Source organism: Peromyscus leucopus, chromosome 3 (assembly GCF_004664715.2).
Source record: "Peromyscus leucopus breed LL Stock chromosome 3, UCI_PerLeu_2.1, whole genome shotgun sequence".
Taxonomy (NCBI): Eukaryota; Metazoa; Chordata; class Mammalia; order Rodentia; family Cricetidae; genus Peromyscus; species Peromyscus leucopus.
Genome location: NC_051065.1, coordinates 56,888,707 through 57,032,885, shown reverse-complemented (window position 1 = coordinate 57,032,885; position 144,179 = coordinate 56,888,707). Strand labels below are relative to the sequence as shown.

The window sequence follows — 144,179 nt, the reverse complement described above, 5'->3', positions numbered from 1 at the left end:
GACACTAAAGTGTCCTTTGAAACTGCGAACAAAATATGACGTTTTGTCTTTTGCCAAACCTATTAATTTATGTCACAAGGAAGGGGGTGGGCAGCAGGACCGCTCTGATTCCTGGTAAAGGCAGGCGTCAACAGTGACAGGGCTTCTTCTGTGGACACTGGGGTCATGCTGGGAGAAGAGGAGCTTGCCTGGCTTTTATTTTCCTGCTGCTAATGTGCCTTTACTTTGAGTGTCAGGGGCGGGCGTGGGGAGAGCTGTGAGTCAAGGCTAGAGCAGGGAGCACCAGCATCTGCTGGAGGCAGTTGCGGGGTGGAGAGAGACCACGTCCCACCTGCCTGCATTTCAGTGCCTTTGGATGCTGGCCCTGGCTCTTCTCTCCCTTTCTGGACACCTGAGATGGGACGTACTGTTTCTATACTTTTTACAAACAGTTTTGTTGTTACTTGCTTTTGACAGTACTGGGTGGGGATTGAACTCAGGGCTTCACACACTCTAGGCAAGCCACTTTACTATGGGGCTATATCCCCAGACTATCAAACACACATTGTTCAAGAGTATGGGAACCATTTCCACAATGGAAATAGAATTTACAGGTCGAGGGCAAGTCAAACGGATCTATAACTGGAGGTGAGAATAAACACTGCCTATACCACACTACACTCATCCCTTCTGCCCTCGCCTGTGAGACCTAATGAATGTCCTCAGAGAGAGAGCAAGGCTCCTCTACATGGAGAGCGAGCCAGTTTTAGAAATCCTATTGCTACTAGACTGGTGGAAGGGGAGCCCTGATTGGCGTTCTCAGGATGGCCGAAATGCTCCAATGTCTCATTTCCCCTCTTGCCAACAGGACGCTTCCCTCCCCAGTGTCGAACACATACCGGGCTAGATCTCAATGGCTGTGTGGCTAGCTGGTCCTGGCCTGTCTCTGATTGCTGACCAGGGCAGTCTTGGGAGGTCAGTGCAGAGGTTTTAGAAGGAGAAAGGGAAAGTCAAGCCAAACCAGAAGATCACGAAGCAGAAGCTAGGGAGGAGCCGAGAACCCGCACTGAGCATGGAGCGAGCAGCTTGGAAGGTCACGGCCGTCCTTCAGAGGTGTGCTCGCTTGGGTATTCCAAGGCTGGACACTCAGAATGGGACCAAATTCCAAGGCGGCTCCAGGTCTGTTGTCACTTGCACTGTTGTGGACACTGTTCAAGTGTACAAAGTCCACCCTCTTCAAACAAAATAAAACCCAGACACAAAAGCACTTGTCTACTTAACATTTACCCAGACTTCCCCTCTGAACAATGCAAACAAGCAAACTCTGAGACACAGTGGCCTGCCTCATGCAGGGAAGATGCCAGCCCTGGGTTCCAGCTCCTTTCACTGGTCTGCTCTTACGAAGGTTACCCAACCTCTTCAGGCCAGTTTAATCATCCATGACACACAGGCCTGGCGTAGGTACTACCCAGGCGATTTTCAAAGCAACCCTACAGGCTAAGGTCTGTTATCACCCCATCCTACAGATAAAGGAGACAGCCCTCAGTCAAGAGAGCTTGACCTTGGCTTGTTCTCCAGAGCCTGCCAGCCACCTCCAATGGGGTGCCCCGAGTGACAGAGCACCAGGGGAACCACCACCTAAAAGCCACAGAGCGGCCCTAACTAGCCGGGTTTTTGAACACGTCACTTGCAAACATCGTTTTCTACAAACTTTAATCAAAATTCCTAACATTAAGTGCTAACACAGGCCTGGAAGTGAACAGGTCAGTCTGTCCACAGCGAACAGCTTCGTGTGTCTCACAAACTTTGACTGCCAGATCCGTGACACCGAATGTGAGAAGCAGAAAGATTCAGATGACCTGTTTTTTCAATCAGGGTGGACAAAAGGTCTCAAATCTGGGCCTTCACATCTACATCCTTGCTCATTGATACAACAGAGCCCTGGCCGAAGCTGTCAATGCGTAAGGAACCAGATGCCTTAATCTCTCCGATGTCCATTTACCTCTGGGAAGCATGGGCAGTGTTGGTGTGAGCTGTATGATGCCCACCTGCCCCACCCAGGCCTGAAAAGGAAGAACCCTTCTCCCCTTGGGCATGTTTTTTTCTCCAAGGAAAAGCATCTTCTGGTAGAAAGCCCCGCTGACTAGGAATATAATCGAGGTTTACACAGCTCTTTTCCGTCTGAACTTGATCGGCTATATCCTTCCTGGTGTCCCAAGTGCCCGTCAAGCAGGTGGTCTAAGGTGGCACTTGGGAGTCCCCTTGCTTTCAGCGTCCTTTCAATCTTCAAGCAGAAGGCCCTCCCTTAGTTCAATGCCATGCACGTTTGTACTTGGTCTAGAATGTTCCACGTAGAATCATCGTGTGATTTGATCTCCCTCTCCTCCCCTACCGCATTTTAATGGTTCTGTATCACGTTGGGTCACGGGGGAAAAATACTTAAAAATGTCTTCCTAAACCAAAGGTGTTAACAACGTTCTGGTGTTAGCTTCATCTAAGACCAAGTAACAGCTGTCTGCAAGATTCTGGAAAGCCGATGTGCGTTACATTCATAAGGCACAACTCCCCCCACCCAAAGACTTCTTTGGCATGAAAAGTTCCTCCCTGCACTGTAGTCACAGATCAAGATTATTTACAATCCTATCTTAACCATTCACACTCATTTCCTGTCATAAAAACCTGAACCTGGATGGGGCATTAGATCAACCAAGCAAAAACTCCAGGTAGGAAGTGACTGTAGGTACAAGTTTCAAGTTCATATCCTAGTCTACAAAGGGGGTGACTCACTCACTCTTGGGAAACCTGTAGCACACTTGGTCATCTTAGGTGACTAATCTCATTATGGCCCAGAAGGAGCTCGGAGGGCCTTTTCTCCTGAGCACTGTCCTTGGGGGGCTCTGGAGTGGCTGAAATTCACATTCAGAATCCATGGCCCACACTTGAAAATGGTGACAACCCAAAGACGTCTATGGGATAGATATACCTATTTTAAAGTCACGTGCAAATTTTCCTACCTATTTCTAAAAGAAAACCAGCTTCGAAATGTCTAGGCTTCTCTATGATAGTGGGAAAAGCAGAACCAGTGTACACAGGACTGAAAAACCCTAGGCTGACAGATCTGTTTACAAAACAGGCCTGGCAAAGTCTGTCCCTCCGTGCCACAGCAGGATGCAGCCAACACCCCCCCCCACACACACACACAGATGCACAGGAAGCTGGGGGCTAGCCAGGCTTTCTGATGAAGGTTTGGGTTTGTGATTCCACTGGGCAGTATGTAATCCTGGGCCCAGGATTGAAATACACATATTCACACAACTGCCCGCAGACAGACACACACTCACAGACACATATTCACAATCACACACATTCTCATTACACAAAGACACACATGTAGACATAAGTACACCATTTCCACTCTCCTTCTCCGGCACTGGTCTCCAAGTTACTTCTTCTTCCCTGTATTACCTGCTTCGATGCGGAAACACACCCATCACATTTTGCCTGTTTTACCTTGATCAGGTGACCAGCCTCCCGGCAAGGCTTCGGGGATGACTGCGGGCACTCACCTTCATCCTCACCGAGTCAGGCCTGTTTGTCACCAAGTCTAGCCAGTCATTCTCCACCCTGCTGCCTCGTCTTCTCCCCCCCACACCTTCGACCTCTGTCACGTGTTCCTGGAGGAGCAGGCTGGTCCTTTCAACTGGTCACTTGCCGACCGGTGGCTGTGGCGGAAGGCAGGGTAGGTAACAGGAAGATGAGGTCCACGGAAGTCACGGAGTGTCCACACCTGCCGCATGAAGAAAGTGGCTGTCAAACGACCCAACCAGGACACTCAGAGTCACAGCTATAACCTCTTGAAATTTAGTTTCTCTGGTTACCATACTCCACAAGAATCTTTAGTTATTTTGCTGGGTCTATAGAGAGAAAAAAATTATGTCTGTCATTCTCCAAGTTTTCATTTAAAATTTAAAATAAGTATGAACATTTTATACAAAATGTTAAGTCACTACTAAGAAGCCAGAGGTATATGGTGAAACTATCTCAAAAAACCACACACACTAATTGCCTTCACAAGGACAGTGCTTTTGAGCTGCGAGTACTCAGCTATGAGCACTGTGGATAGCTGTAAGTACTGAGTCATGAGCACTGCACGTTTCTGGGGATTTTACACACACAGGCTCTAGTAATTTGAAGCAGAGTGCGCAGCTGTGGCACTCGCTACTCCGCGCTGAAGATCAAGAACTTGGGAGTTTGAGGCAGGCGAGACGGCACAGTTGGGCAGGGCGCTTGCCACCAAGCCTGATTACGTGAGTTCGACCCAGGAACTAACGTAGGAGGAGGGAACCGACTCTTGACTTTCACATGTGCGCTGGACCATGTGCATAACCCTCCATAAATGACAATAAAACAGAGCACAACGAAACCACTGGAGTCCTATTACATGCCCAAGATTACATTAGCTGTCATGTGTCGGGAATGACATACAAATCTACGTGAGGCTGATCATACAGGCCACTGAAGCACACTGAGTCCCTCCCTTAAAGCAGGGAGAGAGGATCTAGTCTGCAGAGTGCTTGCTGTACAAGCATGGCCACCGAGTTCAGAGCCCTAGTATCCACATAAAAGCTGTGCATGGCGACACATCCTGTAGCGCCAACACTGGAGGGTGGGGAGGGAACATGGAGACATGGCACTGGGGTTTGGTGGCCAGCCAGCAGAGCCAAAACAGAACAAACAAGGTGTAAACAAAACTGAAGGGCTCCAGATTCAGTATGAAACCATGTCTCAGTGGGTATAAGGCGGAGTGATAAACAGAACACACCTGACACTCTCATCTAGCCTCAGAGGTAAGTGTGGGCGGGCACACACACACACACACACACACACACACACACACAGAAGAGAAGGGAAAGACAATACCATACTCTTGGAGTGGGGGCTCTCTGAGGAATCAGCTCAATCCCTGTAGCTATCACTTTGCATTAGGAAGTGAAGTCCATCCTAATTATGTTGACAAACACAGTCATGTAGTATCAGCCTTGCATTACCAGTGTCTCCTCGTTCCCCTTGACTAACACCACAGACTACAGTGAAAATTCAGTACAGCCAGCTTGTAATGGGAAACTTTGCTCAAACTGACATCAAGGACACTGTGTGTACAGAAGACCTCTGCAGGCTTAAGGGAGAGCAAGTCCAACAGAGATAAAGCTAGACTTTCTTTTTTTTATTAAGAGAATAGCTTGTATATTTAAAAAAATTAAGTGAGGGACTTGAGAAAATTTCAAGTGCCTCTACAAAAATCACTCTCTCTAAAGTTAAGTCTAGATATCAACATTCGATCTTTGTCCGAAGAAATACATGACGATATCATGTCTCAAATCTTTCTCACATAATGAAAAACAAATGAAGTATTTCCTATGACATGCAGTCTTAATAAAGCAGTTGATTCAATTTTGAGTCAGTTTGCATTGGGATACCTTCAGGTAGCATGGGCCTCCTCAAACAGTAGTAAGAGAAAGCCCTGACCATCTGTGAATCATGCTCAACTCCAGCACACAGCTAGAAGGTGATACTCCGGTTTTCTCCTTCATTCCAACAGCTGCAGGCTGACCTACTCTGCAACAAGCCGGAAAACGGCAAGCTCACCTGCTCCACATACCACTCTACCTCCCCACTGACAGGGCGTCTGCAAGCCCTGTCTGCGAACACAAAACCAGACTTCACCCCTAGGGCTCAGTCTAAGTCATCATCTGACGTGGCTCAACCATGACATGGACTGTGTCTAGTCTGTCTTTACCCAGCCATCTGAAGATCTCCACTTTCTTCCAGAAGAGCTGGGGATCAAGAAGAATTTTGTATTACAATAATCTACTGTGAAAAGGTCTCATCAGTCAGGGGTGATGGCACAGCTTTGTAATCTCAAGGCCTAGGAGGATTGCTGTGAATGTGAGCCCAGCCTAGGCTACAAAGTCACCTCTAGGCCAGCCTGGGCTACAGAGGGAGACCATCTCAAACAAATAATCTGGGTGTGGTGGCACAGATCTGTAATCTCAGTACTCCAGAAGCAGAGGCAGGAGAATCACAGGTTCCAAGTAAGCTATGGGAGCATAGAGAGAGCGTGTCTCAAAAACAAAAAACAACCAACCCCACAAAAACTAACCTATATATAAAATGCTCCAATGAGCCAGGTGTGCTGGGTCACACCTACAATGCCCGCACGTAAAAGGACTAAATTGAATTTGAATCTAGTCTGGGTTACACAGCAAAACCCTGTCTCCAAAGCAAGGCCTCACTTTATCAAAATTCTGACATAAAATGTGCATATATACACTGTGTATGTATTAGATTAAGTGGTTTGGTTTTCTGCCAACATCCTTCAGTCCAAGGTTTACAGGAGGGGTATTCAGAGAAAGGCTGAATGGGATTTCTAATGCAAAACCTCAAACACATAGTGATTGGTCTCAAACAACCCTGAAATACAGTGTGGTTTGCCATACTCCTGTTTTTCCTAGTGACGCCAACATTCACCTTTGAGGCTCATAATGTAAAGTGGGCTTCCATGCCAGAAAGAAACTCAAGGAAGCATGGCACTCAGGCTTAGGTTGGCTGATCTGAGGCAGCCATTACCGTAAGGGGCCAAAATATAATCAGGGAGGGTTCTGTCACACAGGATTATGGTGTTTGCAGTAGAGGTGGGAGCCCTTCCCTAAACACACGGTTCTGATTTACTCCGTCTGCTCCCTCTTCCCAAAGCAAAGCACTGCTCTTCATAAAAGCACAAACAAACAAGAGTACATACATGCTAAGTAAGAAGAGTGAGGAATTCAGCTTAAAATGCACACACACACAAATGTCTTTCTGGAACTCAGAAATCTGAGGCTGGGGGTGGGAGTGGGAAGTTGGATGAAGGAAAGGTGGCCTGTGGCTCACCAGTTGACATGAGTCTTGATTCCAAAAAGGACTTTTTTTTTTTTTAAAAAGAAGGCATTTGTTTTCCAGAAGGGACCCTGCAGTACTGACCTGAGGCGGCGTAACGATGTTGTTGAGGTTGCTAATCAAGGCCGATGCTAATGATATTCCCCGATTCAGAGACTGCACAGGAGCTGAATGCACAAGCAGCTTGGCCCAGCAACTTGGCCTAGCCATTCAGTCCTTGGAGGCTGTGGGGCCTAAGCTTGAGACGCCTGGGCGGAAGGTTTGTCTTGGAGACCATTCAGGGAACAGCATTTGGTTTCCTCCATTTAACCAGGTCACCCAGGCATGGAATGCACAGCTCTGCCAGACAGACATTTTGGATGCCTGAGCAACAGTGGCCTGTAGAGGCTACTGATGCAGAGAGAGGCCACGGTTTCCTTTCGCTCTGTGTTGAATGGCAGCCTTGACGTCACGACTAGGAATCATTGGAGGGACAAATATCAAGGCACAAGCCAAATGGACTTCCCTCTGTCCCAGCGGCAGGGCTATTTTAATCTCACTCAGACACCTTCTGGGGCTGCAGAGCCCTGGTACAAGCAGAGACAAACGCATGCAGCTTACACAGAAAGGTAGTCTCTGGACAAAGGAAACGCCAGGGGAGGCTGTGTTCAAAACCCTCGATCAATCACAGTTCCTGAGTTCAACTTGTTTCTGACAGAGTAGCCTTCCTGAGGGAGGCCTGCAGCCATTGGGGGGAGTTGTTCAGATCTCTGTGGGGCTAAACTTCCCCAGTGTGTAAAGGTCAGCCTCGTTCAAAGGGATGACATACATACTCTGGAGATACCAGGTACTCATGAAAGCAGGTAGTCTCAGCACAATACAGATATCATTTCAGAGATTTTAAGTTTGAGCAAGTAAATACCCATGGTAGCACCCAGCTGCAGGGGTCTAAGCCAACAGGTGAAAAATGCGGGATGTGGCAGCAGACACTATTAGTTGCAAGTTGTCTGTGTAGGTCAGTTTTAACTTTACACTGAAACTACGAATTACGTTTAGCTATGTGAATGTCGGGTCATTTCTTTCCATTATAAATGCATTGCTAAGTACGGACATCATGGGCAATCTGCAGCTGGGATATGAGGGACTGCCCCTGCAGGAGTGCTGGAGTGCATGCATGGCAGCCCCTGGGCATGCCTGACTGGAGGTGTGAGGACAGGATGCAGGGTACCCAAAGGCAACGGGAGAAGTCTTGGAGGAATAATGCCGAGAGGCTCTGTCACTTTTAGCAGCTTTTTAGAACCCAGTGTTCCCAGAGCACTCTTTTGTGAGGTCCCCATCAGGCTTATTTCAAGAGAAGGATCTGCTATGGAGAGCCAAGGCTTCCAAAGCCAGAAGGTGAGATTCTGATCCAAGTTCCCCTCAGGGTTGGTTCTGTCAACCACCAGCATCTATAGGACGCTAATGACCTCACCTAGGCAGGTAACAAATGCTGGGTTCTTGGTTCTGTTGCCTAAGAAATACCCCCAAAGTGTGATTTGTGTTCACTGATAAAGTCAGCAAGGAAGGAGCCTAATGCTCTTAAAATGAGAAGGGAAAAGTTCTTTTTAACTGCCGATTTTCTTCAGACAGGGGTCACACTCAAGGGGTCAAATCTTAGTCTAGCTTCATGTGGCTCTTCTATTTCAAGAGGTGGAAGTTCCAGTGGCCCTACCATTTCCAGAGGCTTATAGTTTAAGAACTGTAATTAAATTTCTTCTGAACTCATTTATTACACTTCAAGTTCTCAAAAAGAGAATGATGGGATTTCTCAAATCATTGCATGCCCAGAGGGAGGATGTCAATTTATTTTTATTGCTCTGATGTAAGGGTAAGAAAATGAGTAGGAATTCTCCTCCAAAACTGTATTCTGATTAGAACTGTTTAATGTTCAAATCCCTGGTTTAAATTTCAGTAAACCATCAGTCACTCATTAAAAAGCAACTATTGAAAGGCGATATTTCAAAGAAGGGGGAAAAACAAAAACTATGTGTGATTAAAACTCTCCACACGTCTTTATCCAAGAATGCTTTGGCTGTCTGGGTATTCACAAGTTGCAAATACCCTTTGGGATCTAGATTAAATTCATGCCATAAAGAAAGCATCCTATTTCATTTGTTCACAAAAGACCTAGAACCTCCTGTAAAGAACACTAGAAATATTAAAGTTACTTTTAAATTACTTAAATGAATGGCGAGACACAATCCTGAACAAGCACAATACCCTATCATCCTTCCTGAAGGAGGGAAGTGGTGCAAAGATAATTTCGGGCTTTAGTGAGTTTCTGCTCGAATTTCTTGTTTTGGAAAGTTTTTCAAATGGGTTAGTTCTAAAGTCCTGGTTATTTTCTCTCAGAAGGACCAGGAAGAGAAGACACTGTTCTGAGAGGACTAGAGATGGATCCTGAGAGTCCAGACTGGCTAGGGGAACCAGAAGGCTCTTCCTTAGCTTGCTTCCTTGGTGGGGGGAGGGGGTGGCAAAGAACTCAAGCTCCACAATCCTTCCAGGAACAGGAAACACACCGTGCTGGGCTGGTGAGCTCCTGGCTTCAGAACCTGCCAGTGTTCACACTCAGACTAAGGCTGAGCTAGCCCACCTGCCTGCTCCTCGGCAGGGCGGGGTGGTGGCGTCCTATGGGCACTCACTCTGTTTCAGTCTATGCCACTCCTGGTATCCCCCAGTAGTCGCTGTCCCCACTACAGAACTGGCTCCTTCCGATTCCAGATCCTCTTCTGATGAAGAAGACAACCTTTCTCTAACTTAATTGTGGGGGAAAAAAAAACTTTTGAAGAGTTTTCTCTTTCAATTTCACACTCAAAGACATTTAATCCTGTAAAGCACACTTGAGAGCTCGGGACAAATACTATCTACCTGCTTTCCTATCCATCACCTATTTGAAAAAGAAAACCTCCAACAGCAATCTCCACAGTTCCTCTGCCCCACACAGCTCCACCAAGGCTGGCGTTGGTGTTGGCGGGGCCGTGAGAGAAGAGCTGTTCCGAGTGCAGGTGCCCAGGTTTTGATCAGCCACCCTACCTACGGTCCTTGATCCAGCCTCGCCTCCGACGGCATGCACGCTGTGCCTACCGGGTCTGCTTCCTCCACCAGCCGGAAAGCTTCCTCCACAAGGAAGGGGGAAGGCCTCCGGGGCTGGAAAAAGGAAAAGGAAGGAGAGAGGAAGTGGGAAATGGAATAAAAGGAGGAAGGGGGAAAGGAAAGGAGACAGAACAGAGAAATGAAGGAAGGAGGGAAGGAGGGAGGGAGGGAGGGAGGGAACAGAACAGCCCACTGCTCGTTTTTGTAATCAGTACCTTGATGGTTTCCTCTCATTTCTCATACACACTGCTTACAGTTCTTGGCAAACATGACTGCATGGAACCATGGGAGAGCCCAGGACCCTTAAACAACGTCCTCTAGGCAGGGCAAGGGCACAGAGACACAGCCATGGGGGCAGAGTCTCCTGACCGCTTCTGCTTTATCCACCTGTCGTCAGCCACTGGTGTGTCCTATGACTGCAAAGCCTAGACTGGCATGCGCGTTTTTACAAAGGAAGGGGGACTTATTAAGCAATTTCTTTGTATTCTTACCACTCACATGCACAAGATTTCAGTAAAAGGATGCATTCAATTTAGATAGCCACTTATGAGCAGTCAGTAGGGTCAGGAAGAGTGGAGAGTAACCTTGCCCAGGACGGCCAGGAGAAAGGCAGGGCGTGTCACCAGGGCAGGACGCTCATGGTCACTCAGAAGTTCCTAGGTCTAGATGAAATGGGATGTTTGGTTCCTCATCATATGACTTATTCCACAACGTCATCAACAGGTCACTTGTGCCAGCAGACATCTCCGAGATTATCAGGTCCCAGCGCCCACTCAGATGACAGAGCCAGAGCAGAGGTTCGGGAGCCTGCCCAGGCTCCTGGCGTCCTGCCTTGTGCTCTCTCCATTCATTATCACTGGTCACCACGGACCACTCACCAGCCCTCCAGAGTCGGGAGCAGAGGCAGAAGGAGCTGGCCTGGCCGGTCCCAGATCCCGCAGCTCATGAAGGTCTGAAAGGTGTGCTGTGTCACAGAGGCAGCTGCTGGGTCAGGCTGTGGCCTCGCGGGCAAATGACAAGGACTGCAGAAAATGGCAGTGAGCTCCCCTGCAGCTCAGGAAGGGTATGGACAAGGAACCTCCCAAGACCAAGAATGTTCCAGTGTTCAAGCAGCTCACCGAGGAACAGTTAACTCCGTGAGCCTGAGCTACAGGCCGTATACGGCCGTGAGCAGATTCATCCTTTTCACCACCACCTCATACCCAATGGCAGACGTGCACCCCTCTCGTCCGCAGCCGCTCTGGAATTGTCCGAATCAACATGCAGGACACACACTTTTGTGGACCATCATACTCCATGTCTCCTTCGACCTTCTCCCTTCCCAGAACTGCATTCAAACCCTATCAGGCCAGCCTCAGAAATTCAGCTCCCACGTGGCGGAAACCCTTCTGCCAGGGACGTTTCTCCACGAACACATCAACATGTGTGGTTAGCTCAGGGCCTCGGTTCTCCTGGTAACGTGCTGACAAGGGTAATTTGTCACTGTGTTGTCCTCAGCTGGGTATCTTCTGGAAACTAACGTCTTTTCCTTGGGTGGTGAAGCTTCTCCATGAACACATGAAAACTAACTGCCTGCCACCTGAACACGCAGCGGTAAGGCGGGAGGTACCAACTCAGTTGGCCTGTCTGTCCCTCCCTTGAACCACCACAGTGCCACCTGCCCATCACCATCTCACCTTACTTCTCTGGTAACAGTGGGTGGAGCCATGCATTACAGAAGGATGGACCCCCTTCAGCATCCTCCATTGGGAGGTAGAACACTGAGGGCCAGCTCTCTGATCTCATCCTAGCACCCATGAGTGTCAAAGGTCTTCAGAGAAAAACATTTGCTCGGGTCATTGCTTGGCTTCAATATTAAAAAAAAAAAGACCTTAGTATTTGATGAAGTCAAGTGCTTTCAGATTTCTGCCGGGTCCCTGGAGATGTATGGCTTTAATACAAACAAATGTGTGCTTGAGAGGCGGAGGTCTAGGCCCGTCACGGCTTATTCACCGGGTGGTTGGCAGGCAAGGAGCTGAAATCCAGCAGGATCACTTTGTAAGTTAATATCTTAATTAAAACGAACTACTCTGAATCAGCCCAGCAGGGTCAACTTTGTAGAGTCCAAGTGTCTCTCAGGAGCTGGGCTGTGTTCATAGGTGAGGAGACTAATGTGTAATAGGTACTGGGACCACTTGGACAACTCTGGGGACCCTGGCACTGAGGATGTCTCTTGCTGGATTCAAGGCAGACACACTGAAATGTGAACTTGAAATGTCTGAACTCCTGAAGCGGCAGGACCTGGCAAATACCTGTCATTTAAAGAGCAGCGCCACACAGGGGCCAGAACACGGCTCTTAGGAACTGATCCTACACATGCCAATGCCAGTCCACCCTTCAGGCACCGTTGCGTCTATTTCTAGTGTGAGTAAAGAATGGAAGAGTCACCACAGGTGAAGCTGAAAAGCAGTGGACAAGAGGTGACTAGATACTAAAATCAAGTATGGTGACTTTCCATACAGTATGTTTCACCTGACAATGCAAATTTATCTACCGGATCCATCTCACAGAACTCTAGGAGAGGTGGGGACTTCAACACCTAAGCGTCCCATCGCCCTTTAAGCTTGCAAACACCTCCCTCCTCCTTCCTGAAGCGCCCATGCTCGCCGTTCCTTCCCTGTATGTCAACACTACAGCAAGGGGACACAGGGGACACCAGGCCTGGGACAAACCAACCACCCAGAAAGACACGGCACAAGGAGAAATAAGCACCAACACACAAGTCTCCCGGGGTGCCTTCCGTCACATTCCGGACACTGAATGCCTTGATGCCACCTTCATGCTGACCACTCCCATCCTCGTAGACCTGGACCCACCTGGGCCCACCCGTGTTCTCAATGGTTTCTCAGACACATCTGAAACTCAACATGCCTAAAGCAGAATCCTTGTTTTTCTCCCACTTTCCATGATAAGGTAGTGGTAAACCGTGATCCAGTCACATGCAGAACAGTAAAGCGCCATAGATGGAGAAACTGTTGCTATCCTCAACACAATTTTTTATAAACACAATACGGGAGAAAAACTCAAGCTGCCAAGACGATCGCATACAATGTGGTGCCACATCTGTGTCTTCAGGTGTTTTTAACCAATGCGTATTTATGTGATAGAAATGCATGCCTGTTTACAGCCAGAGACAACTGTAAGTAAAATCTTCAGCACTGTGTGTGTGTGTTAGTTCAAAAGGAATCAGAGACGAGGATCCCCAAATATTTTTAGTATGCTGACTTTAAGCTGGACAGTGATTCACTGACACCCATCTTTAAACCATCTTCAGCCCATGGCTGTTGTATATAACCTTTTACACAGGACACCCACAAAACCTGTGTTGAAAGTAGCTCCTATTTCAAAACAATAAGGAAAGTAATCCCTTTAAAAGACAAGGAGATTAATTTATGCTGACCAAGTTGGTTGCAGGGTGCCACTGTTTTAACAAGGATGGGTAAACAGGCAATGCACAGATCAACCACCAAGGAGGAAACTGCCAAGGGTAAGATCAGAACCTACACACTGACCGAGAATCTTCTCTGGTCTGCAAGGCTGGTCTTGAAAGGCAAAATTAACTGATGTGACTTCTCTTCGGTTAATGGCTTAGCAGGTAGATGACCCCACTTTCTCGTGTCCCCAGAGGCTGACGCTATTCCAAAAGGTTGCTGAGAGCCCAGGCTCTGCCAAATGTCAGTGATTTTGGCCGTTCTTCCTTCCTCCTTCGGCACTTGCAGGAGACGACTGGTTACAGCAGTTCTTAGAATGAACGCTGAAACAGGGGTGAATGAGCTCAAAGCCACGCTGGGCATGATGTGCCTTGTTTATCTGCGTGAACAAGCACTTAATTAAAAAAAAAAAAAAAGCCTGTAGGTTTCTTGCCCTTCTTATATAAGAGTTGGATCTCTCTGAATGGCCAAGGAGAAGGTAGTTTGATTCTGGCACGAGGTTTAGGGGAAGAAATGCCTTTGTAGCTGGTCCTAAATATTATGGTAACTTGGATGAGTTAGCCTCCAAGGGAGAAGCTGCCACATGTTATAACAGAAGCCACTGGGCTTGGCAAGACTGAGAACGGAAGAATTACAATGGAATGACAGTTTCTCCATCATGGCAGAGGTGTGCCGGGAGAACAACCCAGGACCAGCTTCCTTCTCCACAGCTTACCAAAGTGAGTGCTGCCCTTTCAGCCAAGGCTTGCACCAGGCTCCGAAGAACACAAAATGCTGGTGTTAATTTCTAGTGAATTCCTTAAGAACTTTTATCTTTCTTCTAACTTAAAAGAAAAGAAAGATTAACACTTGGAAAGGGGGGCTGCCAGCAAAAATCGTGAACCTGAGACCTTTGGGAAGGAGACTTTTCAGCTTTGAATTCTGTAGCTCCAAAGTGAGAATGCCTCCTGCTTTCCTGACCATGCCGGTACTTCCAGTTTAGAAGTTTAATGTTAGATTCTCGCCTATGATCCAGCTCACCACTTTCAATGGCCAGTCTCAAATATGGCTGGCTCTGCTCTGAAGCTTCTCCAAATCACACAGAACTTCGTCTGGCATAGGGCAGCCAGCTGTGAAGGCATTTTTACTGAAGGTTTTACCAAGGCCTTGGTTTGGATATAAATTAGAAGGCATCTCACATCACAATAATGGAGTTTCTGGAGATTCAGACCTTTTTTATGTTACAAGATATGAAAGAAAGCAGAAATATTAGCTCACATTTTAGGTGTATACACAGACTCATGTATTCATGCATTTACTGAAACAAAACTCGGGGCCTGGGTTGGGGGATGGAAGCCTTATTCCATAAAGTGCTTGCAAACGGTGTGAGGAAACATAAAACAGGTATGTCATTTGCTTGTGTCTCCCAGCACTGGGGAAGTGCAGAGAGATTGTGGGCTCACTGGCTGGCCAGCCGCAACTACTCACTGAGCTCCAGACCAAGGAAAAGTCCTGTTTTAAAGTAAGGTGGTTGATGGTCTTGAGCAAAGATACCTGAGGCTGACCTCTGACCTCTATATGCATGCACAAGCACATTTGCTCACAACAAAAAATAAACCTGGGGTCATTCTTCTAAACTGTGTCCTATTTTTATATAGGAAAAAACCCCACAGTAGTTTTACTCTGTCAGAGATCAGCTTGCACAGCTAACAGTGAAAAAGTTAGGCAGGTGGAGCACTCAGTTGCTGCCTAATTCCGATTTACATTTTTTAAAATCAAACTTCAGTCATAATTAACATTTCCATGAGGAAAAATAAATATATATAATTGGTAGTGAAAATAGCACCACTGTTTGCCAGTTTTGAGAAGCAAAAACAATGTTAACTTTGAGGGAAAAAAATGGTAGGAAATACACATACTGGTTTAAGTTTGCCTAGTTTTCCATGTGTTTCATTTAAAAAGCAAAGGGACCTAAGTAATAGGTAATAAGAGTCTGCACTATCAGAATCGCAATATCAGGGATTGTTTAAAAATGTAGAATTTTCTGAGTTCTTAAGAGCACTGGCTTTCATCAGATGTTGGTTTAGACCAGTGTGGAGTACAAGCCAGAGAAGAAGGTCCTGGCTGTGGACAGCAGGCAGCAGCATCTGAGTTTCTCTGGGAAGGAGAGCCAAGGCAAGTATGTTCATCTCCAAGTGTGGATGGAGAGGATATCCTAAAGACAGGGCTGGATGTATGAGACTCCATGAGTCCGCAATACCCTCATAGGATTGTGCTCTTTCCCTGCTCCCAGCAGGAATTAGAAGGAACACATGCTCCACTGCACAGTCATATATGATGTGATCACAGACATGTAGTCAGTCCATTTAGGCTCTCAGTGTACGAGCAGGGAACATCAACTATGAGTCAGGAATAGCACTATGGAATGCGGTGAGCACAATCAGAGTTCCTGCCTGTAGGAGCCACAGTCTGGCAGGGAAGGGGGACAGGCGTAAGGCCAGTGCCTCGCATGCAGAGAGGGCCGAGAGCGCCAGAGCAGTCACTCTGATGAGGTTAACATCCTGTCCTGCCACTGAAGCTTGGAAATGTGAGCTCCCTCCTCAGGCAGTGTCTTCCTTATATGTAAGATGGAATAAGGCCAGCCTCCTGCACTGTTGGAAGACTCCATGAGATGAGATTTCTAAAGCACTTTTACAGCTGTAGCTTGTCATACAACACGTCCAAGAACTAACAATTATGGTGGTCATTCTCCCAGAGAATCAAAGAAGACACATGAAGAGTGTGTTCTCTTCTTCCCCAAAGGCTAGACAAGGAGCTAGCCCTTGTCACCATTTTGTCACTTTGGTGGACCACTTTGGGCACTAGGCCCGATGAACGTCTTATGCTGCTGCTGCTGCTGCTGAGGGGCACCTTTCTGTAGAAAAGGACTAAGCATGTTCTTCTCCCTGGTGTCTATCTGTCCCACCAATGGTGCTACTGCATGTCCTAGGTGAGGCTTTCAAGGGAGCCCCAGCGAGCCGTGTGCACTGTGCACAAGGCTGAGGGGCAGGAAAGCAGAGGGTCCAGGAGCCCAGACCTGCAGCCAGCCTTCCTGAGCCTCCAGCTCTGGTCTATCGCTCCTTAGCTATGTAGCAAGGTCCACAATGCTTAGTGGACCTCAGTGTTTAGAATCTACACAGTAGTGGTTAGAACAATCCCTATCCCATTGTGTGATTATAAGAACTAAGTCACTAACACAACAGTAGCTGAAACACAGCAAAAATCCCATTAGTAATAATTACACAATGCAAACCCAGCAACTCTATCACCTTGCTAATAAAAACCAGAGAAACAAACAGCAAATAGGCAGTCCAAAGATCCCAGAAGAAACCCCTGGCTCTCCCATGCACTCTCTGAACCAGTGTGAGTACATCACGTCCCTTCTATAATTCATCTTTCTTGTCTACATGACAAAGCACTCACATGTGCATTCAAGATGCTGAGAGGCCCAAAGCATCTCAAGAACTGAAGGCTTTAGTGTCACATTGGAATTTCAGATGGAAGATGTTCAGGTGTAGGTGTAGGGAGTGTGTGTGTGTGTGAGAGAGAGAGAGAGAACATGAATTTGTGCATGCACATGTGTGTACAGGGCATGGCATGTGCAATGTGTCTTAAGGAATTAGCTCATGGAGATTTGTGTATGCATGGTGTAAAGCAGGCTAGTGACCCTGGGAGAAGGGCTTTGTTTGTTTCCAATACACTAAATAGAAAGCTCTCTCTTTCTTCATAGAGTTCTTGTTTTGTTTAAAGACAGCGATTCTTTGTGTAGTCTTAGCTGTCCTGGAACTCACTCTGTTGACCAGGCTGGCCTCAAATTCACAGAGATCTGCTTGTTTCTGCTTCCCAAGTGCTGGGATTAAAGGCGAGCACCACCACCCACTATCTCTTAAGGGTTTTCAATGGATTGGGCCAAGTACACTGGGGATGGTAATAAGCTCTAGTCAAAAATCCCCACTGACTTTATGCTAAAGAACATCTAGCCTGGTGTTTGATTAAACATCTGGGTCACATACTCTAGTCAAATTAGCCATCACATTGTCCTTTCAAAGAGGGCAACTCAGATGGTTCTCTGCTAAGGCAAAGCCTATGGGTTGCACAGTGATTTTGCTTTTTGTTACAGTATACAGGCCAGGCTAAAGACAACAATGAATCCATATTCCCTTGGAAGTGAATGCCAAGTCTACAGAAAAGCTTCAAAGTACATCTAGAAGACCTGATGTAGGCAGAGGTGAGTCAGAAGGATGCATCTACAATCCCCACGGTCATGTCTCAAGTGCCAGTGTCCAAACCCAGTGGTCTGAATGCCAAGCAGTCTCTAGGAAGAATGGGGGTCATTAAAATGGAGGGTTTTCCCTGGCTGGCAGAGCTGTTTCCAGGCTTGCTGCTGTGAAGGACTTTTAGTCCACACTTCTCCCTGCCACACCCAAGGATGCAGAGAGGTCCCTGACTTCAGGACAGGCCAAGGGAGATGGTCTCTCAGTGCAGATTAGCTGGCTAGTCACTTGAGCTGGAGTCAGTCAATGCCAGCATCCCCTCTGTTTACAGGATGGAGCCGAGGACCTGCACTGCAGAATTATCTGCATGCTCAGGGGAAATGTACTTGGAATGTGACATGGCAGTTGATTGTATGCACATGCACACACACACCTATTATATAGTGGTCACTATGTTAGGAACTACACTGTAATCCATCGAATTCTTAGGATAGCCCTATGAGAAAGCTGTTCATTTCACAAACGAAGATACACAGAGCAAACAATTAGCTTCAAGGACACAGAGCAAAGAATTCTACTCATAGAGGACTATCAGAGAAACAGAACACACCGAGACTGTTAGATGCTACCATGGCCTCATATTCTGCAAGCCCCCACGGTCCTCTTGGCTCTTTCTTTCAGCACAGAATCTACTGTGCGGGGCCATGCGCCACTCACGATGTTCAGCACCCTTCACTTGGTAAGCACATTCTGCCTCTGCCACCCGCCTCACCTGCTCTTCTTGGTGTCAAAGCACCGCTAATACCTCCTCCATTTGCTCCGACCCTTTGTGGCCTCCCGGGATCCAAACTGCCCCGTTGTTGTCACATCCTCCGAAAGCTCTTCCTCTGACCCTATCCTGAACCCTGCTCAGAGGCTGGGTCCTACGTTCTTCTGACCCGTCCCCTGGCTCTCCAGCTACAATTCCCTCTCCTCTTTGGTTGCTCACACCATCCTTGGAAAGCACATTGTAAGGCATGCCTCAGTCTGAAGTCAACACATCCCTAACTAGTTACTGATCCTTCTCTACAACCTTGGCTCCAACTTGCACGTGAAGCCTTTGGGCTTCTAACTCCTCTCCACAGCCGGCCTCTCCCCCGAGTTCTTCACCCTCCAGTGGCCAAGCTCACTGATCACCTGACCTGCTTTTACTTCTCCACTTATACTTAGTCTTCTCTGGCTTCCCGGTGCCTCAGCCTCCTTTAGCACCTCCTCAGGCTGACATTCCTCCACCTAGCTAACGTCATATAACCCACGCTGTTCCCCAACCTTGCCTCGGGACTCTGTCAAGTTCTCCTTATTCCGGCCTTTCTCACCTCCTTCCTGGACAATCGCAACAGAGTTCTCACTGCTGGTCAGCTCACTGTCCAGGCCACACCCTTTCACACACACCCGGACAGGGATTTGCCCAAATCCGTCTGCTCCCTTGTGACTCGGTATTCAATCTAATTTGTTTAATTACACACCAAGTGGGGCCCTCCTAGAGCTGGCACTCATGGGACCTCTACTCTAGATGGTCTCCCCGTCACTTTGGGGTTCACTGTTGACAGCCACTGTTATTTCCCATCACCACCAGCTGTTGCCACAGATAAGGACGCTTTCTTTCCAAGGTCTCATGTCCAACATCACCTTTCTCTTTGCACTGAGCTAGCTCAAAGTTCCTTTATCTGGGAAGCATTTCTTGATGCCTCTGCACTGATTACTTTTTATGCTTCCAAGTTACACCATGTGGCTACTTTACTCATCTCCACTTTTTCTACAGTTTTCTCTACTTTTCTAACTTGATCTATGCGCAGAATCTTAGCCTTAGGCTCTGCAAGGAGAGTATTGGCCCTGGTGCTCAGTCATGCACTGAGAAAGTCCCTGCGTGTGCAGGGCTCTCTGCAAGCAGCCGCCGCCGCCTTGCATGTCCAGGTCACTGACTTAGCCCTACTCACTCCACAGACACTGCCTGTTACTGAGTGATGCTCCACAATGAACTAAATGGCACTATCCAAAAGACACATCGCTATGAGCTACAGCACGGAATTTCTGTCCCTCCGGGATATAACTGGAGAGGCCATGAAGCAGCCTCATCTCATGCACTCAGAGAGGCAAAGCCACCTTCAAGTTTACAGCTAACTCCCACGAGTTGCTATATAACAACTCTCAACAGTAAAATGACCCATGATGCTTTTATGTTCTCTCAAATGTTATTTATTTACTTATTTGAGACAGGGTCTCACCATGAAACCCTGGCTAGCTTTGAACTCAGAGATCTGCCTGCCTCTGTCTCCCGAGTGCTGGGATTAAAGGCATACACCACCATGTCTGGCTATGTTTTCTCAGTTCTATTTTATTTAATTTTATTATTGATGGATTGATTGAGACAGGGTCTTTCCACATAGCCTTGTCTGTCCTAGAATTCGCTATGTACACCAGGCTGGCCCTCTCAAGTCTAACATGGAAAAAAAGTAATTATTCTGTATCTTCTTAGAGAATACAAAGTTATTCCAAGAATCTCAGAACCTTTTTGGATCTTGCCTTTTGTACACCAACAATTTAACTGAGGTAAAAGAAAACTTCTTGAATAAAAACATTTCAACTGATTAGCAACTGTGCATCAGAAATAAAGTCTGTTCTGAAGCCTCAACCTAAAAAGGGGCAGTGCAAGGTTTTCACTGCCAAGATTGGTTACATAAGCGACTCTAAATCTCTCTCTCTCTCTCTCTCTCTCTCTCTCTCTCTCTCTCACACACACACACACACACACACACACACACACACACACACACACACAGAGTTTCACTCCCCCCCCCAGTTTGTATGGTAAGATTTTATCTGGACCTGATCTGGGTCTTGGTAACATGTCCCTCAGCTGTGGTACCCACCCCTCTCTACAGTGCCACCTCAACTCGTCATTCAGCTCACGATGCAGTGTCCTCCTGGAATGCTGCTCATTTCTGAACATGACACGTTAACTCTAGGGATGAAGTGGTGGCCCACTGGGTGGCGACAAGGAATACAGACACAGCTCTGGAGTGAGACATCCACCTTACTCACCAGGGCTAGCAAGCACAGCTCCCGACTGCTCCAAAGACAGAATTTAAAAAGCCAAAGGTTCTTAATGCAATGGCAGGCAGGACATGATGTGTTCCAGGGAGTCAGCACCCCATTAGGGAAGTCTAAACTCTTCCTGGCTCACATCAACTTGTCTGTGTGTGTCCCGCCATATGAGTTGAAATACTAATCACTTGGGGCTAAGGGGATGGCTCAGTGGATAAAGGTCATGCCACCTAAAGATGCCCAGCCCACGTGTAAATGGGAGGAGGAGCAGGCATGGCCTGTAATCCTAGCACTCAGGAGGTGGAGAGCGATTAAGGAAGACACCCACCATCACCCTCTGGCCTATACATGCACAACTATCCACATAGGAGCAAGCACGTACTCATATACCTACATATACACACAAAAACTAGCCACATTACCTCATAATCACACTCTGCAGATGTAATCTATTTTAGTCCTCTTGAAACGCATACTAGAGGGTAAAACGAATTGGAATCACACTGCACGTGGCTAATTCAGCTCTCACCTCTGGAACAAACGAAAACAAAGATGTCAAAGCACTATAAAACGACAGGCACTGGCTGCTCACACCTGCTCCGTCCCTTCCCTGTGGACTCTGCTTCCAGCTAACTCCAGACGTGCAAACGGCGTGCTTGTCTGCAGATGCCTACATTCCTCATCACCAGATGACACAGGCAGACGCACACCCATGCTTGCAAGAAAGCTCATTACAGGTTGGTGAGAAATCTGGAAAGAGCTGTGCGTGAGATTACAGGGGTAACTGCATGTTTGAGCTGCCCACCTCTATCATCACAGGGCTAAGAAATATCACATTTCCATGTCACACAGACAGCATGAAATCGGGCACTGGCTGGAGTTTGAGCCAGTCCTGGTCCATTTAGTATGGCTGCTGTAGCATTTCTGCAGAAGTATATTAAAAACTGAAAATAAAACCAACTAAACAATTTAGAATTTCTCAGTTCCAAACAAGTATTTTTTTTCACAGTCACTCAAATGCTTAAAGCAAAACATGTTTCTTTCTCTGACGGGGAGGAAAATCGAGGCAACAAAGTGAAATCATTTTCTGAGGGTAGCTCACATCTCAAAAACAACCAAGCCATGACCCTAAACTGGCTAAATTCTCTTGAGCGTATTTTCACGAGAAGAGGTGCAAACAAGCTTATTGCTAACTAAAGGATAAACAATGTGAATTACTCCTGTGATCATGGGGCCAGACCACGAAGCAACTGAACATCTGCTAACATCTTTACCCATGTTCTCTCCCCCCAGATAATATACATGCACTGTAACCAACAAGTGGACCCAAGACACATCCCCTGTCCCCTGTAAACAGCCATATGTTGCCATCTTTTGATTATGCTCAGGGGAATGTGGACGATTTCCATGAAAAAAATAAAATCAATAATAAAACTCCCCGCTTTTCCTACCGGGAGTCACCTCAGTATCCAGAGGGACAGAGACAGCCATGTGGAGACTGCAATATTCCAAGACATAATCGAGTGGAGTTCTAAGTGGATAAACGCGCTGCCACGGACTTTGTTTTGCAAGTGCCAGGCATGCTTATGGTACTATTCATATTGAGACAGACAGATTGCCAATGACCTTCTGGGTCACTGACCAGGGAGAAAGCTATTTAAAAAAAAAAAAGAGTGGGAGAAAAATAAAAGGGGAGTTTTCTTCCTTCCACTCCAGCCCCCCTGCCTTGAATGAAAGAGGACAGATGGCAGGCACCTTCCCCTTTAATTAGGAAGGGTGTCTTACCGGGAAGGCAGGCTTGCTTGGCACCATCCTTTAACAAGAAAAGTTGCGATGGGATTGTCTTGCTCACTCACTCTTCGACCTGCTCGCCATCTTTAATTTACAAATTGAAGCTCTGCAAACTGAACTTCTATCATGTCACTATCATAAGGAAGAAACTTAAAAATGCTTGCTGAATTAGCAATCCTCAGATGTTCACATGGGGGTGGGGTGGGGGAGGACTGTTTGAGACGGATGTCAGCCATGCTCAGTTCCATCTCTACAACTCGAAGGAAAAAAGCAAATTCTGTGACACTGGTGCTCTGACTTGATCCCTGCCACATGCCACAGGAGACTTAGATGCAAGACACCTCTCTGTGTTTCTCAACTCTGCACCACAGCCACACTGCCTCTCCTCCTACCCTCCAGTGCTAATGGGATGGCGCAGCAGTCAGGAGCCTTCTATAGCAACAACAGTTCCTTTGATAAAGAAAGACCTTGATTACAGATCACAAGCCACCCCGCTGCTGTCTGCTTGCAAATGTCAAAGCCACAGAACTCTATTAAAGTCGAACCAAGCTACCTCTAGAGACAGATTCAATACAGACACCTCCCAGGATCCAACATACAGGCCCGCTGTAGATTTAAGCTGCCGTCACAGGCTCCTACGCAGGTGACGACTGCTCTTTGTATCCCAAAGGCTGAAATCACATTCTCTCCAAATCTACAAGATATGAAACCACCTAACAGAGAAGTCATTTCTCTTGACAGACTGGATCTCTATCCATTTTATCCTAACTTTTAATTTTTTAAACATCATTAAATATTGTGTGTCCTTTGGCATCCTTCCATTTTCTTACCAATTTTAAATAAAATTACTCCCTCCTGTCTCTGACCCTCTCTTCTCTCCTCACTGGTTTCTGCCCAGTTCCCACTTGGGGGTCAGGGAGTCTCTCTGCCTATATACCTGCCCTGAGGACACACACACACCTTTCCTGCTTTGAACAGCAGTCGGCAGTGAACAAGGAGCTCCCAGCTACAGCATGTAAAAAGCCTGTCTGTCATTGTCACTCAACAGAGAGAAGAGCCAAGGGGTGGGGAGTGACCAACTCAGCCTGTTTTCTTCTTGATAATACTCCTCACTCTCTAAAGCAAGTCGGCATCTTAGCTATGGGAAGGCAGCAGGATTAAAGAAGAAATTAGCCATAACAAACTACATCTCCCACTTCCAAACAAAGGAGGGAAACTCGGCACCTGCCAGGTACTGAACATCTAACAGTGTTAACAAGGAAAAACACGAAGAAAAGACTGCCCCCCAAAACAAACAAACAAAAATCCCCAACTTACTTGGCTCTCCAGCTGCAAGCAGGTTATGTGCCGGGCTGCTGGCCACTGCTTCCTCAGGCCCTGGTTTCACTTTAAAAGCTGTGTGTGCTAACACACCCAGGCTTGCTGTGGGACACCAAAGCCCCCGCACTTCTATCCACGCCTCAAGTTCACAGATCGTCTCAGAGCTACTGAAGACACTTTTGAGAACAAGGAATCCCCAGGGCAGACTGAGATGACCTCTGAGAGCCACGTGGCTGCACTGTCAAGATGACACAGACACACACACATACCCCAAACGACACCCACTTGTTACCTCCCGTACCCCGAGGCCAGCATAACTGCTCTTGTGAGCAGCCAGAGACTCCACTCTCTGGCATTCTTAGGTTCAAGGTTGGAAAATGCCTTAAGACAAGAGCCATGCAGCAGTATTCTGTGCCATTAACTTTCTTTAGCTTGGACACCTGCCTGGGTAAAAATCAAAGGTAGAAGACTAGAAGAACGACGTTGTTTCTGGCTGTGACTGCAACCTACCATGATTTGAAATCTACCATATATTTAAAATTCTTACATCAGAAGACATGAAGTTGGGGGATGTAAAGGGGTAGGAGATGGAACTAGAAGGAATTATTGGGAGAAATAGGGAGTAAATATGACCGAAACATTATATGCATGCAATTCTCAAAAGAATTTTATAAAACAAAATAGAATTCTAGATTTCCTTTATTAAAAATAGAAAAAAGTAATCTTTATAATATAATCAGTAACAAATCTCATCTGGATAATTTGTTTGTTTCTTTTCAATCCAGAAAGAAAAAACCCATACATATAAATGTGACGTTTGTTTGGAAAATTACTTCATCCATGCGCTGTCCAGCTCGTAAAAACAAGCCTCCTTTCCAGCAAAAGGGGACACTTTGACCTTGTTTACTGCAGTGTTTTGAAACCGCGGTCTCGTAACTCCTGACATCACTGGCCATGCATTAGCACCTTTGCTGCTGTTGGCTGCACACGCTGCTCCAGCTGCCTCGCACAGCCCACGGGTGAACAAACACCACAGCACAGCCAGGATGGTGGCATTAGCACTATACCCACAATGCTCACACGGGACCCTCATGAAATGCCTCGGTTCTCCGGTCATCCTTACAGGAAAGCAAAGGCATGGTACATCAGATTATAAGTCCCAACATCCAAACCCAGTTCTGCCGTTCTCGATCACCCAAGAGACTGGCTTCCTCACTCAGCTCCGCCATATTGGCAAGAATTCCTGTCCAGAGCGTCACTGAAGGTCCGACCGCATTTCCATCAGCATGTAACTCCCCACAAGCTTTTCTGATACAGTTTTTATTTTACAGTATTAAAGTACTTCATGGAGTACTGTGCTCTGAGGTCTGGTCACCCACAGAATGCACTTCAGGTGCTGTGTCTCAGTGCTACCCATTTAAGTAAGAAATTGCCTCTTCTAAGTCTGATACATTTTTCTTTTGCCTTCCTCGAGTCTTAATGTGAATATGTTAAAGCAAAGTGGAGTTGTAACTGGAATCATACTGTAACTGCATCTGTGACAACATCTCCTGTATCTCGCTCTGTTGAAATAAAATTAAATCCTGAACCCTTATCTTGCGTGCCCTTTTACAAAGTAATTAAAAGCCCACGTTTAGCTTATATGATGCCAGCTGAGAACTATCTTGGTTCCTTTGCTGAAAAAAGGCTTCTAAGCATCAAGCCCTTGAACTACAGCCACAGAGGCTGAGAGAACACGAAATACGTACCAGAGCCGTGAGTGGCACTGTTTCTCAGAGAGGGGTAAACAGAAAAACACCAGTTAATAACAGAATGCCAAGCTCAAGAACCACGAAAAGGCCCCAGACACCAAGCCGTTATGCCACGCAAACATCAAGTCTCCGGTGAGGAAATGTGACAGGTTTAAGATCCCTGATGAAACGAGTGTAATCCTGCCAGCCAGAAATGAAGATCAGCAGAGCCTACATGGCCAAGCGCATTTGGGAAACACGAAATTATTACCTTCCGAGAGCTGCAGGGCTCTTCGTTTGGATCGCGAAGAAGTGGGTGGCTCTCTTGGTAATCAGAACCGTTTTGATTTCCTCCAGCAGAACCGCCCCCACAGCCTATCTGGTTGGCATGTTACTTTTTATAATGAAAGCAAAGTCTGATTCAATCTCAAAGGGAAGGGATGAACAAAAAAAACAAAACAAAACAAAAACCCAAATCTAACAGCCTCTTGGCTAGGGAACCACACATTCAGGGCTCAGCATCAAAGCCGAAGAAGGAAACAGTATTTTCCTCAGAAAATTTCTGCTCCTAGGTATTTAGGCTGATTTACACTTTATGTAATCTTGATGGCTCAATCAGGAAGTGAGAATTTTAAGTGCGTGTGTTATGGGCGGGAGGAGTCACGTGACCCACAGCAAAGACAATTAGGCAGTAGATTAGTACAGTGAGAAAAAGAAACTTAACAGGCATTTATAAATAGTATCCTTGGGATATACGGAGCCATGAATGGATTGTGGCCTCTGTGAAATAAGGATTTGTTTGGAAGCTTTGAAAACAAGTCCCCAAGACTTTTTTTTTTTTTTTTAAACAAGTGAGATTAAAGCAGAGTACAGAGAAAAGAAAGCTTAATTATCAAAGGAATTGTTTTTTTGAAGATAATCCATTGGAGGTATGTACAAGGCTATTTTACAGTATCATCTGGAGACCACAGAATACAGAATCTCAAATGAAACCCAAGCTGTAGTTCCTTATAAACATGTATGTCTTCTCTCTTATACAGTGCTCTGTAGTCCTGACAAACTGTTCAGATTTATCTAGGTTCTACAGATTCAAGGAGGCACTGTACAGTACTATAGCAAACACATTTTCAAGGGGAAAAAGGTTATAAAGCCGTAACGTTTTTCACTAGAATATCTGAGTCTATAAAAAAGCATCGTGTGTGAACCACCCTTGTGAGTTCTGTAAGTTATACTCAATATAAGACCACATCAACCACTCCAAAACCAAAAAGCATTGAGTATAAAGAGCAGACGACTTTGCACTGTAAGAATTACTTGAGGTATAGCCTGTGCTACATTCCTAAACCTGAATACATTAAGAAAAACATCTGAAATAAACAAGATTTGGCTGGCTGCTGTTCTGTTTCTCAATGCAGTTCCTGCTACTAATACATTCATAAGAAATCACTTATTAATACCGACAATTACCACGGCTTAAGAGCAGGCATTTGCTCCTAGCTATTCCTCCTATCACTTTAATAGGTCGTGTTATATTTTTATCTTAGCCTTTTACATTCACATTTATGCTACAGCTCTGGGCATGAGGTGAGAGACAAGATGCTCAGCCCTGGATTTCCTCCATCATTAGTGTACCTTTCCTTGATGCTTATACACACGAGGAAAAGAAATGATTGGGGAGAAATCTTTCAGAAGTTGGGACGTTTTCGACGGATGAAGAGCAGCCAGGGTAAGTTAGCAGAAATTCTCCCAAGGTGGACTGTTAAGCGCCATCCAGCTTCATCTTACAAAGCTTGGTCTCATACCCACCGATTAGACCCAGGATTAGACCACAGCAGATCCCGGTGAGCCTGGCTCTGCCCCCTGCCTAGACTACGACTTTAAAATCAAGCTGAGTGCATGCGCATAGCCCTCTCCCTCTCCTGTATGTCCACAAATTCGAAAAGTTCGACTTTCCAGTTACACGGAGAGCTGGCAGACAGCTGAAATTGGAGCCAAGATGTCTGCTACCTTCCCTAGGCTGGGGCTCTGCCACCATGTTCTACTTCCCATCTGCCACAGTTACCCCTAAATACCCAAGTCAGCTACAGTGTAGGGGTGTAGGCTTGACTCTATACACCTGAGGTCCTGGTCCTCAAGTCCTTCCTTGTTCCTACCCTGTGCTGGCTAGGAGGGGGCAGGGCCAGGGAAGAGCCTCATGGTTGGGAGGGGACATGGTAGTGTGGGGCAAGGAAAGCTTCTGAAAGGGTTACAGAGCCCTCTGTCTGATCCCCCTGCCCTTTGGGACTTAAGTCTCCTCATCTTCCCCAGCGAGACAAAAAGCACTTGAATAAGAAAAAACATTTGCTTTGCTTTGTAACACAACTAGGCTGGGAGTTTGAAGGAAGTCAGGAACATAATATTTTAGCAACTTCCACTCAGTAACACCCAGCAGCGAAAGTAACTCTGTAGAAATTTACGCTAATGGTCATCCTATAAATATTTCTCAGCTCGATAAACATTGTATTGTTCATACCGCTTTAGAACCTCAAGACATAGTTCATGAAGAGTCACAGTAAAAAGACTAAGAATACAAGTTAAAATGCCACAGTGGTTGCCTTTTTGTAGAGCTACTGCATGTATACTTTTCCTGTAGCTAACAAGTTATTTATAATTGTCATACCTTTTGTAACAGTATTACAATTTTAAGACTGACAAATGAAGAAACTGTTACTATACCAGTTAAATTTCAAAATGCAGAATGTAACTAGCCACAGATGGCTACTCTATTGCTAAGGGGTTTCCTTTGGTATGCCTTCAGAAAACAGGAGGTGAGCCACGCCCCGGTGAGGGACAGAAGTAAGCCCACCTCTGAGCTATCCTATGGTCTCCACGCAGTTCTGTGACAATCTTGAGAACAGAACATGACTGCTGGCTCCCAACCTGCACTGGTGACTTTCTGATTCAGTGGTGTATGAATGCCATGTGCACACGGTGGAAGTCACACTTGGAACTTTGATCTTCTGGTCTCTAGTCCAAAACTCTCCTCCCAGGGAATGCTGGTCCTGCAGCTCCCTGCCAGCCACATGATTCTAAGAGCAAAAGACCACACTGCTGAACGATGATGTTCATTGGCATAGCAGTGGACAGTAATGTTCTTTCTTTTTGTGTGTGTGTGAGTGTATCGTTAATGTATGCATGTATATGCAGCCGTGTGTGTGTGTGTGTGTGTGTGTGTGTGTGTGTGTGTGTGTGTGTGTGTACACACTTTATTCAGGTCATAGTGACTTCCAGCCACGTTCCTCTATTGCTCTCCACCTCGACTTTTGATACAAATTTCTCACTGAACCTGGAGCTTGCTGTTTCGTTGAACGCCCTGCCTGTCCCCACTGCCACCTGGAAAGCTGTTAGGTGGGTGATGAGATCCGAGTGCAGGTCCTAATGTGGGCACAGCAAGTACTCTGTGTGCCCGCTCCACAGTTTTCTTCACTTTTTCTGGTGAGATGGGGATTCACTAAGTCATCTACGACGACCTTGGATGTATACTGTGGCTCAGGCAGGCCTTGACCCTGCTTCCTTCTGTCTCAGCTTACAGAGTGGGTGGGATTCCAGGCCAGGCCAATGTTCATTTTCTGCTTTTTCAACTTCTGTTGAGTTTATGTATGTGTAGTTCTCAGTTGTGGTATTTTGTACTCAGGTAACGTTCTAAAGGTCATGTGAGAAGAACAATAAACAGACAAAAGAGGAAGACAAGAATCCATAGAAACTACCGGTATGTTAGGAGCTGCGGATCAGGAAATCTTAGGTTTTAATTAACTTAAGACAGCGAAGACAACACCCACCTGCACAAGACCCCAAAACTGGAAGCTACCCGGCTGTCAATGGGTGACCAGATAATGAAAATGTGTCATGCACAATGGACTATTATTCAGCTTCAAAAAGGAAAGAAATTTGCTCAGGATTACAAGGATGGGCCCTGAGGATGCTGACATAAAGATAAACACGGTGTGATCTGACGCATACAAGGTCCCTACAATAAGAGTCACAGCCGACTGGAGATTTCTTGCGGATGGAGTTTGGTGTTTAAGGAATACATACATCATGTTCTGATGAAGAACGTTCTGGAGAAAGAAGGCAGTGTGGCATGTAACTCAACTTTTTACAAGTGTTCTCTTCAATTGAGTAATTTAAAGTTAGAGTGGGAAGTGGCTGTAGTTTAAAGCGGCTACGCTTGGGACGAGAAGCTGAAGAGTTCCCTCGAGGGGCCAAGGAAGAGTAAAACAAGCTCCTCTAAGTACAGGGAAGGATGGCCAAAGCGGAAACTTGGCTCAAGAGCAGGACCAGCGTGATGCTCCAGATGCAGGGGTGTGAGGAAGCAGTCACACCTGTCTATGTGCAACATGGTGGCTCTGCTAAGGAGAAGCCACGACCAGAGAACAGAGAGAAATACACAAGCACGGGAAAATAGGGCTCCACATTTCATGAATGTTAGGGAACTGGTCCACGCAGGTGTGAGTTGAGGGCATGAGGTCAGATGTGAGGAATCTTGTAAGTAACCTTAGGAGGTGAAGTTCACTCTCTTGATCACTGCAGGTTTGGGGGCGCGGGGGGGGGGGAGATGGAGATGAAGAGACCTCATGCAGGTGGTGCTGGAGACAGGAGGGGTAGAACCTTGGGTGTTATCCCCGGGTGAGGAGCTCTGTAGAGAGAGCTGGCAGTTTCAAGCTCACAGATGGGGCGCCCATTGGGGAGGTGAGGACTGTGCAGGAGGTTGAGGAGCCAAGATGCACAGTGGGAGGTGAGAAGGGTTACTAGTTACTAGCCTGGGAACCAGGGATCGGAGCGACTCTCATCATACTCCTCCTCACCTCCTTTAGTCTCCATGAAAGGAAGAAAACTGTCAGAGTTTCCTGTCCAAAAAAAAAAAATGTGAGCGTGCACTGGGGGAGAGGTGGTGATCCATACTTTCAGTTGTCTTCTGGATCTTCAAAATCACTGCCGGCCACAAAATCCCTGAGCAAGCATAGTTCATCTCTCAAATCAGCTTCATGTGTCCAAATAAATGGCACTTTCACATCTACTATTTGTTAATCAGAGCAATGAAAATCAAACTGAAGCAGGGTCAGCAGCAAATCTGTGTACGTCTTTAAAAATAGGAATTCTACCTCAGCGGAACACAGAACAGAACTGGCCACTGCTTAAAACATTTGACTTGGAAAATAAATTTTAAGCAATTACCAAACTACTATGCATTTGCTCCATGTGCTTACATTAAATTAAAAGACAAATAAATGGATCCTAACTGTCCTTTTCCATTTAATGAAACACATTGGCAATTCCACGTCAATGTGTTTAACATACTCAGTGTGATGAATGGTGGTTAAGAGTAAATTTTTTATATATATTTTACAGTTAGAAATAGTATACGCAGTGTGTGTGTATGTGTGTGTGTACACATGCAAGCCAGAGGTCAACATTAAGTGTCTTTTCCTATTAATCCACTGTGTGTGTGTGTGTGTGTGTGTGTGTGCGCGCGCGCGCGCGTATTAAATTTTTATGTGCATTGGTGTTTTTGCTATGGGTGTCGGGTCCCCTGGAATTGGAGTTACTGTGAGCTGCCATGGGGGTGCTGGGAACCGAACCTGAGTCCCCTGGAAGAGCAGTCAGTGCTTTTAACCACTGAACCATCTCTCCAGCCCCAATTCCCCTAATTTTTTGAGACAATTTTTTGAAATTGCCATTTCCGTTAGACCAGCTGGTCAGGAAATCCCAGGGATCCTCCATCTCTGCAGTTCCCACCCCACTCCACAGCGGGTGCTGCAGTTACAGACACGCACCTCTGCCACTGGCTTTTATGTCGGAGCTGGGGATGTGAACTCAGGTCCCCACACTTGCTTGACAAGTACTCTATTCACCGAGTCACTTCTCCTGCCCCAGATAGACGTGCATTTCAAGAGCATCCCGTCACACATAATGCAGACATTCTCCTTAAAAACTCAAGTCCTGAAGGGGGCTTCTAACTGGCACAAGAAAAAGTCAATAGTGCAGACACCAAAGCAGACAGTATCTCTGATATTAACTTCTTTGTTGGTTTGTTTTGTTTTCTGAGACAGAGTTTCTCAGTTTAACAGCCCTGGCTGTCCTGGATCTCACAGAGATCTGTCTGCCTCTGCCTCCCAAGTGCTGGGATTAAAGGCATGAGCCAGCACCACCCAACAATACTAAATTCTTTAAATGTAATTACACAAGTCAACTCAAACACAGATCAAAAATGAAATAAAGGCCGTGTGTTTAACTTGAGAACACACAAGACTTCCCTGTGGCTTTCTGAGACCCTTTCATTAAAGCCAGCTTGAAAAATTCCCCACAACTAGGAAAGAACCTACAAATCCAAGCAACAGCAGCAGCAGCAAGCAGGAAAAAACACCAGCATGGGGGAAAGTCTGAGTGTGTACAAGCCTACTCCATTTCCCCTTTCGTTCTCAGCTGTCAAGCACTGCAGAGCAGGACAAGGGATCCACCCCCAGCAGCTTCAGGGATGTGAACCCCAGGAGGGACCAATCAGCGTCACTGATGTCAGAAGCAGCGTATCAGATAGAAGCTTCTTTGTATAAGGTGTCTGATATCATTCAACAAAGACTAATGAGCTCACAGGACATAACTGCACCTCAGGCATTAGCCTAGGTCCTAGGTGGCACATGTGATGTCACCATGCTTTCTCCAGTGAACTCGACATTACTGTCTCCAGGAGACACAGGTGCTGGAGATACAGATGCAAGGGGGCTCTGATCTGGTCTGACAGACAGATGGAAGCCTGAAAGTAGCAGTCATCACTATCATCGTAGAGTCGCTGACTACTCCCTGGGTCACACAGGGCCATGCATCAGTCATCTCTGCAAGCCCACAAAGCTGCACTCTGAAGACGAGGGACTGAAGTGCAGAGAGGTCCCAGAGCTTCCAAGCAGTGGAGCTGGACCAGAAAGCACCCTTTTTCAGTATCTGCTTCTCCAGGAACTGAACATGCAGGGAAGAAGCTTGCAGCTGAGAATGTGCGGGGAGAATGAGAAAAGGGGAGAGACAGGGAGGAGTTTCTCCAGGTAGGAGAGGCTGGGGACCAGAATCGGAACAGGTGAACGGGGAGAATGGAAGACACGGGGAGCCCAAGGCCAGGAGCTGGGGAGGGCAGGAGTGGTGGATGTCCAGAGAGGGTTTCACGGGGTGATGCTGTGTGGCGTGGGAATTATTCTGTCTCCCTGGGAATGCTTCAAGGACAGGGCAGGGCCCACAGGTGACCTGTGTGAAGCTATGGGAGCTTTTAACAAGCATCATGCTGAATACACAAAAGAATGGTCCAGGAGAGAACATCCAGAGGACCAACAGGGCTACTCCTGTGGAAATCTGGGTCAAAGACAATAGAAAGGAGGGGGATACCCAGGAGACCAAAGCAGCTGGATGTGGGGACTGTTGACTTCAAAGATGAGAGAGGAGGACCCAGAAAGGAGCAGTCAGTGTGTAAGTCACAGACCACAGGCTTGGGCAATTCTGTCACTTTGGAAGGGGTTAAGGAGAAGGTGCCATGCAGAGCATCGTAGGGAGATGCCCATCTGGGAGCTAAGCAGAGAGGTCAGCAATGTGTGGGAAGAGCTGGCAGGAGTGGTGAGGGTTGGAAAAGGTCAGAGAGACGAGGGGGCAGAGGAGAGAGTACATCCAACAGTGCTCACCACAAAAAAGGCCACAAAAAGGAGCACAGCTGACTTTAGTGTGAAGCCACAAAGTCACCAGGGCTGCACACCTACCAGGTTTGGCCGCAGCAGGAATGGCTGGGTCTCAGGTAAAAATAACCCAAACAAGAACACTGGAAGGGGTGTGGCCAGTGGCGAGTGGGGAGAGCACTTCTACAAGCAGGGTCGCGGCAGACATGAATGGAGAGGCACTCAAGCTGAGGTACTACTAAAGCACCGTGTTGGAGACAACAGCAAAGACTGGGTAGGCTTCGGGTTCACTGGAAATGCCAGCAGGGAGAGGTGTAAGGTCACGGGAAGGACACCCTCTGGGAAACAAACAGGGGCTGCGGGTGCAGGAGGCGATGGTCCCAGGGTCTCATCCCCCGAAGGACACGAGGCTGGGAGAGCAGCAGGCACAGGCGCAGTGAGCCCACCCTCTTCCTCTTTTCCCCCACATGTGAGGGACAGCCGCTGCTGGTAACACACACAGGGAAGGCGTTGGAAAGTAACTCTGTCGAGCGGGTTTCTCTGTGGCCTCAGAGAAGTCTCGTCTTCAACACAGAAAGATCAGGTCAGTCCGCCGTCACCAGTCAGGTGGACTCTCCTTAAGCTTCATCCCTAATGGACAGACACACACAGTGGCCAGCCTTCTGGATACAGATGTGGAGCATGTGCACTCATCATATACCATGGCTTCAAACCAACAAACTCACAGGACTAGCCTGCCTACCGGATCAGTGGGAGCTGGAGCTGGAGCTTATTTCTGGGATTGTTGGCGCATCTGAAGAGGGGAGGTGTGGACGCAGCGTGGGTCACACTTGTCCACCCCCTACCCGGCCCGTTAGAGCACTGCAGGCAAGCCGGTCAGGGAAAGACCCGCCTCAGCCACCTCTCCCAGGCTCGGCACTCATTCTGCTCTTGCCAGAAAACTGCTCAGCAGAGCAGAAACCGGCCAGGAGCTAAGCACGGACATGCAAGTCCAAACACAGGCTCAGAAGGTAGTATTCCGAGTGAGTGGATGTTGTTTTTCTTCAGCACAAGGAAAGATGTGAACTTAGATGCCATGTTTCCTCGTCAAGTCCTTGTGTCGAGAGAGAAGTAACCCAGGGATTAATATAATGCTCTCCTGCTATTTCCAGGGCATGTATCTATCTCCTAAGAGCTCTGAAGAAAAAACTCCCATTCCAAGTCCTCTGGGGAGCAGATCAATGAATGCAATGGCCAACGTATGGAACAGTTCATATGTTTTTGCTTTTCATCTTCTTAAAGCCATGGTCCTCTTAGCATGAAAGTAACACTAACTTTAAGTAAGACAGGCTGTGACCTGGGCAGGACTCTACGCCCTTTGACTGTTTAACCCACCCCGGAAGTAGGCACTCTGACTGTTCCTGCATTGGGTGAAGTTCCGAGGGGACACCTCTATTCCAGCCAGCACCAGTGTGCTGTCTCAGCCTGCACTGGCAATGTCCATGAAGAGGCCAAGGTGAAGTCTAAAATCAGAGGACGTCAGAAGGGACAATCCCCACTTAACCCTGCCCACTCCACTAACACTCAGGGTGCTAACGTCCTCCACAAGCCATGGGTAAAGGCTGGCCATGGACTAGAGCCTCCAAAACAGGAGTCAAAACAAACATTTCCTCTTCTTAAGTGACTTATATTTGGAGTATTTTGTTTCAATGACAGAGGCTAACTTACTCTAGAAGAATAGTTTTAGTGTCTTTCTTACTCTATTATTAATCCTCTAGGTTTCAAGTAAAAAAAAAAATCTTTTAATGTTAATATATTCAAATTTTTAAAAATCCTGAATTATGTTTCAAGAAAACTAAAACTTTTTATGAAAAGTTTTCCAGTCAGTATACAGGGCTTGGGTAACTCAGGTCTGCTTTTGCATACACTGTATTTGCTATTAAAATACTTCTTGTTTCACAATCTGCTTTATAAAAAACTTTTAGAAGTAGCTTTTTGGACTTGCCCATCTAACTAAGAGTATCAAGTCAGTTACTCTACAGTCCACATGCATTCCAGTTTTTAAATATGAAACCAGAAGTTGGTATTGATTGTTCTTCCTGAAGACACCTGCAGGTTTGGGTTGGATCTCAGCTTATGGTACATTTCTCTGCACAGATAAAAACAATGCATTTGGTGCTAGAGAGATGGTTCAGTGGTTAAGAGCACTGCTTGCTCTTCCAGAGAACCCGAGTTCAATTCCCAGCACCCACAATGGTGGCTCACAACCATCTATAATGGGATCTGATGCCCTCTTCTGGTATGCAGGCATACATACAGACAGAACACTCATACACATAAAAAGTAAATATATTAAACACACACACACACACACACACACACACACACAGAGCATTTAACATGGGAATCATGGGACTTATGGGGTCCTCAGCAAGGTCAGCATCAGAAAACAGGTAAAATAATGCCTCATCAACACACAGATTCTGTCAGTCACCTCTGATGCACTGTCCATTACACACAAGTCACAAAACTACACAGGTCACACTTGAAGCTTAGGGATGACGGGGTGACCAATGGGGACTGTTACATCCCAGACTTAGATCATATATACACATAAAACTTTTGTTTGTTTTGAGACAAGGTCCCATTTTGTAGCTCTGGCTGTCCTGGAATTCGCTATGAAGAACCAAGTTAGTCTTGAACTCAAAGAGATCTGCCTGCCTCTGCATTCCAAATGCTGGAATTAAAGCTGTGTGCCACCCTCTCTGCATCGTCCACTTTTATGAGCATGTAACACATTGCACATCCTCCGTTCCACTGTGACATCTACATACATGTACATAGTGTCCTCTGACCACGTTCACCCCTTCCTCTTACTCGCCTTCTCCCTAACTGTTCCCTTCTACTTCCATAGGTTTTGTTTTTGTTTTAAATCTATATTCTGCATGAGGGAAAACGGTGTTTGGTTGAGTCTGGCTTATTTTGTTTGGTGTGAGGGTCTCTCCATTTATATCCAGTTTCTTGCAAGTGACATGATTTTATTCTTTGTGAGTGAACAATGCTCCACTGTGCATGTACATCACATTTTCTTTACCCATTTATCTGTTGGACACCTAGGCTGAGTCTATAATTTGTCTATTGTTAAGGGCACGCCAACAAACACGGGTGTGCAGGGGTCTCTCTACCATGCACTGCCTTTGCTTCCTTTGGGTGTATCCCAGAAGCAGCTGGACTGGGTCAGATGCTAGCTCTATTTTTAGGTTTTCAAGAACCTCTATTTAAATTTCCACAGTGACTGCAATAATTTACATCCTACCAATAGTGAGTAAGGGTAAGGGTTTTCCCTATAGTCTCGCCAGCACTTGCTGATTTTTTATTTCCTGATGACATCTGGGGTGAGATGGAATCTCAATGTGCTTTTGATTTGCATTTTCTAATAGCTGAAAATGCTGAGTATTTTTAAAAAAAATGTACTTACAGGCCATTTTATATGACAGTTTAGGTTCCTTTGACACAATTCTACACACACACATATATTTGGACAACTGATTCTCAACAACAACAGTGCCTAGATAAGTCAATGAGGAAAGTAAAGTAAAGCTCTTTTATAGGTCATGCCAGGGAAGTTTGAACAAAGTTTGAACGCACAGGACAACTAAAGGAGACTAATTACTGGCCACAGCATAAAGCTGAAAAAACACACTAGAGAAAACTTGAGTTAGAGACTAAGATTATTTAGGGGAAAAAAAAATCTACCAATAGTTCAGGTGTCTTGTTTAAATTTTTAAATTTTAAACTCTCAGTGGAAGACAGTTCCCCAATTTAAAAATTAGCAAATAAAGGTCAGGCATAGTGATATATACCAATTACTCTACCACTTGGGAGGCAGAAGGCTCAACAGCTCAAGGCCAGCCTGGGACATACAGAAAACAACAACCACCAAGTCAAAAGACTTGAATAGACACTCCAAAAATATGATATATAGATTGTCAGTAATTACATATTATCCATGAAGGAAATGCCAATTTATTTTTTAAAGATTTATTACGTATACAGTGTTCTGTCTACATGTATGTCTCCAGACCAGAAGAGAACTCCAGATCTCATTACAGATGGTTGTGAGCCACCATGTGGTTGCTGGGGATTGAACTCAGGACCTCTGGAAGAGCAGCCAATGCTCTTAACCGCTGAGCCATCTCTCCAGCCCTGGAAATGCCAATTTAAAACCATCACGATATACTACTTGATATGGCAGAGAATAAGCTAACTTAGAAAATCAACAACACACACAGCTAGGAAGGAACTGGAACTCGCCCTGCTTGCTGGTATGATATATAAAATGGTACAATGACTTTGATGAATGGCTTAGAGGCTTTTATAAAGGTACATACATCTCCTGGATGGCCCACAAATCCAAAAAGGAATAGAGAACCCACTCCCAGTGGCTTGATATGTATACTAGCTAAGAAGGTAGAAATCATCCCAACAGAGGTCAGGAAGACTGCAGAACTGTGAAGAAGAACGAAGAATGGATACGTACAGCAGTAAACGATCCTGGGGGAATGATGGACGACAAGAGTTCCCACTCTATGACTCAATCTGTACAAGACTAGAGTAACAGAAATGTTTATGCCAGCAATGGAGGGAAGGCTTGGGTAGAAGCACAAGGGACAGAACAGAACTGCTCTGTGTCCTGACTCGGGTATGAGTCCCGCTAAAATCTGTGTACTTTCCCATGGTATTAAATCAACTGTGTCAGGGAAGTTCAAGACCTGATGAACTGGTATCTACTTTACCTACTTCATAGCATGCATGACCAGTAGGGACTAGAACAATCAACATGGGCTGGAGGTTCTTAACAAATGGGATGTCTCAAAACATCTCGCAGAACAGGAAGAAGTGGAAGGGTTTATGCTCCCCAGGGAATGACTGCCACAGATGTAAGGGAACCAACCAGTAATGGAGCCACAGATCAGAACAACTACCACTACTTTTATAGATTTTAATGACTAGGTTGGAAACAGCCAGGTGAGACTCACTCTGAAATAACATCAGTTCACACTTTCATCCAATCAGGTAATTCCTGAGTTAGTTTCAGAAACCCCATTGCAGTCACAATGCCCCATTAACTAACTTTTTTCCGTGACTCAATGCCAAATGCTACTGAATTATGAAGTCCTCCAAGGTCCCATGTACTAATCAGGCTTAGTCCTAAGTCCTTGAAAGTGGGTAGATAGGACCTTTAGGAGGTGGAGTCTAGTGGAGGAAATGAGGTCATTGGGGGTGAGCTCATGAAGCATTATGTTGGGACTCACACTGTTCCCTTTTCACTTCCCAACCACCATGAGGTCAGCAACTCCACAGTCATGTGCTGCTTCAACACAGACCCAAAACAACAGGCAAACAGACTGTAAACCAGAGCTGCGAGCCAAACTCTTTCCTTCCTTAGAAGCTGATTACCTTGGATATTTTGTCACAGTAACAGAAAGCTAACACATCTGGCTAACCTTGCTTTCCTACTTGTTCAGATTTAATTATGCTAAGTCACCTAGTGAAAGTCTTGCCATTTTAAGGCAGTGGTATGTTACAAGGGTGGTGTGCTACAGGAGAAATGCCGTTACAGTTACTGAAAGGTATTTTTGCTGTTTATCTTGGTTTCCTCTCTATAACTAAGTATGGCACACACACACGCCATACACACAGACCAGACCCTGAGAGTTTTGCTCAAATGTCTGGAGAATAAAAAGGGACCCAATATGCTAAGCAGAGGAGGCAGCTCACATCCTTAAGTCAGTGTCTGAGAGACACTGAGGAGGACCAGGTGACTTTACTCAGGAGAACCCCTGTAAGGCTCCAAGTTCAGGAGAGCAAGTGCAATCCGGGACAGAAGTGGCAAGAGGAACGGAGAGGAGGCAACAGCAACGTCTGGTAGCACACAAACATTCCTCCCATGCCTATTTCCTGTGCCTGGAAGGAAGAACAGACCTTATTCGCCACCACCCCCACCACCCCACCCCAGGCAAAATGAAAATAGGGAGACGACTCTAAGATTAAGAAAAAGTCTCAAGAGGACTAAACTACTAATGTGGCTATGAGGGGACCCCAAATCAAGTCCTCCTCACCCCAACTCTTATCAGTTCTCCAATAGCACAGTACTGGGAGCCCCCCCCCCCCCAGTGTCTAGTCAGAAGGAACTTTAATTCAAATCAACCACAAAAAGAGAGAGACCGGTATCAAGAAGAAACCGAGATAAACAACAAAAAGAACCTGGAAGCAACAGAAAATTTAAGACAGCAAAGAGTTTCTTTTCTAAAAAGAAATCTTTTATTAGTAACTCCAAAAGTATTTGAGAAACAATAATCACATCCATATAGTATCAAGGCATCATCCAAATAAAAGGCCTAGAAATCTAGAAATCACGAGCCCAGGGGCAAGCACTAAGGACCACTGTGCTGGTAGGCCTAACCTCCGCTTCGACCCCGAGAGGTTCAATCAGCTGTATGGTCAGTACCTTCCGCGTGGCGAGCTAGGCTGACAGGACTGTCTCGAGTTCAGAACAGCACACACAGAACAGGTTCGCCGTAAGAAGGCAGGGACACCATGTCCCACAGCAGGAAAGCCTGTGTCTATTTTTAACTCACTGGCTCGTTTACACCGCGATAGGCAAACTTCCCTTCATACTTGTTTTTCCTTATTACAGAATGGGAGCACCCTTCAACGATCAGGTGAGTGCTGGGAAGACCACAGCCTCCTGGGAAGACGGCACAGACTACAAGAGCCCCAGACACAGATGGGCACCCTCTTTACACTGCCCTTCCTTCTAAAGCAGCAAGAACAGTGGGATCGAAACCCGACTCACCACAGAGGGCTAAAAAAATCAGTGTGTGCATGTGTACGCATGCACAGGTGTGTGCACATGCACAAACGGTCATGAGTGTGAGCATGGGCACAAAGGCGTTGTCAAAGAACAATCTCGGGTGTAGGTCCTCAACCTTGGGGTCTGTGTGTGTGCCGGACTAGCTGGGACCCAAGTTTCCACGGGAGCACTGGTGTTACAGTGTGTACTCCTCTCCGCTTTACCCACTGAGCCATGGCCCGAGCCCCCAACACCCTCCTTTTATAAAAAGAAAAGCAAGTCCTGTCATGTGGTACTATTTCAAAATAAAATTCTACAGTAATAGTAACTAGTGTATGGCTAGCTTTTAAAAAGCTAAAGGCAATTCCCTAGATTCCACAAAAAGGAGAAAAGTAATGTGTAATCAAAATATTCCGATATCAGTACATAAAGAACTTTCAGGTTTGATTAAACTGTACCACAGACAGACCTTGTAACTTCCTGGGATTTAAGAAGTCGGATGGGACCAGCAGAATGGCAGCAGTAAGGTTGGAGTTCCATGCAAGAACTCGGCGCTCGGTGGAAAACAAGACCTGACTCCTGCACATTACCCTGACCTCCACACACACAGCACACAGGCACCAAAGCACGTGAGCACACAAGTAAATGCAATGTCAAATTTTAAAGAAGTACTCCGATAAAAGGACGAGCCATTGCTAGACAACAAAAAGAGAGGTTATACTCTGTATGAAAATGCAAAAACTGAAGTCTAGTCTCAAGATTATAAACTGACTTTTCACTACATGAACACTTGAGGCAAAGTCATGTGGGCGACTGGGCAAGTTTTTCCTGCATGGGGCTCACCCTTAAAATACCCTTGTAGTATAACCAAAACACCCTCACGTATTTCCACTGGGGGAAGTTCCACTTCCCGAGAACCCTGGCCAAGACCTATGGGATCACACTGAGAACTGGTGCCCCAAAGTCCAAGCCATCAACACATCTAAGAAACAGATAAAACTTAATATCCAAACGGCTATGAAGAAGTTAGTTGAGATTTATGTCATTTGCTAGATCTATATTCGGCGCCATTTCCTCTTTCTGAACTCAGAACCATCAGTCACTCCAAATAGAACTCGGAGTGGAAAGCTCTCTGTCTCCCTGTGACATTTATTTAGAGAGCACAAAGTGATTCCAATTTGAAAAAAATTTTAAGATTCAAATCTGGCTAATTAATGAGACTAGGGAGTTTTCACAGAGCTCTGGGGCTCTCGCTTCCTCAAAACAAGAATTAAAGCATTCTTTCACATGTGGTCAGCACAGGAAGGGGGAGCCATTTACTGTAAATGCTTCTCTGATGCAATCCAACCACCTCTTTCAAAGACAGAATTCATCCAAGAAGACTTAGTCACTTCTAGAAAAATGCCACTGCTCTGAATGTACACACCAAACCACACGCCTAGAGACCAGAGATGAGCTGGTTTGGCCAACAGAAAACAGATCAACAGATGGGGAGGAGAGATCTTGGCTTCATCAGATCCAGCAGTCTTCTTTCTGAGACTGGCCTCTGAGACGGGAACGCCTGACCGACATGTTACCACCACTGTTTCATAAACCAAGGGCAGGGAGAGTGCTCCTCTGCCTACCTGTGAAAGCACATCCTAAAAATGTGGGCCTCTGGTTTAGAACCGGGAACCTAGGCATAATTAGTAACTCAGCAACCGTGACTAGTTAGTTAAAAAAGTTTCAGGTGCAGAACAGATAGAGGAATCCTGTCATTTAAACTTTGAAACTGAAAGCACAACTCGTGGATTACACGTGAAGAGGAGGAGACAGTGGGAACAGCAGTTGGGTAGAAAAACAAGAAAAGCAGCTCTGAGCTCTTCCGAAAAGACTCATTTCCCTAAAACCCCAAATCCACCCATACAAAACTAGGGGAGGATTCCTCCCCTTTCTGCTTACCAGGGACACCTCCAGTTCTCCTGGGGGCAAGATGTGCGCACTCGCTTTTCTGGAGGACCTGTGTTCTGCTGAAGATGGGGATCCCCTTGATGAATGAAACCACACGGTAATATATGTGGTCTGAGCAAGCCATTGGCTACGGGAGGCCAAGGCGTGTGTAAGTCTGATTTGCCAGCCTTCGGGTAAGCCTCTCACAGCCCATCTCCGGAGAAGACGCAGGATGCACTACACCCCAGGAGAGTCAAAACTAGACAGGGTTCGTTGTGCTGCAGGACTCTCCCCAGCCCAGAGGAAACCACAGCCGACCACAGGAGATCTGGCTCCTCCGCCAGGCAAAAAAGAATTATGATGTTGACACCGGCAATTTACCAACGAGTCCCACACCAATGCCAGAGCTTGCTCTCTTTATGTGACTGCCTGGCAATCAGATGTAGGAACATGCAAGGTATATGCACACTCTTAGGTTCAAGGGGCAGGGCTATGGTCTGGGGGATCTAAGGGGATGGCAAATTCTGCCAAAGAGTGGTACAAAAAAGAAAGGAATGTTAACTTTTGGGTTCCCTGGAGACCCACAGAGGTGAACAACTAAGACCTACGGAACAATTGTGTACCTAGTCCTGTTAGCCCAACGTTTCAACGTGGTTTTGGACCACCTGAGTGAAGACTGCCTCTGTGGAGCCCAGGAGTGTGCTCGTCAGTCACAAGCATCATGGGTCATTCTCTTATACTAGCTTTGTTTGGTGTTGCCAGTATTTTGCCCAATAGTTAAATCTGGCTGTATCAGAATGGAGATTCTCTATTTCACGTTACCACTGAAATCCCTTTCATTCCCTCAAAAAGAGTATCTCACACGTGAAGACCCACTGCATATTATAAACAGCTGCAGAGTACCAGAAGACACACCCCCTCTGATTTATTCCTGTTAAAACATACCATACCTCAGGTGGCACAGCCAACCCTATATATACTTCTTTACACTTTATCAATGTATTCTATGTATGCTTTTATGTCTCAAGAGTGAAGCATGCCTAAGTTTTTTTTTTAAAGCTACGTCAGGTCAAATCTCAAAAACATCCTATCTACTACATTGAGCTTCAGAGTTCTGTCACACCTCCAACAGGTGTAGACCCAAACAGTAAAATCACCACCTCTACCTGCACCGATAATCAGCCTTACCCTTATCACAAGTTTAAGGTCATTTTAGAAACACAAACTTTTGTCAAGACGTGTTTCAAAATGTATGCGAACACCATCTTGATGTATGAGAGCCCGTTACATTTCAACTCAGATGTGTATATACTTAACTTTTATTTGCTGGTGTGTTAATCTATTAAGCCCTGCACTATGTAATGGCCTTTCTGCCAAGGACAGGCCCTTACACAAAGACAGACCCACAAGATATTATTGCCCAGGAATGCCAGAACTGTCTTCATTTGCAAAGTATACCCTGTCAAATCCACAATGATGAAATCACCTGACATCTTTTTTCAGGATGTGCTGCTGTTCTTAACTGGTACATGGTTGTAGTGTGGGACCATTATATTACAAGCAGCAAGCTCATGCACACATATCTGAGACTCAAACGGAAAAGGGAACTTAACATTAGGCAATCATTAACCAAAAGATCTTAATACCACGTCAGGCTACAGAGCAAAGATCGAAACGCCGCCTCTAAGAGTCGGTTATTTCTAAGCTTCTGCCAACACGGAAACATGAATGTCCTCTCCTGTCTTCTGGGGGCTGTTTTCTGGTTTTATAAAGAGGTGTCTCACCTGACAAAGCTGCTATATGTCAAGTGTATGTGCAGAAAAAATGTCCAGAGTGAGGAGAGATGGATGTCCAAGTCCATCCAGGGCCACCAGCTTGGACTGGGAAAGTCCAGGACTCCATAATCAACTGTCCTTTCGAATAAACACACTACACCTAAATACAATCAGGAACTTGATATTCCTGTATCAAATATATACATGGGTACTTAAATGAGATGGCATTTTCAAATTCATGCTTAAATCATTATTTTCGGCAACTATCTATTTTCCTATGATTCCAATTTTTAGTTTTGTCCTGAAAATAATGAGCAAACATTCTAGTGTGGCTAACAGCATTTTAAAAGTCTGCCCTTAATCACGGGATACATCGAGACCCTTGGTGGCTACCTGAAACGTCAGCTAGTTGAGAACCCCACTACATAGTGTACTTTCTCCTAGACATACATGCCTATGATAAACTAACTCATAAATTAAGCTCAGTAAAGGACTAACAACCAATTTAAAAAAAGATTATTGTTACCTATTGGCTTAAGACTGGAGTTTATCTTCCCTTAGAAACAGAGCTTCTAATGACTGTCCGGGATCCAGGCTATTCCACAGAGCTGACCTCGCTCAGAGTGTGTGCATAATGCTATGTGAAGAGTTGTGAAGAGCAGGTGTGCATCTGTGCAGCAATGCTGGCAGTTAGTGAAGACACATGCTAAGAACGACCTTCATTTGTCTATATGCAAATGTAGGAAGGTGTAAGCACTAAGGCTGGGAAACTTGCGGAGTTGACCACACAGTAGTGTGACTGATGACTACTGTTCTTAGAAGAGAAAGACACTTGAGATGCAGATGAAATATGTGTACCTACTTCATATATATGGAATTGAAAAGACTTTGAAAGGTCATCAGGAAGAGAGGGATAGTGACCACATTCCTCCAAGTCCCGCAGAAAGGTGTTGTGTTGGACATGTACCCTGTACCAGGAGAACCAGACTGCTGCAAGACTGACAAAAGGCAGGTGATGTGCTGAGTGGCCATGTGTGTGACTTAGACGTGTGCAAAGCCAAGAGCGGCCCTGCGTGTGACCAAGATGTGTGCAAAGCAATCTGGGAAGGCCTTTGTGTGGTAAGCTTGGTAAGAAGCTGGTTGTCAGTCTTCCAGAGAAGTAGCATTGGGTCTGGCTGGTGACTCAGACGGTGAGAACACCGGCAGGGTTCAGAATGGTGTCATGCGGTGTGGTCAGCCTTGTGGTGTCCAAGCATGAAAGCAGTGAACTTCCCACAGGCATGGGGCTGGCTCAACAGGCAGAGGCCATAGCCTCGGCAGCTCAGCAGAGCAACTCACTCTCCAGATCTCTGTCCTCTGATAAAAGACTCTGGCAGAGGGAACTAGGGACTATAATCTGAAAGATCGTTTATTATTAGCATTGCTAATTTTAAATTACTTATGAAGATGATTAATGGACATAATCTTATCATTCTTATCCATTTTAATGTTACACATTTGCCAAAGGTGAGTTGAACTAAAGTAATATTAAAAGGTCTTTTAAAAAGTGATCACATGAACTTTACAAAATTCACTGGTGACATTTAAAAGTGTGTCATTAGTTGACCAACATATAATGGACTCTATAGTTCTGTTTTCATTGGTTACAATTTGGTGTTTTGTTTTTGCTTCTTTCCCCTTGCCTCTTTCTTCTTTTGGGTGGCATTTTTTTTTGGGGGGGGAGTTATTGGATTTTTGTTTTTTTTGAGAAAGACTTTAAAGTTGGGTGATTTGGGGGGAGAGGAGCGGGAAGGACTTGGGGGAATGGAAGAATATGATAAAAGACATTTAGATTTAAAAGCTGTAATTTATATAATACAAGTGTGTGAGTGCTGAGCAGCAGCTTTCCAGTTCTGCCAGCAGGGGAGCTCAGGAGAAGGAAGGCAGCTGTATTTTACTAAAACCCCGCTCCTTTGGGTTCCTGTGAAGCTGGTCTGTGTCTGCAGGGTTTTCAAACCATGCGAGCAGCACTTTAAGAAAAACGAAACAGAGCAGAATAAAAGGACAAGAGCTCAGCACACATATGTGACTACATATGTGTGGCATGAGCTCATAACACGTATATAACTACATGTGTGTGGCATGTACTTTCCACTCTGTAAAACCCAATCCTTTCTTGGAAAGAAAATGATCTGCTAGGAAAGGTTAGAAATTATGCTTGAAACCAAGTGGGTGGATCACATGTAGATTTAATTTGAATTGGAACTGAGCCATCCTTCTTATCTTGGGAACTAATCCATAAACCAAGTTGTGTTTACACTATGCTAAACACCAATCCTAAAGGTATCTTGTAAGTCATTCTTCAATCAATCACCCTGTAATCTGTTCTCCCTGAGGGGTTACGACCGGATGAAGGTTTAAAAAAAAAAAAAAAAAAGCAATCAAAATAAAACAAAAAACCCAACAATAAAAACCTACTTCAAATCCATTTCACAGGGTTGTTAATTATTAAGTAGGATTAAATTACAGTAATAGCAGCTATCACACACTGAGTGCTTTATCATGTGCCGCTGCATGTTTTTGCACTGTACACACCATTAACTCCCTTGATCCTCTCAGTAGTCCCATAAAGTAGACACTAACATGATTTGTTTTATAGATGAACATATGAAAAGCTAAGTCGGTCGCCTGCCATGTAATTAGTGTGAGACATGGGGTTTAGCATCTCGAGCCATGCTTTGGGTATGTAGGTAGTATGAGCCTGGAGTTTAGCATCTCGAGCCATGCTTTTGGTTGCAGAGCATCAGAGTACCACAATTGTTATGACGTGGGGAGAAAGGAAACATGAACTACCTCAGGTCTAGCCTCATTTCTCCATGCTTGATGCCCCAGGGCATGCACACCACGCTTCCCAGAAGAGCAAGAGAGCGTCCACCTTTCTCTGTGCTGTAAGGAGCGGACTCCTTACCTTTCTGCAATTCTCATTTAAATCACAGAGAGGAGGAGTCTGTTGTAGTGCTGGTCCCCAACTTTCATCCATTCTGAATGCCTCATCCAGGACTCATCTCCACAAGCCACCGACCTTCTGGTGATGGACCTCCTGGGCTGACTATCTGGAGCTCCAGGGTGCAGTCTTTGTTTGCATCCTCTGACTAGGGGCTCACTAGCTTCAAATAGGCTCTGAGGGAACTGTAGGTCCATCACACTGTGGTGGGTATTTAGTCATGATTCAGGAAAATATGAACTGATATGCAGCCAAACTATGTTAAACACCACTCAAACTGCCATGTAAAGGTTTTAATTTGGATGTGAAAGGTCACCCTATAGGCTCATATGTTGAATGCTGAATGAATACTTGAGCTGCTCTGAAAAACTGTGGAACCTTTAAAATGTGGGATCCACCTTGCTTGTGCACGAGCTCTTGGAGACTCAAGGGGTCCCAGAGCCATCCACTATCAACACCCGCATGCCTTCTTGATGCCTTTCAACTGTGAGACGAAGGAATCCCTTCCTCCCTTCAGGCCGCTTCTCCCAAGTGTTTGGTCCCAAGGAAAAGTACCTAGTACAAATGCTGGGTAGACAGCCAAGATGCAGTCCTCCTTCATCCCGTGAGCTAAAGTAGTCTGCAGCTAGCAAATGAAGGCAAAACTCAGGTCTTCATCGGACACTTAACTACAACTGCAGACTTCTATCATGAAAGCGCCTTTTGGGCAGAGAAAAAACAAACCACCGAGGATTTTTAAAATGTAAGTTATCAAAATTAATATATGTGAATGGTTTACACACTGTGACATGGGGTATTAAATTTCAGAATAGTTTAGGGTATTTTTAAATGTAATGAAACACGAATAAAATCTGGGGCTTAACTGCGGTGACTGTTATACCACACTTTTTTATCTTTCCATACAGTCTCTAGGTGACGTTAAAAACTAATAATTATTCTTTTATAACATACAGTTCAGACAGAGCACTGTTAATAACATCTTCCTTGAATAACACTGTTTACATATGACTGTTAATTCACAGAAGAATCAGGAAAGATGACTTTACTATCCATCGTTAAAATGATTTTTAGGTATTTTAAGGCTATTTCTCTTAATGAACAGACTGAGCTGTTCATTTCTATGAAGTACTCAGTGTGTCTGAAACCAGTACATAGTCTGGGACACACACTGTGGTTTTCAAAAACTAAAAGGATGATTCAACAGTGTACTAATACGGTCAATCTGCTTCTGAGAAAGACACCCTTGGGAGAAACCAGTGATGTCTGCCTTGGCAGTGCGGCACTTGCTGCAAGTGGTAACAGCATGTGGGGACTTTTCTGATGCTGCTACTCACTCTTCCCGTCCACTTACCCTGCCCGTTTCCTGGGCTGAGACAGGAGCATTCTTTTGCAAGACAGCCTAGAGAAGAAGGAAGAACCTCAAATATGGCGATTAAGCTTTTCTTCTTTTAACTGGACACAGAATGGTTCACGGGGGAGGAGAATCAAATACAAAACAGTTTCCTTTGCAAACATAACTTATTAACATATTTAAAACTGCAACCAGGGGCTGGGGACACAGCTCAGCTGGTAGAACACTTGCCAAGGTTCCATCCCCAGTACATAAAACTAGGCGTGGTGTCACAAGCCTGTGACCCCCTTCTTGGGATGTGGGGACAGGAGGATCAAAGGTTTATAGTCACCCTTGGCTACACAGTCAATGTGAGGCTAGCCTGAAGTACCCATAAGACCCTGTCTCAAAACACAACAAAAACAAAAACTGCCATCACAAAACCCCCTGCATTTATGCCAGAAAAAAACGGCATGGCTACCAACTTTGTAGCCAGCAGCATTTGCTTGTATTAAGTAAGAATCTGGCTGAGGCCTCCCGGGAGTCCAGAAAGGAGGGCTTTTGGAGCTGAGGAAGAGTGCACAGAGCTGGGAGGAGAGGGAACATTTAAGGGAGGAGCTATTGTTAAAGGAGGAAGTTGCTCCAGGTTTGAAAGCAACTCACAAAGCCTTCATTGTCGCAGGATGAGGGTGGGCCTCTGTCCTTCCTGCCCTCAAGCTGGCCAAGTGGAAAAACCAGTGAACTAGGATGTGAGTGGACACTCACAAGGTAAATAATGTTTTAAAATCGTAAAATACATCCTGATGGTAATTTTTAGCAAAACGTACCCTCGAATTCTTAAGGGACAATGAAGACTCCGCAACTGTCCAAACATTCTGGAGAAAGAGGGCAAGGAAGGGACAATGCTGCTGACTTCCAAATACACTATAAAGCTATAGTGATTAAAGCAGTATGGCAATGTCATTAACACAGACAAAACCAGTGGGAAAATAAACCTATGCGTACAGTTGATCGATCCTGACGAGGATGCCCACACCTATGGAACAACAGTGCCGAGAAGATGAAAAAACAAGGAAACAGGGACTCTTGCACCCTACAAAATAATGTGCGTCACGTGGGTTGGTGAGGTGGCTTCATGGGGAAAGGCACCTGCTGCCGAGCCCGACAATCTGAGCTCCATTCCCAGGACCAGAGAGTACCTATCCCTGTGAGCTGTCTCCTGACCTCCGCACATGTACTGTACTGCGCATGTGTACCTGGAGCGCATGCTCATGCACAGTAAATACATACAATGTAATTTTTAAATTTAAAACCGGACACAAATGGGCTAAAGACTTAAATTTAAAGCCCGAATGCAAGAAATTATTTGGAGAAAACGGGGAAGGGCTACATCATTGCATCTGGGCAGGGATTTCTTGACTACACAAAAGTACAAGCAGTAAGAGCAGAAGCAGACAACTGGGACCAGAGCAAGTGAAGAAGCTCAGCAGGGCACAGGAGACCTGCAGAGGAGACACAGGGCCTGGGTAAGGCACCTGTCAGTCATGTATCTGACAGGCACACCGAGCACACGTAAGGGATGCCGCCTGTGGCCCAGAGGCAAAACCACCTCATCTCTAAAGTGGGCATTTCTCTGAAGATGACATACAAATATGACCGTGATGCCCATGAAAAAGATTTTCAACATTACTGGTTTGCAAGAAGATGCCAATCAAAACCACAGTGGGAGCTGCGTGAGGTAGAGCACACCTTCAGTCCCAGCACTCGGAGGCGAGCAAGCTCAGCTCTGTGAGGTCCAGGCCAGCCTGGTTTACAGAGCAAGACCCCGTCTCAAAACAAACCACAGGAGGCTATTGCCTCCCACCTTTCAGGATGGTTACTATAAAAAACAAACAAAAAACGTGACAGCAGAGAGATGCGAAACTGCAGCCCTCACACAGCATCCATCGATGCAAAAAGCGGCTGCAACAACATGTACACTGCACAGGAACGCACACACAATGACTCGGTGCTTGTGTGTCCATCTCCCATCTTCCTAATTCCCGATACGGCCACACCTGAGGCGCTGACACAGACACACCTTGCCGCATACAGGTGCTTCGACTGGAGGAGGTACTCCTAATTATATTACTATGTCCGATGACTGAACGTGCAGAACACTTTTCAAGTACACACTTGAGAACTTGTAACACCAAAATTATTAACGTGCTCCCAACTGCAGAGCGCTTGGGTCACTGTATTATTCTATTACACCCTCTGATTTCCTTCTTTGTCATCACGGCTCATCCCCAAATAAAATGAGAAACTCCTTAAAATTGCAAACAGCACTCCATTATTATTTGGACCCAATTAGCCCGAGATTCCAATGGGGCTCTGGGTGCCACAGGATTCTCTCTGAGGGTAGGAAAGCATTTCAGGCTGGGCTTTCCGATCTTGTGAGCATTAAACTGGATGGCAGTAGACCCCAGCCTTATGCTTTCAGCTGATGCTTAGCATGCAGGACTCACCAAATGTAACATGATTACTTACCTTTGGAAATTGTTACTGTTTTGTGTGTATGTGTATGTAGGGCATGTGTGTGCACATGCATGGGCAAGCCGGATGTTGACATCAAGTGCCTTTCTCAGTTGCTCTGCACCATTTTGGGGGCAGGGACTCTCACTGAATCAGGAGCTCGGGGGCTGGCTGGCCCGAGCGTCTGGGGGACCTCCCTGTCTATGTCCCTTTACACCCAGTGCTCTGGTCACAGACTTGGACTCACAGCTCGCTTTCACACGGGTGCCCAGAGGTGTGAACTCAGCCCCTCACGTCTGCAGTGAGGCACACCAGTGACTCAGCCATCTCCCTAGCCTAACATTATTTTCTTTGCCATATAAACCCGAAAAAGTCTACAGGAGACACGGACGTGACAACTTCCTGCTGCAGCTTTTGGCGGCGTCGTATCTTGGGCCTGGCAGTCACAGTGGCTATTCGTTAAATGTGATTACTGTGCACACGACCTCAACAGGGACATGGAGAACTTCAGTCCCAGGTTCAAAACCAGCTGTCTGGAACGCACTGCTTCAGCTCTCCTTGTTTAACCCCCTTCTAGTTAGTCTCACTCAAGCTTGGCTGCCTGACACAGGCCTCTTTCTGTCACTCTTCAGATCCCGGGAGCCTTGACAAAAGAACAGTTTCCTCGGATAACAGCCAGGAAGGTGGAAAACGTGTAAGACACATTTTAAAATACACGTTCTCCATGTTTGAGGTTACAAAACCCAAATGCATTCTTTTATGTTTCCAGCTACTGTTTGATTTGATCCCTTAAGCTCTATCCGCCCAGCTCTGTTCTCAGACGTTGCTGTGACACCGAGCTTACCTACTGAGAAGGACAGAGACCATGAGGATGCCGGCAGGTAGGCCCGCACTGGGCTCTGAGCGGCTGGCTCCAGGGACTAACACACACACATGCTGGCATTTTCCTACCAACTTCCCTTTACTTATGAGTAGAAAACTGTGTGAAACAAGGAAAGGTTAGCAAACAGTGAGAATCTTATTTCCAAGCAACAAGAGACACAGTCCAGTCCAAGACAGATGGACGACTACTGCGTTAATTTAAAAGAACAATTTTGTACACGCTAGTCCTTCAAATCTGTTCTGGACATAGTATATTAGAAGTGCATAATTACGTGTCTTGTTTTGTTTTTTGAAGCAATCCTGCCCCTGCACTCAGTGAGAACTTCCCCAAGTGAGCACTGCACCGAAGTCACCATGATGTTCCAACTGGGGCTTTGAAGCAAAATGTCAGTACCCTGGATTTCTTTTTCTAAAAATTTGTTTTGATTTTTAAATTTTTTCTATGTATGAGTATTCTGCCTGCACGTATGTATGTGCATCCCGTGCACACTTCATGCCTAAGGAGGTCAGAAGAGGGCATCAGATCCCTGGAACGGAACTTGGGGTGTCTGTGAGCAGCCCTGTGGGTGCTGGAAGCAAACCTGGGTCCTCCTAAGCGACACGTGCTCTTAACCACTGAGCCGCCTCTCCCATCTCTGCCTTTATTTTTCCATTGCCAAATTTGTGAATGGGAACAAACGCACCTCTCATGTAATAAAACTAAGCCATCGAAAGAGCAAGCTCTAACTGCTCTTGGAGAAGTGAGTTACCCCTTTCAAAATCTTTTAAATGACCAGGGTCTGAGAAATAATCACTGCATGATTGTTTTGTAGCCCCACTGAACAGGAGGAAGGACAGGACTAGGGTTTAATCATGAAATCCTCTTCCCTGTTACATCTCTACTCCTTGAACCAAATTCTCGGGTCTGAATACTTCTTAGTTCATCAGATGTGATCTGTAAAGGGCAAGTGTGTTTGAGGGGCTTAGGCAGGAAGCTTCAGTACATTCTACTATAAAACATATCCACGTGCTATGAAAGCTTAAGGTCCTATGATAATTTCCAGAAGAGAACAGCGATGCAATACTACATTTTGGCCAGCAGGTGTCTCTCTGGAGCACTTGACACTAACCAAGAAAAGGACCAGTTAAGGAAGACGCCACCATTATTCAAACTCTACCACTGTGGACCTTACCACTTACTGGGGTATGGAGGTGGGGGAGGATTTTGAGATCAGAGCACCACAACGGTTATGTTTCTGAGAAACTGTACATTTCAATATAAAAATTATGACAATTAATGCAGAAGTAGTATTTTCTTAAAATTATTTCATAGCAAGATCTTTGTGTGGGGGCAAACGCATTCATGTGCATGTGTACATTAAGGTAGAAGTCAGAGGTCACTGTCAGGTGTCACTGTCAGGTGTCTTTATCACCCATGGCTTATTTACTTACTTATTTATTTATTTATTTATTTATTTATCAGGTGTCTTTCTACTATCCATGGCCTTTATTATCCATCCATCCATCCATCCACCCACCCACCCACCCACCCATCTAGGAGACAGAATCTCTTACTGACTTTGCTCAACTGATTTGGCAAGACTAGCTGGCCAGTGAGCTCCAGGGATTCTCCTGTCTCTGCCCCACAGAGCTGGTGACTGATTCCAGATACAGGCTGACAATTCTGGCCTTCTCCATGGGGCTGGAAGGAAATTCAGGTCCTTAGTGATGATAAGCACTTTAGTGACTAGCTTACCTTCTCCGTCCTGTTTAATAGTGAGATCTAACGGCACAAAAGGATGTGTCTTTCAAAATGGCAAGACGACTCTTTGTAAGGAAAGCAATGTCAAAGCTCAGACAGCTGAGCAGGTGACGGCAAACAGAAGACAGGAGTGGTCAGTTACAACAAGGGGAAAGTCTGTTGCAGACTTAAGTAGCTGAAGACCCAGGTTCGGATCTCAGCATCCCCATGGCCGCTTAGACTCATTTGTCAACTCTAGTTTCACAGCATCTGATGCTCTTTGGTCTCTGAGGGCAAGGCACATTCACAGTGTACACACACACACACACGTTCAGGCAAACATTTGTACACATTACATAAATAATTTAAAATTAAGGCAAGTTTGCAGTGTTTTAGAGACAAAGAAACAGCAGTGACCGAACACAACTCGGGAAAGACCCACGGGCCGCTGTCACAGCACAAAAGCCTCAGGTCTACAAGAGGACAGTGCCCTGGAAGTCATGATCCGAATTAAAAGAAACAGCAAGTGTTAACATAAATACACTAGAGGGCCAGGTGTGGTGGCGCACGTCTTTAACCCCAGCACTGGGGAGGCAGAGGCAGGCGGATCCCTGTGAGTTTGAGGCCAGCCTGGTCTACAGAGCGAGTTCCTGAATAGTCAGGGCTATGTAGAGAGAGCTGGTCTCAAAACAATTAGAGAACGGCGACAGGAACAGCTGCATGCAGCGCTAACTGGCATTTCCTCGCATGGGTCCGAGTGTCGCGGACACACTCAGTGCACCTGTTGTGCGGGTAATGGCCACGCTAGCACCTCCCCGAAGAGTAACCACACAGGTAATGTTACACCCCAAAACCCGAGCAGGGAACCACAGCCATCACCAAGGGGCACTGTATTTAGGACAAGGCAGGCAACTTACCACGCCACACCAGAGGGAAGAAGACAGACACATCATGAAGACCGTCTAGAGGAAAGTCTACCAGACTGGTCCCTCACCCTGAAGCAGGGATGCTGACGTATTGAAGGAGAGGAACCAAGAAGAGAGAGAGTTGAAAAGGAGGGAAATAAAGTCCAGAGCATCGCCACACGAGGAGACACGAATCCGGATACACGTGCAGAACCAAACAGACACGGGTGGGATGAGGAGGAAGGGCTGCGCTCCCTGCAGCCACAGGCACACGTGTGTCTCTTTATCATCACCACTGGCTCGGTGTCAAAGCCTTCGTGGTGCCACAAAGTTGGACGTTCAACGATTGGGAATTTTTCATCCAAGTTATCTGCTGCCCCCAGAACACGGGGTGCTGCTTTTAAAGACATCTGTATGTGTCATTAAATGCCAATCCCTAAGCCACCTTGGTGGCCACCTTAAATAAACCCATTCTTCATTTTCCCAAATGATAAACTCCTAGGGTCCTGGCTAGATGGCCAGCAAGCAAAGGTGCTTGCCACCGAGTCTGATGATCTAGGGTCAATCCCCAGGACTCATTACGTGGTAGAAAAAGAGAACAAACTTGTCCTCTGACGCCCATGTCCCCTGCCCCAACACAAACTTTATTTCAAGGCTGGGCAGGGAAGTGCCTGTTATCCCAGCGCTTAGGAGGCAGACGCAAAAGGATCAGGACTTTTGAGAGTGGCCTGAGCTACACGAGGCTCTGTCTTCAAAAGTTTTAAAATCATAATAATTATTACTTAAAATTATTATTATTAAAGTATCAACAAAATTTCAAAGAAGCTCTTTAGTTTCAAAACTGAAACCAATTTCACATTCGAAGTTATTATGAATGGGTGCTTGAAGGCAAAAATAAATTGGTGTGCCAAGATAGTTTCTTAGATCCACTCAGGCCATTTCTGGACTTACCAAGGCTGCTCATTCACCCTTGGAACGAAAGGTGTGGCTTTGTGTGGAGTTTTCTATGTTTGTGACTAGTTCATTTGGAGCTTAGGTACACCGACAATAACTTAGAAAAGGGCAAACACACACGGTTTCCTGTGTCAGATACTATTCTAAGCACTTACAAACATTAACGTAATAAATATAAACACAGCTAATTTCACTTACATGTTTGGTGGTTTACTGTGTTCCGATAAAAGGGCCTAGGTTGCTGCAATTTTTCCACCTGCAAAGATGAGGACAGGATTGTTAGCAAGTGCTCATGATAGTGATCCACACATTTCCAATCATGTTTCCAGACTCGGGAGAACCTTAATCCATCATTTCAGGCTAACTTTATTGCGTTCATTAAATAAATAAATAAAAAAAAAAAAAAAGACCCATTAAAAAAATCATCTCTCCATTCAATAGTAATAAGGACTTGAAAAACAAGTATCCCACGGCTTCAAAGACAACCACGTAACACCATGAATTCAGTTTAGCCGAGGCTCGCCTCACTCTGGATTCTTCCGTTGGCTGTGACACATTTTGTAACATCGAGGTGTGAGGCCTGTGCACCCCACTGCACCCGTGGAGGTCAAAGGACACTTGTAGCAGCTGGTCCTCTCCTTCCAAACAACTGGGTCTCGGGGATCGAACTCAGGCCATCGTGTTTGGAGGCAAGCACCTTCATGGTTGAACCACTTTTGCCAGCCCCTTTTCCAAGTCATCCTTCCCTCTGAAGACCATTTGTAAGTGACCATCTAACTTCTCACCTTACCCTATGAAGTAACTGCAGCTCTAGAGGGAAGACCAATCCATAGATGTACTTTAAGAACTACCTAAAGATTCAACACAATATAATGGGAAAAGCGTCAAAAAGGAGGGTTACTGCTAAGGCAAGGTTCAAGTGACATTTATCCTGGGGAGTTTGAGGTCGTCCTCGGGGTCTCTCCCTCTTACCCCTCAGCTGTGGTGGAAGGTCCCTAACAGACTGGTAAGGTCCTAACACCCAGCATTCATTTGTAATGGAAAACACAGCTGTCAAAAAAACAGCAGCTCCAACTAGTTTCATCAACAGTTCCTGTCCTGCCAGCACACAGGTGCATCCTGGGAGCCCCTGAATCCTCGACTCCAGCATCTTCTGGCAGTTTGGAAAGGAGGACACGTCCACGGAATGAATTGTCTGGTGAACCTGCTGGAGCCACCACCAGTGAGAGCCCTTCTCCTCCCCTCCAGCCCAGGCCCTCCTTCACTGCCCTTCCCCAGGACGAACAAGAACACATCTCTAGCTCTTATTCCCTCCCAGTCTCTTACCCAAGATGCGTCTTGAGGAACCACCATAAAACATAAATCAGGCGGGGTTCAACCATACTCACTCTTTTACCCTGGATGTTCTGACACTTGGCCTGCTCTGGTCCTGCCCCCCGCCCCCCAGTTCTGACTCTTTAACCTCCTCTCACTGAACCACAAGGTCCCTGTGCTAGACCTGCTCATTTGATTGGTCCAGGTGACTACAGGGGCTCAGTCGATCTGTTCTTGAATGGCTGATAGCCTAGGACTATTAGAACCCAAGGTACCATCACCCACACAGGGAAGGCTCTGCCGGCCAGACCGCATGGCTTCATGGGCCACGTGCGGACCTCCCTGTGCTGCCCCTTACTCCAAGAGAACCAGGAACCAGATGGGCTCCATCTATATTCTTGTCTCAATTTTTGTTGTTGTTGCTGTTTCCTATGCTTCTGTGGCCAAAATAAACCTGAAGCTATTAAAGGAGAAAGAGCACAAAGTTCAAGATGACTGAGGAGCAATTCTGCAGCAAGGCCTCTCTTGGGCAGAGGTTACTAAGAAACGCCATCAACAAAAACGAAAACACACTTTTGGCCAAGGAAGTCCTCAGAGGGTACAATGCTGGGAAACAATTCAGAAGTCCGAGTTAGCTTCAGGGTGCCACCACAACTGAGGCCGTGAGAAGTGTGAGGACTAAAGACGGCAGCCTTGCTGCTGCCTTCCTCCCATCCCCAGGGCACAGGACCAGTGCCCTGGACCACTGTGTTCTCCTGCCACTTGCCTCACACCAATCGACAATTAACTGTCATGCCTTAACTGCATGCCTGGTGTTCTGAATGGTTCACGGCTGTGGTTAATTTTTAAAAGATGTTCCCCTCACACGTTTCAGTTCTCATTAAGTGAGGGGATTAAGAACAAACTGGTGGAGAGACCCCCCCCACACACACACACACAATACCTAAGTTCTAAATCCTTATCAAGACATGGGTCAGAGAGCCAACTGCACTCACTCTTGGAATGGCGTGCATGTAAATAGGCCAGGCACAGTTCTAGAGACTAGAGACACACGCCGAAGACAACCCCTGGCCTGGGAGGAGTGACATTCTAGGAGGAGACAATGAACACTTGAGAAGACCAGCACACACACACTGGATGATGTTAAGTGTCATGTAGAGAAGAGAAGAGGGGGAGCTGGGGGTGGGGCATTTAAACAGTGGTTAGGGGACACCTTACTGAGAAACTGAACCTGATCCTGGAAAGGGTACGACAGAAGTACAGTTTGGGAGTATATACATCTACATACACACACATTCCTATACTGGTCACTCCCAAGTACTAGTATTTTCTTCATTTATTCTGAAAATACAGGGCTTCGTCCCTAGCGAAGGAGAAAGGTCCTCATATTTATGTGGCCATGGCAGTCGATGAGTGTTTGAAACATGGTTCTCCACATAAAGATCTACTGCCCACAGCCAAATAAACATCAAACACAAGCACCCTACAACCCAGCTTCAAGTGTTTTGCTGGACCAGTGTGAGGTCAGCCAAAAAAAAAAAAAAAAAAAAAAAAAAAAAAAAAACCGCCTAGCCCCTCACAAAGGAGGCCTCATGCTTTCTATATACAGACTTTGGCCCTGATAACTGTGATAACTGTGACAGTACAATGGACATGACGAAATTTTTTAAAAATTAAGTAACCTTTTTATTCTCTGTTCTGTGGATAAATGGGGGTGGGAAGAGGCCACAGTGCAGAGTGTCCTAAAAACCAATGGGTTGCCAGTCTGGGAGCAGCTTTTTTTTTGAGTCCCTCAGCCTTGGAGGCTGCCGTGTGTCAGGAGTGGAATCCCTGCCCTCCCTTTCCCACAACACCTCAGTCCAGTGCTGGCCTGGTCTTAGCTGCAGACCAAAGCAGCACACCTGGTATTTAACTCTCTGAGCTGACATGCTGTGTTCACTCGGCTTCTCTCAAGTATGCCAAGACAGGCAAAGCCCTCCTGGTGATCTCCAGGCTGCCGCACCGCCCCATGGCAGGGTTCCTTCAGTGTCAATGTGTACGCAGCTGGGACCGGGGAGAGCACACTCGGATCCAGGGGGCTCATGTGCAAACGACATATTGCGATGATCAACACTTTATCTCCAAAATACTTTCAGCTCACATCCTGGCCATCTTCGACAATTCTCAGCATCTATTTCCTTTTTAGTTGGCTTCTAAGGGTAAGGGTACACTGACAAGATGTCCCAGCAGGTGAAGATGCTTGCTGCCAAGCCTGACCGCTGGACTTCCAGCTCTGGGATCTGCACTGTGGAGGAAGAGAACCAACTCCTGAAAGCTGTCCTCTGGCTTAAACACACCCCCCCCCCAAACATTTTCTTTTTCTTTTTTCTGGTTTTTCAAGACAGGGTTTCTTTGTGTAGCTTTGCGCCTTTCCTGAAACTCACTTGGTAGCCCAGGCTAGCCTCGAACTCACAGAGATCCGCCTGGCTCTGCCTCTCCAGTGCTGGGATTAAAGGCGTGCGCCACCACCACCACCACCACGCCGGCCAAACATTTTTTCAAGGGTAATATAGATAACGTTTTAAAAATCATTTGTTTAGATTCAGAGGCTTCAGCAGCAGGCATATAGGGCCTGCACATGTGCAAGCCAGATGGGCTCCCACTGCTGAGGGAGGAAGTGGACACTGGCTCCCACCTCTAACCAAGATGTCTGTGCAACTGACATCCCAAGCAAAGGAAAACTTAGTTTTCTCCAGTGAGTCTCACTGTATAAATGAACCACCACACCTCACGGTAGACCCCATGCCCAGCAGTAGGTGGTCAACACAAAATGAACTCAATGGCATTTTTTTGTTTCAAAGTGCTTTGTTGGAACGTTTTGTTTTTTGGTTTGGCTGTCTTACTGATCTTGTGCTTGTGCATTTTGTCTTGAGACAAGCTCTCTCTCTCTCTAGTCCCAGCTGTTCTGGAACTCTGTTTAGACGAGGCAGATTTCGAACTCAGGAGATACTCCTGTCACTGTCCCCAAGTGTCGGGGTTAAAAGGCATTTACTACCACTACTAGCCTTTTGCATCCATGTTTTGGTTTTTGCTTTCGTCTTTATTTTCCCCCGTCTATATGTGTGTTTCTTATTTTTGTTGGTTTTTTTTAAAAGAGAAAGGGGGTGAGGAGTTGAGTGATGGAGAGGATCTGTGAGGAGTGGGGGAGGGGGAATGTGATCAGAAAACACTGTCTGAAAACAATGTTTTTTAAAAAAATATTCTTTTTACGATCCTCAGCAAATTCGTGGAAAAAGGACCACTATAAAACCCTCAAGTGACTAAAAGGTAATAGATAACTAAAAAGAAACAGACTAGGTGTTAAGGAAAGGGCACATAGCAGAGAACAGACTCAGTCTGTGTGGCTCGTGTAGCTTACAGCCAAGTGAAGCGAGATGAGGGACCTGGGCACAACATAAACAATTATTTTCAAAGTAAGGCACTTCCCTTACTGAAGACAGACTTGCTCACTCCTTCATCTCCTGTATCAAACATGGCAAATAGGACAGGCTATAGGTCCCTCCCCAAAGGCCATTTCACAACTTGGTGCGTCATAGGCACTATGCCTAGAATGCTTTCCCAGTTCCAGACCAGCCCTTCAGACGGGAACACTGGGCTTCACCCCAGCCTCTTCTGAAGCGGGTGCCCCCGGCCTCCAAGCAGCGTGGACAGCTTTCACTCGGCTCAGCACACACAGCACATCCCGGCCGCATGCATGCACTTCTGCCTGACATTCTCTTGCAGATACAAGCACTCAGACCAGGTCTCGGAAGGCAACATCGTGAGCTAGCTCTCCACGTAGCCTTGGCGGCGACCACAGCGATTTGTACATCCGTGTACTCACTGGATGACAGAGGCTCCCAGTGAGGAGAAAATGGAGAGAGAGGATGAAGTTACCGTCTAACAACACAGGTGCACTGCAGAGCGCTCGTGGGTCCTGGGAGGAAGTTAGCTGGGTGTACGTAATTCTGCACAGGGGACGAGAGTTTCAGTGGGACGGTTTATCACTGTAGTGTGCTTGTAACCTCTTGGTATAGCTGACTCTGGAGAAACAGCCCTGATAACTTGCTTTTAATTAAGAACACACTATTTCACGCTACAAATAGATGAAGCCATGCTTGTGGTTTCCGGGAAGCCTGAAGAGGTGCCTATGGCACTTCCCTCCCATCACACCAGTCCGTCACTAAAGCACACACAGGCTGTCCACCCCAGGAACACACCTGCAATGCTTTGTGGTCTTCAAACGTTCCAATTTAGAGAAGCCTGCACCCCAATATTACTAATGAGTACAAAAAGGCAAACTTTATTCTACCATTTGTCCTCTTTTTCTGAGAATCTAACACTACAGTTCATCAGTTTTTACAGGCTACTGGGCAATTCTTAAAACAGGTATATATTCTGTGGTCACTTCTATGAAGGGCCTTTCTCACGACTCTTCAGTTTGATATAGGACTTTTCAACATCCCATTAAATAAGAAATCTGCAAACTGCAGCATCATTGCCAAGAACAGTAATTGCTATTCACAACAATTTCCGTAACTCACACCAGCTTGCTCCCTACAGGCGCTCCAAGCCACACACCTGACACCAGAGCCAGCTCCGCTGGGCTGCACCAGCACCCCACACCCCGATCAAGGCGGCCTGGGTCCTCGTAAGTACCCCCCCTTCTCAGTCAGACTGCTACCCTGGGTGGAGTCTGGGTATGCCTAACAAAACAAGCCTCAGCCTCCTCACAGCGGGTGGCAGCTAGAAATGACACAGGTTGGACCTCCTAAGACAGCTTCAGGTGTAGACTTTAGAAGCATCAGCAGATGATTCCGGACCTACCGATTTGTAATGAGATTTTAAACAGAACAGCTTTTTTCTCTTTTTAGAGAGATAAAAAAAAGCTACCCTCGTATAGAGGAGGAGGGTAAGAAGTACAGCAACTGACCAAATTCGAACGGGATGCTGGGGTTGTTCTCCATCAGAGGTTGTTGTTTGTCCAGAGGATCTAGCTTTCTAGTGTGCATGTGTGCAAGTGTGTGGGCCTGCGGTGCATGTGTCTACTCTACCCATTCTCCCTTCTATTTCAACAAACCAGCCAAGAAATAAAAAGGATGAAACTTAAAAGTGAGTGCTTGCTTCTCAATCTGCCGCTCTGACGTAAGAGGAAAGCTGCCTCTTCGGGGGAAGACCCCATTATGTTTCTAAGGATAAGGCCAAGTCCCCACCGTGTGTTGTCTCTTCTGTCTGTCTGTCTGTCTCTCTCTGTCTCTCTCTGTCTCTGTCTCTCTCTCTCTCTCACACACACACACACACCCCTGTCACACTTACCATTCCGGTAACCTCTGGGGGAGATGAAACTGACGGGGAGGCTGGTGAATCAAGCCCTGGAGGTAGTTACTACCACTGGAAGCTCAGTTCTGTCCTGAGGGCTGCGAGGATGGCAGAGTCCTCCTCTCACCCCACTCCCCACAGCTGCCACACGGGAGGCCTGGCCATGCCTGCCACAGCAGAGAACTCCACAACAGGATTCAACAGGGCACAGGAGCCAGTCACTGAACACCCAACAGACTTCCAGGGGCAGGACGAGAGATGCCTGGCCGACCGAAAAGGGAGTGGGCGAAGGGCTCTGGCCACAGCCAGGGCCTGGGATGCCTCTGGGCAAAGGCAAGAAGTATCTGCTGCTGGCCAAAGGACTGAAATTCCAGAGCCATTTCAAGGGAGCCTCGACACAGAACCCTGCGGAGCATAGAACCAGAGACCATGATGGTACACTGTATGTTGTCCACCTGGGCTTCACAGAAATTTGCATAAGATCAACACCCAGGCAGAGACAGAGGCCAAACTTGGCAAAATAAAAAAAGTGCTGGGAAATAGTAGAGTGTTTTGTAAAATAAAAATATTTGTCTGGAATTGAGAAGGAAAAGAAATAACCGAACGGCATAGGACATATCTTACAGATGAGTGCATTCATGTACCAGGTCTGGGTTCGAGTCCCAGTACCATACCAAAAGAAAAACAAAACAAGGAGCAAGCAGCCAGCCAGGAGCCTAGGAAGGGTGAGAGCAGGGCAGGCCCCAGCCAGAACAGAGAGTTCACATGGCCTGGGCGTGTGCTAGCTTCCATTTGGCCCACCCACGGATTCTGGGGCAAACAAATTCTTGGCTGAGCAGGTATGTGTGGGAGGCCTGATCACTTTCCAGCAGCAGAGCTTTGCCCAGAACTACTTAATCAGGATTTTTTCAAGGTCACATATTAAAAAGCCGATGTTACAGCCTTATAAAACAAACAACCCTGGAGTCCAGGGGGCAGGAGGGTAGGCGGCGCTAGGAAGGCAAGGCCAGAGGATTATTCTCATGTGAGCTAACTTTCTATCCACTCAGAACACAGATAAGCAGGCAAACGCAGACAGGAGAAATAGTAGCTAATTTTGCTACACATGCTTGTGCTTTCTTGGGCGCACTCTTTCCCTCCCTCTCCTTCCCTCTCCCCCTCTCTGGAAGGCAGAATTCAAACCCTCTTCTATGGGTCACTACCACCATCACCATAGCTGTTGCACAGAGGCAAACAGAGAGTGATGATGATTCACCTAGGAACACACGAGGTTCCACATCCCTGTGGGCCCTGCTAGCCTGCCCCTCAATAAGACAGAACTGTAACAAGAGCCCTCTTCCAGTTACAGTACACCCAATGAATTTCCCCAGCGTCCTGGTGTTCTTCAGGCGCCTTTCTTCAGTGTATTATCATCAGAACTGGTCTCTCCCTTTTAGTACAAACAGGACAGCACCATCCCCGATCCTTTAAAAAGCCCTGTTTTGGAGGGCTGCAAACATCAAGGCTTCACCCACCACTCACCCTCTCACTGCCTGTTTAGAAGACAGTCTAGCAAAGCTTTGATCCTGTTAGCAGTACCCGTGGACAAGCTTCTGAAAGGGCCTTACGGTTACTGATCGCAGTGGGTGTTTTGTTGCTATCTTTTAAGCACACCTTGACGGTAAGAACATGGGGTGGTTTCCAGGATGCCCCCCTGTCCAGTTCTAGCTTGTTCCCTGGCGGGTGCCTGGAACTCTCCAGGATCTAACACAGAACTAGGCACTCTAGATTGCTCACGTGGGTAAATAGATGAATGGATGAACAAACAGAAAGCGATTAATTCTTAGAGGCTGAGTTTAGGGCAAACTTATGACGCACGCAAGATCAACGAGCAGCCAAGCTGGGCACAGTTATCACTCTAAAGGTCTAAATCTGAATGAGGAAAAAAAATCATCTGGCCATTAACTCTAAAGACACCTTAGGCACATCCAAACAGGTAATGGAGTGGCATGGGGGGGGCTTATTAGCAATGGATTCTATTTTCAAAACACACAGCTTATGCACATAACAAAGACATAATGGGGTGAGTATGCGTGAGACCTACACTATTTTTCTATGACATCACACTCTCCCCAAAGGTACCAAGCCTTAGGATGCCATCTGTTCTATTATCCATCCCCACATCTGGATCTTCGAGTCCACAAGGGCCTGTTTACCCCCTTTCAGGAGGCTTTCCCCGACTTTCCAGACACAGGAGTTGCTCTTCTTGCTTGTAGTCAAAAGCACTTGGGGCTGAAGAGATGGCTCAGTGGTTAAGAGTATGGGTTGTTCTTCCAAAGGACCTGGGTTCAAGTCCCAGCACCCATATGGCAGCTCTCAACTGTCTAACTTTAGGTCCAGGGGATCCAACATCCTCACACAGATACACATGCAGGCAAAAATCCAATGCACATAGAGAGTTGTGTTTTTGTAAGAGTATGTTAAAACACAACAGAACAAAACACTGAACTCTTTGTTTACAAACTCACTCTCCAAACTAAACTGCAGTTCTTTTCCCCACCTGTATTCTCTACCTATCCCAACTTCATCCCTGTACACAGGGAACAAAACCTTTTCTGAACACCAATCAGGCATCTAGTCAGTACAGACTGTTTTTAAAGATGCCCACGAGGGGCTGGAGAGATGGCTTAGCTTAGATTAAGAGCACTGACAGCTCTTCAGGAGGTCCCAAGTTCAATTCCCAACAACCACATGGTGGCTCACAACCATCTCTAGTGGGAGCTTCTGGCATAAGGGCATACATGCAGACAGAGCATTCATACATAAAATAAATCAGTCTAAAATAAAAGGGAGGTAGGGGATGCCCACGAAGTGTTCCCAAGATATCAATACACGGGTTTCTAACATCCAAATGTACTCAACATTTTAAAGCTGTAGTTTAAACTCTGCAATGGCTGATGTGCAAGCCTCCCAAAAGCAGCAGGTTGTTATCTACTATGTGACAGGTCACTGCACCCAGGAGGCTGCTTTCAAGGCCTGGCACACAGGAGAATTCTGAGTGTGACATGCCATTGAGAAGTCTTTTGTGTGGTTATTGTGTTGGAGGACAGGGTCTCACTCTACCCCTCAGTCTGGCCTGGAACTCATTATGTAGCCCAAGCTGGTCTCCCTCAGCTTTCCAAGTGCTGGGATTACAGGCTTCAACGGCCCTATCTATCCCAGCTAAGTATCTGAAAACGTGCGTCAGGGTCCGCTCCCGTGTTTGTGTGTATGCAGTCCACTCTCCTGAACTTAGGGGAAGCATACATGTGCCAAGCCATTCCTGAGTGTGGCCTCCTAGGCGACACCGAATCACTGCACTTACAGACCTTTGGGATAGTAGTAGCCTATCTGAGAAGGGCCAAATATTTATTCTAAGAACGAGGCATTTCCTGTGTGCCTAGGTGTGATACGGGATGTCAGCAGCTTTTTCCTCGGTTTAGTTACAGAGCTACAGCTTGAAAACAAGAATTCCCTACCCTTAGATTGGATGAATTGGAAACCAAAAAGCAGAGAAGAGCCTGGGCACGTTATTGAAAATGAACCAAACCCTATTGCTATTTTCAGATAATTACCTGTGAGGAAAGCTTTCCAAAGGCTGCACATCTAAAGCAGAGTGTACAGCACTGCTCACCACGGGGGCTGGTGTGGACACAGCTACCACACAGCTAATAGCACCTCATTCACGGCTCTGCATTCAGGGGACACATCACCCAGCAGGCATGAGACTCTGGGTTCAACCCCTGCATCACAAACTAATCTGTTCTTCTTTAACGGTTACGACCCTGCCTCAGTGTTTCCCAAACCTTGGCCTATGTGTTAGCTGCTGAGGACCTGGGCCGGTTAATCTACCTGTTCAGATGGAAGATAGGCTGATTTGGAGTGTAGCTCCACAGAGATTCCCTTTGGACAGAGAAAACAGTTAAGAATCATCCAAGGAGAGGCAGGTACTGGAAAGCGAGAACTCAGCATCTGGCTTCCATGGTTTGATAACAGCGCCCTCGGTTCGAACACAGAAGAACCCCTGACCAAGACACATCCATCTTCTGTGTTGGAATGGGGAAGGTGATGTCCAAGGCTCACTTAGATCAAACTGAAAACGCCTAATGATCTCCTAGAATATCTGAATGCCTAATAAACACAACAGAACAGCTTTGGATAACTCTACATTCGGAAAGCAAGGTGAATTCCTTTTTGCCTTTCGTAATCCTTCCTCTTCCCCACCAAGTATGTGGCCTGTTTATGGATCCTGGAATGTATTAGTAGAGATGAAGATGGATAAAGTCAATAATACAGAAACATGCTTTTATTATACAACTCATATCCTTCCACTCGACTACCTCAAACTTCTTTCACTTCATCTGTTCAGTTTCCACATCTAAGCCTGAACTTCCTGAGGACCAAGGATGAATTCCATCTTCTCTAGTTTCAGGTGCCTAGAGAGGCTGCAGTCAAGGGCAAGTTCAGGCAGGACTTGCCACTTAAGCAAGACACACTCCTCCCAAACCAGCCACGAAAGACAAGGCCTGAACTGCACGATAATCCTGTACTCTGAAAGTTCCAACATTAAGTTACATTTAGGTGTGTGTGGATTGTTGAGAGGGATCAGAAAACAACAACTGAGTTTATCAAATAAAGCCCTGCATACACATCTGAACGGTAAAAACATCTGAGGGCAAGTTCAGTTCCCAGACATCACACCGGTAGTTCACAAGCAGAGATATAGCTCTAGGGGAACAGGATACCTCTAGCCTCACAGCCCCCTGTACTCATGGTCCCAGACCCACCTCACGCCTTTTTACAAACAGCTGTATGAGCACAGAGTTCTGAGCCAATCTACGCTGACAACTTGAATTCAGAAGAATATTCAGTGACTGCCTATCGTGTGCTGGAAGAGTGTCACTGTGGAGGGCCATAGTGAATCCCCTCTGGGAATCACACCAGATGCCACAGGTAATAACTGGCTTAGACCAACAGGGCTTCTCAGCAAGCGTGACAGAAGAAACCCCACAAAAGCTGCCTGTGTGGGCTTCTCCTTGCAGAAATCCTAAAACCCAGCTGCCCTGGTAAGACGACAAAGCAAGCCTGTAGCTGGGTAGCTCTGACCTCGTAACTGAGCCCATCTAGGTTCTCGATACTAGTGATGCCATCTTCGGTCTTTTCTCCTTGGGCAGCATCTTATTGGAGCCAGTGTGGACATTCAGAGACCAGCAGAAGGACCGCTCAACTGATTCACAGAACCATGCTCAAATAAAGTGACTGAAATCTATCAAACTTTGGGACTCTATGCTACCCAGTGTAGATAATCCAAACGTCAAGACAGTGTGAGGATATACACAGATGCACAAACATGGTTTATAGTATCAAATACGGAGATGAAAGCAAAAAGTATTTTTTCTTTTTGGTTCTGGCCTACAAAAAATAAGTCATATTTTTATTAGCCTTACTTATAAGAGAAAGTCCAAAATTTTTTTTATAAAAACAAAAAAAAAGTGGGCCTGAAATATCACTAAGACAAAAGCAACCATAAGACTGCAATGGAAATCAAGAGTCTTTGGTTTTTTAAGACAGGGTTTTCTCGGTGTAACAGTATTGGCTGTCCTGGAGCTAACTCTGTAGACTAGGCTACCCTTGAACTCAAGAGATCTGCCTGCCTCTGCCTCCCAAGTGCTGATGAAATGTGTGTGCCCCCGGCACGGGATCTTGAGTATTTAAAATCAGGAAGTAGATGAGGAGTGAGCCTCAGGGAGCAGCCCTTTGTGGCTAGAGAACATCAATGGGCCCTTGTTTCTGGGAGGCAGCTGTGTTCACCACTACAGTACCAACCCAGAGATCCCGTTTCTGTAAAACATGTTCTGTGTTTGCATGGGGCTTGTCCTGAAGATACCATGTCATGAAATGGAAGGTGGTGTGGTCCTTTAACAGGTGGGATCTAATGGAAAGCCATTGGGGCAGTTACCCTGGGGAAGGTCTAAGGACTTCTCCAGAGACCCGGGTTACAAGATGGAGACCAACACTTCCCCAGATTCTCCTGTTGGCCATGCAATTTGTGCCTCTCACAGGATGTCACCTGCTGTCAGACCCTCCTCACCAACAGGGTCACTGACCGTGGAATTTTCCACCTCTAAAACTAAGTTTAACACATCTCATTATAAAGCACTCTGCCCTGGGTATTTTTAAAAATACTTAACAAAAACTGAACTAATACATTTACCAAATGTACTTATCAATTCCAGCTGCCCGAGAATGCAAATACCAAATGTGCATCCACGAAAAACCCACTGTCTAGGGACACTGAGTCTCACTTCCTCTCCTGTTGTCTCTCACTGACTCACCACAGTGTACACCTTCCAGTCTCAGGAGGCTGTTCTCCCAGGAGCAGAGCTAAGCTGTGGCGTGGGTAAGGATGGAGTGAGAGACCAAGCTTAACTTTCTCAGACGGCTCTTGGCATTTTCCAACAACGGGTGACTGGCCTTCTGTGAAACTTTAACCAATGACTGTGGTTCTTAGTGATCCTCCACTGTGAAGGCTCTACCTCTCTCTCTTTGTAAACGGGGTTTCTCTACATAGCCCTGCCTAGTCTGGACCTTACTGATGTAACCAGACTGGCCTCAAACTCAAGCAATCCACCTGCCTCTGACTCTGCCTCTGCCTCCCAAGTGTGGGGATTAAAAGGTGTATATCAACACACCTGGCAACTTAAGAGCGTAGCATCTAAACCTTGTTCTACCATTTATTCACGCGTGTGAGCAGCAGATTTCTGTGTCAAATGGACCCAGTGAGGCTAACTTTACAGAAGGGAGATGAAGATCCACACTTGAATGTAGATGACAAAGGCCCACGAAGCCCAAAGCATCCTATCTATTTTGGGTGATTCAACAGCAGGTCTTGCCCATATCCCTCATCTATTCAATGCATTTAGAAAGCTCTGTTACAGAGTTCCTCTGTCTCATCCCCCCACTGAACCACCATTAAGCTGGAAGGCTTCTTCTTACCGACGTTCTCTTCAGGGATGGCTACGTAACAAGGTAAATGCCCCTTCTCCACACACGTGGGAAATACACCATCACAACGCTTCAGACAACCGAAGCAAACATCCCTTAGGGCAGCTACCACGCCGAGGCCAAGGAGAGGGGCTGTCTGAGAACTGACGCCAGTGGCCAGCCTCTCAGAGGGCACAGCAGAGCAACAGGTGTCAAACTCCCAACATAATCAGTCTCTGATTTCTGAAAATGTCTCTTTCAAAATGGCTCTACTGCTTCTCGAAGCAGCACAAACTCAGGACTTGGGCAGTTTGAATTTTCTTCTAGTGACTATAAGCTCACACACATGCCGTGTAGGTGCCTGCATGTGTGAGAGTGTGTGCGTGTCTGTGTGTGTGTGCACATGCCTATCACAGTTTACTGGAAATATTAATCTTTGCAAAGTTTCTCTCAAATAGTCATCATCATTTCCATTTTCCAGATTATACAATCAGAAATTCAGAAAGGTCTATGTATGGCCAAAACCCAAGAGCAAAGCTGGGATTCAAACCCCTCAAGAATAAAGCTAGTTAACTGTTCAACAGTCATTCCGTGGAGAGCACTGAACACTAGACTCTGTGCTGACACTCGTGGGAACTGAGGGGCACATCCATCTTATCAACTGTAACATATGCACAGACAGGGCAGAGCAGTGCTGCATCCCAGGAAAGATCCAGAAATGCTGAAGATGCTCGGAGATCGAAACCATGTGTTCTTTTGGTTGTTCTTTTATTCTGAGAGGGTCTGGTGTAGCCCAGGTTGGATCTCCAACCCACTATGTGGCTGAGCATGGCTTTTAACCCCTGACCCTCCTGCCTCCACTTTCCAGAGGCGGGGGGGGGGGGGATTAGAGGCGTGTGTGAGGGACCATGTTTTTGGAGAGGGTGGAGTGGGAGTAGGAAGGCGAGAACTATGATGGAGATGGCACTGAGTTGCAATGCAACCCGACTTTGGACAGGCTGAGAGGCTACGTCACAGATGGAGGCAGGCTGACCCTCGTATGGGGGGCCAGCTAGCGAGTGACTTTCAGTAAGACCTGGATTCCTTATGAACAGTCTTAAACACTTCTTTCATCTGACACTCAACCGGGAAGCTTTCAGCAGATATTTACTGACTGAAAAAGGTAGGGAGTGGGGTGGGATCCAGCATAGTCTGTCGAATATTTAAATACAAATATATGGAATCTATTCACCTGTACATTACATAGTTCTTAAAAATATCTTCATATAAAAAAGGCAAGATGAACAAAAGCTACTCAGTTACCTAACACTGCAAAGAGGAGTCTTCCACATGCTGAACAGCACTGATGGAAATGGAAATGAAAACCTGGCGTCGTAACGAAATGCTGGATCTGCTTCCAACAGAAAACGTTTCTCTCGCAGATGTGTTAGCAGAGAAAAACAAGACCATTGCAATGAAGCCTGAAGCAACGAAAACCTGTTTCCTCCCCTCCTTCTTGTCCCTTTGACAAGACAGCTTGTCACGGTGAGACTTAACAGCATCAATCCTGGTGACAAGTATTTGCCGTGTGTGTGTGTGTGTGTTGTGTGTGTGTGTGTGTGTCTGTGTGTCTATGTGTCTGTGCGCACGTGCGCGCACGCAGAGAAGGAATGGAATAAAAAAGGCAAACCTGGCAGGCACACGAGGAGACAGTGAGGTGCCATCTGCTGGCGAAAGGAGAAAGGACCAGGAGAGATTTGAGAGGAACATTTCCAGAACAACGCATCAAATCCACACAATGAACCAGCTTTTCAGTCACCAAGAAAACAGAATGTGCAGCCCGAGACCACCTTCTCCTGCACAGGCCTTAGCTCACAAGTGACTACACATCCCATGGTACTGACCGCCCACCTCACTACCAACTACAGAGAAGACCACCCGGCAGTATGCTGGGCATTTCAGCTGTAGTACAGTACACCTACTAAAGCTACTGTATCCCAAAGACGTCTCTCAGTTTATTCAGGCAGAACCAGGAGAAGGCCTTGTCTAAAAGCAGCATCTAAGTTCTAAGCAAACATGAGACAGGAAAAGACTGCAGTATACAAAGAACATCCTTTACAATCCAAACTTTGCAACTTCATTGAGCTACAAAAAAAAAATCCATTTATTATTTTATTATCTACAAATAAAATGTTGCACATGACCAACTACTGGTCCCAAAGTTCATAAGCCAATGTCTGTGAATGAATCTCAACCATGTGCCGAGAAGATGCTGGCAAAGGAGAGGCATTTACCCACACACCTTTGAGAAACTGTTGATACAGGAGGGTCTATTTCCTCTTCTCTCTCTCTCTCTCTCTCTTTCTCGCACGCTTGCGCGCGCACACACACACACACACACTCACACACACACACAAACACACCCATGCTCCCACTTAAGATATTTCAACTTCACAGTAACGTCTTCCAGTATCTCTATTTTTGGCCCATGGCATTTCTTAGCATCTAAGAACTATGTGGATTTCAAGCACCACAAGGCAAGTCCCCAGTGGGCATCACTTTGTTCTCAAGCTACAGCCCACTGAAGAAGTTCACATCTCACAATACCTAGGGAGAACAGGCTGGTTCACAACACTAATCTTTGCAAGCACTAGGCACCTGCTGCAACTCAATGCTCTTGTCTTCGCTGTCCTATCCGGCTGTTTCTGTAACAAACGGGATTTAGGACACACTGGTGCTGAAACAGTGCCTTGGTTTATTTATACCTTCGACACATGGTGTGTCCTAGCTGCAAAATGAAACAAGCCATAGATAAAGTGATGCCTTTTAGGTTATGTGATGGTAATTATGCTCATTCTTTTGTTGTTTTGATTTCTTTGAAACATGGCCTCTCTCTATAGTCCTAGCTGTCTTGGAACTCGCTATGTAGACCAAACTGGCCTCAAATTCAGAGTTTCCTGCCTCTGCCTCCTTATTGCTAGAATTAAAGCCACATGCCACTATACTTGACCTATGCTGATTTTTAAAGCAATTATATCAAAATTTAAGGAAATTTAGTGTTGTATTAGTATAAATGGATCCCAGGACAGTCAGGGCCACAAAGATGTTTGCATTCTATTTATATATTGAAAACTTCTAAGAATCTGTTAGCTGGCTGGAGGCAGAGGCAGAGGCAGGCAGATCTCTGTTGAGTCTGGGGTCAGCCTGATCTACATAGTGAGTTCCAGGCCAGCCAGAGCTGCCTCTCAGTGAGACCTTGTTTCAAAAACAGAATGTGCTAACCTAGTGTAGTGGCCCCCGCCTATAACCACAGCACTTGCGAGACTGGGGCAGACAGACTGCCCTAAATCTGAGACCCCGGCTAGGCTAAAGTTCCACTGGGCCTGAGCTACAGATTGAATCTGTCTGAAACACAAGGAACGTGAGCCAGGTGTGTGGGTGTCCATCTGAAATTCCAACACTTGGGCAAGAGGACTGCAAAGCTGAGGTTAGCCTGGGCTATAGAAGCAGAACCTGTCTGAGCAAAACATTTTTTTTCAAGAGCAAATAGTCCACAGCACAATGCACCCACTCACAGAAGATCTGGCAAGGAGGAAGGGAATGGCAGACAGACCCTAGCTCACGTCCACAGAGAAATGCACAACTGGCTTGGTGATGTGGTAACCACTGACCCCAGAATTCTCTCAAATGACTTATTGAAAAATTCCATCCACACAGATTTAGGACAGAGATCACTCAGTGGGAGATGACCACGAGGTGGTACAGAGTGGTGGCTGGCCAGAAAGACCTGATGTTTGCGCACAGTCTCCCAATGTAGCCCAGGCTGGCCTTGAGCTCAAAATCCTCTTGCCTCTTTTCTCCACTTCTTGAGTGCTGGGATTATAGATGTGGGATGACTGAGAAGACCTGATCTGACACCCTCACCATGAGCAATCTGGAAGGTCCTGTGTCTGTGGGTCTTTTCAGCCTTCCCAGGTTAGTAACACAAATTAGGACATGAAACCCTACTACAGTAAATAAATGAGAGGAGATTCTAAACAGCATCTCTTTGACATCTTTCAAATGACTAGCCCTAGTCAATCATGCACCCACAAGTGGAGACCGGTTCCTGCTGGGGCTTCACCAAACTCATCTGTCTTTAGGTTTTTGCATTTGTCATCAGAGTTAAATGGCAGCACCTTCCTGCACTTGCCTCCTCCAAGTCTGTTGAGGGCAATTTTTTCCAATACTTGGAAAAACAGCATTCAGCATACCATGCAGCCTCAGTGCTATGCCACCTGCCCCAATTTGCTTCTTGCATTAGAACCTGTTACTAATTCCAATCCCTGTTGTTTTCTGGCCACACTCCCAGGTCTCACACTTGTAAGTTATCTCTGCATACTGGACACTTAACAGTGCTGATCATGTGCCTCGACCTGCCCACTTTTAATTAGGTAGGGATCTTTGAGCGGTGCTGTCCCAATCCAACAGTCTGGTGCCCTTTTATTGAGATGCAGGTTCTGCAAGGTGGTATGGATGGCTCTCAGAGATGACAAGCACCTCTCAAAGGCAATGGCCATCCCTGGATGCTTGGAGAGTCAATACTTCTTGAGTTATACCTAAGCTGTGTTTTTATGGAGCGTGAACATCTGACTTCCCTCTACAGATGCCCTGGGCACTGCAGACCAAGAGGCCTCATGTACAGACCACAATCAACACAGAAGAACTCTGATTGCATCTGGTGCCACTTCCAGATGCAAGGGGGAAGGAGGGTGGGACTCCCAGTCCAGCAGCCAGTGCCCCATCTCCTGCCTGCACCTGTGTTCTCTTCCACTAAATAACTGAATTGGGGGGGAGGTCCTGGAGTTTGTCCTCTGGAGGGTCATATGCTCTCTTTCTCAGAAAGAAAAACCACTGCAGACAAGGAGTCTGCCGGGGATAGTTACTCCATGATTTCGGCAAATCGGTTGGTCTCTAAAAACCATTAAGAAACTTCAGTCTTGCTCTCTGCTTTCTGACTGTGGATACGGCGTGGCCAGCCGCCTCAAATCCCTGCTGCCCTGACCCCACCACCACCACCATGATGGGCTGGCCTTGAAAGGAAAACCACCAAGATCTCAGTCACCTGGACCAAGTGTGGTAACTGATGCTGCTTGCCTCAATGCTGGAGTAATCACAGGAAGGCACAAGGATGTGCGTGCAGTACGGTCTGTCTGAAGGGGAAAGGCCAACAGTCAGCTCACCACGTGGACAGCACACGGGTTTTCCAGAACAAGGCAGAGTGCCGCTCATGCTCCTAACACCAGAGGCTCAGCCAGGGGAGGAACTCCATGCAGCCAAGTAGGTCTCTGTGGCCCTCTCTCTCGACTCCATTGTAGACAGAAAATACAACACTTTCTGTAATATCCTCACATGACAACAAAAATTCCTTGACCAAGACCAAATAAGCTTTCTGTCTCTGAAGGAGCAGTTCCTTCATGCACCGTCCTGGGGACACTGATGAGAAAAGCAGCTGACTGTGAACTCCTTAGTCCGAGATGACCCTCAGGTCTAAGGGCTAAAAGAAGACTATTCATTCTCTAGAAGAAAGCCTTCGTCTCACCTTCTGTAAGCCTGACTTCATTTAAACTCAGTCTCGGGCTCATGGACACTGATTGCTAGATTCAACAAATCTTCTGTTTTCTTGGTTTTTGAGACTCACTGGATAGCCCACCTGGTCTCTGACTTCTAATCCCCCTGCCTCGGCTGAAACTGCAGGCATGTACCATCATGTCTGTCTTCACGTCTCCTCTTAATTCTGGGGGGGGGGGCAATGAGGCTACAACAGACACTGCACTTGGGAAACTGCCCCCGAGTTTCTCACAACAGAGATTTTTCTCACTGGAGACTCACAAACACGGGGCGTTTTTCTTCTCCAGGGCTGGTGGGAGATCTGGTACAGAGTCAGATCTGGAGTCTCCTGATGATGCATGCAGCAACTTCAAAGGCAGACAAGTCCCAGAAAGTGTTGTCTGCGACACAGCATCAATGCTGTTTCACAGGAGGCCAAGTTTCATAAAGATGAGGAAAAAATGCCTGAGATGACCACACAAAAATCATGTTGGGTAATACTTTAACCATAAATATAACAGAAAAGGAACCTACAACAACAAAATGATTCAATTGCACATACCAGTTAATAAGCAAGGGTTTACTACCATCCCCATAAAGGAAGAGAAACCTAAATTAAAGCAAAATAATAATTTAGAACCTTCCGATGTCAACACTAAATTCAGACTTTTAACTCTGATAAGCAGACACTTCCTGCAGCCAATGAGGACGCGCGGGCTCCAGGCAGCCAGTGCCTCTAAGACCCGGCAGTGACGGAGGTACTACCTAGCGGTCAGGCTTCCACGGCTTCGGAGCCACTCCTGCTTTCTGTGGCATCTCTTCGATGGAGCTTATCATTTTTAGCTGTGCAAAGGAATTTCTCCGAAGAGTCACGTGTAATTTCAGCTTTTCCCAAGGCCTCAAGGACAACTCTTACTCCTTTATCAGCGTCAAAATATGGTAAAAAACTCAACATGAACTTTTGTCCTTCTCCTACCCCAGTCTGGAGACAACACTGACAAAATCTTACAACTCAAGGACTCCCTCTAGTACCCACCACTGGGACCTGCCCCACCTCACGCTGGAAGACTTAAGACACCAGAATCCCTGAGGCTTTGAACCTTGGAAAGTAACTTAGTCAACCTTGGTGCAATTAGTTCCTCCAACTGGCAAATGAGGTGGGATGAGATGATCTCAAAAGGGCTTTTCAAGGGTCAAAGTTTTGCTCTATGAAATAAACACCAAGCACGAGAACCATCTGAGGATATAGATTAGTAAATAAAAACAAACAGCACCTACCCAAAGCCCCAAGCTACTTGGTTCAAGTCTTACATTCCCAGGAACGCAATCTACTTAATAGTAGTGCCCAAGATCACTATTAACTGCTTCAAGATTCCATAAAATAGCTCCTGCTATGGTTTAGATGTGAAATGTCTTCCACAGGCTCATGTGTCGGATGGGTTTGGGGAAGTCTGGGACCCTTTGAGATGTCCAAATACTAGCAGGAAGCCTCAGTACCTCCCTAGAGCTGGTGGGTCCCTTCTCCTCAAGCCAGAGCAAGTTTAGGTTATGTCAGTCAGGTTATTTGTTCACAGCAATGAAACAGGAACAGAGCCTAAGGACGTTAAGGGGCTCTGCTGTTGTTTTGTTTCCAGAGAACATGTTACCATGGCCTAGGCTGCCGTGAACTCGATACCCTCTGCCTCAGCTTCCTGAGCGATGGCATTACAGGTTTGTATCATCCCCAGAAAGTTTGTGTTACTTTTTTTTTTTAAAGATTCAATAGCTATTATTTTAGTAAGCTTCAAAAATTGGATCAAAGTTAGATTAATTTCCCAACTTTACAGACTTTCAAAGTGGCAAGTGTGCGCTGTGAATTTACAGAAGAGGTATTGCAGCATAGTATTTCAGATCAACATATAAATAAGTGAGTAGGCCAACGAGATGGCTCAGTGGGCAAGGGCCCCTGACTGCCATGCAACCCTGGTGACCCGAGTTCCATCCCTGGAAGCCACATAAAGGTGGAAGGAAAGAAGACACCCCAAGAAGTCATTCCCTGGCCAACACCCACACATGCTACCCACACCCCACAAGACTTCCCAACTCTCACCATGGTTTCCTCTCCTCTGCACACTGCAGGCCAGCACCCAGGGACTGCACTAGGCAACTGCAATCCAGAGTTCCACTCAGAGAGGCCAGAAATGGACGAACTTGGAAAGGTCGCTTGGGCACCACCAGAAGGAGCCTTGGCAGCGGATCAAGAGTCCCCTCTCCACTGCAGGCTCCACTGCCAACAGCTTGTCTACACTCCCCAGAACCACTGGGCTCCACCTGCCCTCCACCCATCAGCTGCCAGCTGCCCCACCCCCCTGCAGCCATGTCGGGCCCCTTCTCCTTCCTCTCCAGGTTACAGAAATGCTGACCACACAGGCGAGGCCAACACGGCAACCTAAACACAACTTCTAACTTCACGCCAGGGCCCCTAATTTCTATACTGCCAAGGAGATGTGGTGAATGTTCTGGAGTCACTGCCATGTAGGGAGAGAAGGGGGAAAAGGTTTTCTTGAAAATCTCTTCTCTACAGACAGAACGAAAGACTTCAGAAAGTCTCCCTCTCCAAACTCCTCTTTCCACAGAAATTTCGTCATCTCAAAGGACAGCTCAACTGGAGCTGGAAATGAAAGGAATGGTGCGGGATTCTCTGAAATGAAGAACATGGTTTTCTGATAACGATTATTGACTAAACTGCAGTTAACTTGTTTGTCACTCTCAGAAAGCCACCGGTGAATTTCTCTGAAAAACCCAACGTCTTTCTTTAAAAGGAAAAAAAAAAAAATCCACAAAACTGGGGCTCTGCCAAGCGAGGAAGTTACAAAGCCCTGCGCCACAGGCCGTCAGATGGCGCCTCCCAAGGTGAGGGCAAGGCTTCCGGGCTGTGAAGAGGCTGCCGCATGTGCGACCTGGGAAGGGTCTGGACAGTGTCCTCAGTTTTCTTTAACCTGTCTCCCGACCCAGTCCAGGAGGAGGAGGAGGACGAGGAGGAGGAAGAGGAAGAGGAGGAGGAGGAGGACGAGGACATTGTAATATGGTCAAGCTGAACTCGCCTAGCAAATGAACTGATGTGAGTCAGGACTGGGTTTGGCTGGGGGAGAGAGGAAACCCAAAGCATAGTTAGCTTTAAGAGCTCTTCTCCTTCCGTTTGTAGGAACCCAGGACGGCCAGCTAATTCCTCCTCTCTGTAGTTCTCACACTGGCCTAACCTAAAATAGTGACACCCACACATACAAGGCAGAACAGAAAAGAGGCAAAAGATAAAGAACTGTCCCTGAAGACACATTCCTAGAAGGGATTCACGTGATTGTTTACCTGCTCCCATACACAATGATGGTAGCCTATCTCAAAACAAACAAACAAACAAAAAAAATAGAACCACTACAAAATACAAGCGAGAGAGGAGATATGGTTGTCCACTAGGGACCAGCCAGCAGACTCCCATATAAAATGTAGCACTAGCTCACTATTGACCCACGGTGGCCTCACCTTGAGGAGGTGTAAGGGTCCACACCCTCAGTGACTAGATGCTCCTGCTACCATGATGGCCACATGCTGTGAAATTTCCTCTGGCACTGAGGAAGCCTCTCTTCAAAGTTCCACAGTGAACAAGATTTTCCTTTCAAAGTAAACTAAGCAGTTCACTAACTGGTTTCTTTGTCGCTTTCCTTCCTGAAGAGAGCATGGAGCACAGATCTAGCAACTCGCTTTAGTAGAGCAGTTAATACTGCAGAATTATAGGAAGCCATTTTAAAAATGAGTACTTTATCACTCCTCTCCAAGTGTGGTCTCCTGGGAGCTGAACTATGGAGATGGGGGGGGGGTCCCTCCACTGTCCCCACTTCCCACCTCCCCATCACTCGGGAGCCATGGGTGTGCGAGGAGAAAGGGCAGCGTGGGCGCCGCAGTGTGGGCGGAGGTGCTGGACGAGCGCCGTCATCACTATTCAACTCAAATGCAATTAACACTAGCATTCATTTTCTTCAAAGACGCGCTGAAGCAGGGTGCCCCAGACCTGGGCTAATTTCTTGTCAACTTCATCTTTCTGCTCTAATTATTTCCAAGAGTTTGAATCAGCATCTCCTGCACTCTTCCACGAGTGTTAAGAATGGTCCCATGGGGAAAGTTTCGACGCTAACAGTATTTTTCCTCATAAATACACTTAAATGATATGAAGAAAACCAGTGCTACATAGCTTTACCTGCTGTACAGTAATTCCTCTAAGAAGCAAAGGTGGGCCAGCCCCAGGCCACTGCGCCTTGAGAGGGCTTTGAAAGGCTCAGGTTACAGCCAGAGGAGGTCCAGATTTATAGGATGCATGAAGAAAAGGTGACACAGAGAAACTTGTCTCCTCCCTAGAGGAACTATTCTCACTTCTGTGAATCCTTCCACATCATACATTTCCTAAAACAGAGGTATAAATACATCCTGTTTTGTAAGTTTTTGTCAACAACTTTCCAGTTTAAATTCAACAGTCATATCTACAGTTAATACATTGCCATCTTTGACCATGTATATAAGACTCCAGCGGTATCTTAACCCGAGACTACCAGGCCCAGGGCTGGGTATCTGCTCTGTACTTACCTATGGCAAGCACAAAGCCCTGGGTTTGATCCTCAGTGTCCCATAAAAGATGAGGCATGGTGATGCAAGTGAAGGTAAGAGGTTCAATAGTTCAAGGCCAGCCTGGGCTATATGAGATGCTATCTCAACAAAAGAAAGGAAAACATACGAACACTCAAGCCAACAAACAGTATTAAATACCGATCCTCTCTTCTAACTTCCTGGGGATTGCCAGTTCTCCAGACAGTAAGGCGGCATGCATTTTAGAGGAAAGGGCCAGCACCACCAGCGCGAAAGGACATGAAATGAACTGCAAGTATTCCCAGCCAGACTTGTTTGTCCTACCAGTCAGTCATCACTTCCCCATCCTTCATCCATGGAAATGTCACTGCACTTCATGGAAAGTGTGACTTCACAGTGTCCAAATGAGCCTCGTGCAACCATGGAGACTGCCCAACACTTGACATCCAGCTGAGGAGCTGAATTATTTTAATTTCATTTTATTTAACATATATACCAACAGCAACATGTGTACAGCAGCTACTGGCCAGTGAGAAGACAGAAAAAGAGCAGCTTTCGATGCTTCAGGAGCAAGAGGAACTGTGTACGTTTAGGTATGCAGGTAGGTCAGCAGTGTCAGCCTGAATACATACTCCCAACCGTCTTTTCTTAACACGTCCAGAGGTAAGTGGACGAATTCTACAAACCATTTATTTAAAGTCAGAATACACACTATAGAATAAACACTGAGATGGTACAATGATCTCTAAAATCTGAAATTAAAAGTTTACATCTACTGAACTTTTACATTTGCTAATGCATTCTTTCTGATTTTTTCCTGGCATGATCCTGCATGTGGATCACACTGCTTTAACAGCTTCTCTGCTGAGTGAAAAAACAAACTGCAAAACAGTATGTACAATGTTATGCCAACTGTGTGTATATGTTTGTATATGACTGGAAGCCATCCTGATCCCTGCTGGTGACAGAACGTTTGCAGCCATGGGAACACCACACCTGTCCTGTGCACATGGTAGCCACCAGCTGCGGAGCATCTCAGAGATGGCCAGCATGGCTGAGGAAGCTTAAGGCTGAACTGCACTTAACTTACATTTGTGTGTATGGGGGCACGTGTGTGTGCCGCAGTGTGTGTGGAGGTCAAAGGACACCTTTACGGGGTCACTTCTTGACTTCCACTTTGCTGAGGCAAGGCTGCTCCTGCTATCTGTTCCACTATACAACATACTCCACGGGCTTCTGGATGCGTCTCCCGTTTCTGCCTCCCATGCCCAAGTCAGGAATGCTGGGATTGCAGATGCTATCTCTGCATCCAGCTCTTTATGTGGGTTCCAGGGACTGAACTCAGGTCATCAAACTTGTACAAACATTTTACCCACTGAGCAATCTCCTTGGCCCTTACTTATTTTTAATTAGTTTAGCTGACAGAGTCCCAGCGAGCTAATGGTTATCCATTAGATAGGGATTTATTCTTGAGACCCACACTGACTGACCAACAGTCCCTGGGAAATGGGAATGGTTGGAGGGGATCGATAGGCTGTCACTTAAACTTTCTACAGCATAGAATTCTCTGGATTTACTCGTCAGTTTTGTGCCACCTGCATTTATTCTGTATTGAACAGGATGGGGAGGCTTTTGCTTGGGCTACTGTGACCAACAAAACAAAACAAAGCCAAACAACTCACCACCCCCACAGATCTGATGGATTAAATGGTGGCAGACATTTTTCCTAGTTCAAGAGATGGAATTATGAGGGCATGTAGACGTGGGTGCCTGGTGAGGGCTTTCCTTCGGCCTTGGTGTCTTTTTGTACAGTGGCATACTGTGTGGTGTGCTCCACCCATATGATCTCATGGAAACATAACTACTTCCCAGAATCCCCAGCTCTAGGCATGATCACCTCTAAATCAAGACTTTGGCTATGGGTGTGTGTGTGTGTGTGTGTGTGTGTGTGTGTGTGTGTGTGTATGTATGTGTGTGTGTGTGCATGTGTGTGTGTGCATGTGAGTGTGTGTATGTGAGTGTGTGTATGTGTGTGTGTGTGAGTGTGTGTGTGTGAGTGTGTGTGTGTGTATGTGTGTGTGTATGTGAGTGTGTGTGTGTGTATGTGTGTGTGTATGTGTGTGTGTATGTGTGTGTATGTGAGTGTGAGTGTGTGTGTGTGTGTGTGTGTGTGTGTGTGTGTGTGTGTGTGTAGGGGAAGGGGGTCCCAAAGGAAACCCCAGAAGCTTCCTCTCCTCCGTGTTTTTGGTCTGTTTTGTCATCACACCTACTCAGATCTTGAGGATCTCTGCAAATGTAACTTCAGGGCTCCTGATATCTGGCTCTCAAACAACTGGACAATAGCCTTTCTGCCTGGCCAGAGATGCCATGAAGTTTCCAGAGCTTACAATAGTAGATTCTAGCTTGAAAGGACACATTTAATGGTTCAACATTCTCACATCTTCTTGGACTCTCCAGATGCCCAAGACATCAGTGGAGGGGCCAGATGCATGAGCCCCAAAGCTGGAGACAACAGTACTCACATCACCTTTTTATTAAATACTTTTGCTGATTGCATATGTGACTGGTGGTCTTTCATGTTAGGGTCTCAGACCCTAACAACTATCAAAATTGCTTTCTTGGACCCTATAAAACAAAGATTTCTGGCAGGGTTGATCTGTCTGGGAGCCCCTTTCTAATTTGAAAACTGCCAATGAACTCTCCTTCTGCACATATACAGAATAAACCCAGGGGACCATTTCTGCAGAGTGCAGGATCCATCCCATAAGCAACAGATGCCAGCATTGCACCTAGCTGAGATCACACAGAAGTATCATCTGAGCAACCCCAGTTTTCCAGTAGAAAGGAAAGGACAGAAAGCCTGTTCCCTTAGCTGGCCAGGAGCTCAGTGGTAGAGTTTCTGCCTAGCCTAAGTGAGACTCTTGGTTCTGTGCCCAGCATTGCAAAAACAAAACAAAAATAACAATTGTTTTCTTATACTTTGTTAAAAACAGACATTTGCCACTAAGCACTAAATGTCTATAAAGCCAGGGACAGAGTAACAAAAATCTCAAGTTCAAGGCCAGCATGAGCCACACTGGGAGCCCTGTCTCCCAATGCATATCTGTACTTGTCTTTTCACAGATGTCAGTATGGCAGAGGTGAGACCAATGAAGATGATGCAGCAGAGAAGAGGAGGAAACTAGAAGGTTCTCAGGGACAGACACCAAGGACAAAAAGGCTGTAGACAAATGGAACAGAGGCTGTGGAGCAGGCTGCAGTAGTGCAGTGAGTGAACAGAGGCTGTGGAGCAGGCTGCAGGAGTGAAGTGAGTGAACAGAGGCTGTGGAGCAGGCTGCAGGAGTGAAGTGAGTGAACAGAGGCTGTGGAGCAGGCTGCAGGAGTGCAGTGAGTGAACAGAGGCTGTGGGGCAGGCTGCAGGAGTGCAGTGCATGAACAGAGGCTGTGGAGAAGGCTGCAGGAGTGCAGTGCATGAACAGAGGCTGTGGAGAAGGCTGCAGAAGAGCTGCAGGTGCAGATGAACAGAGGCTGTGGGAGGCTGCAGGAGTGCAGTGCAGAGGCGTGGCAGGCTGCAGGAGTGCAGTGCATGAACAGAGGCTGTGGAGCAAGGCTGCAGGAGTGCAGTGAGTGAACAGAGGCTGTGGGAGCAGAGTGCAGCGTGCAGGAGTGCAGTGCATGAACAGAGGCTGTGGAGCAGGCTGCAGGAGTGCAGTGCATGAACAGAGGCTGTGGGGCAGGCTGCAGGAGTGCAGTGCATGAACAGAGGCTGTGGAGCAGGCTGCAGGAGTGCAGTGAGTGAACAGAGGCTGTGGGGCAGGCTGCAGGAGTGCAGTGAGGACAGAGGCTGTGGGCAGGCTGCAGGAGTGCAGTGAGGACAGAGGCTGGGGGTGGGGGGGAGCAGAGGTGGGGAGGGCAGTGCAGTGATGAACAGAGGCTGTGGGGCAGGCTGCAGGAGTGCAGTGAGTGAACAGAGGCTGTGGGCAGGCTGCAGGAGTGCAGTGAGTGAACAGAGGCTGTGGAGCAGGCTGCAGGAGTGCAGTGAGGGAACAGAGGCTGTGGGGCAGGCTGCAGGAGTGCAGTGAGTGAACAGAGGCTGTGGAGCAGGCTGCAGGAGTGCAGTGCATGAACAGAGGCTGTGGGGCAGGCTGCAGGAGTGCAGTGAGTGAACAGAGGCTGTGGGGCAGGCTGCAGGAGTGCAGTGAGTGAACAGAGGCTGTGGGGCAGGCTGCAGGAGTGCAGTGAGTGAACAGAGGCTGTGGGGCAGGCTGCAGGAGTGCAGTGCATGGACAGAGACTGTGGGGCAGGCTGCAGGAGTGCAGTGAATGAACAGAGGCTGTGGAGCAGGCTGCAGCAGTGCAGTGCATGAACAGAGGCTGTGGGGCAGGCTGCAGGAGTGCAGTGAATGAGGAAGAAGGAAAAAACCGATTGCCCTGCATGATGAGCAGGGCTAGGGAGCACTAGTTTAAGGTTTGGGCATACCGGAAGCAAAGATGAATCAGTTGCCATGGGAGTGTCTGGCAGCATCAAGTAGAATGGGTCACCTCCAAGGGAAAGCACAGAGGGCAACAGGAGGTGGTGTGAGGAGTGGGGACCAAGCTGGCAGCACCCAACTGTTGACAACCAGCCCGGTAACACAAGTCAACTGCAGAAAATGCTGAACAGTGCCTTGAACCTAGAAAAACAGGTCCTAGTCTGCCCTGCTGCTCAGGTGCCAGAGCTTAAAAGGTCAGACATGGAGGGACTGGCAAGACACTCATTGTATACAACGGTGAGAAGAAAGAACACATAGGTCAAGGTGGGGGGGGAGCAGCTAGAGAGATGACTCAAGTGACGAGCACTTACTGCTCTTCCGCAAGATCCGAGTTCAGTTCCCAGCACCTACATCAGGTAGCTCATAGCCTCCTGTAACTCTAGGTCCAGGGGATCTGACCCTTATTCTGGCTTCATGTCTCTCTCAATCTCCCTCCCCTATCCCTTCCGGTTCTCCCTCTCCCCCCCACACACACACATAGGAGGGAGGGAGGGAGGGAGGGAGGGAGGAGAGAAAAAGCATTTTTAAAACGATGAAGCGTCCGTGGACAAGAAAAAGAAAGAACGACATGCGGCAGGGTGGATGGACCCAAGAGTGGGGTCAAGTACAGCATTTCTGACATGCAGATCTGGGCCGTGCGTAGACAACATTTAGGGAGTGGGGGATCGAGGATGGTCTGTTGAGATCACAGGTGTAAAGGAACCACAAATCCCAAGAGGTCAGGACATTGAATGGGGGCAATAAACTTAATTAGAGGACAAAGTCCATCTATCAAAGAGGTAGATGGAGCAATCAAAGTCCAATAAATTCTAGGCAGGGCAGAACACAAGGCACTCATTGGTGATGGATGGGAGAAAGTGAACAGATTATAACCACAAGGCATGTAGAAGCAGGGGTTGTGGAGCTGGGTGACGTGCCCATGATCAGGCCAGGATACAAAGGTGGGCAGCAATGGTCTGGTAGCTACACTTCTGGAATCCCACCTTCTGGAAGGTCGCATCTACCAGTCAAGTGGGTATACAGTATCAGCTGCCTCCTGCCTACTTTAATCTCAAGAGTGCCCATCAGTCTTTCCTCTAGCTTCACGTAACACAAACACTGGTCGAGTACCCAGATAGGTTCCTGTAAGCTTTCAAAGAAACGTCTGGGGAAAATAAAATTCATCTTAAAAGCTTTGGGAGGTGTACACAGTCACCCATATGCTCATTACAAGGTCTGAATAAATTAGTATTTCTGTTAATTTTTTAAATGTTATTTTTTGTATCATAAAGATCCTTTACTTTTGCTACAGGAAAAAAAAGACAGGGGAGGTCCTAGAGCCTGGCACTTACCCCAGTCTCCTATGACGGTTTCTGCTGTATACTTACGCATAACTGGAAAAGCAGAGACTTGTGTGTCTTTTCCTTGAAGATGTAGCCATCTGGGGTATGTTTTGTAACTATCTCCCATCTTCTAGGGTCTGTTAACTGCTTCAACCTATGGACTCATGAAATGCAGCATTTGCATGGACAAACTTAACCCTTTCACTCCTGGGAATAGGCTTGCCAACTTCTGAAGCTGCCTTTAAAATTGACAACTCTTGTCTTCTAGCTTCCCAACAGCTCCTCTGCTTTTCTTTTTTTTAGTTCTCTCTAACAGTCTTCCTCTTGCTTTGCTAGGACTCTCTCTGAACAGCCCTGTTACTGCACTATCAAGCAGACACAATCCATAACTCAGGGCAAACACTTTACCTCTCTGGTTAATTTCCTCGAGGGAAGAATGGAGGATGTGGCAAGCATCTCATTAGACTATGTATCAACCTATGTCCTGCTGAGAGCGGGTGGTAAGAAGGTGGTCTCAGCTCTTGGCTACTGCTCTCTGACCTCTGAGCTTTGAACCCTGCACTTGGCTCTGTGTTTCTTATTTAATAAGACCGTTCAGAATTACATCTACACTATAGCAGGAGTGTCTCTAGGCTGTTGGTGACAGATGGGGAACAACTGCGCCATCTCAAAGTTTTCTAGCTATTGTGGCTATCATTCACACAAGGCCCACAGATGCTCAGGGTGGGGAAGACCTCCTCCTCCTCCTCCAGTGGAGTGTCCTAGTCTACAGCCCTTCTCCATGCAGAAACACGTCACCCAACCCAAGACTGGGAGAGCCGACACTGGTATATCCTGTGTCTCTAAGAGCATCTGCTATTTCTAAACACGTGGATGGGCTGTCATGAAACTGGCGTGGCCTCCCTCTCTTTCTGGTGCATTAGAAAAAGTCACCTCTTTCTCTCATCTGGAATTGAACAAACGTTCGTGTTAAGAGCGTGGAGGTAAGGGTTCATGCTTCAAGGAGGTAAAATACTGAGTTAACCAAGAAGAAACAGACATGAAAGAACACGAATGAAGAGTCAGGGAAATCGCACTTAGCACTGAAAACAGAAAGCAGCAGCGGGTAATTAATCAGCATCCCTTCCCCACTCAAGGACTTCACTTCCACCTTCAAAAACAATCCAGCATTAAAGTGTGTGTGTGTGTGTGTGTGTGACCCTGCTCAAGGAAAGTGTGAAAAAGACAAAAATAAAAGCACAGCATGCACATCCTAATTATAGTGTATCCACTAATTAAATATTGGGAGTTTTTTATTTACTTAATGTTAAATGAAAAAAACAAATGAACAAACGCACACTGTGACCCCCAACTTGCCAACCGCGGCATTTGAGGATTAAGATTCTCAAGTACATACCTTTTAGTTGCTCATCTTTAATTACTGCTTCCATGGCTGCCTAGGAAACCTCCTGGCTGAAAGGAAAACTGCAAGTGAGCTCTCACTTCCAGCTTGCAGGCTGACTTCCCATCTTGCTTAACAGTCCGTCTTCCTGAGCTACTGGAGTCAGACATTTGCGCAACCTGATGGCATGGGAGGAAAAAAAGTTTGTAAGTGATGACTTACTTTGAATATTCCTAACAAAAATACAAATTAAAGATAAGTCCTGTTCGCCATCAAATTTAGAAAAGAAATGGTTAGTTTCAAAAACCTTACTACCAGACCAACACTTGAGATGACTCCGTGGTTAAGAGCATGTTGCTCTTGCAAAGGCCAGAAGTTCAATTCCCAGCATTCACATGGTAGTTCACAAGTAACAGCAGCTCCAAAGATCTGTTACCCTCTTCAACACTCCATGGGCACTAGGCATATATGTGATACACATACATACAGACAAAACATTCACATGCAAAAAAAAATCTAAAAAATTATAATCCAATAACAAGTAATTATGGAATGTTACTTTATAGCAATGTTGGCAAGATAGTGACTGTTATAACAAAAGATAATAGAGAACACACTGAGAAAGCAAGGCCGTGGAAATACCAATGGAAAACACAGCCAGCAGTCATGGGATGCTCTCAGAACCAAAGATGCCCACCACTCTAACCCCACCCCAGCTCAGGCTCCCTGCCTTCCTCACACTCTACCTACAAGGTGACCTGCGGTCATTGCTGAATAGGTTACTTTGCTGTATGCCAAGCTGATGGTGTTGATCATGGATTAACACACAGTCAAGAGTTGAGCCTAGGCTCAGGCAGCTGTGCAAGAGGTTTGCTCCAATCAGAGTCCATGTGGAAACAGGTTATAGGAGATGTGGCCCACTGGCCTTCGAAGAAAGGGAGAATGATTATTCCAACAAACTAAGGCAGACTCAATATGGCCAGCTGATCCCAAAATTCCAATACCCAAGTTCTGTAGGGGTGGGGGTACTATAGGAAGTGTCTCAATTTGAACTGACAGAGAAGAGCTGCAGCTGTCTAACTGACAACCTCCATGGGATGGAGTGACCATTTTTCTTGGAGGGGGGGCTTTATTCTAGCACAACTTTCCAATGTACTTGAAGCATGCATTCTGGGACACCTTGCCATTCTCTCAATTGACTTCCAACTATCAAAGTGAAAGATTATTTACTGAAGCAGGGTCTCATTGTGTAGCTCTGGCTGTCCTGGAACACACAGATATCATGCCTCCCGAGTGCTGGGACTAAAGGCATGTGCCACTGTGCCTAGCTAAAGTGAAAGACTTTTGACTTCATGTCTTTTCAGTGAGGACTAGGCAGAGCATTCTTTCTGTAAGTCCTTACTAAGAATGGACCTTCTTTTAAAAATGATTTATTTCGATTATTTTGAATTATGTATACGTTTATAGGTGTGCACACGTTATTGCAAGTATCCATGGAGGCCAGAAGGTTTCTATCCTTCTGGAGTTAGGGTCACTGGCACTTGTGAGCGAACTGATGTGGGTACTAGGAGTCTAACTTGGGTCTTCTAGACAGCAGTACATGCTCCTAACTGCCGGGTCATCTCTCCACCTCAGAGTGGGTCTTTATATACTGACGAGGGGCCCTTGCGCTGCAAAAGTCGAAAACAACAATACACGCTCTAAGTTGAACACGCTCTGAATTTTCTTTCTCAACTGCTACCCAACCCAAAGCAGGACCTTATGCTCTACAAGTCCTTAGCAAGGACTTGGACCGCCATGGGCCTCCAATGCAGAAGGACCTCTCCCGGGGATGCCACCAGGGCTTGGCATTTCCCATCACCCTCTGCAACCCTTACCTCTCATCAACTGGCTTTCACTCATTCTGTTAAACCCAGATCTCTCCTGGTCTTTGTTATTCCTGTGGCCCAGCCCCTATATCACAAGGCTCAAGAGGTGGTCGCAGTAACTCTTCACTGGTCTGGTGTTTGAGAGTTAACTTTCCAGGGAAAGCTGTTATACAGTTCCCTGTAGTTTGGAACAAGTCAAATTCACATGGGGCAGCATGCTATGTGATATTTTGTTTGTATTCTGATAAATAAAGTTTGCCTGGAGATCAGAAGGGCGGAGCTAGCCACTAGTTAACCATAGAGGTCTGGAGGTCTATACAGACAGGAGACAGGAAGTAGTGAGGCTGGGCGGAGACAGGAAGTGATAAGGCAGGGCAGAGACAGGATCTAGGCCTTTTGTGGCCTGGGGATTTGAAGAGGTTAAGAAGTTTCTGGTGGCTGCTGATCTGCTTCTCTGATCTTTCAGCTTTTACCCTGATATCTGACTCCTGGTTTTTATTGATAAGACTAATTAGGATCATGCTCTCGCCGCTGGCTGTTAAGACTGTTGTTTCCTAACTTCGTTGGCAAAGTCCAAATAAAAACACTTTGTTGTAAATGGTCACTTTGTGGCTTCACAACTGTCCTGAAGATGCCACAGGGAAACCAGAATTTTAGAGAAGGAAGCAGAAGGCAGGTTACAATTTTAAAGCATCCTACAAAGCTGAATCTTTGTGGCACAAAAATTAGCAATATATTTAGTTTTGAAAATGTCAGGGAAGTTCTGCAGATATTCACACTTGACAATGAAGGATGAAAAAAATCCCTTTTCTATGAATGGCTGTTGGTGTGTACATGGGATGGAAGGACTCCTTAAAGTCTTATACCTCTCTCCAGCTATTTCCCCGATGGCTTAGATCTCTAGAATTCTCTCAATGAGAACAAGCCTCTCTCTGTGAGGGACTGGAGATTGTGCTGGAGGGTAAGGCCAGAAAGGGCAGGGACTTGGCTTCTCCATAGCAGATGCCAGCTTCCTTCTCAGGTGAGACTTTCCAGTGCCCACTTTGTGCAAACATGCTTGCAAAGTGGAACAGAGGGAGGCTACTGTATGTTGGGGGTCAGGGGTGGGGTAGCTGGTTCCGAAGGGCACAAATTAGGGTGACTGAACAAAGCCAAGTGTCGAGCCTCAGAAGTCATGGCTCTACAAACTCAAAAAATCCCAAAGGTGGTCCACATGGAGGGTTTTTTTTAAACTTGTAAAGTATGCTAATTTCAGTCATCTATTTTATAGAGAGACTTTTCCAATTAGATCTCGGTTGTCATATCAGTATATTTCCCTCAACTGGGTCAACAGTTAACGTTCTGAAGGTTGTCTCCAGGCATTAGAAACTAAGCCATAAGAAGAGATGGCTCAACATTTAAAAGTACTTGTTGGTCTTGCAGAGGACCTGGGTTCAATTCCCAGTACCACACGGTAGCTCACAACCATCTGTAACTCCAGGTCCAGGGGATCCAAAACCTTCTGACTTCCTTGGGCATCAAGAATGCATGTGGTACACATACATACATGCAGAAAACACACTCCTACACAAACTAAAAAAATCAAAAACCACATCGCATCCCCTGAGTGAGGATGGTGGTCTACAGCGAGGATGAAGAGGGCACAGTGAAGTGGATAAAAGGCAGGCTTGAGTTGGGATCCTGCATTCAACTTTTTAAAATTGTTGTATTTGCTACATAAAAATTTTTAGAAAGTTTTGTCTATGTGTGGTATAATATACGTGTTATAGGCAATACATATCTAAAGCCCTCATATTAAATGGCCTTTAACCTACTTTATACAGTTTTCTACATTTAACTTTTTGATGTTCAGCCTTTGCTAGTCCATATACTAAGAATGAGTAATATTAAAACAGCAATGGCACACGGAACACACCTCACTGAATTCAGAAGTAACACAAATGCAGTGCTCCCCTGTATTCTGCACTTACATGACAGAGCCCCTGAGAGTCTGCATGGGAATCCCCACATGAACTGCGGCCACCCTTTAACTGAGAGTGGAACTGAAAGCCAAAAGGATTTCCCCTGCGGTTGATTAAAAACACTACTCTTGTTTTTAGTTGTCATTCCAAGTGACCATGAACTGAGCAAAAGACCCCTTTCAGAAGTATTTATTCAACCTTTCCCCTCAGTGCTGGATTCTGAAACTGCCTCAAAGTCAAACAACTCTAAACATAGTTCCCAAGGTCAAGGTAGCACAAACACGAGAGAGACATTAAGTTCCACGGTCCTGAAAAAAAGACTTAGCAAGTCCACTCTGACCCAATGTTTACAGCTGTGGATGACACAGAATGGCTCCAAGTGTGGACCCATCAAATAAGTCATTTTGGCAATCACAAAATTCACCAAATTCTGAGACAGTATCCTAAAACACATACGAGAACACTATCACTCATAGACATTTCCAGAATATTCTGATTATATGCTAAAGTAATACTATTTCAATCTTTTTTTGTTTTTGTTTTTTGAACAGTTCTGTATAACTGTCTGGCTGTCCTGGAATTCACCATCCTACTCTACAAAGATCTACCAGCCTCTGCTTCCCAAGTGCTGGATTAAAGGTATACGCCACCACTGTCTGGCAATCTTTTTTTTTTTTCATAAATGTAAATAAGGTTTTGAGTTGATTAAGAAACTAATTAGATAAAAACCAAAAATCTTTTACCCCTTCATGCACCACAGCGACAAGAAGGCCACCAGAGAAAACCTATGAACTCCTACAATCAACTGTGTTTAGGTGGAAGAAGCAGCTGGAGCTGAGGGTGAAATGAACTGTTCCAGTGTCTTGCGTCCATGTAAAACTCACAAATCTTTTTTTTCCAAAATTATATTTATTATGTATAATAGTCGTAAGAGGGCAGCAGATCTCATTATAGATGGTTGTGAGCCACCATGTGGTTGCTGGGACTTGAACTCAGGACTTCTAGAAGAGAAGTCAATGCTCTTAACCTCTGAGCCATCTCTCCAGTCCCCCAAAACTCACAAATCTTAAGAACATTTTTATACTCGAAAATACTTCCACCCATTAATTATAGTCAGTGTAGTTTGACGTTTACTAGAACATAAGAGAAAACTATGAGGCTTTCTTGTACTAAACTCAGGAGTTATCTGTGTAGCACCTGGGTGGGGCAGCTGATGCAGTTTGCAGATTATGGAGATTTTAAAATAAAACTAAAATGCAGGCTGATGCTAAATAACACTGCTTCAAAACATTCCCACCTTCAGACCAGTTTATTCTTTCACTTCTTGCACTTAGGGCTTCCAACATGAAGTCTATACTATAGACATCTGAAATCAGATACACCCCGCCAAAGCAGGTATGATTTCAAATACAGTAATTCGTGTATCTATAGGGAAGATAATTACAACTGAGACTACCATCCTTGGTGATTTGCTCCCAATGGTAGAGGGAGAAAAAAAACGAATTACAGGAAACTGGCCAACACTGAGCCAAGTGACAAGTGACTATCCATGGTGATGTCACACAGACAGCATGCTCCCTTCATGTGGATGTGATGAACACTTCACTCTGTGTTCTTCCTGTCCAAACCCACCCGTAGTGGTCTGAATAGGAACGGCCCCATAGACTCACATATTTGAATGCTTAGCCATAGGGAGTGCCCTTGTTGTAATGTGGCTTTGGAGGGGGTATGTCACTAGGGGGGCGGGCTTTGAGGTCTCAGAAGTTCAAGCCAGGCCCAGTGTGGTGGCATTCTCTTCCTGCTGCCTGTGGATCCAGATGGAGAACTCTCAGCTCCTTCTCCAGCACCATGTCTGCCTGCATGCTGCCATGCTTCTTGTCATGACAATAATGGACTAAACCTCAAAACTGTAAGCCAGCCCCAATTAAATGTTTTCCTTTGTAAGACTTGTCATGGTCATGGTGTCTCTTCATAGCCATTAAACTCTAAGACACCACCCCATCTAATAATCAGTAAAAAGAACACTGACAGACATTCTACAAACTATCTCCTCAATATGTCTGTGGTGGCCTTTGGTGGCTTGAATGAGAATGGCCCTCATAGGCTCATATCTATGAATACTTGGTCCACAGTTGGTGGAACCATCTGGGAAGGATTAGAAGGTGTGACCTTATTGTAGTAGGCATGTAGGAGTGGGCTTTGAAGGTTCAAAATCCCATGCCAGGCCCAGTCCTCTGTCTGCCTTCTACCTTTAGATCAGGATGTAAGCTCTCGGCCTGCCTGCTTGCCCACTGTCATGCTTCTTACACCATGATGGTGATGGACTCACTCTCAAAACTTTAAGCCCCAATGAAATGATTTCTGTAAGTTGTACTGGTCACCCTGTTCTGTCACAGCAATAGGAAAAGACTATGCAGGCCTAGAAATGTGGCTCAGTTGGTAAAGTACTTGACTGGCATGCACGAAGCCCTGGGTTGGTTTCCTAGCACTGCATAAAACCAGACATTGTGGGCATGCTGTAATCCCAGGACTTGAGAGGTAAAGACAGGAAGATCAGGAGTTCAGGGTCGTCCTTGGCTGCATGGAAGCTCCAAGGCAGCCTGGATCACAACAAAACAAAAAGTGAAGAAATTAAACCTCTACAGTCAACCACTTTAAGGTAAAAGGCAACTCTAAAAGGCATGGGGCTAAGAGTAACATGGCATCCCTGAGTGAAGACCCGCAACAGGAAATGGACACTAGAGAACCACCAGTGAGTGCTGAATAAAGCATGCATTGTTTTCTTCACAGTAATGTTCTCACGTTTGTTCCTCGTGAGCGAAGCAGGACACGTGCAGGCTCTCGGAACTACCTTGCAAAGTTTCAAATAACACCACACTGAGCCCACAGCATCAACACTCAGTACTTCAGGTGACTCCTGTGGCAGTGACATAAAACAGGGACAAGCCCAGGCTAGGATCCTGATCAGCCCGAGTGTTGACCAACCAACACCGTGGACAATCTGGGAACTTGTCTGAGATGCCAGGAGACCACAGATGGTGTGCACGCAACAAGAAAGAAAGAAAAAAAAATCCAGACACCTCAGAACTGCCTCACACCCCCATCTGAAGTGAAAAATAGGCAATTTTATGCAAGAAGAAAAAAGACTAAAACAGGCTGGCCAGGAGCCATCAGAGTTCTGTGAAAACACATGACAAGCCAGCCCTTGTATTTCACTTAGCAAATAACACTGCCAGAACCCAAGCAGGTGTCAGAGTTATACAGCCTCCACAGACCAGTGTGTTTGATTTCCTCACTGAAAACACAGGGAATCATGGACATGGGATTTTTGGAAGCTTCATGGGACAAAGCAGGCCACCTCCCAACCTAACAGTTCATAAATGTTTAAAAACCATCTAGTCAGGGAACACTCAGAACCAAGTTAGCCTTTAAGACTTTCAGGTGCTGTTCAATATTGTCTTTGCAGAACAAACGTGGGCACAGTATGTGTGCTCAACTGGGTTTATTTAATTGCCTTGAATTTTAATAGAAAGAGAAATCTGGGGACTAATCTGCTCTAACCGAAGAGTTCCACAATGTATGAACCAGATGAATACACAGCAATCATCAGGCAAGAAAATTAAAACATGAATGTCTTCAGAAAATTAACACACTGCCAATCAAAATCAGGTTCTTTTTTTTTTTTTTTTTTTTTTGGAGGGGGGGGTGACCAAATCCTCTCAAAGTTCATTTTGGAAGAAAAATATAATGCAGAAATAGCCTAGACAATCCTGGAAAAAAACTGATGGTGATGTTAGTGTTCAACAACGCACAGACTCATAGCACTTGAGTCATGAGAACACAGTGTGGCTGCAGATCTGGAACACACTGAGAAACTGATGGACAGAAGGTATCTGCAAACCAGGCAAGAAATGGTCATGCAAGCCAACATCTACAGAATGCCTGCCATTTGTAGGCCCTGCTGACGGTCACAAGACATGGAAACAAAGTGAACCAATGGGAAAGCTGGAACATCCCCAAACTGACCAGCTTTCGAGAGAAGATCACTTCTATTTCCCACACAAGTACATTTACATCAATACAATATAAAACTCGTAGCATTTGGCTGGGCCGTGATCATGAATGCCTCTAATCCCAGCACTTGGGACGCAGAAGCAGGAGAATCTCTTTGAGTTTGAGGCCAGCCTGGTCTAGAGAGAGTTCCAGCATAGTCAGAGAAACCCTGTCTTGAAAAAACAAAAATAAATAAAACTCTTGGCATTATTAGAGTAAACTGTAAGCTGATATTTACATAAACTTCTTCATGGGAAATATGTGGGTTCGAGAATAATCATTGTGAAATTAAGTTAACTCAAATGTCCTCAGGGACATGGTTAAGTAAGAGATCTATTTACTAATATTTTAAATGTCAGTATTTAGTAAAAAGATGTTATAAACATAAACACACACAATTTGAAAGTCTTTTTAAGACTCTCTCTCACACACACACACAAGCTAGTAACACAAATTCTAAATCTCCCATATAATCAACAAAATTCTAATTAAAACTACAAGATAGCACTTCATACCATTAATTTTGAAAAAATTAAGCTTGACAATGACAAGTGTTAATGAGTCTGTGGCACAATACAGCCACTCCAAACAATAAGTTCATGACAGCTATTAAGTGTGAAGCTATGAATGCTCTAAGGCCCTGGAACTTTCTAGTTATCCACCCCAGAGAACTCTGGTACATCCCCTACAAAGTGAGGGGGGAAAGTGCAGTTATTGTAGTAGTGAAAAATCGCAAATATTCACAAGTCTTTCAGTAGGAACATATACTTTAAAACAGTGGCATAAATCTAGGAAGACGACTTAGTTGGTGAACCTGAGTTCAGGTTCCCAGGACCAGGTAAGAAGTCCAGTATGGCGGCACACGCCTGTAACCCAGCACTGGAGTGAGGGGCAGAAGCCTGGATCCTTGAAGCTCACAGCTACCTGCCAGAGCCAGACGGATGGGCTTCAAGCTGACTCAGCCCCCACCTCAAAACATAAAGGCAGAGAGCCACTGAGGCGAGACAACGGACGTCAACCTCTGGCCTCCACATATGAGCGCACACACACACACACTAAAAACAAGTACATCACCACACACACAGGCACCACCCTTCAAGACAATAAAAATACTGAGTAAGGGCTACAGATAATTAATATAAATAATCTCACAGTCACATCACTGGATGAGAAATCCCAGGTCAGACAATGAACACAGTATGCATACTGGAGAATACTAAAATGTGCTGCTGCCTTGGTCCCTTGTAAGTAGATAAAGCTTACTCCCCAGGCCCTAAGAGCACTGTGAGTGGATAGCTGTCTGCGGAAGTGGTAGCCTCATCCACCCCATGCCATCACCAGACCAATACTCATTTGGTGACCGGCCAATGTGAAGCCACAGTGGCTTGGCTCTCACCCTGGGATCAGCTGAAGCCTTCCTTGAGGCTTGATGACTGCCCAATCCCGATTTCTTCTCTTCCATAAGCATTAACCCTGGAATCTCCTTAACAATCTCCCTTCACCTTAACTGCCACAGCCTCTGCTTCCCTGGAACCTTACTCACCACAGATAAAACTGGTATTCTGTTTAAGAACATGCTCAATGATACAGCATGCTGGGAAATGGCACTGTTTATGTTTGAGAATGTATGTGTGTTTGTTTATTTGGTCATGTTTTTAAATGCACTGGAATGACAAGAGACTCAGTAGAGAGCTTAATGACCCCCTGGAAGGTAGTGAGGAGCAAAGGCTTGTGGGAAAAATGTCTCCATGACCATATACCATTTGAATTCTATATTGCTTTCTTTGTATTACTAAAATGATCCGTGGTTTTAAAGGCCTCTGTGTCAACCATTCTCTCCCTTCTTTTTGTCCCCACGCTGAACAAGAGGGCTGAGCTCTTGTGATCAACAGGAGTATGGGGGTATGATGACAGGACCACAGGAGTGGGAGGTGAGCGCCTGCAAGCACAGTGCTGCATAGTTAAGATCAAATTATGCCTGCTCACTACAGAAATTCCACTTTCCTCTCCTCCTCAGGGCTATATCAGATTCCACATGAGTGAGGGGTAAACCACAGGAAAGGGCTGATCACGTCGACTTCAGGGGAACAGCGCTGAAATGTGAACCAGAACAGGCTGACTGAACTGGGGTAGTGTTTAAACTTGCTACCAAGTCACAGAGAAAAACATGTGAAGGAGAAACCAGAGAGCGAAGGGAGATGCCAAAGATTATTCCTTCTAAATCCTGAACCTTTTCCAATATTGAAAATACTGCAGTAAAACTACACTTAAACACAGTGTGCTCATAGTTTTTCTCTAGGCGGCTACCAGCAAAAGCAGGGCATGGTGATGCGGGCCTTTAAATCGCAGCACTTGGGAGGGAGAGGCAGGTAAATCTCCTATGATCTGAACGCCAGTCCCCAGCTCCAAACAAATACCAATGCTTTAGCTCAGGAGCGCCCTCTAGTGGCACACAAAAGCCTGCTCCCAGAGTGGCATGGCAGCCAAGGAGGCCCTCTAGAATTTTCTAACAGTTGGAGGACGCACTTTCATCTCTGCCATTCAGTGACAGGGAAACAGCCCACCTGAGGTCAAGCTCCTGTCTTCCTCTAGGTACCTTCCCCAGGGGACTGTGTTCAGCTCGGGTGAGCCACACTCCGCTCTGCACCGCATCTGGACATACAGTATCTGCCCACGCTGAACTGGTATCAAGACCCCACTTAAGGCAGATGCTGACCATGTGTCCCTGAAAATACATACCTAGGGCTCAGCTTACACCTCATTTTAACTTGTGTTTTAAGGCAATTTCAAAATAACTATTTTCATGATGTTGTCAATATAATCGCGATCACTAACAAAACAGCAAAGTGGATAGTGGACAAAAGTTTACCCACAAAGAGTAACTTCCCATCTTCTTCCCCAACATTATCCATAAAGGACGCAAATAGGATTTTCTTTTGTGCATCGTTGATCTACTTGTTACTGCAAGCACTTCTTTGAATGGCAGGCAGAAATAATCACACTTCCCAAAATAGTAAAATGTCCTCCTCATTTACATACTGATGTCAGAGGATAAACACACAGGTAGTTACACTTGGTGCTAAATTGCAAATACTAATTCTAAAACTTTTATTTCCAGTTTACTTTGTATCTTCAATATAAATGTTTAAGAAAAATGACCCATACAGTTTTTTTCCTAATTCAATAATTTAACAGACATCATCTTTTCTAGCATTTACCCCCAAAGAAAAACTAAGAGTCTTCTGTATGCATGTAAATTTTCTTGTGTATATGTGGCGTTCACAGGTCAAGACACTTATTAGGTGGTTTTTTGAGATAGGGTTTCTCTGTGTAACAAACAGCTTTGGCTGTCCTGGAACTTGCTCTGTAGCCCAGGCTGGCCTCAAACTCAGATCTACCTGCCTCTGCTTCCTGAGTGCTGGAATTCAGAGTGTGTACCACTGCCACCCGGCTTTGGTGCCTTATTAATGGCTTTATACCCTATTATTTGAGGCATGGCTTCTCACTGATCCTAAACTCATGGAATTAAGCAGACTGGCTGGCCAATAAGCCCCAAGGAATCTTGCCGTCTCCACCGCTCAGCACTTTTTTTAACGTAGGTGGGTGGTAGGCATCAGGACTCATGCTACTGTGGCAAACACGTTACCCATGAGCCATCTCTGCAAATGTACAGAAATAAATGATCAAGTAGAAAATGTAATTACTAGCAGAACTATTGCATTTGTACCACTCAGGCTTTCACGTACAAGAATTCTTCCACTTGGTGAATGACTACGTCACCAACAGTGCCTTTACTGTAGAGTGAGGCTGGAGTCTGAGGCTGCCCGACTGCAGACCCCATCAAGGGTCACTTTCTTTCATAGTGCTCCTGGGTACTGTCCCACCAAAGGTGAAGCAGGACTTAATCATCTACTCCCCAACAAAACCTTCCAGGGAATCCAAAGCACGCCCCTGAGTGTTCCATGCTCCCACCTCAGTGACACACCACCCCACCTGCAGTGCTGGCCATGGCGGACAGGCCATTCCTGCTTACTCAATCTCTGGATTCTATTCTCACCTTTAACCTCAAGGTTCCTAGCTTTAGTCTTTGGGAACTTCCCAACTTGGCCAACAGCCCAGTCCTTCAAAAGTGCATCCATCCTTCACAAGTGCAGTTCCTCAGGTGGACAAAGTGGTGCATGCGTATCTACAAAGCCAGCATGAGAGGCTGGGGCAGGAGAGTCTTTAGTTTGAAGCTAGCCTGTTCTACATTGTGAGACTCTTCCTCAAAACAAGAAAATGCACAAAGAACAAAGCCCCCAATGTTCAATTCTTCCCCTCCTCCAAAGCTTCCCCAGTCACCGTGCATGTCCCTCCTGGTGCCCATGGAGGACAGAAGAAGTCATCATATGCCCCTGCGACTGGAGTTACACGATGGCTGTGAGCTGCTAGGTCAGTGCTGGGAACCAAACCTAGAAAGGCAGCTTGTGCTCTTAAGCACTAACCCACCTCTCTAGCCCCATGGAACTCTTTAATCCTATTATGTCTTCAGAACCTCCTGACGGCCTGAAAAATATGAGCATACTGTAAATCTCCATTCAGTGGGGGGATTCACTTGGAAGGAGAGAAAGGGTTAGGGAATAGCTGGTACATGACTAAGAAAAAAATGGCTCGGTGAATTTCAGTCAAACAATTGATTCTAAACCATTTCCTTCCATCTGTACTAGACTGCGGAAATGTCTAAGATTGATTTTTCATTAAAATGGTAAGAAAGGTAAGAGGGGGATGTGTTGGGAGGTGTCTGTGGTGATATTTTATTTATGCTGAAATGTGATATTTTATTTGTATGTTAATAAATAAAGTTTGCCTGGAGATCAGAAGTCACAGTCAGCCATAAACAGAAGTCAGGGGGTGGTGGTAGCACACACCCTTAATCCAATCACATGGCAGCCATGAATGCATGGGACACAGGGAGAAAAGAGACTGAGAGACTCTAGGCCTATAAGGCTGAAGATGGATGCCCCAAAGTTACAGAGGAACTTTGGGTGACTGTCCAGGCAGCCAGCTGTCTGTGTCATTCCTTCATTTTTGGAAGTTGCTTACAATGCACTTCCTGTTTACTTAGATAATATTGTATCCTTCTGAGCTCTTTGATGGAGTTGAAGACTAGATAGTTATAATTATGGTTTTCCTTGGTTACGATCAAAGATAATGTAGATATGAAACCTTAGATTCACAAATATAGAATAAATAGAATATTTTCTTTGTATTTACCAAATATAAACAGACTAGATATTGTAATTTTAATTCTTGCTTGGTAACTGTTTTGTTATATGTAATTTTGCTATGTTGGAGTTGAAACCTTCCTTTTGGAAAAAAAAAGGGGGGCAAGTGCTGTGGCTATCCCTCTGTATGCTGTGAATGTGTTGCTCTGATTGGTTGATAAAACATTGATTGGCCAGTAGTCAGGCAGGAAGCGTAGGCGGGACAAACAGAGAGGAGAATGCTGGGAAGAGGAAGGCTGAGTAAACAGATGCCAGCCAGTCATCCAAGGAGCAACATGTAATGAGACCCAGGTAAATCCCCCCCCCCAAAAAAAAAGACAAAACATAGATTAATAGAAACGGGTTAGTTTAAATGTAAGAGCTAGTCAGTGGTAGGCCTGAGCTAATGGCCGAGCAGTTTTAATTAATATAAGCTTCTGAGTGATTATTTTATAAATGGCTGCAGGGTCTGTAGGGCTGGGCAAGACCTGAGAAAACCTCAGCTACAGGTGTCAGAGGAAGTAAAGGAGAGTTGGAGTGCATACAACCAAGTTATACACTGTGTGCATGCATGCATGAAACCAAAGAATAAAAAAATATTCAAAAAAATTTAAAATGTAGGGTCCTATCCCCTCCCCCATGCAATCTCCTATTTGAGATATGAGGGTATTTTGAGGCAAAATGGCTGTACTCTAGAATTTGGTCCCTGATCCAGTGCAGACAATGGGCAGTTCCAGACAGAAGGTGTTCCAGGGCCCCTTAGCTACTGTCTACTGCCTCCAAGGACCTTATCCCTCCCAAGAGTAGGATTAAAGGCATGGGTCGCCACACCCACTTGGCCCTTCAGCTTTCAGTTTTCAGTTTCCTCTAAATAAAGGACTATACTGTGAAAATAAAGCATAACTCTAGTTCTACCTGAGGGACGAAATACAGGTGTGCTTTCTAAGTGTGAGATAGAACACTTGTCATTCTAACTTGAGTATCTTCCACAGGGAGAATGACCCTGTGCACCATGCCAGCTAACATTACTTCTAGGACCCACACAGCAGATGTTCTGAAATGTTGAGGTTTCTGAGGATAAGCTGATTAACTGCTTGGACTTCAGTCAAAACTCTGACCACAGAACCCCAGGACTAATAGGATTGACTGATTCTGTGATGTCATCAGCAAAGCCTGATGTCTTAGTCACTGTTCTGTTGCTGTGAAGAGACGCCATGACCAAGGCAGCTCTTGTGAAAGAAAGCGTTTAACCGGGGGCTTACTTACAGTTTCAGAGGCTTAGTGTTTTTCTTTTTTTTTTTTTATCATGGTGGGGAGCATGGCGACATACAGGCAGTCACTGGAGCCGAGAGCTACATAAGCATTCAAATGTAAGAGCCTACGTGACCATTCTTATCTGACCACCTCACCTGTCAGGGCAAATGGCAGTACTTCTGGAGGACCCACTGACACGATTGTGAATTAGTTATCAGCCCAGGATCTGGCAGCTTCCACTTCCCCCGTTATTCCGAACGCCATGACCAACCTTCAGCTGAACTTATCTCCACACCTTCTTATGGGCCAGCACTTCCCAGCACCCCCTGTGCTCACCTACTGCCCCCATATGGCCCTTCACAAAGGTGTCACGGCAAACACCACCGGGTTAGGACACCTAAATGAAGACATGCACACTCTGAAGTCAGATCTACGGATCTAAATGTTCAGGCGACGCTTTATTTTCTGTGGCTTTGGGCATATCTCAGCCTTTATTTCTTCAAATGTCTTAACTTCCTTGAAAATAAAGGAAAGGGAATTATCCCCAAGTACCAGCCTTTCCGCACTTCCAGTTGACAACGACTAGTTTTAACATTTGTTCCTTAAGCATTTTGATTGTCAGAATGTAAATGGCACTCAGCCAGGAGAAACGAAGCCAAATGTCATAATAATTGCAAAGCAACTTTGGCATCAGTGCCAGCCTCTCACCCACTCCATCCCCCTCCCGCCCCAGAGCAAGACCACGGCACCTAAGGGGGCACCCTGCTCCCACTGCCCGCCTTACTGGCACAGGGGTTGGCCTTCCATGTCAGTCTGGACAGCCATCGCAGGAAAACAAACCCAACGCCTGCCTTGGAGAAGGTGCCGACTCCTCCCACCTGTGCAAAAACCACCACTTCCTGGACTCTTGACTCAGGAGGGTCTACACTGGGTTTCTCAGCATCCTCCCGATTATCCTTGTCCCTTTTGTTGACCTCGCCACTGTCAAAGTCTTAGCTAAATCCAGTCATCATCGACCCTCGGATCCCACCTGATCCAGCCTCATCGGCTGCACCGCCCCCTCCTGCTGCAGCTTCCCGACTTCTACAGGACGGACCACAGTGTCCAGTCGCTGTCCGACCCCTGCCGCCCCGGCCAACCGCGTCTCACTTCCTTTGGTTACTTTTGGTCTCAGGCACCATGACCTTGGTCACTGCTGTACCCTGTACTCTCCGCCCGCCCCCCCCCCAAAAGCGCCCTGGCCCCGGAGCATTCAAATGTCTGCAGCCTCAGAAGAGCAGGCACCACATGCCTCTCTCCCGGAAACCCAGTTCCTCTTCATCTCATTGGAAGCAGAACTCTCAGTATAAACACCGCTTCTGGGATGAACTACCTACCCGTCCTTGTCCTGCTCGGCTCACCAGCCTCTCCCTCCTGTTCAGGCAAACCAGGCATGCTTAAACCAGGCATGCTTACATCCTAAGATCTCTACATTTGCATCCCCTCTTTCTACCGTTCCTGTCCCATGGGACTCCTCTGCTGTCTTCAAGTCTCTGTCCAGGAGCCCCCTTTTCAGTGAAGGAAGCCCTCCTGAAATCACCCCACATGGCACTGAGTCCCCAATCTTTGCCTGCCTGGCAGTTCTCTAAAGTTCATGCTGTATCATAAAACCAATTTCACCCATTTATTTGTTCTGTATTTGTATCTAGAATGTTCCACAAATACAGTTTTGCTTGCTACTGTGCCAGGAGCACCTAGGATATTGTTTGGCGCATGGTGACACTTGGCAAATCGAATCATCATCTTCGTCAAACAATGTAGATTATAGGATTATCCATACAGACAAGAAAGCTGAAGGAGTAGGAAACACTAAAGAATGGAGGATTAAGAATGACCATACATGATGACAAGAGACAAGCCTGTCAAAAAAAGAAACAATTCAAAGCTGAGCATGGTGGTCAAGACTGTAATCTAGCACTTGGGAGGCTGAGGCAGGAGGATTCCCATGAATTACAGGCTAGTCTGGGATACACAGCAAAACCCTGACTTAAATAGAGACAAACAAACAGCAAAAACCCTGCCTTAAGTATATAAGAACAAAAAGAGATAGGCAGATAAAGTCAAGGTACAAATCATTTAAAATTTTCTAATCCAGGCATGGTGACACATGCCTGTAATCCAGCACTCAAGAGTCTAAGGCAAGAGATCTGAAAGATAGCCTGGACTACATAGTAAAATCCTACCTTAAAAAGAAAAGAAAAAGGAGGTGGGAAAAGAGAAATATCTACCTGTCACAGGGTAAGAAGTGGGAAAGAGTGAAATTTTAATGTTTTATTGAATTCAGTGTATCAAAAAGGTTATTTCAACTATTATTATTCATGAAAAATTTAAATACTGTGGGGTTTTTATTGTTTTGTTTTATATTTTATTTTTTTCAGACAAGGTCTCTTTATGTAGTCCTGACCATCCTGAAACTCACTCTGTAGACCAGGCTGGCCTGGAACTCAGAGATCCGCCTTCCTCTACCTCCCAAGTGCTGGGATTAAAGGTACGCACCATCATGACCTACTGTATGGTCTTTTTCTAGTAAATACTTGGAGCAGTGTATATTTTATGCAGAGCACATCTCAAACAGCACTACCATCTCAGTACTCAGGAGCTGCATGTGGCCACGTGGCTATCATCCTGGAGAGCATTATTCTGACCCAAATGAAAGCCCCCCAATGAAAGGAGGACTGTCTCAGACACCCACCCTTCACTGTTAACTAGGGTCCAAAAACTCTAAGGCAGCCTCGTGCTTTACGAGCTTTGTCAAAAAAGCTTCCCAGAAGGGAACAGAAGAAACCATCTCTTCTGAGAAGTCACTGCTATCGAGATAACTGGCTGTGTTTTAACTGCAGAGGCCAGGGTCCTTCCACTGCTCCCTGTGATGAAGAAACAAGTCCAGAAAGACTCTGGCATCTTGTCTACGTGAGCATGACACAGCCATTATTTTCAAAGACAACTGTCAGCACGGTGTCCGCCAGACTCCATGGATCTCCGTTAACCCAAGCCCACTCCAAAGGAGAGACCTCACTCAGGCAGCCACAGCTGACCTGTCCAGTGTTACAGCAGCTGCCTCGCCTACACATTTGCATCTTAATAGCACAGAGAAACAAAGTGCCAAGGAGAATGCTTTAAACATGTCAATACCTGCACGTAAGCTGCTTTTAGAGAGTAACTATTATGTAAGGCAAGTGTTTCCATTACTTTGATCAGTGAGTTAGTTACCTTCTCTCAAAATCCCTTCATTTACACCCATTATAAAATCGCCATTATTTCCCAGTAGCAAAAATTTAAAGAACCCAATTAAAGTGCACTGTTTTCAAACCTCGAAGTTCTAAGAGTCTGCATTGTGTGTGTGTGTGTGTGTGTGTGTGTGTGTATGTGTGTGTGTATGTGTGTGTGTGCGCGCGCACATATGTGCGCTATATTTGTTAAAAAGCTGTACAAGACGCAGGTGGGAGGGTGGGGTGGCATCTACTCACCAGTGCCTCTGAGTTGTGCTCAAATTCTCCTGTAAACCAGTATTCAGCAAAGGCAGATCAGGAGGCAGAGACACTGCAGACTCTAGCTAGCCCAAGTCTTCTACCCGCAGAAGCAACAGAAGGCCTGTGGGAGAAAAGAAACTGTTACATCAGGACAAAACCATCAGGAGACCAGAAATCGGCCTGCTTGCATTCTTTTCCTTCTGTGTTTTTGAGAGTGTGCGGGCTCAGAGCAAGTTAAGTCGTCATCTTGGAATGGTGGGTGACAGGACAGGACTGCCTGTTGTACTTATTATTACGTCCTTTCTGTTTTAAGACATCCCTTCCAGCACAAGCCGAGGTCGGCACAATATAACATACACATCCTGCAGCACACCCTGGTCACCTTTTACCAATGCAATGACCCTTCATTAGATAAAATCTGCTGTCCCTAGCCCTACAACTGGAGATGCTTTTGATTCAAAAGGAGGGGGAACATTTATTCATTTATTTTTATTTTAGGTATATTGGTGTTTTGCCTACATTCATGTCTGTGTGAGGGCATCAGGTCCCCTGGAACTGGAGTCACAGACAGTTGTGAGCCACCATGTGGGTGCTGGGAATCGAAACCGAGTCCTCTGCAAGAACAGCCGGGGCTCGAACCGCTGATTAAGTTCCCCAGTCCGAGGGGAAACATTTCAAAGACTGAAGCTGGGCACCGCGGTGTGTATCTATAACAGAGGGAAGTGAGCGGCCAAGGTAGGAGGACTGCCATGGTCTGGAGGCCAGCCTGAGCTACACGGGAAATCTAGGACTATCTGGGACCAGAGAGAAGTCTTGTCTCAAAGATGGAGGGACAAAGGGAGGGCAAGGGGGAGCAGAATAGAGAGAGGAGAGGCGAGAAAGAGAATGATGGAGTTATTCACCGATAAGCTGGACCGAAACTTCAGGCTTATCTTTAAAATAGGAAAGTGACTGAATATGTTCAATCAAAATTGTAAAGCTGTCTTTACACACGTGCACACTGAAAAGATCACAGATTGGGTGTACGCTGTAATGGACTGCCACTGTTTCCACTAACAGAATTGTCTTCTCACACTGGTCTCCTTGCTGGTTTTTTTCTTGGAAAAAAAAGTTAGCGTGCACTCATTATTTTAAGTTTTTCACAGATGCTTTAAAGCCTGATTTCCTGTCAGTCACCTGAAAACACTGACCCCGTCAGCTAATCCTCCTCCACTGACACTAACAAGAACACCCTCTTTGCACCTGCTGGGGACCTGTCAGGCTCAAGGCGCGGTCTGTTAAATGGAGGCTGAGCTCTGCTCCATGTTTAACTTGGAACTGCCAATGCTTCAGCCTAAAGACTTTTCACAGAGGCTCTCTTTTTGCCTGACGTGGTGTTTTTCCATCCTTGTCCCTCTAATCCACTCACTAGATCACACCTTAGCACACCACAAACTCAACACTGTCCTTTTTCTGCCTTGGAACTTTCCAAAGCTTCCATGACGCTCCCGATATCTCCTGAGCCTTAAGGACTCCAAGGCCTGAGTGGCCCTGGTCTCCCACCTCCCAGGCTACTCTGCCTAGGGCTTCCTCAGATCTGTGGGTCTGCTCCCTCCACCACGCCAGGCCTTCCTATCAGAGATGGCCTCACAGGCTCCTACTCCAGTGGCCACCCGCTGCCCTCCGTCTCCAAGTCCTCCCTATTTTGCTGCATTTGTTTATCTGTGTGCCTTTCGACTGTTCCATGCTGGGGAGAGGAGACAACACAGCAGGAAGACAGACCATAAACCTGGATGGCAGGAGAGGGCGAGTCTCACGGGGCTGCTCTCTTCTCACCAGGCTCTGCCAGGCTTCACAGGTGTAACAACTGCCTACCTAACTCAACCACTTCGTGTGCAACCCCGTCTTTTAATCCTGCACCTCTCCAGTCCCCAGACTGTAAGCCTCTGCTTGTTCTCAATGGACTCTACAGAAGGACAGTGGACTTCGTCAGCTGGGCATAGTGGTGCACACCTTTAATCGCAGCACCCGGGAAACAAGTGTATCTCTGAGGTCAAGGTCAGCCTGGTCTACAGAGTGACTTCCAGGACAACCAGAACTACATAATACAGAGACCCTACCTCAAAAAAGCACGCGCGCGCGCACACACACACACACACACACACACACACACACACACACACAAACACATCAACATGCCATTGTTTTCCTTAAATATCAATATAAATCCATACTGATAAAACCAGGATAGGAAACATAGATCCCAAAGACCTAGAAATATACATGTAAATGATGTAGCATAAAAACTAAATGCAAGGACAGTATTGTAGCTCATGACCCAGCACTTATGTAGCCCTAGGCTCAAGTCCCAGAAACAACACTACAAAATAAAAACCTAGAAGAGAAGTCTAGGTGTAGCCATTATCCATAAACTGTGCTAGGTACTTAATCCACATTAGCCCCTTTAATCTAAAACCACACTTTGGCTGTGTGTAGCAGACACACCTGTAATCCCAGCACTCAGGAGGCAGGCAGAGGAGGACTTTCAGTAAGTTCAAAAGGCAGCTTGAATTCAGATAGTTAAGACCCTTGACTCAGAAAGCCAAGGACAGGGTCTACAGCTCAGCATACAGTTGGTCAATACAAAGTTCTCTCTAGTCACTCCACACTGGGAGTCTCAGGAGGAAAATGACTTTTTCAGGTACTTATCTAAGAGACATTTTTCCAGCAGCTTATCATATAAACAATACACTGGGGTCTTCAGACCTGTCCCCGGGGGATATACTGGCTGGTTACACAAGGTTCTGGGTTCAGTCAACAGCATCACCACACTTGAAAGCTACCCATGATGCCCCCCTAAATCACATTAGTACATCCTCTCACATTGCTGGCTAGGCATGATACGGCCCCAAGTAGCAGAAATTATGACTCATGTTTTACCATTTGTGGGCAGCTGGTAATTAACATCTGTATGAGAAATATAAGGCAAGCTAGAGTTTTTCTTTTTTTGAGTTAATGTACCTTAGTTAGGGTTTCTATCATTTTGACAAAACACCATGACCAAAAAGAAAGTTGGGGAAGAAAGGGTTTATTAGGCTTACATTTCAACACTGCTGTTCACCACTGAAGGAAGTCAGGACAGGAACTCAAGCAGGGCAGGAACCTGGAGCAAGAAGCTGATGCAGGGCCATGGAGGGGACCTGCTCACTGGCTTGCTTCTCCTGGCTTGCTCAGCCCACCTTCTTATAGAACCCAGGACCAGCAGCCCAAGGCTGGCACCACCCACCATGGACTGGGCCCTCCCCACTGATCACTAGATGAGAAAACGCCTCACAGCTGGATCTCATCCTCAACTGAAGCTCCTTCCTCTGATGACTCGAGCTCGTGTCAAGCTGACACAGAAACACAGCCAGTACAACTGACCCTTGTCAACTTGACACACAAACACATCACTATCAAGTCACATCCCTTCCTTTCTTAGTCATCCCCAAGATCTCACATTAGAATCGTAATTTTCAAAGTCCCACAGTCTTTACCAATTCAGACATTACAATTTCAGATTCTTTAACATATCCAATCTCTCTTCAAAGTTCAAGTCTTTCGGTTGTGGGCTCCTTTAAAAAATCAAAATTAAATACCTTCTTCATGAGGGAGAACCAGGGTACCGACGCAATCTGAACCAAGCAAAACTGAACTCCAACAGGATAACTAACTCACTGTCCGGATTCACTCAAAATCTTCCGGGCTCCTCCAAAGGCTTGGGTCACTTCTCTGGCTCTGCCCTCTGCAGCACACACAAGTTTGTCTTCTAAGCTCAGGCCGGCTCCACTCCACAGCTGCTGCTGTTCTTGGTGGTCATCCCATGGTACCGGCGTCTCCAAAACGCTAGGGTCTCTGCTGCAGCTGGGCTGCGCTTTCACCAATAGCCTCTCCTAGACCCTCTTCATGGTGCCAAGACTCAGCTTCTCTGCATGACCCCTTCAATCACAGGGCTTCAGCTGCTACTGAGGCTGCATCTTCACCAATGGCCTCTCCTGACCTCTCACAGTGCGAATCCTCTGCTGCTCTCCATGACCCCTTCATGCCTTCAAAACCATTACTGCGTGGTGATGCTTACACATTATTAACAAGTTCATCTGCCACACAAGGTATAACCTTGGCCGCCTCTGGAAGACAGCTTCTCTGTGCTCTCGGGAAACACCAGCAGATTTCACTTCAGTGATGCTGGTCTTTTCTTCATCGCTGCTAACTTATTAGCTCCAGCTGACTAGCATCAACTATCCCAGCAAAGCAAAATTTTTGCTTTAGTAGTTCTGGTATCTTGTTAATCACAGCTGATTCTTCAGCCCCAGCTAACCAGAATCACAGGATCTTAATTCAAAATAACAAATGGCTATTATAGAGTCTTTAAACTTCCCTCTGGAATTTCACAATCCAGGCCTCCGTCTTCTGCACTGCTCTTAAGATTATCTTCCAAGTTCCCACAGAACATCCCACAGAATTAATTCAATAGTTCTTCTAGCCCAAAGTTTCAAAGTCCTTCCACAACCCCCAAACATGGTCAGATCTATCACAGCAATACCCCCACCACGCTGGCACCAACTGATCTTAGTTAGGGTTTCTAGTGCTTCGACAAAACACCATGACCAAAAACCAAGCTGGGGAGGAAAGAGTTGATTGGCTTACACTTCAGCACTGCTGCTCCTCACTGAAGGAAGTCAGGACAGGAACTCCAACAGCGCAGGATCCCAGAGGCGGGAGCTGATGCAGAGGCCATGGAGGGGAGCTGCTCACTAGCTTGCTTCCCATGGTTTACTCAACCAGCCTTCTTATAGAACCCAGGACCACCATGCCAGGGATGGCCTGGGCCTTCCCGCATTGGTCACTAAATAAGAAAATGCCTTACAGAGGGCATGAAGGCCTTTCCTCACCTGAAGCTCCTTCCTCTGGTAGCTCTAGCCTGTGTCAAGTTGACACATAACACCAGCCAGTACTGTACCCTATTGTCTTAGTCACTGTTCTATTTGCTATGAAGACACACCATGACCAAGGCAACTTGGTTTAGGTCATCATCATGGTGGGAAGCGTGGCACTATGCATGGTGCAGGGGAAGTATCTGAGAGATACATCCTGATCCTTGGCAGAGAGGAAGACATGAACTTAGCATGGGCTTCTGAAACCTCAAAGCCTACTACCCTCAGTGACACACTTCAACAAGGCCACATCTTCTAATTCTTTCAAATAGTGCCACTCCCTGGTGACTAGCATTTAAATATATGAGCCTATAGGGGCCATTCTTATTAAAACTACCACATTCCACTCCCTGGTCCCTGCGAGTTGTAGCATATCATAATACAAAAAGGTGTCAGTACGATTTCAAAAGTTCCTGTAGTCTCAAAACTGTTCAAAAGTCTGAAGTTCAAAATCTCTGAGATTCACAGCAATCTCCTAAGTGTGTCTTAAAATCTCCTCTGCCAACACCATTCATCCAAAACTCAATTTAGCCTCAGGCACATTTTTAGGACTAGTACGTTTTTTAAATGACATTCAAATATATGAGCCTGTGGGGGCTATTCTCATTCAAATCACCATGCCTAGTCAACCTGAGAGGGCATGTTCCTAAAAAGAAACCACCCTCCTAGGATCATACTCTTTCAGATGGGCAGCTGGCTACAGTTGTCCCTCACAAGGGAGGGAGGCTGTTCCTGCCCTATCACATTAGTTATGAATGGTTATGATACTTCATTACAAAAACCTAAATGAAAAAAAATGAATGAGTACATGCTTTCAAAGACTAAAATTCTATTGCTACCCTTTACTCAGAAGTGAAGTAGACTTCTGTGAAGGCAGAGGCCAGCCCTTATGGTTCCATAAAAAATGTTCTCTGCTTCCTTCAGTGCTGCCCATGAATCAATGTAACACAGTCTCTGCATTGGAGTCACTGTCAGAGGAGTGAGGAGGAAGGGATGCTATGGAAAAGCCACCCCGACAACATCTCGGATCCCACAGAAAATCCACCAGATGGTCCCGTTAACAGAGGTGACTGTCCTGAGCTCACTCTCGTAATTTCCAAACAGCACAGGCCCTGGCCTCGGGTCCCCGAGCTCTTTCCGCTCCCCTGCCTCGTGCCTAGGACACACACTGGGCCCCCTGGTCACCTCCTAGAGAACCCGGGTCACATGTGCTGTGCTCCTGGACCTGTTATGTAACTGTGGTTGAAGGTATTTTTCACTAGACTCTTTAAACAAAGGTCCACGTGACCCATTTCTGCTTGAGTTTAGTTCCAGGAAATGTTTGGTTTCTGCAGATGTTTATGGGCTTCTGGTTGTCAACACACACCAACTATGCAATTATGTGCTTTCCTTTTCTCACTTTAGCAACTAGAAAGCCCCAAATCAAATACAGTAGCCAACTCGGCCCGACAGAATGCCTAATTCCACAACTTCCCTTTAATAGAAGGCTTCAAACAAGGCTTCAAATTTATTTTTTATAAACTTATTTTAACTTTTGGCCTGAAATGTGCAAATACTGGCCCATAAGTTCCAGAATAAAATGGGAAAGAGGGAAGCATGGTAGTGATTTTTCCACTGAGGAAGGGTAACTAAGAATTTAATTCTGTGTTGTCCACAAGGACCCTCCCTTCCTCCAAAAAGACACACAAACAGCCCTCTAGCCTCTTTGTGCAAGCCCTGTCCACACGGCTTGCCTGAGACACAGATACACTCCCAGCTGCATCTCCCTAGCAACACTGAAAGGCCTGAAGGGCTTTGTCAACCCCATCACTGAGAGTTCTTTAATTACTATTTTGAAAATTAAAGTGTTTTGGAAAAGCCAGCTAAAGGGCTTTCTGGCAGGTGTTCCCGGAGACTGGCGAGAAAGGAACATCGCACACAGATCTACAAGCCAGGGGACTACTTCAACTGTACCTCGGCTCCACATTCCCTGACAGATAAAGAAAACAACAACACTGATTACAAAGTTGTTCCTAGGGATGCTGGGAAGTAAGTCTCAGAATAAGTCTGACTTATCCCGGTACTTACCTGAAAAATACCTTTTCTAGACGATCATCATATAAACGGAACACAGGGGTCTTCAGAACTGTCCCTCACACTTTACCACTGAGCTGGCAAATTTCATGGCCAGGGAATTTAACCAGACTTGATGCTGGTAGCCAACTCTTAATAGTAAATACTTACCTTCTGGACAGTACAAGTTTTTGGTAGAATAATCATTTTGAGATTAGTATATATTAATTACGATATATCATGCTAGGCATATGGGTACATGCCTTTAATCCCAGCATTCATGAGTTCAAGACCAGCCTGGTCTATACAGTGAATTCCAAACCAGTCAAGTCTATACAATAAAAACTTGTCTCAAGAAAAGTACAGATAGGTAAAGATAGGACTTTAAAAAAAGAAAAAGATAGTACATTACACTATCTTACGTTCAATTTTATATTGTCTATAGTTAGTGAAGTATAACTCTTCTATTAATGGTTAAAAATCAGAACTTGGGGGTGGAAAACACTGCAAAGGTCAGGCAGCTCCAGTGAACACTGCCTTTCTGTGTTTTGTTTGGACATCCTGCACACTGCCCGTGTGGGATTTCAAACCACATTGTGAGCTACCCAATTACCAAAGGCCACACACACACAGCCACCTGCCCATGAACAAAAGTACAGTGTGCCAGCAGAGGACTCGGAGGAACGGAATAAAGTTTCAGGTACTTCTGTCTGTGGGAGGAGAAGTCCACATGTCTGTCTACAAGCTATTCTCTCTGGCGTCAAGACAGTAACTGAGCAAAGGAAATCTTAGGGGTGAGGACACATGACCTTCTGGTTTAGAAGCCTCAAGCTGCAAACAAACAACAGTGTGTCCTCTAGTGGTCCTGGCCAGTTTTCAGAATTCCCAAAAAAGTCAGATACCCATTTTGCAGAGTGAGGCCTCCTAAGGAACGCAGTTGCAGTATCACACCAAGAATTCAGAATTCACATGCATTCCTCCTAATACCACAGACACATTCATCAAACAGAAGTCAGAGTTACCAAGCACTGCTAGGCAAGAGGGGTGACTGTCTCATCAGGGTTTGTGGAAGTGAGCAGAATATTTATCGGGGGTTAACTAAGTCCTTAAAGAACAATAAATAGTTTTAGTCATTCTTAAACTACCTTCATATTTAAAAAATAAAAGTTGACGTGGTAGAACAGAAAAGACATGGTTAGTGTCATTTAAAAACTACAACAAATTCACAGCTATTAAAGGAAGTATTTCCTTTAACAGCTAGAAAATGAAACAAAGATGATTATTTAATAATGCAATACAAGTTTTTTGTTTGTTTGTTTTTCAAGACAGGGTTTCTCTGTGTAACAGTCCTAGCTGTCCTATAACTTGCTCTGTAGACCAAGCTGGCCTCGAACTCACAGAGATCCACCTGCCTCTGCCTCCTGAGTGCTGGGATTAAAGGTGTGCGCCACCACCACCCAGCGTTAACTGCTTCTATAGCAAGAATTATAAAGAGAGACTATTAGAATAAAAATCTAAGTTCATCAATATTCTTGGATATAAGATCAACATACAAAAAATAGCAACTCATTAATTTAAGCCAAAAGCCATTTCATATACTAGGAAAACCTTACACTTAACATGACTGTTGAGACTATACACTTTCTTCTTTTTGGGTTTTGGTTTTTCAAGTCAGGGTTTCTCTGTGTATCCCTGACTGTCCTGGAACTCAGTCTGTAGACCAGGCTGACCTCAAACTTAGAGATCCACCTGCCTTTGACTTTTGAGGGCCAGGATTATAAGGAATGCACCACCATCTCCCAGCTGAACCTATACACTTTCTAAAAATAAGTCTAACAACAAAACCTTCAAGAGTTTTATAGGGAAATTTCACAAGCTGAACAAATGATAGTTAACCAGAAGATTCTTATTAGAATGCCTGTGGCCCAAACTGCTTTTTATGAAAATATTTGTTTTCAATTAACACAATGGACTGGAGGAATACAGAGACTTTGGTCCATCAGACATCCAACATCTGTACATAAAAATCAGGCCTGGATCCAGCGGTTCAACAAGGAAGCACCATGCGTACCATTCTAAAAAGGAGGCTATCCTAACCAGACTACCTAGCTCATCTTATTTACAAACAGCAACCTGCACGAACAGAGAAATCGTGTCCGGAGGAATGTTCAGACCATTCCTCATTACATTATGAAATACCAGCCTCTTTCTGCTGTCGCTCAGTGCTTTTTCCCCAGGATTTGTCCTTTCTTCCCAATGAGAAACCTATCCAGAGTCGGGCCTTTGTGGCCCCCTAGTGCTCACTATGGAGAATGACAGCCTCTGTGTCTGTAACAGTTCTGCTGTAACTAAAGCAGACTCCTACGCTCTCCTGTTCCCCTTACACACGGGTAATGCTGATGATCCCCAGAGTAACATCTCAGGTACTGCTGGATCAAACCAAGCAAAGGCAGACAAGGCAGACTCACCATCATGCACGTCTTCTTTGTCATTTCCTGACCAGACCGAAAGAAGCTACCTACCCAGGGAGCTACATTAATCTACTTTTTGTTTGCTTCAAACAAGATTTTAATAAGTCTGTCCCTGTCTTGTGAATGATTTCTTTTTTATTGCAATCCTAGAAAATTCACCCATTCTACTTGTCTAGACAAGTTACTATCCAAGGTGACTAGTGCCTCTGGCCTTGCAGAACACTCAGCATGCTTGACTAAGCTCTGATCAGAGAGCCCTTAGCCACACAGAGAGGGCCAGACTCTAAGGCCCACAATCTTTCTTGGAGGCAACAAAGACACCACAGCTACTAGGGAAAAGACTACTGGGCCAGAGAGGGAGGCCGAGTGCTGGCTAGCAACTGCTATCTATTCCCAAGTGACTTGGTCACCACAGAACACCAAGTGTCTGTTTCACAGGACCACAGACACCATTCCAGATGTAGTTAGTTAAGTCTGGGGAGGAGTTCAGGAATGAGTAAACTGCTAAGTTCATCTAGACAAACAATGCCTCCAAACACAATCATTAATTAAAAGCAAACAAACAAACAAAAAGTTATGCTGGAGAGAAACCACGGACTCTACCACTCCGCTGTGAATAATGTGTTCCAAGTCCTTCCAATGTAAATGCTGAGCATTATGCGAAATGTAATTATCATCACCATCAGAAGGTGGAGGGGCTACGCACACAGGGTGCGGGTATGCAGCAAAGGTAAATTCTATCATGAGAAATCAAAGTCTGTGGCTAGCTGATGAGTTGCTACATACAAAATGGCCAGAACACCACTTGACAGACAGCAATTACAGAACACAAGACTGTGCGTGCCTGATTCCAGAGCTGCGGCATGTCCCTTAGATCATACTTTGGAAACAAGCATATGACTTTCATAAACAAAAAGTGATTTTATGCCTGTGTTCAAACTGTTGTCAGGTAAACAAAGGGCAACTAGCTTAGCTCTGTGTGCGTTCATCGCCGTACAAGAAAACCTGGAGATAAAAAAGCCTTCCCTGTTTTTTTCCTTCTCTAGCTCTTTTTCCATTTGTAACTATGTGATTTTTTTTTAGACAGCCCCTTTAAATATGTCTAATAAATGAAGCATGATTAGAAATGAAATGAATGATTTATCAAAAAGTAAAATGTAACTACTGTCCAAAATCAAGTAAATCACCTACCACTAGATGGCACTATACAGGGTAATTTTAGAAAATCTTGCATAATGAGATTCAAACAGCGTCAAATTACAAGAACGCGTTCAGGAGACGAGGATATGATCAAATCAGTTCCGTTTTTAAAGCTATTGTGCCGTTTCAGAAGCAGATAAGGTACTGAGAGAAAACAATTATATAATCAAGTTAGATATTTGCTAATTTATTTGATATAGCAACAAACTTTTCAAATAGTTTTAAACATAAATAATTCTACATGTCTTTCCCAGTTTCTGAAACAACAGTAAGTACAAAAATGTATTTCACTGCATAAATGTGGGGTTTTGTGCTGGGACTAGCTTGGTTATAAGGAACTACATTTCCCAGAATCCCCTTCCATATATGGCTCTAGGCCAGGGTCAGTACTTGGGATCTGGAAAAAGGAGCTGCAGCAATCCCATAGTGTCTCCTCTGTGGAAAGTACGCTTAGCCACTGAGCCATTTCTGCCACTTTCTAATTTGTTAAATTATTATTTATTAGTTTTATTCACTCTTCTTGAAACCTTCAAATGTTTATAAACCAGGCAAATGTGACAGTGAACCATTAACACACTCCTGAGGTGAAGCAGGGAAGACGAGACCTAGACAGGTACAGCTAACTGGCTCAACCTGTGTGTATTACAAGAATGGATGGATCGAGTTACTGTCAGTTCTGGACAAGTCTATTTCAACCTTCTAACTCCAAAGAAAACGAGAAGTCCTAACTACTTGTTTTTGTTCTAGCTCTGCCCTGTTTTCCAGGCTTGCCTCTGGCAGTGCCATGCAGTCTGGTGACCTCTCCACACAGAGAACACCTCAACCCTTATCTCTAACAAGGAAGTTCCAACCGAGTCACAATCCCTGGACTCCCAGAACAGGACCGAGTCACAGAGGTGCTGCTGGTTCCGCTGTTTTTAACAAAGGAGTCGTCTGTAACTGGGGCTTCTGGGCCCTTTAAGCCACTGTCTGCTTAGGCCTCTGGCACCCTAAGGCACAGGACAAACTTCCTGTTGGCATGGGCCAGCTGTGGATACTGTGGAGGTGTAGGAGAACCTTCCCAAAGGTAAACATTTGGTCCACGTCAACACCAGGATCGGAAGCGGATCAGGGCTCCACTGTAACCTCAGAGTTCTCAACCAGCAAACGGTAGGTAGCACTTCTCCACCTGCCCACGAGGTCAGCCAACGCCAGAGCAAAGCCCGCACCGCTTTGCTTCCACACTGGGTGTGCATGTGTGTGAAGGCCAGGGGTCGGCCTCAAACGTCCTTCTTCAGGCCGCCACCAACTACCTCGTGTTTGGAAATACAGTCTCTCATTGCTTTGGGGCTTGCTTACCAAGTAAAGTAGGCTGGCCAGTGAAGCCTACAGATCTGTAATACCTGTCTCCACCACTCTAGGCTGGGATTCGGGGTGGACCACTACACCACACCCGACTTTTCACATGGATTCTGGGTACTGAACTCAGATCCCAATGCTTGTTCAGCAAGCACTCTACTGACTGACCTCCCCGGCCCAGCAATCCCTTTGTATCCATCCCCCCCCCCCACCACACACACAAAAGCAGTCATGTCACACTCAGGTAAATATCCTGTTGTCTAGCATGTGACTAAATACATTGATTTAGCTTAGTATTAGCTGAGGCGTGGCCTCTTCTCAAAAACAATGCCTTCTCCAATTGAAACTACAAAGCTGACTGGGTTCCATGAAAGCTAATAATGATGCAGATACTGAAAGTCAGTACTAAGGCAAACTAGAATTCCTGAAACCCATGCACACAGAGCTGTACTCTGTGTGCGGTCGCAAGACCACAGCCATCCTGCACACCACACACCGATTATCTCTAGAGCTGCAAACACTCCATTCTGCCTCTCACACTGGCCTCCCATCCCCAGTGGATGCAAGCACTTCAGTTCTGGCCCTCCTGGCCCACTGTGGTTAAGGGAGCCAAACCAGCGGTGTTGTGAGAAATGCCAATGAGTAACTTTATCTATGGGCAGAAGGCTGTGCAAAATACAGCACCTTCCTGCCAGCCCCCTAGGGAAGGTTTCACACTTGGGTTCTGTCACCCTACCTTAATTAAATACACAGGAAATGAAATCTATGAAGACATTTTCCGCTCTCTCATCGGCTATTAAGAACACCTACTTGGTGCTCTGCAGGAACAGACTGAGAATTTGTTTGAATATACCAAAAAACTGACTAGCATGCATCTGTCTGTATGTTTTAAGCACAATAACCTCACAGTACTCAGTTATTAGGCTAGACCTAACATACAGGGGGCTCTTCTGAACCCCTCTGGCCAGCCATCCCCCCTGGAGTTGGTTCAGCTCCCCTTGACCCAGGCTGATCAAGTCTCAAGTCTGGGAGGAGAGAGAAATTCTTTTCCTGTTGGACTCCAGTCAAGTCCTTTAAGATAAATGCCTTCTCTCCACAGGCTTTTGGACCCACCACCATCTAGTCACTCAGTCTCCTCCTTCTAGAATCTTCCCCTTGCCCGGGTGTATTCTTGGCTCGCAATCCTGTTCTCAATATGGATTCTCACTTCTTGCTGAAAACTCTGTTTTTTTTCTGCCTAGAATCACCCACTCACCTGACTCAGAGAGTCATACAAGTTGCATACTATAAAAATATCCTTTGCCATGGCATGTGCATCCTTCATTCCTTTACATTTGGATAAAACAGCAGCACATGTCCATGTGACTAAAGTTTCTATCCCTTGGCTTTGGTCAAATGCCCTTCTTTGTCTATAACTTTCAAGATGAAAAGATTTTCACCAGAGACTTGAACATACCTAGCTGCTGTTACAGCCTTCACCAGAGGTAGTAACTAGCTGTTTTAAAAACTATTCAGTCTCAACAAGACAGCCACCTTAAATCAGAGTCTGTATCTGTTAGTCACTTAGAAACTGAACTGTATGAACCACTGACGGATTAGAGATTTTACAGCCTCCATCTTAGAGAACAGAGAGAGTGGAGAGAAAACCCTCATCTCTTCTCCATGACTGCTTGGAGGGAGACCTGAGGACATCTGACATCCCTTTCATAGACTGTTAGTTGTCTTCACCTTTACAGTAGGCTGTAATCTGATTCCCTTGGATGGTCCCACAGAACCACTTATCATTTTCCAAAGCATCCACATCAAGACTGAACCTGGCTGCTGGTACTCCTCCTGCCTTTTATCTCCTTCCAAAAAGGGCTCCCGAGAATAACTCTCTAAAATCAACATGAGCTTCAGACCTCGGTTCTCTCTGACAACTGGCCACGTGATGACGATAAAACTCTCAACCAGCAGGCCTCTCATGGGTTCCAAAGCCACACACTGAACAGAGACAGGCAGACAAAGCCAGCTGCAAAAGATACCAAAGGCCCGGCTTCCTCCCAGAGGCCCTGGGTAGAGCAACCACAGCTCAGGAAGGCTCTGGGTACTCTCTCAGGATTGCCCACTCCAATAGCCGTGGATTTCATGCTCATCACTTTTCTATCTTCAAAGAGAAACAGTTTTCACTGGCCAATATGTAGGGACCCAGAGAGAGATTTAAAAAAAAAAAAAAGCAAAAAGCAAAAAGCAACCTTTCAACATAGCAATTCTCAGATTACAGCTTTTGGCTTCAAATGGAGATTACTTGAATAATATTTTGTCTGTGGAGAGCCTTAAAATGAGTAGGGTTTTTTTTTGGGGGGTGTCTCTTTTCTATCTGTGACTAACAGAACCTCTTAGATTTCTTTTTTTTTAAAAAAAAAAAAAAGGCAGTTTCCTTCTTAAATCTATCCTACAAATCTATCAACTTTGTTCTGACAGTTGAATCCGAACTAAATTGGACAAAAATATCACACAACAGAACAAAGCTGTGAATTGAATTAGTTATATACAACCAATTCTCCATCTGGAGCAAAGGTCTGATACTGTTTTGATTTTTAATTTTTTTTATGATTCATCTGTTTTGTATAAGTATCTTTCCTGCATTTATGTATGTACGCCATGTGTGTGCCTGATGCCTATAGTGATCACAGCTGGTACTGGGCACTCTGGAATTGGTTGTGAGCCACTATGTGGGTGCTGGGAATCAAACCTGCGTCCTCTGCAAGAGCAGCAAGTGCTCCTAACTGCTGAGCCACCGCTCCAGCCCCTGCTTATGTTCTTAAAGGCTTAAGTACTAAGTAAGAACTGTTTAATGTCATGAGGAGCTGGATACATTTGCTGGACAACAGGGCAACCTTCCAAAACACAGCTGTGACTCCAGCCGGTGCAGGACTGAGGCAGGAGGATGGTGAGTTCTGGGCCAGTGTAGACCACATAATAAGAATCTGTCTCAAAAAAATACTGAGGTGAACTCTGATACATGCTAAGACACATACGAACTTTGAAGACACTAAGCAAGATGTAGGCCCATCACAAAAGGGTTGACTCATCTTAAGGGAGAGCTATTTAATATGCATAATGTCTCCACTGCAGGAGAAGTATGGTACGTGACACCACCTGTGCATGTAAAGAGAGAAAAACATTGTATTTTAACACAAAATGATTCATTTTAAGAAGTCAGATATTTAAAAGAATCTTAAATTGTCTTGAAAAACAACACTGGTTTAAGAAAACAATCATGGGGCTGGAGAGATGGCTCAGCGGTTAAGAGCACTGGCTGTTCTTCCAGAAGTCCTGAGTTCAATTCCCAGCAACCACATGGTGGCTCACAACCATCTGTAATGAGATCTGGCACGCAGATAGAACACTGTATACATAATAAATAAATAAATCTTTAAAAGAAAAAAAAGAAAAGAAAAAAACAATCATGATGTAGTTCTAGCTCCCAGATAATAGGCCATTCTTTCAGAGAAGTTCCGACTTCGGCTCCTTCAGTTCCCTGTCTTCAACCTATACCATGCCCTGGTTACTGGGCAACAATCCATTTCCTCTCCTGTCCCTCCTTGCTCTTTCTAAATCCCTTTCAAGTTTTCTAGCCAACCTGTACCAGTCCTTTGAATTTAAAACTTCCCACAATTCCCCACAGCCATCAGCGCTCTATGTAGGCCCTCTCCAACCTCATTCCTCACGACTTTCCTTGCTGCCACGAGCTCCAAGCTCTGCGAGTCATCACCACTACAGTCTGTCACATGGTGCCTTGGAAATCCTTCCCTGTTTCTCCCCCATGTGATGAGCAGTGATTTTTCTAGAAGACTCCAGACAAACCTCAGAATGTCTAGACTACCCAAAAAGTTAACTGCAAACTGCCTGACCATGCTGAGCATGAGGATGCAGTGTACACCTGACCAGGATGGACATGAGGATGCAGTGTACACCTGACCAGGATGGACATGAGGATGCAGTGTACACCTGACCAGGCTGGGCATGAGGATGCAGTGTACACCTGACCAGGATGGACACGAGGATGCAGTGTACACCTGACCAGGATGGACACGAGGATGCAGTGTACACCTGACCAGGCTGGGCATGAGGATGCAGTGTACACCTGACCAGGATGGACACGAGGATGCAGTGTACACCTGACCAGGATGGACATGAGGATGCAGTGTACACCTGACCAGGATGGACATGAGGATGCAGTGTACACCTGACCAGGATGGACACGAGGATGCAGTGTACACCTGACCAGGATGGACATGAGGATGCAGTGTACACCTGACCAGGATGGACATGAGGATGCAGTGTACACCTGACCAGGATGGACATGAGGATGCAGTGTACACCTGACCAGGATGGACATGAGGATGCAGTGTACACCTGACCAGAGGCATGGACAGTGGACGTGAGGATGCAGTGTACACCTGACCAGGATGGACATGAGGATGCAGTGTACACCTGACCAGGCTGGGCATGAGGATGCAGTGTACACCTGACCAGGATGGACACAAGGATGCAGTGTACACCTGACCAGGCTGGGCATGAGGATGCAGTGTACACCTGACCAGGATGGACATGAGGATGCAGTGTACACCTGACCAGGATGGACATGAGGATGCAGTGTACACCTGACCAGGATAGTCACCAAGTAGTCACTACACAGCACTGCATCTAGTTTCTGGTTCCCAAACCATCCCTGACACATCTGCCTCAGAACACTTCAGCTAAGCAAGTCTGTCACTCAACTTCAGTCAACCCCAGACACTTTACATCATGTGCACTTTAGCTCTCCAGTCACACATCTCCAGCCCTCAGTGCCACTGCTATTCTGGCTGTGTGCACAGGGAGGAAAAAAACATGCATGCTCTTGTTCACTAACATATTACATGTAAGGCTGCTCAAGTAAGTCAGTCTTACCCCTTTCTTCTAAGGAGCTACCAGTTTGGATATCAAATTTGCAAATGAATATTAATATCAGACGTCCTAGAAGCCCAGTGCTAAGAGTATTTTCCAGAAGATTCCGGAATCAGAGAGGCTTGGAGGGTGACAATATTTCCTGAGAGTGTAGGTGTAGAGTGTAGGTACTGGGAATGGAATAAATGATCTAAGAAGTTTCTACATCTGCTGAAATCCAAAGAGAAAATGTATAGAAAAAGAAGCAAGGACAAGAAAAAAAGAAAAGTAACAGGAAAAGGGAGAAAAAAAGTCAACTAACTATAGACTTTTTGTCAACTGCCCAAGTACAGCAGGATGAGATGTTTATAAATCTACTTAGATCTCCTGAGATGAACACTCCTGTTCCTTTTCTCTCTCTTACACCGTGAACACATGGAAGAAGCTTGGTGTCTATTTAAGGAAAACTAAGAACTACCTGCAGTTTGCAGTCAGCACGGTTTGCAGCCTTTCCATGCCCCCTGTTGCTTCTCGCCTGGGCTACACAGAGGAGGGTCTCTCGGTCCTCCATTTCTGCAGTTTCTTCTTTCTCACACTCCTGGCCCTTTCTACCTCTTCCCATGCTTATCCCCACGTATGCTGCATACCAGACCCCATTCCTGTAAGGCTGTCCTACTGACTTCATGATGACACTGGCCACAATCCGACAGATAGTTTTGTCTTAAAAGGGACTTATCAACAACAGTTCCTTCATCCCAGGGTGTACAGACCGCTCTTTAGGAATGATGGTGCACACCTGTAAAGCCAGCGCCCAGGAAATGGGAAACAAGAGGATGAGGTTCAGCAAGGCCAACCTCAGCTACAGTGAGTTCATGCCAACCTGGGCTACGTAAGATTCTAACTCAAAACAACAGCGACGATGACATCATCAAACAAAACAAAACTCTTTCATTTGGAGCCATAGTAATTATTACCATTTTGGTTTAGTGTCTCTTAGGTATTTAGCAGACCTAAAATCTTGTTCTTGAAAGAAAAGCAACAGGAAAATAACCATTACACCACACAGTAGAGGAAATGCAGGCACAATTTAGGGGGATCTTGATGATTAATCTGTAAACGTCCTTGTTTCTTTAGTTTACCCTCAAATCTTTATTGAAACCTCAGAATATGCTACGTTCCATATGAAGACCTACAAAGTCTCTTCCTAATGTGAAAACTGATTATGCATTATATAGATGTACAGGCATGGGAGAGTATTAAGTATGATCTCAATTTACCATTTACGTGACAGTCATTTTAATCCTGTTTGTTATGTATAAATTCCAAGTTTAGTTAGCAGAAACTTAAGAGAATCCTGCTTAACGTGGGAGCTAAGAAAGAAAGGACAGTCTTGCATACAAGCATTAAAAAAGGCAGTCACCAGGAGGGAGGGGAAAGGCAGAGCCGGGCTGGTGAGATGGCTGGTGAGATGGCGAGATGGCTGGGAGCACGATCTGACTCACTCAGGAGGAGGAGAGAACCAACGGCCACAAGCTGGTCTCTGACCTCCACGCGGGCCGTGGTGCACGTACCTGAGCACGCCGACATGTAATAAACACATGTCCACAAGAGTGGAGAACAGCCAGGAACAGGATGTGGAAGGAAAAAAAAAGAAAACCTAAGAAGGTAAACAGATTTCACTTACAGTTAAAAGGCTCCCGAAAGTTAAGTGAGGCAGAAATCCTCCAGTAGAGGACACCATCCCTGGGATGCACGGAGGCTCTAAAAGGAATCAGGGAGACAGAAGATGTCAAGGTCAAAGAAAGGGACTTCCGGAATGCCAGCCACTTGTCCGCCCAATCTCGAGCAATCTAAAAGAATCGAGCATCTGTGCAGATGTGATAATCCAATTTCCAAAGTTGTTCTACTCCACTTAAAAATGCTGTCTCCTTCACAACCCTGCAGACAAAACGCTTTTGCTCTCAACACCGCTCTCTCTTCAAACCCCAGCACCTGAGGGCTCTGGATGGCTCCAGAGTCTCTCCTTCCACCCGGAAGCAGCTCCTTTTTCCCTCCCCCTCATGCTGCAGGTCTGTCTGCCTCACTTCTCCAAACCACAGCCCCGCACCCCCCAGCCTGGCCCTCAAGGTGGGGTCTCTTTGGTGAGAGGTTTCAATCTGGGTCTTGGCTGTGCATTTTCCACTCCTTAGGAATCTCAGAACCAAATCGGCTCCCCCACCCCACTCCCCGTTCTGACACGCTTGGTCTCTCTCCTCATGTGCTCATCATCCTGCGGCCTCTGTCCTTCCACCTGCCCCGCCTCTCCCCCACTCTCAGGGCCCTCCACTGAATCTATCATCATCAGTGGCTTGATCACCACACTGGGTAGATCTCACTTCAATTTGTCTTCAGCACGACGACGACGACCAGCTTGATCTGCCTTAGACACCATGGGGATGGGGGTGGGAGAGGAGTGTTTTTTCCTTTTCAAATGTTAGCTTCACTCCTCCTTTTTAGAACAGACAGGACAGTGTGTAGGTTTCACAATCTGTTCCCAGATTCTTCGACATTCCCCTCTTGAAAATGTGAAACTTAGTTCCCCTGCTCTCGAACGTGGGTTGAACTTACAGCTCGTTCTAAGGGATCGAGTGTGGCGAGAGTGACAGTGGACGGCTTCCAAAAGGAAGGTCCAAAGGCACTGCAGCGCCTGCCCTGTTCCACTGGATCACTCGATCGGGGGAGAAGCTGCCAGGTCTACAGGCACTCCTCTCTGCGGAGAGACTCAGGGAGAAACTGAGGTCGCCACAAGCCACCAGCACCAGAGAGTGCACCACTCTGGAAGAGGACCCTCCAGCCCAACCCAGAATGAGGACTGGAACCTAACATTTTTGACTTGGTATCAGAAGAGACCCCAGTCCCGAACCCCCCCCCCCAACCCCAGCACACTGCTAGAGAAAATCAGTGCTGACTGTCAACTCCAATCTCTGAATTTGAGGGCGATTTGTTACCTTGCCACAAGACTGATGCCAAGGAAACCATGCCTCAAGTGCTTCAAAGCCAGCTGTCAACCGCTGCCCTGTCCTTATCTCTGCATCCAGACACCATTTTCGTCTAGGACGTCACTGTCACTGCCAAGGTGAGGTAAATTTAACCTATGCCGCTAGCCCACCAAACTAACTTCAGCACGTTCTTGGGAGGGGGACGATATTAGAACAAGGTCTCATTATGTAGCCCCTGGCAGACCTGGGACTTGCTGTGCAGTCCAAGTTGGCTTTGATCTCAGACACCCACCTGCTCCTGCCGCTTGAGTGCTGGGCGTGAAGGTACGTCACTGGACCCAGCCACACTGCCTCTTGGGCTCAACTCAAGGTCTCCTTACAGGAGAACGCTTCACACTTTCACATGTCTGTACATGTCATTTCTAGGACTATGGTCCAGTCAGTTAAGGTAGAAGCTGTGGCCTCTGCTACTTCATCATTTGTAGTCCTCTGGAGACTGAACCCCCGCAGGGTCCCCCACACTGAGTCACTGAACTGCCCCCCCCCCCCGCCCCTGCTACTGTACATTACCCATGTTAGTGAACACATTCAACTTTTAGAGGAGTCATTTTGATGGAATTTTTCTTTAAAGAGAAGTTTGAAGATCTGGTAACAATATACATATGCACTAAAGTTTGCATGACTTCATCAAATGGTTTGAGAGGATAACTTGGCAGCACTTATTACCCCCCAAATCCAGATGGTTTATGAATAAGCAATTCCAATTATAACTACTTGGAAGAGGGAAAAATTACAAGTAACATGCATACATCAACAGAGGCAAAGTTAAATTAAATTAGGGCACGGCAGACTACCCTGGATCCATTTTACAAAATAAAATAGGTCAACATGTACTGACCTGCTCGGCAGAATATTAAGTGGAAAAAATGCAAGTTTCATAATAAGAAATGTGTAAAATCCATCAGAGGAAAACTTTAAAACATTCTAGAAAAGGCACAAATGAAGACTTAACCAAATAAGAGCTCTTACTTCCTGACAGAACAAGCTAACATAAAAATGTCAGTTCACTGTAAATAAATTTATAAAATGAAAGTAATTTCCACAAATATACCAAGTTTCTAAGTGGATGACTGAGAGAGAATTTCATGTTGAAAAACAAATAAACAAGACACTCAAGCACTAGAGGGAGGATGGTATATTCTTCCAGGTGGTATAGTCTATCATAAAACCCCATAACGCAAAGTGTGATGCAGACAGATAGACCAAGGACTTCACACACCCAAGTCAAAAATAGGCTCAGAGAGACATGCAGCTTTGTGCAAATTAAAGTAGACATGAAAATTACTTGATGAAAACTGGCTTTTTTGTTTTGTTTTGTTTTGTTTTTTTGTTTTTGGAGACAAGGTTTCTCTGTGTAGCTTTGGAGCCTGTCCTGGATCTCACTCTGTAGTCCAGGCTGGCCTCGAACTCATAGAGATCCACCTGACTCTGCCTCCCAAGTGCTGGGATTAAAGGCGTGCGCCACCATTGCCTGGCGAAAATTAACTTTTTAAGAAATAGTGTTAGAAGACTGGATAGCCATTTGGAGCTAAATAAAATCAGATCCCTACCTCGGACCACACACAAGAATAAGCTCCAATGAGCAAGGATCTAAATGTGCAACAAGAAGTGTGCAGGTACTAAGGAGAGAACTGGCGTGTCCTTAACCCTGCCGGGGCAGGCTGCCTCACTAGGACGCAGAGGCAGTCGGTACCAAGACTCACCCGGCTGACTATAGATACAGATTCTTTCAATCTGAGAAGGCAGTATTGTGACTCACACCTGTCATCCCAGTACTCAGAAGACTGAGGCAGGAGGACTGTCAGAAGTTGAGACCAATCCAGGAGATCCAGGCCCGCCAGGGCTAGACTGAGACCCTGTCTCAAAAGCAAGCAAACAAACAAACAAACAAACAAAATGATTCATCAGTCAAACGGAGAGGAAATTTAGCATGGTCAAAATAAAAAACACTGTAAACAAGCACAACAATAATATATTTTTATTATTATTATTGTTTAGCACATCTAGGAAGACCTCCCTTCCCCTAAATAGCAATTCTAAAACAGACTAGAAATACTTAAAAAGAATGTGAACACACATACCCACATTGAAACCAAAGAGCACACTCTCAACTTCACACATCGTAAGAGAAATGCAGATTGACAACATACTGTGACACTATTCCTCAGCCGTTGGACTGAGGGTAGCCTAGCTCTTGGGACACATGTGTGCCGCACTCACGCAGCTGCTTCCCGGGCTAGGGGTAGCACAGGCATTCAACAGAAGCATGTCACACAGGAAAGGAAGGACATGGGACCAGGTGTGGGGATGCACATCTGTGTCATCTGCATCCCAGTGCGCTGGAGGTTAGAGCAACAGAAGGCTCTTCTGGGATACCTCACTAGATCCTATCTCAGAAACCAAAGGCACAGGCACAGAAGCCAGTTCCGACCGACCTACTGGCCAAATGTGGAACCCTTGAGTGTAAGAAGAAATGTCAACTTATTAAGGCCAATATAAAAACCTGCTAAGTCTGAACTGACATAAATATGAAAGATCTGTGACAGGAAGCACTTCTTTGGAGAAGACCAATTAATGATTCTTTTTAAAGCTTTACCTTTAAAACCACAAGGTGCTGTCATGAGAATAACTGAGTCAGACCATGAGCATCAATGAGCCACAAAGCTTAGCAGCAAAAGACCCAGAAGCAGGCCAGCCAGATGGCTCAGCGGGTTACAGCACTTGACACCGTAAGGCTTGCAGCCTGAGGACCGACCACTCCTGTAAGCTGTCCTCTGGCCTCCACACGGGTCCTGCACATGCATGAGTTCTCCTCCCAAACAAACATAACAAAATGTTTTTAAATAAATAAAACTTGAAAAAATAGACATAGAAATAGGATAGTAATAAAATCTAAAAAAGATTACTCCATGAACTTGTTTTTTAATTTGAAAATGGTGGAAATAACTGACTTTAAAAAGAGAGCCAGGTGGTGGTGGTACACACCTTTAATCCCAGCACTTTGGGAGGAAAAGGCTGGTGGGCCTCTGTGAGTTCAAGGCCAGCCTCAGCTACAAAGTGAGTTCCAGGACAGCCAGGGCAACACAGAGAAACCCTGTGAGAGAGAGAAAGAGAGGAGCTCTCTTTACCCATGGTATCAAAGTCAACCTTATGAGGGTGACACTATGTGATTCCAGTGAGGACATACTGTCCCCCCCCAGGGGGGGGGGATGGGACACATCTACCAAAGCACAAAACCTGAGAATCACAGGAGCAAACACCAAACAAACCAACTACAAGGAGATCCTCCACAGTGACTGGCTAGTATTCTGCAAACATGGCAATGCCATCAAAACACACAGGCGTGGGAGGGGAGGGCAGAGCAGGGGCTGGAGGAGAGATGTCTTACCCAGAGGGTGTTCCAAAAAGCATATGCAAACGGTTTTATAAGCCTCCTAAATAAAAGTTTATTCTTGTAGTGTTACCCTACTCTGGGGATCATGCTTACCTCAGAGACACAGGATGCCAAATCAAAAGCCCAAAGCTAAGGTGTGGGACACCTCCCCTCAAATTTGTGGTTGGAGATGTTCCGGAAATACCCAAAACAATATAGACTATTATCATTGCTCTCGGTTGCCTGACAGAACTTGATGGGGCACCATTGCTGAAGATAACACATCCACCCGTCAAAGGACATGGAGAAAGCAAGTGGGTACTGACCAGGAAGCTTCCTACCTCTAATACTAATTCTCAGAGTACCCGGATGCTGTGCAGATTGCCAGGGGAAAGTCATCAACAGCCTTACCCAGCTGTGGACTCTGTGAACTGCAAACAGCACTGGACTACAAGACATGCCTATGGATGCAATGGAGGCCCAAATGTCAGAGGTGACCTATCGCTTTCTGACTGGACTTAAAGCCACTCCACAGGAGGAAGGACATGCCTGGGAACGACAAGTCTAACCAAGAAGCCGGGGTTGGGGAGCTCACAGCCCCTGGGGGTGAATCTATTATTATTACTTTGCTAAATGGGCAGGCAGGGTATCAACCTGCCCTCTCAACTCTAATCTCTCTGCTTATAGATTAGTACAACCCCGAGGAACTACGAACAGTTGGAGGCTTCTAGGAGAGGGAGAATCAGTTTCCTTAAAGGGAGTAGCTCCTTACTGGTCAACTACACTCCAGATGGCCCCACAGCCACAAATGTCAAAGGGTTATTAAATCAGCCCAAAAAAAGGACATGAGGCGAGGGGGGTGTAGGAAGTGAGGACGGATCTGGGAGAAGTTAAGGGGAAGAATGGGGGATGGCTATGATCAAAATCCACTGTATGAAATTACACTTAAGATTAATATAAATATTTTTTAAAAATACCTGGTGGATAGCCACACCTGTTTGGTTTCCCATCTTTTATTTGTATGCTTCTGTTGTTTCAGTGCGAGCCCGAGAATGGGGAGATGTACAGCACAAAGGTCTTCTGGGTATGACATGGACATTGTTCGTAAGAACTTACTGGGGCTGTGGTTGCTTACACGGACCCACAAAGACTCGGCCTCTCAACATTTCATCATGGCTAGGGGAGAGGCCATGGGTAACACTGCACAGCTCCTCTCCTCTTGTCTCTGTAAGCACGATGCCTACTGGACACTAGGATTAACTGAACACTAATAACACTGGCCTTCAAGAGTAGATGCTCTTAATTAATCATTAACTTTGTGTTAACATGAAGACAAAAAAATCTGGCTGAGTTAATAATGATGATAATTTTAAAGTTCATCTTTTATGAAACATATCTCAAAGTGTTGAGTTATTTTAAAGAATGAATGAACATCATTCATCCTACAATTATGATTGCCCTTGGTATCCATATGGGATTGATTCCAAGACACATCCCATACCTACATCTGCAGATGCTAATGTCTACTCATCATGTGGCCTAGCATTTGCATATATTCTATGCACATCTTCCAATATACCTTAAATCACCTCTAGACATAAACACCTAATACAATGTACATAGCACATAAACAGGTATTCTGCATTGTTCAGGAAATGACTCAAAGGCTGTATATGTTCAGTATAGATCAGTACAAACGCCAAGATTTTTTTTCCCAACTATTTCTAACTGCTTGGTTGAAACCATAGATGTGAAACTTAAAAAAAAAAAAATCTATCAGTCAAGATAATCACATTGCTATTACATGGAAACGATTGGTAGCATAGATATTTAGAACATACTCCTAAGGTTTTCTTTTAATACTCACATAAAATCTGTGAAAACTCAAGTAACTTGTTTTAAAGAAAAACGAAATCCCCACAAAAAAATGGAAGCACAGTGTACTGGTGTATGACTACAATCACACCACTCAGGATGCTGAGGCAAGAGGACTAAGATCCCAACCTGGACCACGTATAAGACCATGCCTAAAAAACTAAGTGCAGATACTATTGCTAAGTGAGTATCCACCTCTACATATTTATTCTCCCATAGATTTTTCTAAAGTCACTGTCTTACTTTAGACCTTTTTTTTTTAAATTCAATTTAATTCTAAATCCCAAACCATCTTCTCTCTTTGTTCATATTATGGCCAGAATTTTTCATAGATTTCCTATTTCCTTTCTTATTAAAAGTGGTATAAATACATCTTCAAGGTACACTGAGTTCTATTCGACACTTTCTGGACTTTTCTACCTAAATAAACTCCAAGATTCTCTCTCATCCCTAGAGGACAAAATATCCCTTTCTCCAAGAGGAAGACAAATCCTTCCAGCTCCCTTTGTGCTTTCCCAGGAGATTCTCTGGCTTCCTAAATACCAGCCCCACCACATCTCCCTCTCCCCACAGCAGCTCCACTAAGTACCTTCTCATAACCAAAGTATCTACTAAGTTAAGGGGCACAAAGTGCGTTTGCCCTATAGACTGCTCTGCCACACACTCTACCCCGATTCATTTATCAAATTCCTACCTCTTAGATAGTACAGGGAGGTAAGGGCTTAACCAGAATTAGTTGAGAAAGTAAGCAGGGTGGAGCACTCATGGGTGGAGTTAATGACCTTTTAAAAAATACCAAGAAAGATTTGGGCTGAGGCATTAAGATTGCAAGGAGTCCATTGGAGGGCAGCCTGGGCTATTTCGTGACAAGGCCTATCTCACAAACAACAAACCACACACAGGGCCCGCTTCCTCTCCACCATATCAAGGCCACAGCAAGAAGGTATCACTATGAGCCAGGAAGCTGGTCCTTCATCAGACAAGAATCTTACACCGTCTTCATCTTGGGCTTCCAGAACTGTGATACACAAATTTTTGCTGCTTATGAGCACCCCCTCAGCCTGTGTGGGGCACTGCACATACCAGCAGCCTGGGTGGGTAACACACCCTTCAGAAAGTAACAATTAAGAAAGCTTCCCTCCTTTTTCCCTCCATGCCTCTTTCTCATTTCTTTAGGGCAAGAAGAGCAGCGTCCTGCCAAGCGAGTTAGACCAACAGTGTGCAAGCAACAGACAAAGGCCTTGACGCCCCAGGTTCTCAGAACCAGTTTCAATCTCAGCTTTTCTCCAGCGGTTACTGAAGCTCCTCTTTCCTATCCCCCTCCAGACCTGTTCCAACTGGCTTCCCTCTGTCCAACTGCCAGGTTCTCCTACCGAGGACCACAAAACCTATTCTCCTACCCCAAACAAAGCAACTCTGAGTTGGAAACAGTAAAATTCTCATAAACTTATATAACTCTGGTCTCTCAACCCATTAAAGAATAGAAATTGAAAAGAGCGCCTCTCAAAGTCCCAGTCTGAATATTTCTGGAGGGCCCCTTCTACCAGACTTAAAATGTGGGAGATCTGCCCTTGAACGTGTACCCCCTTCAGTTAGCTGAGATGCCAGACACTAGGCCTGGTGGCACGGATGAGACCCCAGCTCAATGGAAATTCTACCAAAGTACAACAAACTGTACCCCAGCCCTGGGAAGGACCCTACTCGGTAATCCAGTTCTGAAGAGGTCAAACACCAATCCACACCTGGTAACCAGGTGATGTCTAAGTCAAAACTACTATAAACTCCAACAGTAGTAGTCTTATGATGCTTGTATTCTATTTCCAAGTCTCCTGAGTTTTTGACAGGAGGAGGACTATTACTTACCTGTGGTCAGTTACGCCACTAACTAGCTGTGTCATTTGAAGTCAACTGTATGACCTAAGACTAACAGAACTGAAGTCTCTTAGCTCTGAAAGTCATTACAGCTAGACCCTATTCTCCTCCTTGACAGTGGTGTTTAACACAGATTTGACTGTCATGTTCTTCATACCAAATACAGTTCAAGCAATTTAAAAACATTACTTGAACCCAAACAACATTTTTCTTCAACAAATTCTTCGTTAAAAACAATCCTGAAAGTTTTACTTAAACGACAACTACAATACTAGCAGAATGTCTTGAAACATGCTTCTGAGTTCCACTTGGATGTCTCCCGAAGAGAAGTAGACATTTCACATGTACTTTCTGTCCAACACGGAATTAACCTCTATAAACAAATTAAAACTTCAGAAATACTTCCTATTTGTTACTATGCATCAGTATGAATCTTTACAGGATACAACACTCTTAACATTAGAGTCAAGGTTGCCTTTAGCTTTAGAGGGCCCATCAGTTTGGGGGTAGGGATCATGTGGGAACTTCCAAAATGTTTCCAGGCTATGTATTTGTTCTGTGGGATGAAGAATCAAACCCAGAGCCTCGTGAATACAAAGCAAACACTCTACCGTTTACCTGAAGTCCTAGAAAGAGCAAATGGGAAAGGCAGATCAACAGAACCCACACAGAAAAATAGGCATTTGGGAAACTGAGTAAGAAAAGGAAAAAGGACGAGGCAGAAAGAATGAGGGGAAAAGGCCAAAATTGGGTATGCCAGAGCCACAGCGTACCAGCATCCCACAAAACTTTCAAGACACATTCCATACACATTCAAAGCTTTTTATTTGTTTTCTTTTGGGACAGAAAGTGTAACCAAAGAGATCATGTTTACTGGTAAGTTTTAGTTAGGCTCCATACTGAAGACTAGGAGGACTCTACTGATGAAAAGTAACTCAAATGTCCACAACCCCAAATACACTCGAGGGGGGTTTCCTGCAAGGTCTGTGAGCCCACAGGTTCCTGGAGAATCACTTCCCCAAGCTTAGAGATCTTACTCCAGAAGGGTGCCACGGCATGTTAGCAAGTGTTACATTAACTCACACAATTACAGGTCTGCCCTCGCAACCAAGTGATATCCTCCAACAGTAACAAAATGCAGTGAGTGCACAGGCATTTCCAGTCGCCTCTCTGGATGCTGCTGTGGCTTTCCTCAAGAATGCAGGGTGACTTTCTGGTTAACAGCCTGGGATCACTAGGACAGAGAATGTGCCTAGGATATCAGGTCACTACCACGTCCCCAACATAGGAAGGAATACTCCACAGCTGCCATCGAGAGGATCATCAAAGACACTGGAGACCAGGTGTGCCATCTGGAATACCAAATGATCTTTTTGGGTTTTGTGGTGCTGGGTGCTGAACCCAAGGCCCACACTACACACAAGCTATCCCAGTGAGCAGCACCCCCAGGCCTGACCTTGTATTTTTAAAAATCTCTGGTCTTGAAAAAAATCCTGTAGATAATACGAAATGACTAACTAGGACATTGTTTCATTTAGGCAAAGAAGTCCTTGTTGCACATGGCTCATTAGCTGGTTACAAGGACGGGTGGCTACCAGCAGAGCCCTGGGTTGCTCTTCCAGAATTAAATTAGCACCGGGAAAAATCTCAACTTCGAACTCCCTAAAAGTGGGAGCAAGGAGGGCTTTGGGCACACTTTCCCATGAAAATAAAAGGAAGATATGAACACACGCACAGTAATGTTCTACAAAGCAAAAGCATAAGATATAAAGTACAAAGATGAAATCCAAAAAAGGGCTATGAATGACCTTTAAAGATGTTTTACTTCTTCCTCTCAAACATGAGCATTTTCAGGCAAGAAATGCTTCTGACAAGAGTTTATATACAGCATAAAATTCTGAAAAGGTTAAAAAAGCAAAGCAAAATGAACATAAATAACTCTAAGATAAAGGTGATTAAGCCTTCTTACCACAGCTACAACTAACCCAATGGGAAGCACCCCACGCTTTTCAAGCATGGACAGTTATATGTGCAGTAGACGTGTGCCATGATCCACTATCAGCAAGCTGAAACAACTGCCAGTGGCCTTGACCATAGATAGATAAGCAGCCTGGTGTAGTTGTGAACAAAGAGATTCCTTACTGGCAAGAATTCCCCTGAAAATGGGACTCAAGCGTTCAAGGTCACAAGGATATGTCCAAGTTGTGCAAAAGAAAGACCTGGATAGGTTTTTTGTTTTTGTTTTGTTTTAATTGAGTGAGTGGACAGGAAGTAACAGAGACGCTCAGCTGGTTCCCAGAAACTCTCTCAGAGAGAGATTCAAACACCATCACTGGAAAGGCTGTCTGTCTTTAGAAGCCACCTCCTCCTGGGAGCCAAAAGGCAGCAGAGATCTTCCAAATCCTGCTAGGTAACTTTTCCTGACCGCAGGATTCAACTTCAACTACCAGGACTCTGCACGGTACATACAGAGTGCCTTCGGGACCCACCCAAACTCCAGGAGGAGAGAGGGACAAATGAGTGCATATTCAAGTAGGGGAAAAATTATAAAGCCATCACAATTCTTTTGTGACAGAGCCTGCTTTAAATAGAATAAAATCATGAAAAACTACAAAATTCAAAGAGCTAAATTATGAATGTGAGCAATACTAATGGCAAAAGTAATTAAGTGTTCTCACCACAGCAATAATTAAACTCATTTAAGGAATTCTGGATTCTCTCACCTTGGTCCCTCCATCAAGACCCCTCTTCTCCATTATCAGCCATGTGCAATAGCCATGCATTGCTGTGAGGGTCTGCAACCTTACCACTGTGTGAATAGGTCCTACTCAGCATCTGAGGGCCAGGAAGTGCTTTGTCCATCCAAACTCTCCCAAAGGAATAGAGAGGGAAGAGAGCGCTTTTCCCAGGGCCCCAGAGCTAATGGGAACAGCAGCAAGCAGAGTAATCAAGCCGAGACAAATCACTGTCAAAAGGATGGTCAGTATTATGCCTCAATGTTCAAACTAAACTCAGCCGCAGCACAGGAAGAGAAAAGACAGGAAAAGGAAGAGAGTGTGGAGGTAGAATAGTGAGGATCCACACAGCAGTCTTGGCCAACCAGCACTCATCATGAGACGCTGCATGCCTAGCCGGGACAGAACCAGGGTTCTCACAGTAAACGAACTGGAAGAAAATGAGACAGATGCTCCCAAATACAGTTCTTTATTAAAAGACAAGAAAAACAGTAACTGTCCTTAACATTTTAACTCTAGAGCATAGGAGGACTTGGTGTTGATGCTTATGGTGATGGTGATGCATGCATGCGTGTGTATCCACAGGTACATGTGTATGTGCAAGTATACACACAGGCATGTTCCTAGGCCAGAGGTCAGTCTTGGGTGTTTTTCCATGGTTTGTTTTATTTTCTTCCCTGAGAGAGACAGATCTCTCATCAGGACCTAAGACTCACTGACTAGGTAGACTGGCCAGCCAGCAAGGAATCTCCCAGTGCTAAGATTAGAAAAGTGTTCCATGATGTCTTCCACATGGGTTGGGGGTGAGTCCTCATGCTGAGCACTTTACCAACCGAGTTATTCCCCCTCAGTCCCTAGGGTTTTTTTCGAAGCTCTACAACAGTGGTTCTCAACCTTCCTAATGCTACAACCCTTTAATACAGCTCTTTGTGTTGTGGTGACCCTAACCATAAAGTTATTTTCCTTGCTACTTCCTAACTGTAATTTTGCTACTGTTATGAATCATGGTGTAAATATCTGTTTTCTCATGTTCTTCGGCCCTGTGGAAGGGTCAGTTGACCTCCCCAAAGGGGTTGAGACCCACAGGTTGAGAACTCCCGCTCTAGGGTAGGAAGACAAAGGGACATTCAAGGAAGGACTAGGAGAGAGAATCCTGTAGCAGCCCGTGACAAGTGACCCTCTGGGTCCCAGCGTTCTCACCCTGTCAACCCCCGCACTTAAAACTGTGTCACAGATCTACCCACAAAGAGTTAACTATGTGTGCGGTTTATGCTTCTAATTCCTGCACTTGGGAGGCTGACACCGAGGACTGCTGTGGAGTTTGAAGGTGGCTTGGGCTACATAAGGGAGTTCCAGGGACTCCTGTGCCACAGTGTGAGGTCCTGACTCAAAATAAAATAAGATCGAAAGAGTCAACTGCAAAGAACATGTCCGGGTGTCTGAGTCAATAAGTAACTCCATCCCCTTCATCAAACGCAAGAAAAAAGACTGTAGCTCTCAGTGGCATGTCTTTTCAAATACAGATTCAAACCTAGAGCCCTATCTATGAAAGTATAAAATCAATCATGTGCATACTAAATCAACTCCCGGAGTGTAAGTTTCAGTATTTCCTAAGAGCAGTTACAAAACACAGAATTTCAAGATAAAACTAAACCTTGTGCAGAGGAGCCCGTCTGGAGGCTGCAACCCGCTGTGGCCCACACGAATCCATCAAATGCTCTCCGGAAGAAGTGGCAGGCTCGCCTTCCAGAAACTTGGTTTAAACATGCTAACGATTATTAAACCTCATTTAAACATGCCAACGACTAATAAAGCCATCGAGAAGTGTAAGCACTGGTGCTGAGCAGAACTCTGGAAAGAGTCTGACGTGAGTTAAACAACAGTACATGGGGACAGATGCAGGAAATAAAGTCACAATCATTTTCTAACAGAAAATTTTGTGCTGCTATAATTGGTTTTGTTAATTAGTCTTCAAGCGTTCTAAAATCTGAGAGGATCTCATCGTCGCCACCAGTCCCTCCTCCTCCCAGGTCCCATCTGATTTCCCTCTCAGGTAAGGTTTTATATATTTCCCTTGGGGATCGCTGTTCTTTCCCATGAATCCCCTCACGTTAAGATTATGCTGTGAAATCCCAGCTAGGCTCATTGCAGCCCTGGATCACCTCATCATTTGAAATGCCTCCGGAGCCCTTGCCTCTTAGAAATCACACCACAGTGCCCCCTCAGGACCCCAAGAACACTCCTCTGTCTGCTTTAAGGCAAGTCTCTGTCATCCGACCCTTGTTACCAGATATAGGCCTCTCACGCAGAAGTCTCAGAGCTGCAACCATGTCCACAGTCTGTGAACTACAGACTGACGGTGCTCTGACTTCCTATGTAACCTGCACATACAACATGGGGCCTCTCCTTCATGTCAGCACGCTCTTCCCTAAGTCAGCTGTTCTCAGAGGACTTCTACGTCACTGCTATGGCTGTCTAGCACAGACCCAAAGCTATGCAACTTCAACTGGAAAAAATACCAGTGTGTCACAGACCCACTTTCTTCAGTGAGCCCCCAATACTGTTGCAGCTACTCCTCAAGCACTGCCTGCTCCTCCAGAGGACGGAGGTCCAATTCCCAGCACCTACATGGCAACTCACAACCACCTATAACTCCAGTTGCTGGGCACCCTCTGGCTTGTGACACCCTCTTCTGGCTTCCTCGGGAACTGCATGTACATGGTACACAAGACATTCGTGCAGGAAAAATACCCATACACGTCAAAAAAAAAGAAGAAGAAGAAGAAAAGAAGAAAGTTGGTCAGTATCTAATACATTAAAGTTAAACCAGCAGCTTACAATTTTGTCATTGACCATCAGAACTATTTTAGTATTTAGTAGCCCTAGCTCTCCTGAACTCGTTATGTAGGCCAGGCTGGTCTTAAACTCGGTGATTTGCCTACCTCTGCCTCCCAAGTGCTAGGATTAAAGGCATGGGCACTATACCCGGCTATTTTAATGTATCTTTATTGAGAATTCCCTGGCTACTCAGGAATATATAATCTGAGTTAGAACAGACCCAAGGTTTTCTGAAAATATGGAATGCTCAAGAAACCTGTCAAAGAATCATAATCATTACTAATTCAGTACTTTTTTAAGTATCACTATGGAGAAATCAAGCAATGGTAAGGTTTACAATGTAAGCAGGCGTGTGTGTGTGTGTGTGTGTGTGTGTGTGTGTGTGTGTGTGAAATCACAAAGAGTAGACAAAAGTTACATAATTCAATGTGTAGTCCTCTGTGCATTTCGACCAGCAATCCTGGGAATCTAAGTATGCATTACTGAGCCTACTCTGGGCCTACCTAGTCAGAAGGCATGAAAAGCCGAAGATGTATGTTCTAACGAGACCTCTGTGGCTTGGGGGCCACAGGTCCTCCGTTACTCCATAAAGAACTAGAGCCAATCATTTCTTCACGTTCATTTTTGTTTTTGAGACAGTCTCACAATGTAGGTTAGCCTTGAACTCGTGATCCTCTGCCAGGATGGCCACTGGAAACACACTCAGCATCCTTAAATTCTTAAATGAACTTAATGACCACGGTCATTCACTGTAAACAGTTCCAGCAGCTCAAAGTGATTCTTTAATGCTATACCTGAATCCAATTAGCCCTAGGGCTCTCATAGGCAAATGCACGTTGATTTTTGCTTTGTCAATCTAACAGCATCACCAGACACTTAGACACAGGTAAATATAGACCGACTGTACTAAGTAATTTATACTGAATATCTAAGCAGCAGCCTCCACGTGACTGACCTCTAACATGTCAAGTAACACGGGCTTCCTTTCGTTTGTTTAGTTCGGCATGCTTCTGTTGCTATCAGTAGTGTTTGGTTCTGTCGTATTAAGGTTGTGTTTTGGTTTTGTTTCTAAGGCAACAGCAGGAATTACTGGAACACTTGGTTGACAGTTTGAGAAGTTTGCATTTATTTATTATTATTTGTACCCCACCAAAAAGATTCAGCTAGGTGTGGTGGCACACACCTTTGATCCCAAAGGGATGGGAGGCAAAGGCAGGTCAATCTGGTCTACGTACTGAGCTCCAAGACAGCCAACCAGGGCTACATGGTCAGACCCTATCTCAAATTAAAAAAAAAAAGGGGGGGGGAATAAAAAGAGAAAAAAGATTCACTCCAAAATTATTTAAAACCTAATTAACAAATAGACAGGAATTCCTGAAGGGAAGGTTGCCTGCCCCCCTCCCCACCTCACATTTCACTTTCAAGTATTCCCTATGACTCCCGATTTTGTTTTGAGTGACAGGTTAGTATTTCCAACTGTGTTGTACTTAATTCTGTAGTAAAACTAGTTTTTACTGTGGGACATACAGTGGGGCAGAGTGACGGGCTGACATCGGAGTTCTAGAAGCAGCTATGGAATAAAGCAGGCTTAAAAGACAGGCATACATAATAGCATCAAGCAGGCTCGTCTGATGCACAAGAAAGAAAGAGTGGACTATGTACCATCCTCACAAACGCTACCCCGCACCTCAGCAGCATCGTCAACCAGCAGCGTCACGGACTCCGACACAATCCAAGCTCGTGTTCTAACCATGTCTGACACGTCCTAGCCAGATCTCGTGTATTTCCTAGTAGCTATCTACACCGTGAAACACTTGCTTCTGCTTCTGCCTCTACCTTAAATACCTTCTTGGAGAAGTTTCTAACTGGGTGTTACGAGACTGAAGGGTTATGAAATAAAGAGTCCACTCCTGTTTTTATACGGAAGTTGTTCTCTCAATGTCACACCATGCTTGTGGCTGTTATTTCTGGTCTTCTTTTTAGAATTATTAATATTATTATTTTTATTTCGTGAGCTAAATTACCTAACTAATGCTCTTCAATGCATGGATTTTATTTTCTTTACTACAAATGCAGGGACAGTCGCAACACATCAGAAATACATACTTCCTTTTCTCTGTGTGCATATTCTTCCCAGCCCCCTCCTGACCTGTACACCACATCTTGTGACTATTTTTAATCTGTCATCAAAGAAGGGTAACAGCTCCTGCTCTGAATCTTACGGGAAAGAGATCAAGGTCACACTTAACCAGAATGCCTTGGAAGAACTGTGACGTCAGAGTCCCTGTCCTCAGTCCTTGCACTCTTCGGCATGCGCTCTGGGGCTGAAATGACGTGACCAGTAACTTACTCAACTAATATTTGAGCTCTCCTGATGTTAAGCACTGTGCTAAGACCTGGAGACGTAACTGTTAGCAAGACAAATCCCGCATGGCTTCTTGTAACACATCCAAACAAAACAACGGATTCACCTTGTGAGACACTCATTTGGTTTATGCATCCATCACTCCCATCCATTTGTAAATAATTACTCGTCATTATAGCTATCCCCAACCTCTCCACTCTGCGCCTGGAAGGGAGAGACCACATAAAGTACAAGAACAGCTTATGTAATAACACAGATGTTCTACAGATGAGGGCCTCACCCAGGTCAGATAAAATGTCACCAGCAAGGGCCTATACTCCGGGAATGAGAAGCGTTTGTGCCATTGCCCTAGAATTTTCTTTTAAAGGTACACTACCTTAGCCTAAATGTTTGCTTGTTAACATGGTAGACTCCAAGAGAAGCAAATTCTCCATGCTGTCCCATACTGTAGCCACGGGTGGCTATCTACATTTGGATCAACTTCCAAGTTCAGTTCCTGCGTCATACAAGCCACATTTAAGATGTACATCACTTGAGGGCCTCAATCAGGTTGCAGCTCTAAAAATCGCTTCGTCATCTCAGAAAGGCCTGCAGGGCAGAGAGGCTCTCACCCATCTCTGTGTACTAAATCTGAAAATTACAGAGTAATGAAATCTGACGAAGCACCTGGGCCCTACCACAGCACATAAAAGCGTAACCCCTGGCAGTGGGTGCCAGCTCTTTCTCCCCGAGTAAGGGGCAACAGCAGGGAGGGAGCTGCTCTCAGTAAGTATCAGGAAGAAAAACCTTTGTCCAGGGGCCAAAAAGAGAGCAAAGCCGGGAAACAAGTGAAAGTCGTTGTACATCACTGTCGTCTTCTCACGCCATTTACAAGAACGTCAGTGGTACTGCATTCTGTGTCCTCACAGAGTAATGTGCTGTTCATCTGACAGCTCACGGCAGACGTGGTACGGATGCTTCAGAAAGGGAGGGAGGGAGGGGCAAAGCAAATATGAGAGAATTTAATGGCGGCCACTGCAAAGAATTTAGTGTCAACATGTGCCACCGATACGCTGATTTAAAAAAAAAAATCATTCCTTAACTTTGAAGAGAACAATTTCTTGTTAAAGACATCGAACGTGTAACAAATATGATAAGCTGTGTCTGACAAAATGAACCAGGGATGTGCACAAGACATAATACATTACATTTATTTAAAATAAAATGTTGGGCTGGAGAGATGGCTCAGCAGTTAAGAGCACTGGCTGCCCTTCCAGAGGCCCCGAGTTCAATTCCCAGCACCTAGATGGTGACTCACAACTGTCTTTTACTATAGTCACATGGGATCTGACGCCATCTTCCGGCGTGCAGACATACATGCAAACAAAACACCCACGTAGATAAATAGTCACTTTTAAGAAAAACATTACTAAAAAGACAACAGGGTAAGCTTCTGAAGGAGGTACCAGAGAAGCACACAAGCCCTCTTAAAAGAGCGATGCAAGGACCCCCTAACCAACAGTTCTCAACCTATAGACTGTGACCCTTTCTTGGGGGGGGGCTGTCAATCCACCCTTTCACAGGGGTCACCTAAGACCATTGGAGAACACAGATATTTACATTATGATTCATAACAGTAGCAAAATTACGGTTATGAAGTAGCAAGGAAAATAATTTTATGATGAGGGCGTCACAGCTTTAGGAAGGTTGAGAACCACTGTGTCTAAATGGTCTGACAATGCTGAAAACAGTGTCACTCGTGGGGATGGCACCAGGATAGACAGAGAAGGAACACAACCGGAGAACGATTTATCCCAAACCAACAAGTTCGTGTTTATGTTGCAGTGGCCTGGGTGGGTCTTCGAGCTGGGCTCACCAAAATGCAAAGAACATGAACATTAACCTTGACACCTTGACCTCTAATATACTTACCCACGTCCACCACGCCGCAGACTCTATGCGGGGGCAATCATTAGTGTGCATATTCAGAGTTCTTTAGGACCCAAAGGACAACGATGATCATGCAAATGGTCACGGGAGTATTAGAACTCCGTGTTTAGGGGAAAACCTCAGTTTACTGTGTTGTTCTCTCCTCGGAAATCAGCGAGCGTATTTTCCAAACACATAACCGGAACCCCCACCACATCTCAATGTTCCCATCAAGTTTATATAAACGAGAAACAATCAAATCAAGGAGACTTTCGTAAAAAGCAAAAATTCTGTACCCCAGAAAGTGTGTGCTTCCTCCACGATTTTCACGGCAGAACTTCTCAGACACTGTACCCCCCCCCGAGGGGGAGCACTTTTGGCCACATCCAAATGGTGACCACCACGACATCCTTATTCACGAACACGAGTAGAACACAGATGCATCTTCTAGACTCTTCTTCAGGTTACACGTATGTTCAACAACAAACATGGAACTACTCCCAGGGATCCACCTGTTAACTTCAAATTGCTAACAGCCCTCCCCCTTCCTCCACTGTAAACTTCTAGAATAGGTAGCCTGAAGGCCTTAATGAATTTAGCAAATAGTTCTCCTCCCTTTCAAACAAGGGAACCTGTCCAGATAAAAGCTTCAAGAAATCCGTACACACAAACGCAGGCCCTCAGGCTAACATGCACTGCTCCGGGGCTGTTCACAAAGGTCAAGCAGCCCCAAAGTAATGGTTCCAAGTATGTGCTCTGGGATCTGCCCCTCCTGGATCCCAGTGAGGGGTTCCTCACACTACCACCTCCGCCGGAACCTCCTGTGCTTGCATTTGCCCAAATGTAAAACTGCTACTTCTCCAGGTTACAGCCATGTTTGCGCAGTCATCCTGTCTGGCACATACAGGCCCCATTTAGTGATAGATCGACATGTTAACTATCGGGGCTATTTTTCACTCTTTGGTGCGTAAATATGGATGACTCAACAACTATCTAGTCTACCAAGCTGGCTACCTACGGATTTTCATTTCAACTGCGTCACACTTTACTGGAGAAGGAGGAGGTGAAGAAAATGGCCCTCACTCCTGGCTCTATTTGGATTTCAGGTCCCTGGCTATGAGAGTGGGTGTCAGGATGAATTTTAAAGGTCGCGGGTCGGTTATACCGTGCAGCCTGGAAGAAGAGCCAGATGTTGACACTCCTGTGTCCAGTGATCACACACCTGTGAGGTCCGTTCGATCCCTCCGCGGCTCCTCCAGCCCTGCGGGGGGGACAGCTGACTCACAGGGATGCTGTGACGACGATTCCAAACACTGCTCCAGGGGGACAACCGCGACCAGCCCGACCGGCCCGTGCCCCGCAAGGCAGTCCGCGGGCCGTGCCGAGGGGCCGCGACCCTTCCCGCGCCTCCCCCGCGTCCGGGCCGCCAGCGCCCAGCCCCCTCGCGGCCGCGGCACGTGACTCGACACGCGCCAGCTGCACGCGGGCTCCATCAAAACAAAAACAGAGGAGGCGGGACGGGCGGGGGCGCGCGCGCGCGCGCTCGTCCGCGCTCGCCCCCGGAGCTCGGCCGCCACGGCCGCGCGCCTCCGCCAGGCCGGGGGCGGGAGGGCAGAGGGCGCCACCCTGTTTACCGCCGGGCTCGGGCCCGGCGCCGGAAACGGTCTCCCGGGAGCGGGCGCGTGAGTGCGCACCCACCCGCGGCGCGGCCCTGCGTGGGCGGCGAGCGGCCTCGGCGGCTGCGTGTCACCCCCGTCACGACTTGGGTGCTACGCACTTCGCCCCCAAGCCTTCAGCTCCGGCGCTGCTGCGGACCCCCCCCCCCCTCACGTGGCCGCCTCCTCCCTGACACGCCGTTCCGAGCGGACCCGGGCGCTCGGGAAGCCTGTCCCCACCCCGCCTCGGACGTCACCCTCCTCGGACCACCCAACCCACACCTTCCGCCCCGGGCGCGCGCGGGAGGGGGTAGATGGCTCCAAGCTGTCAGGAGCCTACAGTGTGCCACATGACGAAGCTCGCCCTCGTCCTCGCCACTCACGCAGCAGCCTTGCTGCGAGCTGAAACAGACATATTGGGGGGGGGGAGCTGTCTTGATGTCTCTCTATTGATTTTACCCCCCCCCATACAGAAGCATTAGACTCAGCTCTACCTACGCAGTTGCTTTGCCTCCCCACGGTCTCCTACCAAATCCAAGCGACTTATCAAAATCCAGATGCCCACCCCACACACCTGCTAGCTAACCTGCCTTCTGGAAACCCGAAGCCCCACCCATCCCGCCTGCGGGGGTGGTCCTGGGTTTGGATTGGGGAGGGGGAGAGGTGCAGGCGACTACGATCACGGGTAGTCACAGAAAAGAGGGGGGGGGACATGCACCCCTTGCCCTCCCACTCCCCATCTCCAGAGCAAGAGGACGCATCCTGCTTCCCTCCGCCAAAATAAATAGCCCAAGTCAAAGCGCTGGTTTCCTAGGGGCTGCCTCTTCCCCCCGGAGAACCAAGGCGTCGCATCCCTCCCAATCGCACGCCCCCGGCCCTTACTTCTTGTTGACAGCAGAGGTGGGGGGCGTGGGAGCCATGCGTGAGTTGCCTCCAGGTTCGGGATGTTGGTCTCCGCTGAGTGAAGAGGTGGGATCTCGAAATGGAAACAGTCCTCTCTCCTCTCTCTCTCTCTCTCTCCCCCCCCCCCCCCGCGCGCCGGTCCCTCCCCTCCTCCTCCTCCTCCTCTTCGTCTGTTTACCTCAAGTTTGAATTTTATCTGCGCAACATTAGCTGGAATGCGGACATTGAAAAAAAAAAAAAAAAAACCACTCGCTCTCAACCCGGCAGCGGCTCCGGAGGAGCCATGTGGCATCAAGCCACCGCAAAGGGGAAAAAAGTGCTCTTAGCAACACAAACATGGCGAAATAGCTCCGACATGCCCATTTCACGCAGCAGCCCTACCTCCCTTCTCTCGCCTGCCGCCGAGCATCCTGGCCGGCAGCTGCAAGCCCCTTGCGGGGGGCGACGAGGGGCCCCGGGGGAGTGCGAGGGTGGACGTCACCAGAGTCCACCGGGAAAATAGCTCGGATGACGCGCCAACCCATCTGCCTCACGGAGAGTGCGGGGACACCTTTTTTCACCCCCA

At 46.0% G+C, this 144,179-nt stretch overlaps 1 protein-coding gene and 2 long non-coding RNA genes across 4 annotated transcripts in view; 1 reads left to right on the top strand and 2 right to left on the bottom strand.

Annotated features, from left to right (window-relative positions):
* The window catches only part of LOC119087602, a 1,897-nt gene extending 604 nt beyond the window's left edge, over positions 1-1,293 (top strand). Inside the window, exon 2 of the long non-coding RNA XR_005091070.1 lies at positions 848-1,293. This is a non-coding gene — a long non-coding RNA (uncharacterized LOC119087602). The remainder of the gene's footprint in view (positions 1-847) is intronic.
* Positions 1,294-55,241: 53,948 nt separating this feature from the next.
* LOC119087600 lies at positions 55,242-122,822 on the bottom strand. Its single transcript, XR_005091068.1, has 4 exons — positions 122,737-122,822; positions 104,123-104,246; positions 86,253-86,416; positions 55,242-55,424 (listed from the first exon to the last, which is right to left on the bottom strand). It is a non-coding gene; the product is annotated as an uncharacterized LOC119087600 (long non-coding RNA).
* On the bottom strand, positions 118,546-122,742 carry LOC114691053. Of its 2 annotated transcripts, none has more exons than XM_028866161.1 (2): positions 120,584-122,742; positions 118,546-120,539 (listed from the first exon to the last, which is right to left on the bottom strand). In XM_028866161.1, exons 1-2 carry the CDS (start codon positions 120,862-120,864, stop codon positions 119,783-119,785), a joined length of 1,038 nt encoding a protein of 345 aa, XP_028721994.1. In that variant the 5' UTR covers positions 120,865-122,742; the 3' UTR covers positions 118,546-119,782. The 2 variants fall into 2 exon arrangements, with proteins under 2 accessions (XP_028721994.1, XP_037059565.1); XM_037203670.1 differs by having other exon boundaries at positions 120,686-122,742.
* Positions 122,823-144,179: the final 21,357 nt, after the last annotated feature.

Coding starts and splice junctions, on each gene's coding strand:
- LOC114691053 (XM_028866161.1), bottom strand. CDS start 120,864: ATGTGTCAGGGATGGTTTGGGAACCAGAAACTAGATGCAGTGCTGTGT. Junction 120,540..120,583: donor CTCATGTCCATCCTGGTCAG/GTGTACACTGCA, acceptor GCCTCTGGTCAG/GTGTACACTGCATCCTCATG.